Source organism: Leopardus geoffroyi, chromosome B2, assembly GCF_018350155.1.
Source record: "Leopardus geoffroyi isolate Oge1 chromosome B2, O.geoffroyi_Oge1_pat1.0, whole genome shotgun sequence".
In the NCBI taxonomy this organism is placed as follows: domain Eukaryota; kingdom Metazoa; phylum Chordata; class Mammalia; order Carnivora; family Felidae; genus Leopardus; species Leopardus geoffroyi.
This window is the reverse complement of record NC_059332.1, coordinates 136,338,710-136,447,110: the sequence shown is the minus strand read 5'-3', so window position 1 is coordinate 136,447,110 and position 108,401 is coordinate 136,338,710. Positions and strand designations below refer to the sequence as shown.

At 45.1% G+C, this 108,401-nt stretch overlaps 1 protein-coding gene across 3 annotated transcripts; it reads right to left on the bottom strand.

Moving 5' to 3' along the window:
* Positions 1-457: 457 nt before the first annotated feature.
* On the bottom strand, positions 458-105,903 carry AKAP12 (A-kinase anchoring protein 12). 3 transcript variants are annotated; one of them, XM_045500025.1, is made up of 4 exons: positions 105,579-105,903; positions 46,862-46,976; positions 2,168-7,172; positions 458-1,484 (listed from the first exon to the last, which is right to left on the bottom strand). In XM_045500025.1, exons 1-3 carry the CDS (start codon positions 105,738-105,740, stop codon positions 2,176-2,178), a joined length of 5,274 nt encoding a protein of 1,757 aa, XP_045355981.1. In that variant the 5' UTR covers positions 105,741-105,903; the 3' UTR covers positions 458-1,484; positions 2,168-2,175. The 3 variants fall into 3 exon arrangements, with proteins under 3 accessions (XP_045355981.1, XP_045355982.1, XP_045355983.1); XM_045500026.1 differs by lacking the exons at positions 46,862-46,976; positions 105,579-105,903 and adding an exon at positions 26,643-26,978; XM_045500027.1 differs by lacking the exons at positions 46,862-46,976; positions 105,579-105,903 and adding an exon at positions 13,361-13,477.
* Positions 105,904-108,401: the final 2,498 nt, after the last annotated feature.

Here is a 108,401-nt window from a genome sequence, read left to right as displayed (position 1 = left end):
GGCATCCCACTTTGGCCCAGGTCATGATCTCGCGCTCATGGGCTCGAGCCCCACATCGGGCTCTGGAACCTGCTTCAGATTCTGTCTCTGTCTCTCTCTGCCCCTCCCCTCCTTGCGCTCGGTCTCCGAAATATAAACATTGTAAAAAATCTTAGAAGTTTCTTTCTAGACATTTCTCGTTGTTTAAAACCAAAAATAGCAACAGAAAATTGACCTTTTCAGGAAGACACCACCAGATGGTAGCATTGGATCAATACTGTCCATCGGAAGAAACTCTCGGTGTGTTTTAGCAGATGCCTCTTTGCTATGAGTTCCTCTGGACGTTACCTCAAACCAGTATAATGTGGTGACAAACCAGGATGACGTAGTAACCACACTGGAAACTTCTACCTCGTCTGCTTTTAGAACTCCGCAAACATGCCCCAGGCTCCCTGGTAGCTAATAAAACCAGCAAATCTAAGTGAAGCAAATATTTTATTTAAATCAGTTGTCAAATCACAGTTTATCCAAAGGAACTTAATGCAACATTGTCCTTAAAAGAGTGAGCACAGATATGGCACAGACACAATCCAGTACCTAGCAAAATACCATCTGTAAAGAACCTGACTTACTTCATGCTGTGTGTGCATGTGGTCCAGCGTATAAGAGTAGAATAAAAAACTTAAAATAGTCGATTATTTTTTGATAAGATGAAAAACATTTCACTACTTTGCCTCGGGATTCAAGCGCACTCATCTGTCCAAACGGCCACAACAATTCAGAGAAAAGGCTTAAAGTTAACCCGCTACTGAAAAAAACTCCTTTCCAACCCCCACTGGGCTAGAAAGAAAAATTTCACAGTAACAATGGAACCTTCTGTGTTTCCCCCCAAAAAAGCTTTTTATTTTTAGCACACTGTGCAGAACAGGAAAGTGAGCGATTTCAGAGCGGCCTGAAACACGGACCCGACCCTCAGTGGGTTTTGAAGTACGAACCGCAGCTTCTGATCAGGAATGTTGTTTCTAAGGAAGCTGTTGTCACAGGTTACAGCTGAGGCTTAGAGCTTCCACCACATCCTGCGTGATACAAAAGGAATGCACCGTATCGTACATTTCCTTAATCGTTAAGGAAAAAAATATACAATAGATACAGGAGGGTTACTTAAAACATACATATAAATACATAGGGAATGATACTCCAGTTTGAGAAGCAGAACTAGGTGCGGCCACCTCCAGTTCCGGGTGGAGAATCTGGGACCTTAAATCAGAAACATTACATGGTATCGGCGGCGGGGAAGAGGGGTGGCCCTGCAGAGGACACGGTAAATGGCTGTAGCCCCCGATTGCTGCCTCAGGGTTGTCAGGGTGCTCCAGAGAGGAGGTCAGTCGACGGGCCTGTTCTTCGCTTCGGAGTCTGAAATACTGGTCGTGAGTCTTTGTCAGCAGCGTTCACCTCCTCCTACTGCCTGTCTTCACATTCTGGTCTTGCAAACACACGGGGCAGAACTGTGGGAGGAAGGAAGAATCCAAAGTGAGTCAAGTCTCCTCTCCTCCTCCGTTCATTCCCGAGCCGCGGAAGCCCCACTCGCCGAAATCCAGCCCCTGAGAAAGCGAGTGGGTTGGGGGCCCACGGCAGGTCGGGCTGGGTCACCAAAAACTGGCGGCTGTGGCTCCAGCATTCAGGCACATCACACGCAATGGGGATTTTTTAAATGCTCGGCTACTACTACCGGTGGCCAAAAATGTTTTGTTTTTTTCCAGAGAGCTACAAACTACAATTTCAAGCTGTAGGATAAAAACTTACTTTGGACTTCTAGTTTTGAAGAAAAATTCAATGAACTGGTAAGTATGGTGCTGTGAGCGCAACGTATTTCTTATGCCTTTGAGCCAAACACGCAAACGCACACTTGTGTGCACACACGTGCCCCGTTTATTTTCTCGGAAAGCAGTCACACGGGGGTAAAACGAAGTCACTGTTTTCATGACACCAGTAAGACTGAGCGGGTTGTCAGTGACGGGGAAAAGGAAGGGAACCTAGGTCTCCTGATCTACTTGACTGCTTTTTCCCCAACTGAAGGTTCTGCATAAAGTCGTAATTATTTAAACTCCTGCTTCCTTTATAGCAGATTTGCCATCAAGTGGCATGAAAGAGGAAAAAAGTGTCTTGGAAGGAAAGGAAGCTCGCTTACGTGATGTTTTAGGATCCTGTGGGTTCTGATTTTGCTGGCTCTTCCTCTTGTTTCTGCGTCTCTCCCGGTGTCTGGGTTTCGATCTCTTCTTCTGCCTCACCGTGGGCTTTTCCTTCCTGAAATTCTACTTCCTGGCCACCTTCCTCCTCTTTCAGCGCTGGTCCATCTGTGTCCAGGGACTCTTTGGTTAAGCCTCCTGAGGCCTCAGAATCTTCCAGGGCTGAGTGGTGGCTCTCAGGGTCATCAACAGCATCATCCTTTTCATCTTCCTGGGATTCGGACAGTGACTTCTCTATCCTTTCGCCTAACTCGGCGCCATCGCCATCTTCTGGAATAGACTTTGTTCCAGTTGTTTCTTTCTTTTCCTCCGACGGGAGAACTGCCTCTTCGAGCTGCTGGTCGGTTACACCGGAACTTTCTACCTCCACGGCTGGAATCTCTTCGGAAGCTTCGCTCACAGCTTTGGAAACGTCAGAGTGGGTTTGTTCCACGGTGGTTAGCGTGGATTCTTCTTCGGCTGCAACGGTGTGTGTTTCATCCTGTGCAGAGGCCTGAAGTTCCCTTTCTTTCTCCTCAATTTGCGGTCTAGCTTCCTGGGTGTCAGCTTGTATAGGTCGAGCCTGTGTCTGGAAATCAGTGGCTGTTTCTTCAGTACTTACTAACCGGTCAACAACGGTCTGGATCACATTTTGTACAAGTTTACTGCTCTCAGTCTCAAGTGTCAAAATCTCGTTTTCAGCCTTTAAATCTTCCTTGCTAGTTTCACTTACTTGGGCTTCCTGGCAACCAGCCGGCTCGTCCTCGTCATCTGAGGCCCGTTTCTGCGGTGTGGTTTTGTCTGCTTCTAGGTCAGCACTGATGCCTCCTTCAGGCGTGGCCGATACGGCCTCCGGTACAGATTCCGGCTGAGACTCCGTCCCTGTGGGCACCTCGTCTTCCCCTGGCTGAGCAGTGAAGTCCTCATCTTTTGCAGAGGATTTTTCTTCTGGTATTAAATGTGCATCTGCAGATTCCAGGGTTTCAGGTGTTTCTACAATCTTGACGGTTTCTCCCAAGACCTTCTCCTCCACTGCTGCCGCCGTGAGAGGTAATGACGGCTCAGAGCTTTGAGCTGGAGTTTCTGTGTATACCGCGTCCTCTTGAGCCAGCCCAGGAGAACTTTCTTCCAAACTGGTAACCTCCTTTTCCCCGTCGATGACGGCCACACTAATCGTCTGCACCAGCTGCTTACTAAGCTCTTCAGATACGGTCACGGCTGGTTTTTGCTCAAGTTCCTCTTCACTCGCTTCGGTTGGCTTTGCTTCCGTTTCCTCCCTTTCTACTTCAACTACCATCTCTTCCTCCACTTGGGTTGGAGGAGATGGCGTGTGGCTCTGGAGTTCAGTATCATCATTCTTCTGAAACTCAGGTTCTTCGGTGACTTCATCTTCAAGGGCAACTTCCACGGTCTCTTTCTCACCGACTGTTGTTTCAGTGTCTGTAGACACCTCAGGGCCTTCAACAAGCGGTGTGTCTTTGGCTTCCCGGTCAGTAGACTGGCCGTCCTCTCCCATCACTTCAGTCTTTGAAAGAATGGGTATGGTTTCCACTGATACCTCGTCATCTGTATGTTCCCGAACCTCTTCCATTTTGGAGTGTCCTGTATCTTCTTCCTGGGATTGAAAACTAGAAGGTGCTGGAGGCATCTCTTCTGGTGCAGGAACGGCCTCTGCTTCTGTGATCTGTGACTGTGCCCCAGAGGCGACCTCGGGATCTTCGTGGATGTCTGTCATCTTCTCTTGCTGTGTTACATTTAGAGCCTCAACATCTGCTACTGGGGTGCTTCCGTTGGTCTCGCTGTCGCTAAGGGTTTCAGCTGAATCGGGAGCAACAGCCTGTTCTAGAATAAATTCTGATTTTACCCCAACCAAGGTTTCAGCTGGACAAGTGGTTCTAAGCTCACTAGGCTCTACGCTGTCTGCGACTTGAGGAACTTGTTCCAAGCTTTCGGGGGTGGCCTGTACAACCACCTCCTCCTGTGTCAAAGTCTCCGTCTCGGTTTCTTCTACGTGTACTTCCATCACCATGTCTGTCTCTTTCGTCAGATCCGGCTCTTGAGAACCCTCTTCCGCGTCTACCTTCTCTGGAATTTCGGCCCCTACTTCCTGCACTGTCTGCATCGTGTCTTCTGGCCCTCGGGTGTCGGGCAACTGTGATTCCTCCCTAACTTTTTCTGCGACTGCCTGCAGGACCTCTTGAGTTCGCCTGTCTTGGTCTTCTATGTCTGGCACACCGCCTTCCACCTCCTGAACTGGCGTCGCTTCCTCTGTGGTGACTGGAGAGTCAGTTAACTGAGAAACAGCTGAGACCATGTCGGTGGTCTCTTCAGCACCAGATGCTTCTGCTGCTTCTTCGGCACAAAACGCCTCTGTAGTTTCTGCAGCTGTCACAGCTTCAGAAGTCAACTCCACCTCGCTGACGATCGTGTCGTCAATGGCGTCTTGAGCCTCTGGCAGAGTTTTGGCAACAACGGGGGTTTCCTCTGCAAGGACCTCCCCTTCAAATGCCTCCTCAGTTAGGGGTCTGGCTTCCTCTTCTGTTTGTTCAAGAGGTTCTGTCACTGAGGCAGATATCCAAGAGGGTGACCTTTCTTCAACACTGCTAAGAGCCCTTGCCCCGTCAACAACAGTCACAGCCACAGCATGAACCAGAGTCGTACCGAGCTCCTCTGACACAGAAACAGCTACCTTTTGCTCAGGCTTCTCCTCGCCCTTCTGGGCTTGCTGTGCTTCGGTTTTCTCCCTTTCTACCGCATCGTACTCGGACAGAGGCACCACAGCTGGGACATCAGAATCATCTTCGTTGACCTCTGTTGGCCCCGTGTCTTCAACGGTGGCTTGTTCCGGTTTCCCATCTGACCTTTTCTTCCTCCGCCCGGGAATAAATTTCTTAATTGAAACCCAAGACTCTTCTTTCCCGGGTTCGACATCTGAAGCTGAATGTTCTAAGCCAGACCCAGTTACGGAGTCTTCGCTCTTCTCTTCCAGTTTTGACTTGGATTTTTTCCTTGGAGTAACTAATCTCTTAAATGACTCCCAGGTGGAAACTCCCTCCCCCTCAGTGGGGCTCCCAGCTTGCTCGGGTGAGGAGCTTCCTGGCCCTTGATCATGTTCCTGGGAACTAGCGAGGGCAGCATCTGGTCCCGTTTCTTTGTCTTTTCCTGCATCTTCTGGCTTCTGGCCTTCTCCTCCCGCTGGTTTTGGTCCCGCTTCGTCGTCAGAAGATGATGCTTTCCTTGCCCTTTTCTTGGACGATCCCACACAAATTAAAGCTTCCCAGGAGACTGAAGTATCCACTCTGCGCTTTGGTTCTTCGGGCTTTTGCTCCTCTCCGTTGCCTTTTGCTTCCTCTTGCGTCTCCGAGGCTGCGCTCTCCGTGGAAGACAGGGTGGCGCTCTTTACTTTCTCCAATTCGTCCTCCTTATCACTCTCCGAAAGCCTCCGGACACGCTTCTTGGGCGTCACCATCTTTTTGAAAGACGCCCAGGGAGTGACCCCTTCTCGCTTCTTCTCCCCGTCCGAAACAGCGCCTTCCTCGGCGTCCCCCTCTTGCTGTGCGTCCGCGACGCCTCTCTCCAGACACGTGATCTCCTCCGGTTCCTCGGGCGACGAAGCGGAGCTCTCGCCCTTCTGTTCGTCGGTACTGTCCGGAGACTCCGCTGCGGCTTGATGCTCCCCGGCCTCCTCGTCTCCTCCCCCTCGCTTCCCTTTCTGCTTCTTCCCGGAAAGCTTTTTCAAGCCGGTGCTGGTGAAGAGTTTCTTTAGAGGGCTTCCCTGCGCCCTCGTTCTCTCCTGCGAGGACAGCACATCCGCCTCGCTCGCGAGGCCCTCGGGGTGGGCGGGGGGCGCTTTCTCCTCGGGGCTCAGGTCGGCGGGGCGGCTGTGGTCACCGCCGGGGGCGCACGCTTCCGTGGCCTTCGCCGGCTCCGCCGCGGGCCTGGCTTTCTCGAGTTCAGCCGGGGTTTCCACAGCGGTTTCAGGTGGCGGGGGCTCCGCGGCTTCCGCTTCCTCCGCCTCGGCTTCCTGCTCCTCCGTTTTCTTCTCTGCCGTGCTGACGTGGACTTCTGCGACGATCTCCACCTTGTCGTCGAATATTTCCGTCGCTAGAGGGGCGGGTTTCTCTTCAGGAGCCTCCTGCCCTTGGTCGTCGGAGGGCAGCTCCACTTTTTCATAGTCCGCCGACAGTCGGGCCTCGCCGGCGCTCTCGGTGGCCTCCTGTGGCTGTGGCTGTTCAGGAGGAGCCGCTTTCTCAGAGGTCTCTTCCTGTTCTTGTGTGTCTCCTTTTTCTGGCTCTTGGTCCTTTTTCTTCTCTGAAGCTTCCAGCTCATCCTCCTTAGGCTTCCTGAAACTGGTCTTTTTTCTCCAGCCGGCCCAACCTTGAGTGAAGAATTTTTTGAAGGGTGACGCTGTCTCGCTGGCCAGGGGACTCGTCGGGGAGTCTAGAGATTTGGTGGGCTCCTTTTGCTTTTCTTCTCCATCTCTGCCCTCCTCTGCTGCTTGGCCAGACTCAGGTTGAAGCGAAATTTCCGTGGTGCTCTGCTCGTGTTTGAGGGCTTCTTCGGGTTTCTCTGTGGATTGTTTTAGCTCACTTTCTTTGGCCGTTGCTTCCCCGGTCTCCTGGCTGGGCTCCTGGTGGTCGCCAGCCCCGTCCGGCGCCCCTCCTCCTTCACCTTCGTCTTTTTTGACAGTGAGCAGTTGGACCGTGTCAGCCTTCTCGGTCTTATCCTTTTTTACAGTGAATTTAAAGCCGACAAACTTAAACACCTTCTTAAATCCAACATCATTAGACTGGGACTCAGTAGGTTGTATTAGCTCTTCCAAATTGCTTTCTGAAGAAGGAATCTGTTCGATTATTTCAGGCACTTCCTCCTGCCCATCCTTTGTGATGTCGCCCACAACCGCTGAACCAGCAGCCATCTCTTTATCTGAGTCTCTTTCGCTCACATCTTCCGACTCTCTCTGTCCAACTGTTAACAGAAAAAGGAGAGCAGTGGGGGAGAAGGGAGAAAATTATTACAGTTCAACAAAACCCTACACATTTTAAAAAACATAACCCATTTATACGTTCTTTAATGTCAGGCAATTCCAGGACAGAGTTAAAGTCTTATCAGTATTTGCAAATCTCAGTACATTAGGCAAACGCTACTTCTTTCAAAGGACTTTTAAGAATTCAGGTTTAGGGGCGCCTGGGTGGCGCAGTTGGTTAAGCGTCCGACTTCAGCCAGGTCACGATCTCGCGGTCCGTGAGTTTGAGCCCCGCGTCAGGCTCTGGGCTGATGGCTCAGAGCCTGGAGCCTGTTTCCGATTCTGTGTCTCCCTCTCTCTCTGCCCCTCCCCCGTTCATACTCTGTCTCTCTCTGTCCCAAAAATAAATAAACGTTGAAAAAAAAAAATTAAAAAAAAAAAAAAAAAAAAAGAATTCAGGTTTAAAGAGGGGCGCCTGGGTGGCTCAGTCGGTGAAGCGTCCGACTTCCGCTCAGGTCATGATCTCACAGTTCGTGGGTTCGAGCCCCGCATCAGGCTCTGCGCTGACAGCTTAGAGCCCGGAGCCTGCTTCAGATTCTGTGTCTCCCCTTCTCTTGGCCCCTCCCGTGCTCATGCTGTCTCTCAATAAAAAATAGATGTTAAAAAAAATTAAAAAGGGGCGCCTGGGTGGCGCAGTCGGTTAAGCGTCCGACTTCAGCCAGGTCATGATCTCGCGTCCGTGAGTTCGAGCCCCGCGTCGGGCTCTGGGCTGATGGCTCAGAGCCTGGAGCCTGTTTCCGATTCTGTGTCTCCCTCTCTCTCTGTCCCTCCCCCATTCATGCTCTGTCTCTCTCTGTCCCAAAAAAAATAAATAAACGTTGAAAAAAAAAATTAAAAAAAAAAAAAAAAGAATTCAGGTTTAAAGATACTCCTCTGCTCCTTCTGGTCCCCATGAAGGAAAAGTGAACACACTCAAGTACCAGCATAGTAAGTAGAAGTAGCTGCAGCATCACTAAGAGTGGGTCAGGCAGGCAGACGGCATAGGCTCTGTCGCAATGCAAAACAGAATCAATCGTCACGCCCATGATCTAGAATCCACCCCGTTTAGGAGAAAGAAGCTAAAGAATAACAAAAAGTAAGAATCCAGACAAATCTAAGGAGGGACATTCTATGTGATAACTAGCTGGTCTCTGTAACAAGTCCCAAAAAACGGAGCAGGGCTCCACAGGGAAATTCCAGGCCGGGTCAGGCAAAGTGAGGAACAGAAAGGAGATGGCTCCGTAGCACCACCCAGCAGCGTGTAGAATCGTTATGTCTACACTTGAAACTAATGTAACATTGTGTATCAACTATACTCAAATAAAAAAGTTTTTTTAAAAAGGTGGCATCCAAAAGCTGAAGCATGGCAAACAACAATGACAATGATGGGTCACAAAACAAGAGTCCACGAATCAAGAGTGATACTAAAAAAGTAACTAGGGAACAGGCAGTATTTCCTTATGAGAAAGACCAATCAATAAATCTAGATTACCTTCCACTTTGATCTATAGTCATTCTCTTTAGAATTCAAAATTCTACTGCATCGGGATTCACATATTATTTATCAAGGACAAGAGTTAACAAAGATGTTTCTTTTATAGCCAGTTACATAGGCTCTTCCTAGACCAGGACAAACAGCTGTTCAGCCTTCAAGATGTGGAGCGATGTGGTATTTAAAGATGGACTTCTGTCATTCATCAAGTACGATACCCATAAGTGGATTTTCTTTTGTAGTTATTTGGGGAGAAGAAAGCCATATTGTAGTTCAGGTCACCTGTAGGGCCAGTTGCACTGGACGTTTCCAGTTGCTTAGAAACGTAAAAATCATTTCTCGTTATGTGAAATAGAAAGTAAAATGCAGCCCTGTTTCTTTCTTTTTTTTTTTTTTTTTAATTTTTTTTTCAACGTTTATTTATTTTTGGGACAGAGAGAGACAGAGCATGAACAGGGGAGGGGCAGAGAGAGAGGGAGACACAGAATCGGAAACAGGCTCCAGGCTCTCAGCCATCAGCCCAGAGCCCGACGCGGGGCTCGAACTCACGGACCGTGAGATCATGACCTGGCTGAAGTCAGACGCTTAACCGACTGCGCCACCCAGGCGCCCCAAATGCAGCCCTGTTTCATGGCAAGTGTGGTTACGGGAAATTTTCCTCTTTTGAAGGTGGGTGTGACTGATAAATTTGGAGCTTGTCACATCACCATGAAAATCGGCCATTCAAAAAGAAACGAACAAAAAGACAGGGGCAGGGGAAAAGTTTTCATAGAAAAGAACACAAAGCAAGGAAACTGTCAGATTCACTATGGCTGAAGTGGTTATTTTATCTGGAAAAGCCTAGTTGGCTGTTTGTCATTAGATGAAGGAAACCGCTCTTCACCCATACCTTTGTAATAACTCATTCAAAGATCCAGAAATGCTAGAAACCTTTGGGCGAAAGGCTGTCAGGAAACCTACAGTTTTAGAGTATTAACACACAGATCAAAAGGGAAAAACTTCCTTTACAGTGGAGAGATCTGGCAGGTACTGCCTTAAACTTAACATCCCTGATAACAGAACAAAACTGTCAGCATGCTTTCTGATGTGAGGCACTGAGAAGGCCAATAAATCACCTACAGTATTCCTACTAAAAATGCTTAATGGAATCTGTAAGGCAACAATCAGATAAATCAATGACGGATATTCTATAAGACAACTAGCTTGGTCTGACGCATCAATGTCACAAGGGACAAAAATGAAACAAAAACGCACGTAGGCTGTCCGCAAGTAACTTTCAAAGAGTTTGAGAGACGCTGAGGGATGGGGTGGGGGGCAGGGGAGAGAATGTGCTAAAATACCAGTAACTGGTGGATTAGGTCAAGTGTATATGGGTGTGTGTATTTGTCCGCAGTTTTTAAATTTAAAAACTCATGTTTAAAAAACAAGTCAGTGTGATGTAATAAAAGGGAGGGGTACTGAGCTAAATTAATAAATTTAAAAAAGCATAACAGTAAGTCAGGCCGGGCATGGTCCTAGATTGGATATTAGTTAGGGCAAACTAACAAAAGGACATTTTGGCTTTTCTTGGGAAAATGTGAGTATGATTTGGGATTAGAGGAGATGGGATTTTCACCAAAACGAAAGAGTTGAAGGTTACCACATAGTATATACAATATGATCACATTTAACCCCCCCCCCCACCACATACACACCTACCTCACATATGATCTCTGGGGGATGGAAATGTGATATATTTTAGTTTTGCTTGTATCAATTTCCCTCTAGAATATGTACTGCTTTCTCTAACAAAAAAGTCAATTAAAGTGAACACAGAAAAGGTCTTAATTATAATAATACACTTAATGCCCACAGCAGAAGATGAAGCTCAGTAATTATAAACAGTATACATACCAACACATAGAACATATCCATAAATATGTGAAATACAGATATATTCGGAAAGACAAAAACAACATGCTTCCCCAAATCCGTAACTTCACCCAGCTTATAGAATCTTTCTTTCCCACGAGAATAGTTTTATCCTTGATGTGAACTATTACAATCTGTGTCTACAAGTCTCCATCACAGTACTGGGTGGGTTTTATTTTATTCTGCAGACCGTAAGGAAGAGAAACTAAGGAAGCGTTCTCATACTAAGCACATGGCACCGTGTGGACAGGGCCTTTGACCGTGACATCGTCGTCTCTACCTTTTTCTGTAAGAAAAAGCCAATTCGCATTGATTCTACCTGACATCAGCATCTGAGGTAGCATTAAATAAATAACAAATTCAAAAAAAACAACAGAGAACTCAATATTTTAGACAGAGAAGGAGGTCTGAAGAAAACCAAGGGTCTCATTATTTTCATCTGAAGTACACTTCCTGATTTCCCTTAAAAAAAAAAAAAAAAATCACCGCGAAATACACGTTTCTGAGCAACTTGAAGCTTTATAAAGAGTAAAGAAATAATCAGCACCCACACTGTGGCAAACATTCCAACAGAAAGAAAAATTGAGACTGTCTCGATGTATGTCATTGGACTTCCTAGAGTATCCCCGGACACTTCTTTCGAGTCAGGAGACAGACCTCCTCCAGAACTCCTCCGGGAATGCTCTTCCCATTATTTTTTGGCATCACGTATATAATCTTTTCAAATACAAAAATGCTGTAAATTTCCACGTGTTCCTATTATAAACCTGCTTGCGGTAAAGGTTAAAGGTTTCTGTGAATCAAGTCCACTTCCATGACACGAACTACTTCCTACAAATTTCCCCAATGATGCAAGGACACGCACAAGAAAAACCTTCCACAAACCCTTTTAACGCCACACAACAGATGTGACCTTTTAAAAAAAAAAAAAGGGGGCGCCTGGGTGGCTCAGTCGGTTGGGCAACTGACTTCGGCTCGGGTCACGATCTCGCGGTCCGTGAGTTCGAGCCCCGCGTCGGGCTCTGGGCTGACAGCTCGGAGCCTGGAGCCTGTTTTGGATTCTGTGTCTCCCTCTCTCTGACCCTCCCCCGTTCATGCTCTGTCTCTCTCTGTCCCAAAAATAAATAAACGTTAAAAATAAATAAATAAATAAAATTTAAAAAAAAGGTGTCTACTACCGCTGAAAATACGCTAGAGAAAAAAAGTTAAACCCCAACAATAAAGTCCGTTCTCGTACAATTTTACTAATAATGTCCACGAATACACATTAAAAGTTTCCTGCCTGCAACGTAGGAGAGAAAAAGAACACTCCTCACCCAACCTTCCCAAAATTTATTAGAAAACGCGGAGATGTGTTGCGAACGTGGTGGGAGAAAACAGGTGGTGTCTCTACCATCTTACTCCCTAACTCCCCTCGGTGCTCCCAAATCTGTTTCGATTTGAAACACTTTTTCTTAAATTCTGGGATGACTGGAATGTGTGCGGTCAAAGCCAGAGAGACAAAGATTAACAGCTGTCAACTGGCAGAACAAAACAGCTATTGACCGTCCCGGCGCAGCCTGGCAATACGGAGTTGTTCTCTTTAGACAGAGTGATAGACGGGCTGAACACATTTTTTTTAAGGATCACAAGAGATGTTTAAATCCTAACTGGTCTGCCGTGTCTTTTGACCTAAGGAATCCCAGGAGCTAATGCTGTCACAACAGCCTTCCAGACTGGGCCACTGCTGGCCCAGGAGGGGCCTTTGTGCTCTGGGTTAAGAGCCACACAGCAGAACTCAGCCCTCATTCCAGCTTCTACTTCCCTTCCGCGCCCTCCCGAACCGGGACAGACCTTCCAGGGAGGCTCTGCTTCCTGAAATACCTCTTTGATCACAAAGTGATGCTGCAACCTACCCCTAATGGCTGCAGGACTTCCGACACAATCTTCCAAGCCACCCAGCCTGGCAACCAAGGGTCAATTAGTTGCAGCCACCACCACGACCAACAAAAGAGCCAGCTCCGACCACACCTTCCACGTTGCAGGTGCCTGTTCTGCCCCAAACCACGGGCGATGGCTGGGAAACGCACCGGAACCTGGATTCCATCTTTCAGCCTCCTTTCCTGTTACGCAGTCGGCTACACATTCCCCACGGTGTGGCCGAACAAGCAAGGCCCGTCTGTCCTGTGCCACATCCCCCATTCGCTCTCCTCCAAGCTGTTTCTGGCCGTTGGTAAATGCTAGTGATTTTTTGAGACCTGTATCATGTTCTTTTTATCCTCCTGTGCAAAGACCTTCCCAGGTGACCCCGGCCGGCCACCACCTCGGGCCAAGCCCGACGCCCCTCTCACGCCTGAGTCCTCGGGCTGTGTCCTTTCCTGGCAGGAAGCGGCGTGCGTGCGGCCTGGGTCCGGGTGGGGTCACTGCTCTGGGAGCACAGGCTTTGGGCACATGCTCCACCGCCGCTCCGGCCCGCAGCAAACGCGACAACGACCCAGGAGCGGCAGGGCGGGCTTCGTATTGGAGCCGGGCCGCTGGGTCATCCGAACCCCGGGGCGTCGGCTGTACCGGGGCCGCCGGGGCCCTTCCCAACACCTCCCCGTGGACTTCCATGCCGAGGGCTTGGTCAGAGCAAGGGAAAGGAGGCAAGCTGGAAGCCCCCACGCCGAGGGGTGGCCGGCACTCACGAAAGGTCCAGCGGGTGGCTCTCAAAGCCGACCCACCCGCCGCGTCCCCGGGCCGACAGCCACCAGGGGGCGCGCTACTCACAGCAAAGGTTACTCCACCAGGGCATCGTGTGCACCCTCCGGCAGGGGCAGCGCCACAGGGCCCGAGAAGGCCCAGGCTTCTTCCCCCGGCTGCCCCATCGCGGGACGGACACCGGTGCCGATGATGAGGGCGCCCCCTGGGGGCCACCGCGTGCGTCACAGACGGCACAGTCTCCTCGTGGCCCAGTGGCCGAGGGCTTTGGTTTCACGGGCCTTCAAAGAAGGGTCCCTGGGGGCCCTGTGCTTCACCTCGATCGGATCTCTTCAAACTCACGCACATTCGAGTACCAAAACTCTCGTGGCTAAATGACTGACAAACCGCTAAACCTAAATACTGCTGGATACCTGACCCGCCTCCTTATCTGAGCCAGAAGGCAGGTGGCCTCCAAAATTGCAATACAGGGCGATGGCTCAAGGGATAGCGGGATCTTGTGCATGAGTTTGTTCGGTTTCAAAAACTTTCAATGTCTTGAGTATTAGAACAAGAACCGGGGACGTCACGCAGGTTCCCACCGCAAAGCTCTCATTTAGAGTCACAAAGGCTTAGGGTTTGAAGGGAGAGTTCACCTTGTCCCTCCAACTGGGGAGTAAATGGACTTCAAAAATGGTTATGTGGTTTCGAAATGCAAAATGGTACAAACACTTTGGAGGGCAGTTTGGCAGTTTCCCACAAAACTGCACACATTCTTACCATGTCTCGTGCCCCCTGGTACTTCACCCAAATGAGCTGAGAACACGTCCACACAAAAACCTGCATATGGATGTTTATAGTTATGTTTATAGCTTTAGTCGTAATTGCATACACTTGGAAGCAACCAAGATGTTCATTATGTGAATGGATGAATAAACTATGGTGCATCCAGACAATGTAATATTATTCAGTGCTAAAAAGAAATGAGCCAGCAGAGCCACGGAAAAATACGGAGGAACCTTAAATGTGTATCACTGAATGAAAGAAGCCAATCTTTAAAGGGTATGTATGTATTGTATGATTCCAACCATATGACATTCTGGGAAAGGCAAAACTACAGGGACAATAAAGAGGTCAGTGTTGCCAAAGGTTGGAAGCGAAGTAAGGATGAATCGACAGGGCACAGAAGATTTTTACAGCAGTGAAACGAGCTATCCCTCAACAACATGGTTTGAATCGTGCAGTTCCACTTATACGTGGATTTTTTCAATACGTACAGCACAATACTGCAAATGTATTTTCTCTTATCGTTCTTTTTTTTTTTTTTTAATTTTTTTTTCAACGTTTATTTATTTTTGGGACAGAGAGAGACAGAGCATGAACGGGGGAGGGGCAGAGAGAGAGGGAGACACAGAATCGGAAACAGGCTCCAGGCTCTGAGCCATCAGCCCAGAGCCTGACGCGGGGCTCGAACTCACGGACCGCGAGATCATGACCTGGCTGAAGTCGGACGCTTAACCGACTGCGCCACCCAGGCACCCCTCGTTCTTTTTTTTTTAAACATGTTTATTTTGGGGGGGGGAGGGGCACAGAGAGAGGGAGAGAAAGAATCTCAAGCAGGTTCCATGCTGTCAGCGCAGAGCCCGAGGCAGGGCTGGAACCCACAAACCGAGATCATGACCTGAGCCGAAATCAAGAGTCACCCAGGCACCGTCCTTGCTTATGATTTTAATAGCATTTTTTCTAGCTTACTGTATTATAAGAATAGAGTATATCAAACATGTAACATGCAAAATATATGTTAATCAACTGTTTACATTATCAGTAACACTTCCAGTGAACAGCAGGCTGATAGTAGTTAGGTTTTGAGGGGGAGTGAAAACTTGTATATGGGTTTTCAACTGGGGAGCCCTAACCCCCATGTTGTTCACGGGTCAACTATATACCAGGAGGCAATACGGGTGGATACATAGGATTATCACATCATCTGTTCAAAACCCCAGAGTGAGCCCTAATATAAACTAGGGACTTTGGGGGATAATGACATGCCAATGTAGTTTCATCAACTGTAACAAATGTACCACTCTGGTGCGGGATTTGTTAGTGGAAGAGGGATTGGATAGCACATGTGAGGGGGGCAGGGAGCATACTTTCTACTCGTTTTTGCTATGAACCTAAAACTGCTCTAAAAAAATACAGTCTAGGTTTTTTTTTTAATGGTCATAGGACTTGGCCAGTGTCATATAATGGGGGTGTGACATCTCTGGGGGACCAAAGGCTGGAGAGAAACACTTAGAGAGTCAATGCATTAAAAAGGAACAAGGAGCGCCTGGGTGGCTCAGTCGGTTAAACGTTCGACTTCGGCTCAGGTCATGATCTTGTGGTCTGTGAGTTCGAGCCCCACGTCAGGCTCTGTGCTGACAGCTCAGAGCCTGGAGCCTGTTTCAGATTCTGTCTCCCTCTCTCTGACCCTCCCCCGTTCATACTCTGTCTCTCTCTCTGCCTCAAAAATAAATAAACATTAAAAAAAAAAATTTCTTAAAAAGGAACAAAAAAAAGTTTGTCTTTTTAAAGGAAAAATTAATTTCATACACTTTCAAAGTGCTAAAATTCTTACTTTCCGTAAATCATGATAAGATTTTATAATTTGTCAATGTAACTTACGACAAGAAAAAGTATTTAGACATCTCAACTCCCACACTTGGATGGGAAAACTGCTATTATGTCTGATGTAGACAGCAATTTAAATTCTATCTATTGCAGTGTAAAAAGCAGTTTTTCATGGTTATAGTCATGCTATTAAAAAAAAGAAAGAGGGGCGCTTGAGTGGCTCAGTCAGTTAAGCGTGTGACTTGGGCTCAGGTCATGATCTCGCGGTCTGTGAGTTCGAGCCCCACGTCAGGCTCTGTGCTGACAGCTCAGAGCCTGGAGCCTGCTTCAGAGTCTGTGTCTCCCTCTCTCTCTGCTCCTCCCCCACTCACACTCTGTCACTCTCTCTCTCAAAAATAAACATTTTTAAAAAATAAAAAAATTTAAAAAATAAACAGCAGTGCTATCGACAATAGCCAAAGTATGGAAAGAGCCCAAATGTCCATCAACTGATGAATGGATAAAGAAGATGCGATATATATGTACAATGGAACACTACTCAGCAATCAAAGAGGATGAAATCTTGCCATTTGCAACTACGTGGATGGAACTAGAGGGTATGATGCTAAGTGAAAGAAGTCAGAGAAAGACAAATACCCTATGACTTCACTCGTATGTGGAATTTAAGATAAAAAACAGATGAACGTAAGGGAAGGGGAGCAAAAATAGAGAGGGGGACAAACCATAAGAGACTCATAAATACAGAGAACAAACTGAGGGTTGCTGGAGGGGTTTGGGGTCAGCGGATGGACGGACTGGGCAAGGGGCATGAAGGGGGACACTTGTTGGGATGAGCACTGGGTGTTACATGCATGTGATGAATCACTGGATTCTACCACTGAAATCATCATTGCACAAAAAATTAATTAAAAATTAAAATTTAAAAAAAAACCCCACATATATCCTACCCACCCACTCACGGATAGTGATTCTAAAGATCACTTGACCCTTATTTTGCAACCATTATGATAAAAATTGGATAAGGCAAGAATCAATGGGTGTCAGAGTACGCGGGATATTTACATGTTTAATAATTAAAAGGGTGGGGAAGCCCTATACAGTGGAGAAACTGGGCAAGAACTTAACATTAACCGGGGCACCTAGGTGACTTAGTTAAGCATCGGACTCCCCTGATTTCAGCTCAGGTCACGATCTCATGGTTCCTGAGTTCGAGCCCTGCATCCGGCTTTGCACCGACAGTGTGGAGCTGGTTGGGGATTCTCTCCCTCTCTGCTCCTCCCCCACTCTCACGGGTACACACTCTCCCTCTCTCTTTCAAAATAAACACAGAGGGGCGCCTGGGTGGCTCAGTCGGTTGAGTGTCCAACTCTTGGTTTCCGCTCAGGTCACGATCTTACCGTTCGTGGGTTCGAGCCTCACATCAGGCTCTGTGCTGACAGCGTGGAGTCTGCTTGGGATTCTCTATCCGCCCCCTGCTAGCTCCCTCTCTCTCAAATAAATAAGCTTTAAAAAATTAAATAAGTAACCTACAGGTAAAATAGGAGGAAAAAAACACGCTAAGGAGGGTGGTGGAAGTGTGGAGAGGAGAGCTATACATTCAAACACATCAATGTCTTAAAGGAGAAAAGCTGTAGAAATGTTCCAGATTAAAAGAAGCTAAAGAATATGATGCGTAAGACCGAAGATGATCTTACAATGCAAGGTGAGAAACGCTAAAAAGGACACTGTTAAATTAGCTGACAGAATTTGAATAAGTATGGTACATTATATACTACTGTAATAATGTAAATAGAGGATACTAATAACCATTCTCTGGATATAAAAGGGAGTATCTCAGGGCCCCTGGGTGGCTCAGTCAGTTGAGCGTCCAACTTCAGCGCACGTCATGATCTCGTGGTTCATGAGTTCGAGCCCCGCGTCGGGCTCTGTGCTGACGGCTCAAAGCCTGGAGCCTGCTTCGGATTCTGTGTCTCCCTCTCTCTCTGCCCATCCCGTGCTTATGCTCTGTCTCTCTCTGTCTCTCAAAAATAAATAAATAAATGTGAAGACTATTTTTTAAAAAAAGGAAATATCTCTATCCTTAGGAAATAACATAAATATTTAAGAGGAAATGATGTCTACAACTTATCTGCAAGAGGCTCAGAAAATTTTTCATCTCCTGCCTATGTAAGACATAACAGGAACTTGCATGCTGGTTTTTGGTTTTGTTTTCTTAACACAGAGAGCAAAAAACTAAATAAAGAGGCAAATGAGGTAAAATGCTAACAATATATGAATCTAGATTAAGGGTAATTAGGTGTTTCCTGTACTTATTTTTTTATTTTTGCAACTTTCTGTTAAGTTTGAAGTCATTGTTCAAAAAAAAAAAAAAAATCACTCAAGGATAGGCTAAATAGAAAAAGGTGACTAGGGGGCGCCTGGGTGGCGCAGTCGGTTAAGCATCCGACTTCAGCTCAGGTCACGATCTCGCGGTATGTGAGTTCGAGCCCCGCGTCGGGCTCTGTGCTGACAGCTCAGAGCCTGGAGCCTGTTTCAGATTCTGTGTCTCCCTCTCTCTCTGCCCCTCCCCCGTTCATGCTCTGTCTCTCTCTGTCTCAAAAATAAATAAAACGTTAAAAAAAAAAATTAAAAAGAAAAAGGTGACTAAAAGGTACAAAATTTAGTTATAACAGAATCAAGGAGATTATTAATAGGAAAACTACTCTCTCCCAAACCCCCCAAAAAGAGACACAATTCAGGGAGAGGGGAAGATAAAAGAACAGAAGTTCTGGAGACAGACTGTGTTTAAATATCAGGTGTGCCACATCTAGTACTGGGCCCTTGGGCAAATTTCCTGAAGTTTTTGTCCTGAATGTCCTCACCTGAAACATAGGTCACCTTTAGTACTTCCTGCTAAGGCTTCTTAGGAGGAAGTATCAGTCAGCTATCTATAAAATAATAAAACAAAAATTCTAATGGGTTTTTTCCCTCATTGTCATCAAACAGAACTACTTAAGCATAATCTTTTTTTTTTTACCAATTCCAAAAATGATCTATAAATTGGAGATTTTGAAATTTGAAAAATTGGAAAATGACCTTCATAAAGACAATGTCCAGAGATGATCACTATTAAGTAACTGTGATAACTTTTTCTGGGTAAGTTATTTAATAGTCTTCGAAACTATGATATAATGGCTGCATAATTTCTTTTTGCCTCCCCCTATTGTTAGACAATTCGTCGGTCCCAATTTTTCACCACCACACTCTGCAACAAATATTCACCTGTATAAATCACTGTCCAAACCCCTGACCAGATTTGAACAGAAGAGGGCAGTATTGAACAGCTTTCGGCTCTCCCAAACTGGAAACCTTGCAAATTTCCTAGACCGGAAGATTCAAAAATCTACCATACATAAGGCTTAGGTGCCTTTTCAAATTCTGTATAGTTGAATGCCATGTTATACCTAAATTACCTCTTTGACTCCCATCACAGATACCGAGGGGGGAAACGGGGCACAAACACCTTGGGTTGGCTCCCTCCCTCTCCTTTTCTTTATTTGCACCATGTGAGGATCCAGATCCTTTACCCCATTTTGGACCAAGGGCAAGTCGAACGCGGCCACAGCCTTTCTTTCTGTGTTGAACTCCTTCCCCTGCTTTCCCAGCCAGGCTGTACGCAGTACAATGAAATCACCGCGCGTTTCCCAGGTGCTGCCTGAAGGGGGAGCTCTCCAGACACGACCATCCTCATTCCCACCCTTGTTCTAGCATGGGGTTAGCAGAAACCTTTTCACAGGTATTTTTAGGTGCTGTCTGCATGCCGGTTCTGAAAGAGTTAAAGATCACAGCATGGGGAGCAAGGCTGCTGGCCTGGAGGAGAGGACCACAGACCAGCAGGTTTGGCTGCTGGGAGTGAAAGCAGCTGGTGAGAGACAGAAGGCCAGGGATAATAACCTAGGAAACAGGCCAGTGTGTGCGCTGAACCCAGGCTCGGCACAGTAGAATCCATTCAAAACCACACTCAGAAACGTTTCATTAATAAATTTACTTTCAAATGACTTCAAAACCTCCTCTACTATAACTTTCAACACATCAGCTCCGTACAGGATCATCTGCTCTAGATTTGTCGGATTGGATAGGAAGAGGAAAATCAAAAAGCCCCGCTCATCGAAGCATCACTGATTGGGGGGATACGTGTTCCTGGTGCCCAAAAAAGTCCTTCCCCAGAAACGAGTTTTAGAGTAGGCCTTTCTGATGTCACATGTCAGTATCGTATCACTCATGGGGGATTTTGAACCGCCCAAATTACCCACTTTGAACACACTGCTGTTAATCCAGCTAGTTTCTCAAATGCCCCAAAAAAGCCCAAACACCGTGTTCACTTATCCACTGCCGCGGGGACTGGGCTAGAACCCCCCACATTCTTACCTGGCATCAAAGACCGCACACAGGCTTGGAGAGGAAGCCGGTTAATGCGTCCACTGGAAAAGCCTCCAGGAGGGAGAGCTGGCACATGTGGGTTCCCCGCTCACCCCACAGCCACTCACAAGGACGAGGACCGACTACAGTGCTCGCCATGGTCCACACACTCATGAGAACCACGTTTCACACCACTTTGCCGGGTACACGGCTTGTGTTGACGTGTTTTCCCACGTCGACCATCAGCGGGAACAGCGTCACAGAAGTCTTGTTTCTCAAACAGACATTACCGCAGAAACCATGCGTTTCTATTCCCTTTGTCTGGAAGGAGGCCCTAATCATATGCCCGTGTGAGAGGGTGCATCTGTTGAAAACATTACATTGGAAATGCAAAGGATGCTTTTAAAAACTTGTTTTAATGTTTATTTTTGAAGGGGAGAGGCACAGAGTGTGAGCGGGGGAGGGGCAGAGAGGGAGGGAGACAGAATCCAAAGCAGGCTCCAGACTCCGAGCTGTTAGCACAGAGCCTGGTGCGGGGCTCGAACTCACAAGCCCTGAGATCACTCACCTGACTGAGCCGCTCAGGCGCCCCCAGATGACTTGTTTTTTAAATTTATTTTAGTGATCCCTACAACCAACGTGGGGCTCGAACTCAGGAACACAGAATCAAGACTACACGATCCTCTGACAGAGCCAGCCCAGGTACCCCAGAGAAGAGGATCTTGAAAAATGATGGGGGCGCGCCGGGGTGGCTCAATCAGTTAAATAAATGTCTGACTCGATACTAATTTTGGCTCAAATCACGATCTCACGATTTGTGAGATCCAGCCCTGCCCCGGGCTCTGTGTTGACAGCGTGGAAGCTGCTTGGGATTCTCTCTCTCCATCCCTCTCTGCCTCTCTCCTGTGTGCTCTCTCTCTCAAAATAAATAAATTCTAAAAAATTTAAAAAATAAAAATGATGTACATCGGGCGCCTGGGTGGTTCAGGTGGTCACGCGTCTGACTCTTGATTTCGGCTCAGGTCACGAACTCAGTTTCATGGGTTTGAGACACAAGTCAGGCTCTGCACTGATGGTGTGGAGGCTGCTTGGGATTCTCTCTCTCTCTCTCTCTCTCTCTCTCTCTCTGCCCCTCCCCTCTTTCTCAAAAAAAAAAAAAAAAAAAAAATGATGTACAAGGTGTTTTCATGCACTTAATTCTCTGAATATGCCCTGGAAGGAAAACCCTTAGGGTGAACCGACACAGTATGTCAATGCTGGACACAAAAGAAACTGCCAGTACAGCTTCTGGAAGCTGTCCCACCAGCAGAGACTTTGGGCAAGCTTGTCTGGCTTATGTTTCTCTAAGACAATTGAAGTGATATCCTTAAAAAGCGCAGACAGAGGGGCGCCTGGGTGGCGCAGTCGGTTGAGCGTCCGACTTCAGCCAGGTCACGATCTCGCGGTCCGTGAGTTCGAGCCCCGCGTCGGGCTCTGGGCTGATGGCTCAGAGCCTGGAGCCTGTTTCCGATTCTGTGTCTCCCTCTCTCTCTGCCCCTCCCCCGTTCATGCTCTGTCTCTCTCTGTCCCAAAAATAAATAAACGTTGGAAAAAAAAAAAATTAAAAAAAAAAAAAAGCGCAGACAGTGAAATGGAAAAGAAATGGGACACCAGTAGTACTTATTTTCTGGAGCGAACACCCATAACTATAGTTTCATTTTTAAAAGCATAAGCCATTATTCTCTTTACTACAACATAGGAAAACTTGTAACGGAGCTTTAATAATAATCTCCTATGTGTTTCTTAATATTTTGTAAAACTTTGTCATAGTAAGCCCTCTCAAAGTTAAACAAAAACAAAAAGTCTATGGACTGGGGAATATTAACGAAGTCAAACAAGTTGAGAATATATGAAAATATCTTTAATGACGTCTCAAGGAATGAAAACTTGGGGGTGCCTGGGTGGCACAGTCAGTTATGTGGTGGACTCCGGATTTACGCTCAGGTCATGATCTCGCAGTTCGTGAGATTAGGCCCCACACCAGGCTCCACACTGACAGTGCATGGAAGCTGATTCTGATTCTCTCTCTCCCTCACTCTCTCTCTGAACCTCCTCCACTCACACTTGCTCTCTCTCAAAATAAACTTTAAAAAGTTAAGAAAGAAAGAAAGAGAGAGAGAAAGAAAGAGAGAGAGAGAAAGAAAGAAACAGAAAGAAAGAAAGAGAGAGAAAGAGAGAGAGAGAAAGAAACAGAAAGAAAGAAAGAAAGAAAGAAAGAAAGAAAGAAAGAAAGAAAAGAAAGAGAGAAAGAAAGAGAGAAAGAAAGAGAGAGAGAAAGAAAAGAAACAGAAAGAATGAAAGAAAGAAAGAGAAAAGAAAAAAGAAAAGAAAGGAAAAGAAAGAAAGAAAGAGAAAGAAAGAGAGAAAGAGAGAGAAAGAGAAAGAAAAGAAAAAAGAAAAGAAAAGAAAGAAAGAAGAGAAAGAAAGAGAGAGAGAAACAGAGAGAGAGAGAGAGAGAGAGAGAGAGAAAGAAAGAAAGAAAGAAAGAAAGAAAGAAAGAAAGAAAAAGGAAGAAAAACTTGAAAGCATTTCATGTATAGAAACCCACTTTGGTAGACAATGATTATAGCTTTTTAGGTGTCACTTTCTACTAAACAATGTTTAATCCCCAGATAAATGTCCAGTTAGTCGATCCCAATTTTACGAAATCAGTCACAAGAGATCTATATTGTGCATGGGCCAATATACATTTTCCTTGTGAAAGTAACAATCCCCCAACTTCCCAAGTTTCAAAAGGGACATGATCCCCAAAAAGTCGCAGTGCTATTGTGGATGCTGTGTTCCTCACAGACACCCCACTCCAATGTCCACATATGCAATCAACAGTTCCAGGACCCACAACCTGCAGAGTCTCTTTTCACTCTTCCAAATACTTAAGAGATTAAGACATAAAAGTATAACTTGTTCCTTTTAGTTTAGAATTTTAAAGGAAAAAAAAAGTCTCACCTACTGCAAATTTTCAATGCTTTTATCCAAACGTAGCTCTCAAATTTCCATGGCACAACTATTGTGATTTTTTTGGTCAGAGAAAAAGTGTAATATTGCAAAAGCTACAACATTAACTGAACCAGTGCGCTCTGTTCCCCAGGCACATCGGGTCTGCTGGCTGCTGACATCTGGATCTGGTTAACTCTCTCCTACGATCTGCAACATTGTCCTGGAGTTTTTCCAGAAATTCTCTGCATTCTAAATCCTTCCCTTATATCCTACACACCCACTCCCCTTGTTCTAACGCTCATTAACCACAAAACCTCAAAGGGGAGATGTTTAAGTGGGATTAAAACTCAGAGAGGCAAAACCCCATATCGGAGGCGTACAGGTGAGTCACCATTGGCCTTGGCCTCAGTAGCGATGTTCAGTGGTTCCTTACACATCTGGGCAGGTGAAAATAGGGGTAACACTGAACCAGTATTAACATCCCTTACACAGTGAGAAAGAGGCTCTTTACAAGGTACTCTACAGCTGTGCTTTTTCGTAGCTACGGAACACCAAGAAAAGCTTAGTTTTCATCTTAAAAAGAGGGTTAAACAACCACTTTGTGCAGGATTCTCGCGGGGCATAAGGATAACTGCCACACAGATCTGGCAGTTGGCAAGTCGCAGGTGCTTCTGGTGTGTACCAAAAAGCCTCCATGGGAGACCCAAGCAGCCACGTGGAGGCTTCTCTTGTTATCTTGTAGTATGATTTGCATAGAGAAAGGCATTTTAAATCATCTACAACTTGCATGAATGTTGGGATTCTTCCTTTCCCAGTTTACTTTAGAGATAAAGAGCAATGCTGTCTTAATTCCTCATGATAATCTACAGTTAGTCTCAATAATGTGCATGAGTTAGAACAAATAGGGAAGATATTTTCCAAGTACCTTTTGAAATTCAAAAAACGCTTCTTTTCCTGGCATACCATTAATAGGTTGGTGGGGAGAAGACACTGCCATCATCATTGTATCTGATCACATATTTGCTAATTTTTTTTTAAGTTAAAAAAATTATTTAAGTAATCTCTACACACAACATGGGGCTCGAACTCACAACCCTGAGATCAAGAGTTGAGCGCCCTTCTGACTGATCTGGCTAGACACCCCCTATTTTCCAGTTTTTAAGCGAGGGGTTGCTCACGTGGTGATGAGGGTAAGATATCAAGAAAGACAAAGTATGTAATGTGAATATGCAATCATTTTACAATTCAAGTTCTGCTGCCTTCATCTCACTCGTCTGTGTATGGGGAGTGGGGGAGAATAACAGCCCTTAAGGGACAGCTTTTCCCTGCTTCCAGAAAAGGAAACTCATTCCTAAGCACAAAAATATTATCAGTCCAATCCCTTCCTGTTCATTGTGAAATTTAAATGCTCCGTGCATAACACAGTACTGCAGAGGACTAGAACTCTCTTTCACATTATTTAGATGAGTAATCTGATATTTAATTAACACTTAAGGGCAGTTTTAAAAGCCTTCATTGCTTTTCAAGATTCTGACCAACTGAAGACTAGTCACTATAAATCTTCCTTATCAGGTTAACTTTTAAAGGAAAAAAAAAAATGACAGTTCAAACTCCCTGTTATTTCTACTTCATCCACCACAAAATGTTTATTTGCTGTTCAATTTTTGGAGGTAAGAATTTCTGTACACCTCCTGGCACGAAATTTTGCCACATCCACCATACCAACATGATAATAGAATTTAAGCTCAGAAAGTAATCAATCCAATTGCTTGAAGCTGCCTTTAAAAATAGTGCTTCCAACTACTTCTGTTCATTTGTCTATCTATGGGGATTATCTGAACCAGTTTTTAGAAGCCCTACATGTACCCCAAATTTGTCACCTATTAATTACTTCAAAAAAGAAACACCTTCCTTTCCCGTAAGAAACTCGCCATGTGATAAACCAGATATGGAATATACTAAAGATTGTGCTACATGCAAAAAGCACCCAAAAGAAAGTTCTAATCACAGAACCCCACCCCCCAGCTGTGACACCCTACAAACCACCCTCCCAGGCAGCCTCTCTCAGGGTTTGGGATTTCTAGGTTTCATTCACAGTAAAGTCACGAGCTAGAAAAAATTAAAAATTTTGTTTCCAATTTATTTTATTTTGTATAGTCTATTCCATGATAGATCTTAGGTATCTCGTAAGCCCTCATGCTATAGAAATGGTAGAAAGGCTTACAGTATTAACTTGAGGAAGGAATTCTGAGGAAATCTCCAAGTAAACAAGCTAATCTATAGGAAGTGAGAGCTATTTTTAGTTTTGCTACACTTTCACATTCATTTAAAATTCCACAGAAGAACCAGGCTTTGCAGAAGCAATTATATTGAGAAAAATGTAAAGTCTAGAAATTCTATACTGCCCTTTTAAGAAAATACGTAGATTTGGTGAGTGGTCTCGAATAGCAACGAGCTGATCTTAGAAATCTAAATTAGCAAATGGGAGTTTTTTTCTTCCTGATGAGTGGCAAAGGGAGAGAGAAGGAGAAAACAGGCAGGTTCCAAAGGAGTCAGGCTACAGTACAATTGGATTAATGATCAAATAAATACAATTTAGAAAAGTTGTCAGTACCTTCTCCAAGTCTGATATATATATATATATACACACACACATATATATATATATATACACATACACACACACACACACACACACATATATATATACATATATATATAACTCATTTGCTAGGGGTAGGAATTAAATATCAGAATTCATGCTCACAACTAGATTTCTAGAAAGGACGCTTTAAAAACATACATTCTTACTATTAGTGCCTAATAGTGCCTAAATGCTGCTACCTGCTAGCCCATCAACCTTGTACTATGTGTTCATTAAAACCATCATTTAAACCACAGCTAACATCTTAGACCCGCCCCCACCCCATCAATCGCCAAGTGCACCCTCACTGAAAGTTTCTAATAATCAGGTCAAAAGGACAAATATCGTGATTATCTCAAAACCAGGAATTTACTTTTTTATGGCTACAAGAGATTAGGTTAGGCTTTCACACCGATTTTTCCAATTCGCCCCCATCTACCACGTCTCTCTCTTCAGCTGGTGCTGTTCTCCCGCCCCTGAAAAACTACACTGAGAGTCTCCCCTAAGTACCTACAGGAAGACTCCCGCCGAGGCGAAAAGGAAAACGCCGGGTGTGTCGGGTTCTTGCCGAGCCAGAGAGCGAATGCTCTTCTGATTGGCATTCGTGTCCGTCTGCCGACCTTCCCATCGGTGTGTTCAGCCACGGACCTCGAAGCTCTCCACCCAAACGCAGGTGAGTGGCGAAGGGCGCACGTATTCCACCTGCTACGGGGGCAGAACGCAACGGCCCGGCTCCCGCCTTACCTGTGATGGTGATGATGCCCAGCATAGTTACTAGCACACCCGCAGGTGAGAACAGCGGGTCCTGGCCGGCCTTTGGCGGCGGGCTGACGCGCCACGCGGTCTTGCCACCCCCGTGCGGCCTCGCTGCGATCAGAAAGGAGTAACCGCCAAGCCACCCTCAGAGGATCCAGGACAACGAAAGGTGCCTTCGGAGCTGCGGCAGAAAGGGGCCGAGGGTGCATCGCGCCCGCTAATTATAGGAGGCCCCACCCCCCGCCGCCCACCCAGCGGGGGGCTGGGACCCCGCCCCCCGCGCGCGCTGGGACTTGGCACAGCGCGGGCGTCACGTGCTTCATTTCAAAGGCGAGGAGCCCTGCCCCGCGCTGGTCTCCGTTAATGGTCAGCGAGGCTCTGCAAAGCGACCCGGGGAGGGTTTAAAAGTTGCTGGGATGCATAACCCAGAGTCAGCAACATTTTATCAGAACCGTTACTTCATTCCTGGCGCTGATTTACGACTTCTGTGTCTCAGCTTTTAGCCTTACTTAAAGCAAGTAACCGCACAGATACTACGTTCTACGGCCAGTTTTTACAGCACGTCCTGTATCCTCGTTTGTGTGAAGGCTGATGAGGTGCAAAGCACTGTTTGCTTTTTAGCACCTAGAATATTTCATATTTTCACCATGTTTGACACACACAAGGTGCGCTGATCTGGGGATGGCCACTGATCTCGGCTGTTCCATTTCTTGGTCTTTGAGATGGGCGGTTACAAGGCAAACTCTGTGTCCCCAACACTGGATCGAGGAAACTTTTTTTTTTTTTTAAACATTTTTATTTACTTTTGAGAGACAGAGACAGAGTGTGAGCAGGGGAGGGGCAGAGAAAGAGGGAGACACAGAATCGGAAGCAGGCTCCAGGCTCCCAGCTGACAGCACAGAGCCCGACGGGGTGGGGGTGGGGGTGGGGGCGGGGGACTTGAACCCACCAACTGTGAGATCATGACCTGAGCTGAAGTTGGACGCTCAACCGAGCCGCCCAGGCACGCCCCTCGAGGAAACTTTTAAAAAGCCCAAATACTTGAGCAATAGGTCTGTATTTTATTTTTATGATATAAGTTAACTAAATTTTTAGATCAAACTATGCCATCTTCCAAAATACAGACACTGTCCTATCTCTAATATACAAGCAACGCTGCATGGAAATCGGTCAGAACCTACATTAAAAATTCTGAAAATTTCAGGCAGCCCTGAATTCTTAACATTTTTTTCCCCTGAAACTTTAGAACGTTCTACATAAAAACACAAGATAAGTGATAAACAAGTCTTACAATTCTGACCCTCTTTTCTATGCCAATTTTCTGTTTAGGGTAGGTCCGTGTAGGCTCCCTGGCTGTGCCGCCTCCTTTTCCCCCTTGTACTATTTATCACCACATGCCTTGCCTGCCTGGCCCCCTTTGCCACAGGCTCTTCCCCTGGGCAAACATAAGAACGGTTTACTATTGCTCTTCTCTTCAGACGGAGAAGCTCAGATCTTGTTCATTACTGGTTGCGGGGCAGAGAGGCCTGGGGTGGACCGGAGTGGGCAGAGTAAAGAGAAGGGTGGGGGAGAAGGGTCGAGAAAAAGCTTGAGCACAGAGATGCTGGCTGGAACTTAGTTGCTTCTTCTGGCCACCAGGAGGCGCAACACACCAGGGTCAGGCCTAAACTGAGCAGAGTTAAGGCGGCAACGTTCCCAGCAATCAAGCCCTGTTAACCAAAATCAGTTTCAGCCTCTCCACTGACCGGGCTTCTCTCTTCTATCCCAGCAAACACCCAGCCTGGCGGTTAAGGGCCCGTGGGAACAGGGAGTGATGAGGCTCCTTGTCCTAACGGCTGGGATCTGATTCCCAAAGCCAGCCGCTTTCTAACCTTTCATCTTCTCTAGAGGACTCTTAACTCGGGTTCACAAATAGCTTCAATTATACTGAGAGTCTGGTGTGTGTGAAATACTGCCGGTGGAACGGTCCGGTCCCTCTGTAGTGCACAGTTAAGGGGTCGGGTCACAGCAGCTCTGTATTTCTCCCCTCTCCCCACCTACACCTGCAGCCCCAGCCCTGGGGAGTCCTGGCTGTAACAGATCATGGATAAAAGAGACTCTGGAGGCTGCACTGGTGGTCTGTTACGTTAAATGACTGGTCTACAGCCTTCCTAAGCATGTGTATCAGTCCAAACAGTGTGTCCCCCGTCCCTCCCGCCCCCATGGAGCCCACGCCACTTCTTCAACTGTCCCAGGAGCCCCAACTACCTCGGGGGCCTATGATCTCAGTAATACCTCACTACTCAGCACTAGCTGTTGGGGACAGCACATGGCCATCATCTGCCACCTCTGAAATACACGTCCCACTTACGGGTATGTCGTGTTGATTCTGACCTTGCTTAACTGTGCTACCAGCTCCTTTCCTTCCTGGAAGTCCAACTTCTAACAGAAGGACCGGCACCAGAAGCTCTACGAGCTGGACTGGAGGAAACTTCACTAGTTACAAATTTAAGGCCCCAAACAACACTTGCAAAGATAAATGGAGGGGCGACTGGGGGGGGGGGGGGCGGGCAGGGCTCAGTCCGTTGAGTGTCTGACTTCAGTTCAAGAAGTATCTCACAGTTCATGAGTTCCAGCCCCACATCAGGCTTGTTGCTGTCAGTGCAAAGCCCGCTTCAGATCCTCTGTTTACCACCCACCCCCCAGCTCTGCCCTTCCCCCTCTCAAAAATAAATAAAAATTAAAAAAAAAAAAAGATAAATGTACTGCTGTGTAATTTTGTTAAGCTTTTTCTTTTTAAGACACTGGTAAAGATACTAACACATCTAATCTGCTATTCTTATAGAAGTAGTTAAAACCACAAGGCAGGGGCGCCTGGGTGGCTTAGTCGGTTAAGCGTCCGACTTCGACTCAGGTCACGATCTCGCGGTCCGTGATTTCGAGTCCCGCGTCAGGCTCTGGGCTGATGGCTCAGAGCCTGGAGCCTGCTTCGGATTCTGTGTCTCCCTCTCTCTCTGCCCCTCCCCCGTTCATACTCTGTTTCTCTCTGTCTCAAAAATAAATAAACGTTAAAAAAAAAAAAACCCACAAGGCAGAGAGCAGAGCAAGAAAGGTGGCAAGTTGTTGACTCTCAGCAGATAGTTCTCCTTTGATCTCCACCTCTAAGAGTAACCAAGGACAGGGCGTGTGTGGCAGCTGCTGGCTAAGCCTGTGTGTCTGCATTTACAAAGAAAAGTCATCAATCAGGATGAAAGCAGAAGTAAAGATCAGAACTAGGGTCAGTATACAATGCAGCAAACTTTTTCTAGGGGAAGAGACCATCACCTAAAGCACAAATTATGTTTTGGAAGATACTTACCATATCACAAATAGGTAGAGGACAGAAAAGGTGTTTTCCCAAATCTGCATGGTTTGTTCAACAAATCTTTGCCACATTCTGGCTCTGTGTTAATTATGCTGTGCACCCAGGGATACAATTAGAGATTATCCTTGGCCCTGGGGAGGTCATTTGGTGGCAGACACATCCGGAGGCCAAAGTGGGCACACTCTAATGTAGCTCACTTCAGAAACTATCCGAGCTAGCCTCTGACAGCACAGGATGTGTGAAGGGGTCAGCCCTCCCAGTCCTCCCAGGGGGGCGCAAAGGAAGACAGTCCACGCAGAGGGAGTGCCGTGAGCAAAGGCAAGAAGGACATGACAGTTGGTAAATGATGAGTTCCTTATAGCTTCAAGTTCAGAGTACATGGCGAGAACAATGCAAGGGAAGGGACAGAGATGGTAACTGAAATGAGAACGAGAAGTACATATCTGAGGCTTTTGAATTTGAATGACAACTTAATAGCTTTGTAACAACCCAATTAAAAAAAAAAAAACGGGCAAAAGGATCTACGTAGACATTTCTCTAAAGTACATACACAAATGTATACACAGTGAGCGCCTGGAAAGACACTCGACATCATCAGCCATTAGGAAAATGCCAAACAAAACCATGAGGTCCAATTTGCACCCACTAGGCGGGCTATGATCAAAAAGATGGCCAATAACAAGGAGTGGAGAAATCAGAACCTTCCTACATTGCTAGTGGAAATGGAAAATGGTGTAGCTGCTTTGGAAAACAGTCTAGCAGTTGTTCACAATGTTAAACATAGATTTACCATATGACCCAGCAACTCTACTCCTAGATACATACCCAAGAGAAACGAACACCTACATTCACGCAAAAACTTGCACAGGAATACTGATGACCGCATTATTCACAGTAGCCCAAACTAGAAGCAACCTAAATATCCATCAACTGATGCATGGAAAACTAAATTAGGTATATCATACAATAGCATGTTATTCAGCAGTAAAAAAGGAATTAAGTATACATGCTATTACATGGATAAAGAATGAAAAAATTGCTAAGTGAAAGAAACTAGTCACCAAAGAGCACATACTGACATAAATTCACTTTAATTTACTTAATTTATTTTACTTGGGGGGGGGGTTGCATGCAAGCTGGGGAGAGAGGCAGAGGGAGAATCCCAAGCAGGCTCCATGCTCGGTGCAGAGCCCGACGTGGGGCTCGATCCCACAATCCTGAGGCAAGATCAAGAGTCAGACGCTCAACAACCGACCGAGCCAACCTGGTGCCTCTAATTCCATTTATGTGAAATATCCAGAATAGGGAAACTGACAGAAAGTGGACTAATGGGTGCCTAGAACCAGAGGGGTGGGGAGAGAGGGACTGACTGCTAACAGGTTTGGGGGTTCTTTAGGAGAGGATGGAAATGTTCTGAAATTCATGGTGGTGCTGGTGGTACAATCTGCCTCGGTCTGGGGGGCAGTGGGGGAGGGAGGGCAGGCCCAGCAGACAAACAGCCAGTAGGAGGACACCATAAGGACACCTCTCTTTCCTGAGAGGGAGGGGACAGGGGCGCATACACCAGAACAAGCACCGATACCACGTTCCTTCACTGCCTCCAAGAGGGCTTGAGTATTAAACCCAAATATGAAACGCGAGGAAATGGGGAGGTAGACACCAAACCCAGGTCTCCCCACCCCCTTTCACTGCCTTTCCAAGATGGCCGTAACTTGGAGGAGAATCAACCAACAACCCATAAGTCGCTTCTTTTTTCCTATGGCTGGAAGGGAGCAGGTGAAATCAAAGGGAGCGTTGTTCACCACTGTGACTCTAAAAGGCTTCAAGGTAATCTAAGGATGAGCTCAAAATTGCAGAAAGAGAGGAACGCAGACACTGTCTCAATGACATTAGCAAGTCACATGCAGGATGGGTAGGTTCTCCTGGGCTCTGTCCCCATGCTATACACCCACACAAATACCAGCTAATTGAATCTTATGGTCCAGCTGAATTGGACATGTTTATATAGACATGGCTATTCTGACTCAAAGTCCTCAACAAATAATCTGAAGAGTTCCTCAAGGGGAATGTTGTAGACACCAAATGAGAGATACAGATTTATGTTTGAGAATGTTTACTGCTTGGGATGTACAATATTTAAAGAGCCGATGTGTCCTACTAGTAGGAAAATGGTGTATTTCATCCCTTCGGTGGAATATTTGGCAAACACAACATATTTGAAGTAGTTGATGACAAGGAAAATGGCTACATCAATATATAAGTTCACACCTTTATTCAGGATAAAAGCAGGGTATAAACTATATATTGAATATAATCTCAATGTTGCTTTTTATTACGTATGTATTTTTGAGAGAAAGAGCACGGACGTGAGCGGGAGCAAGGCAGAGGGGGAGGGGGAGAGAGACTCCTAAGCCCACTTGGGGCTCAATCTCCTGACTCTGAGATCATGACCTGAGCAGAAATTGAGAGTCAGATGCTTAACAGAGAGAGCCATCCAGATGCCCCTCAATTTTGCTTTTTAAAATTTATATGTACCAAGGGGCGCCTGGGTGGCGCAGTCGGTTAAGCGGCCGACTTCAGCCAGGTCACGATCTCGCGGTCCGTGAGTTCGAGCCCCGCGTCGGGCTCTGGGCTGATGGCTCGGAGCCTGGAGCCTGCTTCTGATTCTGTGTCTCCCTCTCTCTCTGCCCCTCCCCCGTTCATGCTCTGTCTCTCTCTGTCCCCAAAAAAATAAATAAACGTTGAAAAAAAATTAAAAAAAAAAAAATTTATATGTACCAAAAAGAATTAAAAGAAAAGAAAGAGAAGAAATAAGATAAAATAAAATGCATATGTACCTGAGGCTGAGGAAGAAAACCCAGAAAGAAAAACAACAAAAGCCAACCACAGTGGAATTATGGGCAATCTCTATCTCAGTATTTTCCTACATTTTATAAATCTTCCACAGCTTTGTTGCTTTTATGGTCAGAATGCGAGCATATTAGATGCCTGGCTCTGGGTTGGACAGGGTGGTCCAGCACTCCCAGACCTTGAATCTAGGAGTACTTCTGATATTCTATAAAAGAAAGCACAGTGGTCCAAATGATCCTGATCTTCAACTCTCCAACCACTGGAACATATAAATTAGCGAGCTAAAATCACATTAAATTTTCAGTGTGATCTTTTAAAAAGTATGAAGTAAGAAAAACGTGCCTTACTACCAGATCTGGTCGGATACATGAACAGGAATCAATTATTTCCTGAGTGCCTTGTGTTCAAATCTTCGACTCATCTTAAGCCTGAAAATCTCTGTCTTCGGTATTGCCCAAAAGTAGAGTCTGAAAAGCTAGCTTCTAGTTCTGCTTCTGCTAGCTATATGGCTAGGGGCAAAGTATTTAAGTCTCTGGGCTTCAACTGATTGGGGGAATAAATATGTCACCCAAAGTAATGTTATTCTGAGGTTAACACCAGCACTATTGAGTATATTTTAGAAGCAGAATAAATGTTAGCTATTAACATTTATTAATATTTATCACTTTAAACCATGCATCTCAACAGGGGTGATATTGCTTTCAATGGAAGGAAAACTGGTTCATGAGGAGGAGGCTATGTGTATATGAGGCATAGATAGATAGATAGATAGATAGATAGATAGATAGATAACCTAAACCGATACACAATTCATCTATGCTATTCAAATTTTAGTGGGTGCACTAGGAAAATATCTAAAAACATTCCTTTCTGGGGTGATAATGAAAAGAAGGTTGAGAAATAGTCTTTAATACAGATAAGCCGCATTTTAAAGACTTCTTTGAAAAATATTTCTGGAAAGGCAAGAGTGCTACTTTTTCATCAGTTTTTCAGAAATGCATGGTAATAAGAGAAGTATCATCTTGTGCTAGAAGTAATCATTCTGAGCACCTTTTCCTCTCGCTTTTCCAGAGAGGATCTTAATTTGCTTGGAGTCTTAACCAAAAGGAATCGGGGGGGGGGGGGGGCGGGGTGGCCAGGGGGACAAGCTGAAGGTAGACTTGGAACAATAATGGTTATTTACCCCCCCCCACCCCAAGAACCCACTGGCATTCCACATCTGTCCTCCTGAATCACGGTGTGAATCCCCAAGCAAGCAACATATACAACTTCCAATTTTCTAATAGCCGCATCAAAATGAATCTGAAAAAATGAGGTTAGCCTAGTATCAACATAATATTACGGCAACCTGTACTCAATATGAAAAATTACTAATGAGATAGTTTACACTCCTTTTTTTTTTTTTTTTGTACTAAGTCTTTGAAACCCAGTATGTATTTCACTCACAAAGCACAAGTCAAATAGGATTAGCAAAATGTTCAAGTGCTATGTGGCTGCAGCACAGCTCTGAAACTACAAAATACTGAATGTTCCCCTCTTCCCGCGACCTTTCCAATGACAATCCTATCCTGCTTTAATCTCCTAGCCTTCTGGACAGAAATTACAAGACACCCAATCACAGAATTGCCCTCACTACTTCAGGGTCCAGTTTAGAGTTGACCCTTTCCACTCTCCTAGAATTATCTAGCATTAGCCCAGATCCTATAACAAGGCCCTTCCACTTCCCCATTACAAAGACTTCCATGCAGGAATCCTCCCTTGGTTTAGCACTTAAATAAATCTAACTTGGTTGGACTACAGATGAGTTGCTGGTGGCCTCAATGTGGCAAGGAATTAAATTCCCATTGATGGATTTAGTTGGTACACCTGTCTTTTTCGTCATCTCTTAATTTGTTAATATATTTGAGTTAATGTTTCAATCTATTACTTTTCCCACCAACTTTCATTATAATCATACACAATGAAAAAGTGCTTTCAATGATTTGTTTTCATCTAAAAGGTCAACTTACTAGTATATTTAGACCGGCTTCAAAAATAAATGCAAAGCAAAAATTGACATTTGCAGGAGAAATATATTTAATCGTGTAGTCACATGAATTACAATTTAGTTGCAAAGATGACTTTTTTTACACATCTAGAGTGTGATAGTTAAAAGCATGTGCTTTTTTTTTTTAAGTCAAGGTAAAATTTACCGCTCAGATAAAGAGTAAATTCTGGATGACAGCAGGTTTAACTTCTACTCCCTCTAAGAAACATACTCCTGGATCACCAAGATTTAATGCATAAACTTCAAGGTCAGGAAAAGACAGAAAACGTAAGAAATTTGACATGGTAACTGGTTTGACCCCCTCGATATACCTGCGTCCTGAACTATCAGTGGGAAAAGTAATTCAGCTTATGCTATAGAAATCGCCTTTAAAAGCCTCAGACTGGGGCGTCTGGGTGGCTCAGTTGGTTGAGCGTCCGGCTTCGGCTCAGGAGCCAGGGGGTGAGGGAAATGGGAAGTTGTGGGGGGTTAAAAAAAATTTTTTTTAACATTTATTTAGTTTTGAGAGGGTAGGAGGGGCAGAGAGCGAGGGAGACAGAGAATTCAAAGCAGGCTCTGTGCTGAGAGCCCGATCCTGATCTCAGCCGAAGTCTGTGGATCAACCGACTGAGCCACTCAGGCACCCCGGAAGTTGTTTTCAATGTACAGAAGTTCAGTTTTGCAAGATGAAAACGGTTTTGGAGATGGATAGTGGTGATGGCCGTACACAGGAATGTACTGAATGCCACCGATCTGGGTGCTTAAAAGTGGTGAGGTTGGCAAATTTTGTTATGTGTGTCATTTTTTTATTTAAAACAGAAAGACCCTAGGTCTCCCCTCCCACATTCTGCATAGCCAGACGCTCTTCACTTACCTACCCCAGAGGTGACTGGAGTGCACCTGAGTCTGGGAGGTGGGGGAACAGACGCTCAAAGGCACACCAAAGCCCACTGTCCTGAAAAGCAAGTGGAGTTTATGCACACCGCTCCCAGACTCTCCCCTACTAGGCTCCAAAGAGGAGACTGAACACTCCAGAAAACAAGAGTCTTCTTGGGGCAAATTGACCAGCCCAAGAAAAGAGATGTTAAGATCAACCAGATCACCTTTCGGGGATGGCCACATTGTCCCAGTAACACAAGTCCTAAACAATTTTTAAATATGACAAAACAGCCCCTGAATCAGACATGTAACAAAAACACCTATTATAAAAGAGCAAAAAAAAAAAAAAAAAAAAAAAAAAAAAAAAAAAAAAAAAAAAAGCAATTTGGAAGAGACTGAGGCTATGCAGAGAAATAAACTTTCAAAGAAATCCTCAGAGAGATATTGCAGCCAAGAAAAAACAGGATACTTCAAAAATGAATTGTTTAGGAAAAAAATCAGTTCTTAGAAATTAAAAACAAAAATAACAAAGTTAAATCTAGTCTTAAGACATTTTCCCAGAAAACAGAGCCAAATACAAAGAGATAAATAATAGGAAAAAAAGGTTTTGATTAGGACCATTCTCGAAGGTCTAAAATCTGAATAAGAGTAATTCCAAAAAGACAACAAAGAAATAGAGAGGAATGGATGAAATAATTTCCCAGAAGCGAAGGGCATGGGTTTCTCGACTGAAAGAACTCCTAAGAACCCAGCTTGTTGGATAAATGGATTCACATGGAGATCCATTGTTGCAAGATTTCCAGAAGACTTTAAGAAACCATGAGCCATCCGAGGGATTAAGAAGCAGATTCCAACAGTGATACACGTATCAAGACAACACTGACAGGGGCGCCTGGGTGGCGCAGTCGGTTAAGCGTCCGACTTCAGCCAGGTCACGATCTCGCGGTCCGTGAGTTCGAGCCCCGCGTCAGGCTCTGGGCTGACGGCTCAGAGCCTGGAGCCTGTTTCCGATTCTGTGTCTCCCTCTCTCTCTGCCCCTCCCCCGTTCATGCTCTGTCTCTCTCTGTCCCACAAATAAATAAACGTTGAAAAAAAAAAAAAAAAAAGACAACACTGACAGAATCCTAGTATGTTCGAGTGCATGAATGGAAATTAACACGACTGGGTGGATGTTTAAGGCCCACACTAGACACACATGAGAAAAAGGCTTCTCTGCTGTAAAAAGTTCATTCCCTGAGCTTAGACAGTGAGGCCACTAGCTGGTGGCTCTGCAGGAAGCTACCAATGTACAAACTAAAGAATCTTTCATTCATTTGTGACAGGCAATGATTTGGAACTAAGTGGAGGTCATCTTACTGTCATCTTTAGCTACTGCATCAACTCATGCAAGGCTGTGTGCTTATGATCACGATGAGTATTCGAATGCCAAAGAGTGACTTTAATTCCAACATTAGAAATACATCAAAGTATACTGACATTTTCTTCCCTCTATTTGGCTTTAGTTCATTTAGCAACATCCTTGGTAAGGAGCCTCCCTCATTTGCTTCTCCATCAATGTACTTGTCTCCACTCCAAGGAATTCTTTCAGTACATCATACTTGGTATAAAGCAAACCAAGTTCTCACATTTTCAAGAGGCTGAGGGGCGCCTGGGTGGCTCAGTCGGTGGAGCGTCCGACTTCGGCTCACGTCATGATCTCACAGTCTGTGAGTTCGAGCCCCGCGTCGGGCTCTGTGCGGACAGCCCGGAGCCTGGAGCCTGCTTCGGATTCTGTGTCTCCCTCTCTCTCTGCCCCTCCCTTGCTCATGCTCTGTCTGTCTCAAAAATAAATAAAAACATTAAAAAAATAAAGAAAGAAAGAAGCTGAGAAATAAACTCTTCTTCAAAAGCAGGAATATTTATTTTTATTTATTTTTTTAAATTTTTTAACGTTTATTTATTTTTGAGACAGAGAGAGACAGAGCATGAACAGGGGAGGGGCAGAGAGAGAGGGAGACACAGAATCCAAGCCCAGAGCCCGACGCGGGGCTCGAACTCACGGACCGCGAGATCGTGACCTGAGTCGGAGTCGGACGCTTAACCGACTGAGCCACCCAGGCGCCCTAAAAAGCAGGAATATTTAAACTGAAACCCAGTTGTGCTTGGCAAGTTTCCATCAAGCACATGCATACTCGAAATACATAATAAGCACTGGCATTTTTCTTTAAACGTGAGACGGCTTATTTTCTCTGGAAATGTTTTGCCTAGAGAAGAAAAGATTAAAGGAAAGACAGGATAAATGTTTTCGAATACTTAGAGGGCTACCACATGGAAAAAGGAGGCAGTCCTGGGAACAGAGAAGAGCAGGTTTAAGCAGAAGAGCCGCCTGTATGGGGGGGCAGAAGCCTGGTCTAGACCACCTCCAAGTTCCCTTTCACTAAGGCCACTGAACCAGATTTTGCAGATCATGCAGGCAGGTGTTCGGGGCTGAACTGTGCCCTCTGCACAGTTAAAGCCTGAAACCCCCAGCACAGCAGAATGCACCTGTATTTAGGGACGTGATTAATTTAGAGAGAGATCCCTGTCATGGGCCAAATCCAACCTGACGGCATCCTTATAAAAAGCATGAGACACACAGAAGCCAGGGCTGTGCATACATAGGGGAAAGACTGAACACAGCCACAAGGAGAGCCAAGGAGAGGGCTCGGGGAAACTGAACCTGCTGACACCTTGAACTTGGGACTTCACAGCCTCGAGAGTTGTGAGAAAATAAATTTCTGTTTAAGCCACCTGTTCTGTACTATTTTGTTGGGGCGGCCCTCGGAAACTGATACAGCAGGATAACTGCCTTGTGTGCTTGTCTGTCTCTAAACTCTGGTGTCCATGTTAAGACAGGTGAAAGCAACCAGTTCATTCGATTAACTAAACCTCCTATATGTTGCTCTTCACCAAAAAGCACTGCATACGTTGTTACTATCACACTATGCTGACACTTCAAGGGCAGAAGCAGTTGGTAAACATACAAAGTATGGTATTCAGGAATAAGACTCACTGGACAGAATTTAAGCCCAGAGACTGTATCTTCTGGAAGTTACCAAAGCATCCTTTCTTTATATAACATAGGGACCTTGTGCTCGAGAATATACCATTGCTGGAACCATCCATCTGGGGGTTGCTATGTTAGGTGAAAATGGGATTGTTTTAGTTTTTTGAAGTTTATTTATCATCTCTCTATCCAACATGCAGCTTGAACTCACGGCCCCCAAATCAAGAGTCCTTCTTCCTCCATGCTCCCCCCTAAATTGGAACCGTTTTAAAATGAGTCAGTCTTTGAGAAAGCATCTAAAAGATTGTCGTTCAATAAATGAAATGGCTAAAATAATGTATTAGGCCACTTCAGTCCCTCCAAGGGAAAGGATCTGAATCTTGGCAACTAACGCAGACAAGCCTGTAGACCGTCTCCCCTATGTGTTTCCTCAAGTGGACCACAACGTTGACCCTGCTTAGTGGACTCGACCAGCCTCAAACCTACAGCTATTTATAGGTAAGTCTTAAGGTTACTGCAACTTAAGGTTGAATGCCCGTCTTCAGGACAAGTAGATATGGAATTTATCACTGTCACCCACTGGGGACATAACCAATCCTATTATATAATTTCAATCTTCCATACAGGGGGAAAGACATCACCGTGTGGCCACATTTGTGAAGCTACATATCTTTGTTTTGTACCTAAATGATTATCTGTTGAGACATCTTGATCTTCCCCTCCTGAACTTGTTCATTAAATTAAAATTTCAAATATAGAAGTAGACTTTTTTTTTTAAGATTTTTTTTTCTTTTTTTACTTTTAAGTAATCCCTACAGGCAATGTGGGGCTCAAACCTAAAATCCCGAGATGAAGAGTGATCTACTCCACCAACTGACCCAGCCATGTGCCCCCAAATCTAGAAGATGCCTTTTTAAGTTTGGACAAAAAGGGGGCACCAGGGTGGCTGAGTCAGTTAGGCGCCTGACTTCGGCTCAGGTCATGAGCTCTGGGTCCTTGGGTTCGAGCCCCGCATCAGGCTCTGTGCTGACAGCTCAGAGCCTGATGCCTGCTTTGGATTCTGTGTCTCCCTTTCCCTCTGCCCCTCCCCTGCTTATGTGCACACATGCGCCCACTCTCTCTCACTCTCTCTCTCTCAAAAATAAACATTATAAAAAATTTTAAAAGAAGATTAGAGGAAAAAGAACGTGTTTTCACAAAAGGGCATAATGGAATTACCAGGTAGATTCCCACCCGCCCAAGGTCACTTGGGTGTCTTCAGCGACTAACCCATCATTTGGTTTTCAGTGTTTATATTACTGGTTAATTCTGATGTTACTTGGTCCTAGAATTTCAGAGTTGGCTGAGGATGCTGATTTTACATAGGAAAACTGATGATCAGTGAGATAAGGGGATACATTCAACTCAAGGTGACACACACACAAAAACAGTGACTAAAACAGTGTCCCCATGTTTCTGTTGCCTAGAATAAACCGAGCATAAAAAGGACCAGAAGTCCTTCCTACTCCTTTCCTCATACTCCATACCCTGACCACCATTTTTCACGTTAGAAGGAATAATAAAGGTTCATTGCACTGTCAGACTTGAATATAGTTCGAGGAAGAAATTCTTCCCTATAAGGGTTAGCTGTTAATTACTAGGAAAAAAACAAACAAACCTGGGGCGCCTGGGGGCTCAGTCAGTTCAGCTTCGGACTCTTGATTTAGCCTCAGGTCATGATCTCATGGTTTGTGAGATCAAGCCCCACGTTGGGCTCTCCGCCAGCACCCTGGAGACTGCTTGGGATTCTCTGTCTTGCCCCCTCTCTCTTCCCCTCCCTCGCTCACGTGTGCACACGTGCATGTGTGCACTCTCTCTCTCAAAATAAATAAACAAACATAAAGCAAAAAAACCCTGTGTTTCTTTAAAGATGAAAGCAGTAGTTATCTGTCAATGGCATAATTTCAGAGAGGCACTCTAAAAACATCCCTGTAAAAAACATGAATAAAAACCGGTTCCCAGAAACTGCAAACTACAGTGCTCTCTTGCTGACGTTCAAGTCTTATTTTATGAGTGTTCCCTCTAGTTTTCAAAACATTACAAAACAGGATACAGCTTGAGAAAATGTCAGGCAATAACACTGTATTCGAACCAAAGCAGGGGTGGGAGGGATGCTCCTCTTTGTCTACTGAGCACTCACGAGGGATAGCATTCCTGAGTCCTCATTTCATCACGATCAACCCCTGGATAATCTAGAGTAAGCACCTGTAAGAACACGGCATGGTGTGCTGGGAAGGATCCAGCTTTGTTAGTGCTGATGCACCAAAGGAAAAGAGGTCTGGGGTAAATCCATGAAGTTGTACAAAGGTGAAAAACTAATAGATCCTCCTCTCTCATGAGTAAATGTTAACTCATTAGTTAATGTCAACTTAAACATGCCTTCATGTGTTCAAGTATTTGTTGGGCACTTACTATGTATCAGACACTGTTTAAATATTTATTTATTTTTGGAAGAGCGCAAGCTGGGGAAGGGCGGGGGGGGGGGGCGGGGGCGGACAGAGGATCTGAAGCGGGCTCTGCACTGACAGGCTGGCAGCAGATGTGGGACCGTGAGATCATGACCTGAGCCGAAGTCGGATGCTCAACCGTCTGAGCCACCCAGGTGCTCCCAGACAGTTCAGACTTGGGGGATTCAGCACTGAACCATATGGACTAGACCTCCCCCCCCCCAAGAAATCTCTGCCCGTGGTTCCTGTATTTTAGCAGAAGTGGAGGCAAGAGACAGGCATAGTCAACGTGACATGTTGACAACCCAATGTGGGAAAAAATAAAGGAGGAATGGAGGGTAGTAATTTGGGCAACAGGCATGACTTCGTGAGAATACTAACAAGGTACCAATTATGTCATAAATTGAAATAGAAAAGGGATGGAATCCTGTTTCTTCACAGTTAAGAATGGTGGGGGTAGGAGGGCGGCGGCGGGGGGGGGGGGGGGTCATCCTCTAACAGAGACTTGGAAAAGATCTTAGGTACTCACTGTCCAGATAAAGTTCTTAAGTGATCAAAAAGGAAAGAACTACCAGTAATCCCAGAATGGACTTTCTGTAAGGTAACAAGGTCCTCGGGGAAGGTTGTGATCACTTGGCAGTCAGTAACATTTTGGCTTTTCCGAATCCCAAAGGCACTAAACACCAGAATCTGGCAGGTTTCAAACAGCAAACTTAATAAAAGCTAAGACAGTGACATTAAGCACCATTAGGAAAACGAAATTGTCCGTAAGGTTGCAAATTAAGCTTCTAGATAACTTGAGCGATGGATACCCGTTTTTGTTACGGTATCGGGGAGACGATATCCAGATACTGTAGCAAAGTGGAATCCTGCAGAATGTAAGAAACACATTCTCTAAAAGACTTCTGTTTTAAGTGACATTTGGGGTTTTCCTGTTTTCACATTTTTCTTGGCGTTTCCCAGGATTGCCTCTGGATCCCAGCAATGACCCTCCTTACCGTTCTGATCAGCTTAACAAAGCTGGCTGCTACTCGGAATGCTGCTGGCTCCAGAGTGGCAAATGTCAGGAGCAGAGCCCCGACTACCGCTCCACTGCCACTGGTGTAAACATCCTCATTCGGGGCACGTGACCAGTATAAACGCACACGTGAACAAAAATTTAAAAGCAAAAAAAGATTTGTTTATTCACAAAAACAAATGTGACCTGTGGAGACGGAAAAATCATGGCATTCACGTGCTTTATGTTCGCTGTGTCTGCTTTGCAGGAAGGCAAATCTCAAAGAGGAAACAGAAATGACTGCCTTATAAATGATAAGTCCAAATGCATGAAGATCTGAGACAATCAATCGATAATATGCACATGGCAATGAGTGGAGTAGGTACTTTATTTCATAAAAATATATCATCTAAATAAGGAAGGTCTTAAGTTTTTTGATTTTGTAATATTGAATTTTCCCATCTGGAAAAAAAAAATAATTTGTGCAACAGATACTAAGGCTACAATTTTTTTTTTTTTTTTTTGAGTCGGAAAGTTTTAATTTGCAAAAGTTTTAAATCTAAAATTAGACCTGGACCAATCTGTAATGTTTTAAAAATCATTCTTGCTGAGGCATTTAATTCATAGAAAATCCATAAGCCACAGACTATAAAAAAATGACAGTTTGGGACAGAGAGGGCTCTTTATTTTAATTTTTTTTTAACGTTTATTTATTTTTGAGACAGAGAGAGACAGAGCATGAACGGGGGAGGGTCAGAGAGAGGGAGACACAGAATCTGAAACAGGCTCCAGGCTCTGAGCTGTCAGCCCAGAGCCCGACACGGGGCTTGAACTCACTGACTGAGAGATCATGACCTGAGCCGAAGTCGGCTGCTTAACCAACTGAGCCACCCAGGAGCCCTGAGAGGGCTCTTTAAAAATCTTTTCAACAGAAGCAGATTTTCCACAGAACTAATGGCACTCGTGCAACCACTGTGAATGCTGGGATAACATGGCATGATAAAAATTTTTTTTTTTCTTAACTTTACTTTGAGAGAGAGAGAGCGAGAGAGAGAGAGAGAGAGAGAGAGCGAGCATGTGACCCAGGGAGGGGCAAACAGAGAGGAAGAGAGAATCCCAAACATACTCCGTGCTGTCAGCACACAGCCTGACGCAGGGCTCGATCTCATGACCACAAGAACACGACCTGAGCCGCAATCAAGTCAGATGCTTAACCGACTGGGCCACCCAGGCACCCCAACAGAATTTTCTAATTGGGAAAAGGCTGTGGTTCTACAGAAGCAGTTTTGATAAATGGTAAACCACCCAAAAAGACTTCAGAAGGGGTAAATCTCCAAGGCTAAAGTAATTTGTTATGAATTGTTTTTTTTTTTAATTTTAATAATTATTTGTTTTCAACTCTGATTGTCTTCTTTCTAAAAGATGGCCCGTGAAATTACATAATCTTCAAGTCCTCTACAAAATACCTATATACATATTTAACCCTGCTGCACAGATTAGCTGCACATTTAGGAAGAAGTTCCTTTTTTGTGTCATTTATGGAAAGTTTACAAGGAAACAGGATTCCATTTTCATTCTAGGAAGAAGATTGGTTCTGAATTACCACTATTCCTGGTTTTAGCAAGAAAACAAGCAAGTTAAGGTCAGAAAATATTTTCACTTCTGGCTCTGTCTAAATATAGTCGGTCACTTTAATTTTTTTTTTTTAATGTTTATTTCTGAGAGAGAAAGAAAGAGAGAGAGAGCAAGCAGGGAAGGGGCAGAGAAAGAGAGAGGGGAGATGCAGAATCTAAAGCAGGCTCCAGGCTCGGAGCTCAGCACAGAACCCAATGCAGGGCGCAAACCCACAACCTCGACATCACGATGTAAGCTGAAATCAGATGCCCAACAGGCTGAACCATCCAGATGCCCCTTGGCCACTTTAAGTTAAAAACCCTCTAGCAGGGGGCACCTGGGTGGCTCAGTCTGTTAAGCATCCAACTTCGGCTCAGGTCCTGATCTCCCAGTTTGTGAGTTCGAGCCCCACGGTGAGCTCTGTGCGGACAGGTCAGAGCCTGGAGCCTGCTTCTGATTCTGTGTCTCTCTCTGTCCCTCCCCCACTCACACTCTGTCTCTCTGTCTCCCTGTCTCAAAAATAAACAAACATTAAGAAACCTCTAGCAGGAATGGCCCTTGTTCACAGTTTTCTCCCGTTAATTGATCCATTTATGGCAGAACCAACACTGTTGGTCAATTCTCCAAGGGAACAAGACGGGTCAGATCTATTCTTACTGTTGTGGACAGGAGTGGAAACTCAGGTTCCTCAAATCCTACAATTAAGTGTTACGCACCAAATCATGCCTTTGTTTACATTATCGTAAGCATCGCTGGGGAAGAGATTTTCTGGAAATAACCATAAAATATAGCCTTGGGCTATCACTGCCCAAAAGAAAAGCATGAAAAAATATTTTTTAATAATTTGCCCTAAAGACTGTCCGTATTTACAGTGCCAGGCAAGTAAAAGGGAGAAGAAAAAAAACCAGTGTACCAAGCTCCCTTGGAGACCCTAATAAGTCAATGAATGACAGTTCATCGTAAAAGCAGGGCTTCAGGTGGTGGCCTTTGCAGCCCTAGGCCCCCTGCCTGTCTTTTCATAGGTGACAAGGCCTTTTCAGGCCTTTTGAAGGGCAAGGTATATTAATTGCCACTTTTCTTGCAGGGAGGTATTGGATATTTGCTCGAGCCCCAAGGCCATGATCAGAAGCCTAGGTCAGCTCAGGGAGACAATGGAATGATCTTCTGCTAAGGCATGTCCTTGATCCTTCTCTGCCTTCTGCTGATCACATCCATCAGCCAGCGTCAGATAGGAAGCCTGCCTGACCCAGGCTCTCCCTCGGTGGTGTATTTCAGTGATCCCACATTGCTACTAAATATTCCTCAAGTGCACTCTGCTTCCACACACCGGTTATCTAGTACACTTTCCTTGCTGGGTTTTCATTCTATTCTTTGCTCAGAAGACACTGTCCTAACAGACAAGGCTTTGGACGTGCTCAGCACAGTGAAGGCACAGCAGTTAAGAGTTCACACTTGAGAATCTACTGATCTGGGTTTGAACCTTGAGAACAATAGTACCCGCCTCATTAAAGACCACACTGCACAAAAGGCACAGATCCAGGACCCAGAGGAAAAGCTTGCGAAGTGTTGGCTGTTATTATTCTACTCACTTTGGCTCTCATCCCTTGTCAACAAACCTAACCCCTACCCTGCCTCCGTCCCCAGATCTTATCCACCCTTGGATCTCAAATGATTGCACCACCAGAACCGAGGGCAGCTCTCACTCCTTGCAAAACTCACATGATAACCACCACGCTGCTTTGTCTTAACCTTCCTTTGATCCTTCTATAGAACCCGCTTCTTGTCGTCCCCCCAACCCCGCCACCAGTGGTGGGTCGTTTCTCAGTTTGTTCATCTTCCCTGAAGCACCGAGCACAGTTGGCTTGGCCATACAAGGCTCCCAACCTGCTGTGGCTTGACTCGATTCAAAAGTTGCCATGGGAAGGACAAAGCCCGGGCCTTTGGAATTTGAGTTGGGGCCATTCCAATTATTTTGGTAGAGATGATTTGAAACTTTCACACCGGGTCATGCAAATCCTCCCTTCTGTGAGACTGTATATATTTCTAACGTTATATTGTGCCTGTGGTGTTATATAAAGATCAGTATTCCCACCAACTTCAAAAGCAGCTCGCTGCTTGAAGTAGCTCCATGGGGGTATTGAGCAAGAAGAAAAACAGGTTCCACATGTTAGGAGAGTCTCATTTAACCAAGGCCATGGCCAGTCTCCTCTCATGGGGCTTTCCCCTACATTTGTCTTATTTATGTTGCATAGAAGACACAATTCGCTGCATGCCAAATCATCATTTCACGTATCTTCTAGAGTGGTTGTGAAATTATCCCTTTGTTTACGATTGAATGGAAGGAGGAGACACAGGAAGTTTCTTCTTCAACCTGTGGCCCTTCCACAGGGAAGGGTGCTCGGTCAAGGTACTTGATTCTGACCCTAATGACCCTAATCCATGGTCCTTGCTACCTCGCGGGGGCTGACTCGAACTAGGTGACAATGTGGTGAAAGATTCGCTTTCTAGTAACCACCCCCGTGGGACCTGGTAGTCTCAAGAGCTAGAAAACACGCAACGTATCGTAGCCTGGGCAAAGAGAAGCGTGCATCCTGAAACATACACAACTAGAAAAATCTGTGCGAGAGGAGGCTACTCTCCAGAGTGAGAGAGACTGACTCTTAAAGCAACCACGACTCTGGGGTTTCCAACAAGAATTCACAGGAATGCCAGTGAACACCAGACGAGTAGTTGAGAGAAGGCAAAAAAAAAGTTCCAGATAAAAATATCTAAGAAACATGAAACGTGACTTCACTCCGACACCTAAGTATAGAGAAATATTTCCCTTTGGAACCAACTGATCGCTTTTGTTGTCGAAATCAGGCAACCCCAGGCGGGATGTTCTATATTCTTCCCAGGCCTGTTTTCCTTGTTTTCCGAGGGTTTGTTGCAGGTGTCGTCCACCCTCCAGTCCCTGCTTCCGCCCAGAGCCCGAAGAGGCAGCTTACCGTCTGTGACAGGGACTTCTTCTTCCTGGCCATTCAGGGCTCCCTCCTGGGGGCTGAAATCTTCTTCCTCAGCTAAGCCATTGGCAGGAGACAGCTGACCATTCTTCTGGAGGAGCTACACGGAAAACAAAACCATGTAAACTTCAATGACGATGAAGATTTAAGTCTTTTATTACGCTGCATGATCCCGCTACCTTACAAAAGGTCCCGGGCGCAGATACGGCTTTGTATCAGGGCAAATGTGTGCACCACTCCTTCATCCATTCACTCACCTGAATGCCATCCCTGACATACAGCCCAGTCCTATCGAATATACAACGAGTAAGTCAGGTGTGGTCCCAGCCCCCTTGAGCTTACAAACTTCCATCAAAAGCAGACTTCAAGGGGCGCCTGGGTGGCGCAGTCGGTTAAGCGTCCGACTTCGGCTCAGGTCATGATCTCGCGGTCCGTGAGTTCGAGCCCCGCGTCGGGCTCTGTGCTGACCGCTCAGAGCCTGGAGCCTGCTTCCGATTCTGTGTCTCCCTCTCTCTCTGACCCTCCCCCGTTCATGCTCTGTCTCTCTCTGTCTCAAAAATAAATAAAACGTTAAAAAAAAAATTAAAAAAAAAAAAAGCAGACTTCAAGAAAAAAATGTTGTTTTCTTTAAAGCAACATTTTTCCTTGTGTTTAGATGCAGGTTATACATTTGACCAGAATACACCTAAGTGACCATATGACCTTCCCAGGCGAAAGGGCAGACATGTAAATAAACAATTATGGAAACTGTCATGGTGGAGAAACACAAGTCACAATAAACAGAGGAGCCCCAACCTATGGGGTGTTGGGAGAAAAGGGAGTACGGATAAAGCGGAGACTGAAGTTCCCACGTGATGGGCGTATGAGAAAAGAAAGGTGCAGGGGAGGCAGAGAGGGGAGGCAAATTAGGAACCCCATGGTTTGAAGACCAGTGTACTCAGAGACAAGAGAACAAAGAAGAGATGCATCACACATGCTTTTCCGAGTCAGTTTTTTCTTTAAAATGTTACTAAAATGGACACTGGTCCTCTAACCCGGAGAATACCCTATGCAATTGATGTTTTCAGTTGCAAAAATAGTAGACATATGATATACCGTTATTTTGTTTTAATGTTTATTTATTTCTGAGACAGAGACAGACAGAGCATGAACAGAGCATGAGCAGAGAGAGAGGGAGAGAGGGAGACGAAGAATCTGAAGCAGGCTCCAGGCTCCAAGCTGTCAGCACAGAGCCTGACACGGGGCTCGAATTCACGGACCGGGAGATCATGACCTGAGCTGAAGTCGGATGCTTAATCGACTGAGCTACCCAGGCGCCCCTATGTTATTATTATTATTATTATTTTTTTTTTTTTTTTTTTTTTTAACCTGAGAATATAGGTAAAAAGTGTTAAGGCTATTACAAAAATAGCTCAATAACCATTTAGGAACCTCAGGATGTCAACAATGCTTTACAATCCGCACACATTTCCCAGTATATGAAAACCAATGTAGGCAGGTGCTGTTATTTCCATCTTAGAGCAGAGGACACTGGAACCCAGTGGGATCACAGAGGGTGGGGGTTGGCGGGCCACAGATCCCACAGCTCAGACGGAAGCACCACAGCCCGAAGGCCAGCACTCCCCACCAAGAACTTCCAGGGTTTTTTCCACAGCACTACAGACTGCTGAAGGACCTGTTGCGGTGCGTAACGATAAAATGGCACCAAGAGGGGCGCCTGGGTGGCGCAGTCGGGTAAGCGTCCGACTTCAGCCAGGTCACGATCTCGCGGTCCGTGAGTTCGAGCCCCGCGTCGGGCTCTGGGCTGACGGCTCAGAGCCTGGAGCCTGCTTCGGATTCTGTGTCTCCCTCTCTCTCTGCCCCTCCCCTGCTCATGCTCTGTCTCGCCCTGTCTCAAAAATAAATAAAAACATTAAGAAAAAAAAAAATGGCACGAAGAGTATTCCGCAGTCTCCAGACCCGCCCACCCCAAAGAAATCTCCGGGCCCAGCACTCTCCTTGGCATCAGTCCGTGCTGCTTACAGGCTAGCAGAGCCCATTGGCCAAACCACGGACTTTGCTCGCAGCCTTGAAGGGACAGCATCAAGACGCGTCAATCGGGAAGTCTTGAACTGAGCTAAATTGATTTCACCTGGCTGTTGCCGGCTCCCAGCAAAGCTGCCCTTCGGCGGCACGGGCTGCCTCCTGAAATAATACCACTGCACTTTAATACCTACTCCACAGACGGAAGAGTCGGCTTCAACATGCCCACGCTGAGTCTACTTATGAGAATGCTCAGATTACATTTCCACTTAAAGTCTGCTCTTACCAAACTGTGAAAGATAGGAGTCTGAAATGAAACCTAAAGACAAAAGTGGGGGTGGGGGGTGGGGAGGGAGGTCTCCACAATGCCCATTAGCAAAAAGGTCAGCGTTTAAGAGTATTTGGACTCAATATCACTGGTTATGTGAACACGTCCAAGTCAGATTTGATGAGCAACGTGAAGAAGAGGCAGGAGGAAAGCAGGGAACGTATATTATTGCGAGCTCTGCAGAAACCCAGTGGATCTTCGATCTCAAAAATGCTTGATGTGCACCATGATGTGCAAACTACATGGGGAACATGAGAAAGCAGTGTGTTGTCTTCAGTTTATTTCTTTTGAGAGACAGAGACAGCGTGAGTAGGGGAGGGGCAGAGAGAGAGAGGGAGGAATAGAGAGAGAGAATCCCAAGCAGGCTCAGTGCTGCCAGCGCAGGGCCCCAGGCAGGGTTTGAGCTCACGAAACCACAAGACTGTGCGTGACCTGAGCCAAAACCAAGAGTCGGCCGCTCAACGGACTGAGCCACCCAGGCGCCCCAAGAAAGCAGTTTTAATGCCTCAATTTTTCAATGCAATAAACGTTGGGCAACTGTGCCCCTTGTTTAGGAACCACCAGTTTGAAGTTTTACCGTTTAGAATCCTACAGAATTTCTATAATTCCTGGAAGAGTTCTCATAATTCTTTACGAGTTGTCAAACTCAAGCTATCTTTACCCAGAGCCAAACTGAGTGGTTTTTTTTTTGTTTTTTTTTTTTTAATTTTTTAACATTTATTTATTTTTGAGACAGAGAGAGACAGAGCATGAACAGGGGAGGGGCAGAGAGCGAGGGAGACACAGAATTTGAAACAGGCTCCAGGCTCTGAGCTGTCAGCACAGAGCCCGACGCGGGGCTTGAACTCACGGACCGTGAGATCATGACCTGAGCTGAAGTCGGACGCTTAACCGACCAAGCCACCCAGGCGCCCCAAACTGAGTGTTTTTAAATGCAAAACATCTATAGGACACAGGCACAAACTTTCCTCTCCTCGTAAATGTTACATACATATAACGAAGTACATTAAATAACATCAGATGAGTCTTAAAATCTGACATTACTTGCTAGCCCTCCTTATACCCAAAGTGTGATGATTATGGATTAGTTATTTCCAGTGACCACAGGACCCTGTCCCGATTTCCAAAAAGCTATGACAGGGATATTACTGAAACGGAGTTTTGAGCCAATTTTGTTACATGCATAGCTTGAGTCTCAAAGCGAGTGGACCACCCACGCTTTGACCCCCACGGGTGATACCCCCCCCAAGTGAACATTCACAGCCCAGGAGACACCAACACTCCACACAAAAATGGGACTTCATTCCTAGCCATATTCGGATATTTCCACCATTCTGTGTTTTGCTTACAGATGCTGTTTACATAATCTTGTAGAAGGAAAAACTCACTTTTGTCTGTGACACCAATAGTGTTTTTGTTTTCCTTTTTTTCCCCAACCCCAACCATTTACACAGTTGATACTATTGTTTTTTTTTTTTTGTTTTTTTGTGTTTTTTTTTTAAATTTTTTTTTTTTTTCAACGTTTATTTATTTTTGGGACAGAGAGAGACAGAGCATGAACGGGGGAGGGGCAGAGAGAGAGGGAGACACAGAATGGGAAACAGGCTCCAGGCTCTGAGCCATCAGCCCAGAGCCCGACGCGGGGCTCGAACTCACGGACCGCGAGATCGTGACCTGGCTGAAGTCGGACGCTTAACCGACTGCGCCACCCAGGCGCCCCCAGTTGATACTATTGTTAAAGGTTCAGGTGCTTCTGAGAGTTACCAATAAATTAAGGTCACCGCAAACTGTAAGAAACCTAACCCACTGTTCCTTAACGTTTAAGTCCTTTCTGTCTTTTTTTATGTGTATATGTATTCATAAGCATTTATTTTTTATTTATTTTTAATTTTTTAATTTTTTTTTTTAATTTTTTTTTTCAACGTTTATTTATTTTTTTTGGGACAGAGAGAGACAGAGCATGAACGGGGGAGGGGCAGAGAGAGAGGGAGACACAGAATCGGAAACAGGCTCCAGGCTCTGAGCCATCAGCCCAGAGCCTGACGCGGGGCTCGAACTCACGGACCGCGAGATCGTGACCTGGCTGAAGTCGGACGCTTAACCGACTGCGCCACCCAGGTGCCCCATAAGCATTTTTTAAAGAGAGAGAATACATGCTTTTTTTATGCCTGATTATTTCATACATGGTGGATGCATTGCGTCGTCAATTAGCACCTATCTGAGTTGTCCTCAGCCATTCTCTTTTGTCTGTAATTCAAATGCCCACAGAAGACAAGGACTGATTTATCAGTTACGCTGAAGGAGGCAGTCGCACAACTTAGTGACACGGGAGGTGAATGTCGGAGCCAGATGTAGTGTTACGGGTCATCTACTTCAGGGAGGAAAGCAGCGTCGGGACTCGTTTCCAGAAAAGAAAAAGTGGACATTTCTACTCCATTCTTTCATTCTGAAGCTTCCTCACTCAGCTTTCTCCAACCCTTCCGTACTTACTTGTACACTTGTACAAACGCAGAGACAGACACTAGACTTAAAAGACATGCTCTCTGCATTTGAACGTAGTGAGCACCAGAAAACCTCTATTCCCACTGGATCTGTGCTTCAAAAAGCGTAAACGCCTCTTTCGAGCAAATCAAAACCCTAAATGTTTTCAAGCTTATATCCTTTGAGTGGGTCAGCCAGAGTTTATTCCCGTGAAGCATTCCCACATTACGACTAAACAAGCTTTAAAAAACATCTCAGTGCCTCCAGCAACAGTATTTTCCTCTCGTTCCTAGAAGATTTGGGAGTCTCCAAAATGGCAGCCGGGATGCTGCAGAAACTACCAGACTTCGTTCCTCTTCCTCCTCCACAGGACTGCCCACGACTTGCTCTGAGCCCCTTTGCAGAGTAAGCAGTGGGAGTCTCAAGCTCTTTTCTCTCTTTTTTAAGGTTTTATTTTATTTTTTTTATTTTTTTTTTCAACGTTTATTTATTTTTTGGGACAGAGAGAGACAGAGCATGAACGGGGGAGGGGCAGAGAAAGAGGGAGACACAGAATCGGAAACAGGCTCCAGGCTCTGAGCCATCAGCCCAGAGCCCGACGCGGGGCTCGAACTCCCGGACCGCGAGATCGTGACCTGGCTGAAGTCGGACGCTTAACCGACTGCGCCACCCAGGCGCCCCTAAGGTTTTATTTTTAAGCAGTCTCTACGCCCGACATGGGGCTCAAACCCACAACCCTGAGGTCAAGGATCACACACTCCACTGATGGAGCCAGCCAGGGGCCCCAGGAGAATTAAGCTCTTTAATGAATGAGTTAAACAATGAACAAAACAGATGGGCTCTCGACAGCTCTCGGGATGTTGGGGGTAGAGGCGATGAGTCTGCTGAAGCAACTTCTGTCACCACAGAAGTGACCCCTGTTGTCTATGTTCTCATTGGATGATCAGCTGACCATCACAGGTGACACTGACCCCCACAGTCCTGCCCTGCTTGCAGTAAATGAGGTTCCTAACCAGTGCAATTCTGGCAAAGCCCCAGAAACGGAATGTTAGGTGGATGTGAGCAGGAGCAACCAGAAGCGAGTCAGTATGACAGGGACACACGCACAAACGATCTGGGGGAAAAAAAGATGATCTGGGGGGATTTTAAATCCCTGACAAAACTTGTAAGGAAAACTCTTCAATCTCTTTTTCTCCATTCTAATATAGAGCATTTTGAAGGAAACCTTTAAAACTGTCAAAGATGGGGCGCCTGGGTGGCTCAGTCAGTTGAGCGTCTGACTTCGGCTCAGGTCATGATCTCACGGTTCGTGGGTTCGAGCCCCGCGTCGGGCTCAGTGCTGACAGCTCGGAGCCTGGAGCCTGCTTCGGATTCTGTGTCTCCCTCTCTCCCTGCCCCTCCCCCGCTCGTGCTCTGTGTCTCCCTCAAAAATAAATAAACATTTAAAAAATTAACAAATAAATAAAAATAAAATTGTCAAATAGAAGAAAATAGAGATGAGACTATCATTCCGTAAACAATGTCTTTGGGAAGCCATTTGGAAATAGCCAGAAACAATTGGAATGTGCATACCCACCCACCACACTATCCTAGCAGACATGGCTTTCCCTCCTTACGCAGGTATAGGGACAATGACACACAACACACAACCCACATAACAGCATCGAAGGGAACGTGGTCAACCTAGACACCCCGACATAGGTAGATGTCTCCAGTTTAAGTGGGAAAAGCAAGTTATAGAGAATGTTTGATTCCTTTATGTGTTTAAAATAAGACAAAAATAGGGGCGCCTGGGTGGCTCAGTTGGTTAAGCGTCCGACTTCGCTCAGGTCATGATCTCACAGTTCGTGAGTTCGAGCCCCGCGTCGGGCTCTGTGCTGACAGCTCAGAGCCTGGAAGCTGTTTCGGATTCTGTGTCTCCCTCTCTCTGACCCTCCCCGGCTCATGCTCTGTCTCTCTCTGTCTCTCCAACACAAATAAACATTAAAAAAATAATTTTTTTTTAATAGAAAAAAAATAAGACAAAAATAACCCACTTATAGGGAGGGAGAAAGAGAAGGATGGGGACAGGAGGGCTCCCTCGGATGTTTGTATAAGCATTAAAAAAAAACTATAACAACATTACACAAAATCTTTAACAAATGCTGCCTCTGGAATTTTAGTTATTCTGCCCTTTGCAAGGGTGTTGGGGAAGAGACACAGTTTTGTTTTGCTTTGTTTGAGGCATAACTAATATATATTATATGAAGGCATGGCTTCCTTTTTATTTACTTTATCATTGCAAAGGTGAAAATGCTTTGAAACTTAAAATCCAGATTCTGAGGCTATCACATGCTAATAACCTGGCTTTCCAGGGTTCACAACAAACCTTTTCAGATCCTTTGAGCAATGGACCAAACTGATCCCATGGACCTTTCACCTGTCTGTTCACATGATCTCCAAATGTGATTACCATTTAAATAACCCCCTCGGCCACACCATTAACCAAAAATATTGACGAAGACACAGCCAAGACTATCACAGCTCTACACCAGGCTACCCGAGGCTCCCAATATATTAGTACATGTATTATGGACCCATATCACCAGTGTCGTTTATATACATTTGCTAATTTAACCGTCCACCTTAAGGAAACTCTTACCATCACCCCCACTTCATGGCCAGCAGAAGGGGAGAGGTACTGCACCCAAGGGGCTGAGCCAAGATGTGGGGAAGCCGGGACTCACCCCAGGTGACCTGAGCTGCACACACGGCCTAACGTGAGCATGTTCTGCCTCGGCACTGAGTTTCTTAAGAGCAGAATTTCTGATTGAGGGAAAAAACCCCAGTCACTCCATTTCACAAAAGTGACACAGGCTGTAAGAATACAAATCATTGTCGGGGCACCTGGGTGGCTCTGTCGGCTGAGCGACCAACTTCGGCTCAGGTCACGATCTCACAGTTCGTGGGGTCCAGGCCTGCATCAGGCTGACTGCTGTCAGTGCAGAACCTGCTTCAGATCTTCTGTGCCCCCCTCTCTCTCTGCCCCTCCCCTGCTCACACACTCTCTCTCAAAACTGAATAAACATTTATTAAAAAAAAAAAAAAAAAGTCATCGTGACAATACCAGCCAGCCTGGGTTATGTTTAAGCTAAAAGTTTCCTTCTAATTTAGAGGTCAATTACAGAACACCAACAGAATTATGGGTTTTGAAAGGTTTGCTTTTCTTTTAAAAAGTAGCCATTTTTATTTCAAACTAATCTAAGTAGAAAGCTATGTAAATCCAACTCTAAACATGATATAAACCGTTAGGCCACAGAGTAAGGCACAGAAGAGGAGACACTTTACTTAATTAAATTAAATGGATCTAATTCCTACAGTTAAGGTCACGGCAAAAAACACTAAGAGGACAGAAGGCAAAAGATTACAAAAATTAACTTAAGAAATAATTCTAAATATCCAAAATTCAGGGCATGGTTATAGTGCATCTTGCAGGCATTAAAAATACTACCTACAAAGTGTATGTAATAGTATGGGGATGTACTTTACGTTGTAATATTCAATTTAAAGAGCAAACATAACAGTTATACATATAAAATGATTACAAATAGGGGCGCCTGGGTGGCGCAGTCGGTTAAGCATCCGACTTCAGCCAGGTCACGATCTCGCGGTCCGTGAGTTCGAGCCCCGCGTCAGGCTCTGGGCTGATGGCTCAGAGCCTGGAGCCTGTTTCCGATTCTGTGTATCCCTCTCTCTCTCTGCCCCTCCCCCGTTCATGCTCTCTCTCTGTCCCAAAAATAAATAAACGTTGAAAAAAAAAATTAAAAAAAATAAAAAATAAAAATAAATAAATAAAAAAAATGATCAAATACATACAAGACCATACTGTGAAACAGCAACATTACCATACTGTTCATACTGCAATATATCAAAATATCACTGAGGAAGGAACCATGAATATTTGATACCCTCTATTTTTCTACTTTTCTTTTCTTTTTTTAAATATTTATTTATTTTTGAGACAGAGAGACAGAGCCTGAGTGGGGGAGGGGCAGAGAGAGAGGGAGACACAGAAGCCAAAGCAGGCTCCAGGCTCTGAGCCATCAGCACAGAGCCCGATGCGGGGCTCGAACCCACGAGCCGTGCGATGACCTGAGCCGAAGCTGGACGCTCAACCAACTGAGCCACCCAGGCACCCCTATTTTTCTACTTTTCTATGTTCTGATGTTTCTGTGTTCTATGTTTCTATGTTATGTTCTTTATCTAAGTAACATGATGATTTTTACAACTGGGGGGTGGGAGAGCTTTTCCTTCGCTGGATATTCTGTTTCGGTTTGTTTATTTTTAGAATGGGCAAGAGGCCGCTAAGAAAATTTTGCTTTACAGGGAAGCATTGTAATTCTAATTTCTACCAGTCACATGAATTTCATGAGAAAACAGAACTGCTTTAAGACAGAAATGCAACAGTGAAATCCTATTTCAGGCATTTGGTCATGCAAACTAATCCATATTGCCTCAAGTGTAGAGAACACAGCGGGCTCAGAAGCAGGCTCAGAAGCAGACTGGAGAACTGGGTACTGGTACTCTCTGGGGCAAGATTAAGTACCTCATTTGGGCTTTTTAGAACTGTCCCCTCATTGTCTCAGGCTGAAACATGGTGGGGTTCCTTCCAGGCCAGCAAATGGGAGGTGGCTAGGAGAGCGGGGTCTGATCTGTGGCTTTGGGCCACATGTTTTAGCCTCTCCTACCCCCCTTTCTCTGTAAAAATGGGATAAGAATTCATTTTTATCTACCTCACAGAGTATCTGGGGCATCCCCGACACGTTCTTAATAAGTCCACTACTAACCTAAGCTGCAGCTGCTTTTATTATGCCATTTGCTGTCGTAAGCGTGATCTAATGGGGCTCCTGGGTCTCTCAGTCGGGCAAGCGTCCGACTCTTGATGTTGGCTCAGGTCATGATCTCGTGGTTCGTGAGTTCGAGCCCCACATCCGGCTCTGCGCTCTCTTCTTGCCCTCTCTCTGCTCCTCCCCCACTTGTGCCCTCTGTCTCTCTCCAAATAAATAATTTACCTTAAAATATATATATATAATAAAGGGAACGACTTGTCCCAGGCCCACTTCCCCCCTACAAAATGAACGCTTCAAGTGGCACCCGGGTGACTCAGTCAGTTAAGCGTTGGACTTCAGCTTAGGTCATGATCTCACCATCTCATGGCCTGTGGGTTCGATCCCTGCTTTGGGCTCTGTGCTGACAGTTCAGAGCCTGGAGCCTGCTTCGAATTCTGTGTCTCCCTCTATCTCTGCCAACCCCCCACCCCTTGTGCTGTCTGTCTGTCTCTCTCTCTCAGAAATGAATAAACATTAAAACATTTTTTCAAAAAAGAAAGTTTCAAGAGTTCTTTCTGGATTGTCCACACTCTGCACTCAACACAACATTTAGCAGAAAGGCTTGTAAGCCTTCTAGTTGTCTAATGGTCTGGGTAGGAAGAGAGGGGCAAGGCAGCTGACACAAAGGTCTAAGCAGAGGAGAGACACCCGAGTTGTTTTTTGTTTTGTTTTGTTTTGTTTTTTTAACCACAGGAAGTATGGAGGAAACAGCAAACGGCACAGTATGGCTCCTGTTAGCTATGGAACTTGACCTCTGAGCTCATTCTCCAAATTATATACATGGGGACTAAGACCATCTTGGTTTTCAGATCGTCTTGAGTTTCAAGTGAAGTAATATTTGGGAAAGCTCTCCTCGATTGAAAAGCTGTCGGAAGCCGCTGTGTCTCAGTCCACTTGCCCAAATCCACCCGTGATCTACTCCAGTATTTTTCTATCCCGCTAGAGCCAACTTTTAAGAAATTTTCCTCATGTTTGCAGTGAGGAGGGTGTCGAAGGAAGCAGCATTCGATTTGAAACAAGGGGATCCAACAAAATTAGACACAGCCATGTGTCTACAGAAAATGCATCTCACGATACCCGATCTTGCACACAAAACAGGGTTACAGCTCAAGACACAGGGCACCCCTCTAGTAAGCAGGCCAGAGCTTTGGAATAAACTTGGTCAAGAGGAAACGCTGACTCAAGACACGTAAGCTCTTTTGCCCGGCCGGGGTTGTTCCTGGTGGGTCTGACCCTCAGGTAGCAAAACACAATTATCCTGCTGGGAGCAGGAGACCGTACAGGACCCTCCCCACCACCACATGTATACATGGCTGCATGGGGATTAATGAGCCCATCTGTCAACGCCGCTTAAAAAGTTGACCATCTTGGGGCGCTTGGCTGGCTCAGTTGTTAGAGCATGCAACCCTTGATCTCAAGGTCATGAGTTCAAGCCTCAATTTGGAGGCAGAGCTTACATAAAGGTAAAAAAAAAAAAAAAAAAAAAAAATTGACCATCTTTATGGCTGAAGACTTACTTCACACAAGTCAACAGCCATAGCTCCAAACATTATATTCACTCTAGAACCAAACTGTCCAAACAGCACACACCTGAATATGGTGAAACCATTTCATCCCTCCCTTTTAGTAAACACAAGCACAAAGAGAATTTCAGAAATTATGTTAAAATTTCTAGAAATTGGAGGGCCTGGGTGGCTCAGTTAAGCATCTGAATTTGGCTCAGGTCATGATCTCACAGTTCATGGGTTCAAGCCCTGCGTCAGGCTCTGTGCTGGCAGCTCAGAGCCTGGAGCCTGCTTCGAATTCTATGTCTCCTTCTCTCTCCGCCCCTCCCCTGCTCACCGTGTGTGTGTGTGTGTGTGTGTGTGTGTGTGTGTGTGTGTGTGTCTCAAAAATAAACCTTAGGGGTGGCATGGGTGGTTCAGTCAGTTAAGTGTCTGACTTCGGCTCAGGTCGTGATCTCGTGGTTCGTGAGTTCGAGCCCCGTGTCGGGCTCTGTGCCAACAGTTCAGTTTTAAATAAACTAGAAAAAAATTTTAAACAAAAATTTAAATTTCTAGAAATAAGCTGAAGGCTAAATATAGAAACTGATGACTCCATCCGTAATCCATGTTTATAAAAAATTTTCACGAGCTACAGCCCTAGTTTTTGAAAGCTAATTGGATTGAATTCTTTAATCCCTCTAGGCCTTCCCCTACAGCCATGCTCCCAACAAGTTAGCCTTAAGAGGCTGTCTCCACCCCAAGGACACTCCACCTCCGAGTTGCAGAAATAAAACGTACGAGAACGAGAGTGGTAAACAGGTTTTTCTTTTTAAGATTCCCAAAAAGTTCAATTCTGTAAAGTCTGACAAAGTCTCCAGCTACTAGGTTTATAATGACAGGTCTGCAGACACCAGATCTTGTATTTGTTTTAAGAGAAGCAAATATAACATAAAAATTACAATCTGACAAAACTAAGATTGGTAACATGTTGGTCACAGCTGACGCTGGTGGATGGGTACGGGTGTTTGTTGTATTATTCTGTATTCCATGAATCTAGAAAAGATGCATGGCGATTCACAAAACGATACAAAAAAACAAAAACAAAAAAAAAGGAGATCCTTAAACTAGCAAGCCTTTAAAGAGAGAAAAGAACCGCTTCTAATGTTTCAGAGTATTGTATAAATGCTGCACCAAAAGCTCTTCATACCACATGACATCGAGAACAGTATATACTCGGGGGCAAGAGTGATTCTAGTGACCGCTAAAAACAAGATGTCCTTATCTGAGAAATGACCTTAGGAGATCTCTGCCTGATCTTGATTTTCCTCCTGAAAAATGCCCTGCTGTACGTGAGGTGAGGCGGCAATTCCACGTCTTAAAATACTAATGCCCTGGGGGGCACCTGGGAGGCTCAGTCAGGTGAGCCACCGACTTCGCTCAAATGATCTCAGGTTCATGAGTTCGAGCCCCGTGTCAGGCTCTGTGCTGACCGCTCAGAGCCTGGAGCCTGCTTCACAGTCTGTGTCTCCCTCTCTCTCTGCCCCTCCAGCGTCGGGCTCTGTCTCTCTCTCTCTCAAAAATAAATAAACATTAAAAAACATTTTTTAATACCTTAAAGTTGTAAGATGCCCTGAAACACCCGATCTCGAAATAAAACCTCTGCTTGCTTTTAATTCCGCGCTATTTCTTCCCACTCCTGTATTCAGCAAAACAAAACCAACAAACAAAAGTATCTCCTTACTGGTTGGTGACACTGAACATGACTGAGTTAATCTGAAGGACCCAGAAAAGGGGGTGGGCATGTCGGCACCATCCGCTAGAGTCAACAGGGCTCCCTACCCGCCAGCCTCACGGAAAGAAAACACACCGTCCAACTGATCAGGCTTTTGAAATATCAATACTCAGTACACCAGGCGTTATCAAATGCCATTGTACCAGGCATTATCTCAGAAGTATGCTGGGCTCAAATGATCTCGGGAAAACTCTCTGTAGTGTGCATTCTGAACCACTAGGGAGGAAATCATTGCAAGTTTTTCTAAGATTTTATTTTTAAGTAATCTCTGCACCCAACATGGGGCTCGAACTTACAACCCCAAGATCAAGAGTCGCTCGCCCTACCAACCGAGCCAGCCAGGCGCCCCACTGTAACGTTTTCTAAAATGACCTGCCCACCTCGTAGACCCGCGATTATTAACAGCCCGCGTTAAGTAAAGACACCAGAGTAAATGCCATATGCTTTAACACACAACATTTCAGTCAGATATTCCCCTCCTTTCAAAAGGAGTTACAGTTGTTTTAAAATGTACTAAAGATCTTCGGTTCTCTGGGAAAGTATGTGAAAGAAAACAGAGCTCTAAATCTGGTAGAGGTAGGAGATCAACAGTGCTGATTTCAGACAAAGGGAATTTATACGATCTCTGCTGGACATGAGGGAATGAAAAGTACCACCTACCAGTTAATTACAGCAATTCGCTGTGTGAAGATGGTCCACCAGGATTCCAGTGCGTGAAGGGCTTACTTGGCAGCTCCCACAGCATTTAGGTCTGTGTCGTAATTAGAACAGAGATGCTCAATAAAACCACAGAAACATGTGAATCCTAGGTCAAGGATTCTGGCACGCTGATAGCCCCAGCATCCTCCTGTGTGCTGGAATCACAGGACAGGAGGTATTGCTGGTGGCCTCTACCGAACACGTGTCCCCTCTGGATAGTGATCCTAACACTCCTGGCTAAGAACCACTACTCAGCCTCATTGAATCAGAAAAGGGGGGAGCTTAAACTGTTTCCCCCCCTCCCCCAACTTCCCTAAACCAGGAAACACAGTCCTACTTATATACCTTTGGGTCACTGATAAAACCCATCTAATACAGAAATTCAAAGTGGCGGGACCGGTGTGTCCACTTGGGGGGAACAGACCAGACTAAACAACCCAACATTTGAAAACTTTGTTGTGTGAAGGACAGGAAACAAGCCGCACTTTCAGGTTAATGACTTTCATCTTAAGCTTCTAAGCAATGCTGAAGGTCCATGTTTAAACCCTAGTAGGCAGCTAACATCTGTTGGTTGGTTGAGTGTGGACCTCAGAGTGGGGTGAGGCTCTCCAGATCTTGTCAAATTGTACATGTCAGGATACGGATCCTTAAAGCACAATTTCTAGTGTTATGACATATGATGAATGTCTAAGACAGGTTATTTTTCCCCCTCGGAGTTGTTGCACCTGCAAGATATATGGGGGGAATCAACTGCCTGCCATATTGACTTCACTGTTGTCTGCAGATCCCAAATGCAAATTAAGCAAAATATTAATGTGAAGAGAACAGTGAAGATGAGTACCTTAAAAGCAAAAGACTGGTGCTCTGAAGCATCTGACTATTCTAATGCCTTTTCCTTTTGATCTATGTACCATCAATTTCAATGTAGTTGCAGAAATCATGAGCCCAATTCCCACCTAATCCTTACACACCATACTCGAGGAACTACTCTCTTGTTAAGACCCTCTCAAAGGTGGGGAAGGGCGCCTGGGTGACTCAGTTAAACGTCTGACTTTGGTTCAGGTCAGGATCTCACAGTTCATGGGTTCGAGCCCTGCGCTGGGCTCTGCACTGACAGCTCGGAGCTTGGAGCCTGCTTCAAATTCTGTGTCTCCTCTCTCTCTGCTCCTCCCCTCTCAAAAATAAACATATATAAAAAAAAAAAAAAAAAAAAAAGACTCTCTCAAAGGGATCTGCATTAGGTAGCAAAATACCATTATCACATCCTTGCTTAGGAATTCAATAATACAAAAAGTTCTAAAATCCACTGTATATCTTAGAAAGGCTAGATAGTTTCTGGGGCGCCTGGGTGGCGCAGTCGGTTAAGCGTCCGACTTCAGCCAGGTCACGATCTCGCGGTCCGTGAGTTCGAGCCCCGTGTCAGGCTCTGGGCTGATGGCTCAGAGCCTGGAGCCTGTTTCCGATTCTGTGTCTCCCTCTCTCTCTGCCCCTCCCCTGTTCATGCTCTGTCTCTCTCTGTCCCAAAAATAAATAAACGTTGAAAAAAAAAAAAAAAAAAAAAAAAAAGAAAGGCTAGATAGTTTCTTAACCTGAGAGATAAACAGTTTTGACAAAGGAGGAAACCAACATCACCTGAAGTAAAGTTTATAGATTTTAAGGTTCAAAAACCTTTACGCGCTAGGATTATTTCTTCTAACCAAAAATGTATCCCTAAGCCATGAGCATCAGAAACTTCAGAGAGAGAGTAAGTTATGAAAAATGTGCAGCGCCCGAACTTGGCACAATCAACTCCACTATGCAAACCAAAATAGACATCTGGGATTGAGCGAGAGTCCAGTGGTAGAGGGCTATCACCTGTATATATGAAGAAAGAAAGGCAGAAATGGAAAAGTTGGAGAGGGTGTCTTATAAGCTCTTCTCCCATCCTGATGAATTGGCTTAATTGCTTGTTCTAAGCAGCCCACAAATTACCACCTCTTATAGGTCCTACACCATGTGGATGACTACAGTAAGGGGAAATGAGACCGTAAGTTTACTACAAGCTTTGCCCAACCAAAGTATTTAATCAGGAGGATAATTGAGATCAAAGTTAAATAACATACATTATCAGTATGCATATTTAGTGGTTGTACTGCCTTTGAACCACATTGCTTAAAATAACTGCTGATTAAAAAAAAAAAAAAATCCAGAGAGAGTGAATTTATTGATCACCGAGTGAATGTACTGATCGCTGTGTTGCTACTTCAGTTCGAAGTCTGTGGGCTCTGTGATGTGAAAAAAGGAAATGAACAAGCAGGACTGTTGGTCTTGTTTTCAGGAGAACGAACTTAACTTGTAAAGATGGCCCATCTAAGGTAATGTGATTTAGCAAAGAACCAACAACTGCTATTCCACAATGTTCTACTCCAAATATTTCTAGCCTCATCGCCGAGAAAAAACGTGCTACAGACGAGAAAAGCAACACAGAGTTTTCCAGAGTGCCGTGCTGTGTTTGCTGAAAAGCGAATCTATAGCCTCCCAGGCTGAATTCTAAACCGATTTTCGATTGATTAAATGTCTGCCTCACATCTGCTTCTTTCTGAAACCTGCCACGCAGGGGCACTGCCAGAACCTCTCTAGTCTGCAGCTTTTAGGAAAGGCACTCCGCAAGGAAGGAGGAGTGGGGGACGGGAGAGCTATGCTAAGCCCTCCAGACTTCCAGAAATGCCCCCTTCCATGTTAAAAACAAAACAAAACAAAACAAAACAAACAAAAAACTAAAGAGAGTTTCCTATACACCATGGCATGGATTATTTAATAAAGTTATTAAACATTTAGCTCTGATAATGGACTTGAAGACGCCATTTTGGAGAATCCATTTAGGGTTTTGTAGCTGGTTAAGAGCAGAATCAAAATGATAAACTGACATGGATTTCTCGGACGTGTGTGCTCAGCTCTGTGCTCCCCGGAATTCAGATGGCCTGCTGCAGACCAAAATAAAAGTGACGTGAGCGGTCCTGCGGCCAGAGCACAGCCAGTGTTTATGTTAAGGCAGGTCGGAGTCAAACAAAGACTGCCGAGGCCCACACATTCATAAAAGGCAGGTGATGGCAGGACCATGCCCTTAACTGGTAAAAATACTACAAAGCTTCTGCAGACCCAGTGGCAGAGGAGAGCACGGGAGACAAAAGGGTGTGCTTTCCAGTGAGACAGTTGGGGAGGGAATCCCAGCTGGGCCTCCTTTTTAGCCGTGAGACCTCTGAGCACACTTCTCATCCAGAGCCTAGAAAATGGGACTAACGCTTTGCAAAGTTGCCGTGGCCCCACCCCGACCCAATGAAATCAGAACCCCAGGGAATGGTACCCAGCTGTTAGAGGAGTTTCTACAGGTCCTCAGGGGGTTCGCACGGGCAGCCGCTGTCCCCTGAGGCAGATGCTGACCACAGGAGACTGACCACTGGTGAACGGGGACCCCGGGTTGGGTCATTTGCCACAACGGGGAAATAGCTCTCAAAAGGAAAACAAATCAGAATGCAGGTGAGTTTGTAGCAGGTTAGTTTACAAGCACAGGGAGGGAGTTTCTGTGCAGGTAAGTTGCGGGGGGGGGGGGGGGGGGGGGGAGGGGGAGGTGGCAGGAGAGGTTGGGAGTCACTCCAGAGGCAAGAGGAACGGAAGGCAGCATTTGATACAAAGGCAGTGAGGCATCCTGACTAAATGCCGGAGGCCCTCGTGCCAGGGATCAGTCGGCTTGGCTGGAGGTTTTCCAGCGGGCACACCCCCAGGATGGAGAAGAGTGGGGGCAGGGGAGAGGTGAGGTTAGGGGAGGGCCGGAAGAAAAGAGATGGCAGCACGCCTTGCTTCATGTCCAGCCGGCCGGCCTAAACTCGGCTCATCATGGCGTCCAGCTGGTGAAGCAGGGTCATGCTGGAAGGATCTCTTACCCAGCACCGTCGTGGGGCGCTCAGCCAAGATGGCACCTTGGCCTCCTCCGTGTCCTGTCGCCCGAATGGCCCTGATCAAGCAACCTGAACTCGCTGAGAAGGAACAGAAGGAACACCGTAATACTAGGTCCTCTAAGCATGCAGAGGCACTAAAATATTTTTTTTTTCTATATAGAAATAGTGACTATTCTAAGAACAGTTATAATAAGGAAAGGAAAGCAAAAATAATATAAAAAGGCGGGGGGTGGGGGGCGCCTGTGTGACTCAGTTGGTTAAGCGTCTCACTTCGGCTCAGGTCACAATCTCAGGGTTTGTGAGTTCGAGCCCCATGTCGGGCTCTGTGCAGACAGGTCGGAGCCTGGAGCCTGCTTCAGATTCTGTGTCTCCCTCTTGCTCTGCCCCTCCCCCACGTGTGCTCTGTCTCTCAAAAATAAATAAATGTAAAAAAAAATTATAAAAACAGGGAGGGGGACAAAAACATAAGAGACTCTTAAATATGGAGAAAAAACAGAGGGTTGCTGGAGGGGTTGAGCGAGAGGGGATGGGCTAAATGGGAGAGGGGCATTAAGGAATCTATTCCTGAAATCCCTGTTGCACTATATGCTAACTAACTTGGATATATGTTAAAAAATAAATACAAATTAAAAAAATAAAACAAATAATAATAAATGGAAAAAAAAACCAGAGCAGAGTTATATTGGTCAATACGTTTCTTCTGTCAACAGTAAGCTTCCAGACAATATTGCTCAGATGCCTCTTCCCCGGCCCTGCCTTCTGGACGAGGAAAAGGATATTAAAACAAAACAAAATAAAAACAAAATTGACACAAACCCCAAACATACTAGTCATCCTCTTACTCAAAGAATAAAGAATCATAGTCCTAGGTTACACAACACACGTCTCAGAAAGTTAAGCATACTTTGGCTTTTGTTCCAAATAATCGGGACACCAGCCTAGTAATAAACCCTGGAGAAGGGAAGTGGCATCTGGGACGCCCCTCCCCCCACAGTGTCTGTATTCAAAGGCCATCATGCTTCCTTTCTCTAGATAAATCTAGACTGGTTTGGACTGCATGAAGAAACTTATTCTAAGAAAGACAACACCTTGATGTAAAAAATGGCAGCTCTGGATTCTTATTTTCCTGGTTTTTGAAAAGTTCTCTCGACCCCTCCCCTGCTCGCTCACGCTCTCGTGATCTCTCTCTCTCTCTCTCTCTCTCTCTCTGACTGAATAAACTTTAGAGAAAATTCTCAAAGTTATTATTTTTTTTAATTTTTTAATGTTTACTTATACTTTGAGAGAGAGAGAGAGGGAGACACAGAATCCAGAGCAGGCTCCAGGCTTTGAGCTCTCAGCACAGAGCCTGCCAGGGGGTTCGAACTCACAAGCTGTGAGGTCAAGACCTGAGCCCAAGTCGGATGTTTAAGCCACTGAACCACCCAGGCGTCCCTTCACAAAGTTCTTTAATAAGTTCCACCACACATAGACCAACTTTCTTCTCGGGATCTGACTCCACCCAAAGGGGTTTCTAAAAAGGAGACACTGTGAAAAACTTTTGTCATTGACAAAGCCTTGTAAAAACTACATCAACTACAAGCTGTTTGGGGGCTTTTTTTTTTTTTTTTTTTTTTGTCTGTTTGCTTGGCTTTGCTACCAAATTTATTCCCTCAGACTTCTGTTTCTGATACATAGAGCTCAGAAAATTCACCTAGTGTGTAAGCAAGCACTCTAAAAAGCCTTAATTAGAAGTGCTATTTCGAAGGGGCACAGGCACCCCAATGTTTATAGTAGCACTATCGACAATAGCCAAAGTATGGAAAGAGCCAAATGTCCATTGACTGATGAATGGATAAAGATGTGGTAAACACACACACACACACACACACACACAATGGAGGTGATCAAGAAGAAGGAAATCTGGCCATTTGCAACTGCATGGATGGAACTATGAAGCGAAATTAGAGAAAGACAAAAATATCATGCGACTTCACTCATATGTGGAATTTAAGATACAAATCAGATGGACATAAGGGAAGGGAAGCAAAAATAATATAAAGACAGGGAGGGGGGCAAAATAGAAGAGACTCTTAAATGAGGGTTGCTGGAGGGGTTGTGGGTGGGGGGATGGGTTGATTGGGCAAGGGGCATTAAGGAGGACACTTGTCGGGATGAGCACTGGGTGTTATATGTAAGTAACGAATCGCTAAATATCACTCAATTCTACTCCTGGAATCATTATTACACTATATGTTAGCTAACTTGGATATAAATCTTTTAATAAATAATTAAAAATAAAATAAAATGAAAGTATTGGACATAAAAAACACAAAGGAAGTGTTCAGTCTGGCTAAGCATCATGGTGCATTTACAGAGGAACGTAAATGTGCATAACCATCTCTAAGCATTCAGGGTGGAAGATATTAGCTTGAATCTCTTAATGTGCATTTGCACTTGCCACTGGCACTTAATTATTACTTAAATATAAGTGATCTCACACAAGTGCATTTTCCAGTAAAAAAGGAGTCCATTAACCTAATTTATAAATCATAAGTTATACCTGTCAAAATAGCTTTTAGAGCTGCTAGCTAATAGAGAACATCTAGTAATGGTATTAATACCTTAATTTTTAGCTTTATCAGCATGACAGTGGGACAGAGAATAGGCCCCCACATAAATACTCAAGGAGTCTTGTCCCGATTTACAAGACAGAAGCATTAATTTGGGAGGAACTCTGTCTTCAAATATAGAAGTTTTTACTTCGTTATTTATTTCGAGAGAGAGAAAGCAAGCAGGGTCAGGGGAGGGGCAGAGAGAAAGGGAAGAAGAAAGAATCCCAGACTCCCCACTCTCAGCACAGAGCTTGACGAAGGGCTCGAACTCACGAACCCCGAGATCATGACCTGAGCCGAAACCAAGAGTCCAACGTTTCACTGACTGAGCCACCCAGGGGCCCCCAGAAGTTTTTAATTCCGGGGTAGGGAGGGTAGGGTGGGGTGGGGACAATGAGACACAAGACAGATGTATCCCAAATCCAACAAAAACATGAATTAAAATTTTCAATCCTCAGTTGTAACTACCAACTTTACAACAGCCCGTAATTAATGTTAGCAGCTACTGTTTGAAAAGTCAGTTTCAACAGTGTGCTCATGGTTCTTTAATGAATTTGCACCCGCCTCAGCTGGCTCCGCCAGACCAACGACTGTGGCATCTTGGTCAGGTCAACACTGGCAGCTCTGGTTCTTATTTGTTTTGTTCTAGAAAATGTAAGCTCAGAACTTTGAGCTCTGAGCCCTACCATTCTCAACAGACCACATTCAGGAATCTCAGTCAGCAAATGATCTGACTCTAGGATAGACAGAGCAGACTGGCTTGCCTTGTCCACGAGTGCTTTCATAAACAGCTGGCATCTAATAGAGACAGCTGATGGGGGCGCCTGGGTGGTTCCGTCGGTTAAGCATCAGACTTCGGCTCAGGGCATGGTCTCACAGCTTGTGAGTTCGAGCCCCACGCTGGACTCTGTGCTGACAGTTCAGAGCCTGGAGCCAGCTTCGGATTCTGCTCCTTCTCTCTCCGCCCCTCCCCTGCTCACACTCTTTCTGTCTTTCAAAAATGAATAAACGTTAAAAAATTTTTTTAAAACTTTTTTTTTCTTCCTAAACAAGAGATTACTGGAGACGTTACTACAAAAAAAAAAAAAAAAAAAAAAAGGAACTTTGTTTTATCATTCTTCTCAAATGTGCATTTTATTCTGCTAAAAAGCATCCTCTCCCTCCTTTCCATAAACTCCCCCTTGAAGATTGCAGTTTGAAAAAGACACACGGAAAATGAAATGCAGTTTTCTCTAATTTGTATGATCCCCTTCCAGGCAAAGAAAAAATAGTTCAATGGCAAACTCAATAAAGTGAATCACTGCCCAGACAGAAAAATATTATTTGCTATCCATTCACATAATGGTGGGGGAAAAAGCTTTGAGACTGAAATATAAATTAGCAAATGTCTTATAAACCTGTCCAGTCACTGCCTATGGGGAGTAGGGGATAAACATTCTGCTTTAATAGTTAAGTTTGGGGGCGCCTGGGTGGCGCAGTCGGTTAAGCGTCCGACTTCAGCCAGGTCACGATCTCACGGTCCGTGAGTTCGAGCCCCGCGTCGGGCTCTGGGCTGATGGCTCGGAGCCTGGAGCCTGTTTCCGATTCTGTGTCTCCCTCTCTCTCTGCCCCTCCCCCGTTCATGCTCTGTCTCTCTCTGTCCCAAAAATAAATAAACGTTGAAAAAAAAAAATTTATAAAAAAAAAAAAAATAGTTAAGTTTGTATGATGGAATTAGTCTTACTTGACCCCAAATACACTCCCCACTCTGCTGCCTCATATTACATTCTTCACACTATTCTTTTTTTTTTTTTTTTTAACGTTTATTTATTTTTGAGACAGAGAGAGACAGAGCATGAACAGGGGAGGGGCAGAGAGAGAGGGAGACACAGAATCTGAAGCAGGCCCCAGGCTCTGAGCTGTCCGCACAGAGCCCGATGCGGGGCTCGAACTCACGGACCACCGTGAGATCATGACCTGAGCCGAAGTCGGAGGCTTAACCGACCAAGCCACCCAGGCGCCCCTTCACACTATTCTTAAAACAAGTCCATGGAATGAATCTGCATCCTAGACCACTACCTACTCATACTTCCTGCATTTTGTTTTCTTTACTGACCTTCTAAGCTCACTTTCCAAAGCCTCTGTATCAGTCAGCTTAAGAGGCTATAAGAAAATACCACAGACTGGGTGGTTTAAACAACAAATTTATTTCTCACAGTTCTGGAGACTGGGAAGTCCAAGATCAAGGTGCCAGGCAATTTGATGTCTGATGAGAGCCTGCCTCTGAGCTTGTAGATGGCCACCCTCTCACCGTGCGCTCACAGGGCAAGGGAAGGAGATAAAGGCACACAGAGATAATGAGTGGGGACACTCTCTGGTGTCTCTTCTTCTAAGGACATAAATCCTTTCAATCAGGACCCACTCTATGACCTCATTTGGCCTTGATTACCTCCTTATCTTATCCTCAAATAGCTTCATTGGGGGTTATGGCTTCAACATATGAATTTTGAAGGGGGACACAATTCGCACTGCAAGGGGCCACAAGGGAGGATTCTGGGCGCTGGCAATGTTCTACAAACTGACACAGAAGCTCTTTACAAAGGTGTTCATTTTGTAAGAATCCACCAAAGCCACACACCTTACGCACGCTTTATGGGATGTCAGTTGACCATAAACACACTAAAAACCACCCAAACCATCAACCTGGCTGCAAAGTAGACAACAGAATGAAAGTGGCCCAGAATGGAGGCAGGGAGACTGCAACTATATCAGAACTGGAACCAGAGAGGAGAGTTTGGGGACAGGAACGCTCAACCTGTAATGTATTTTGGAGATGAAACCAACAGGACCTGACACTGAAAAAAGGACTCCCAGATTCTCTAGGTACCTGTTTCTGCCCTCGGTAGAAAGAGGATTTACAAGTTTGTGTGTATTAAGTGCTTAAGAAAGCACCCGACGGGTAGTAAGCAATCAATGTCAGCTATTAGCATTACAAAGAACAAATCCCTGCTTTTGTTTCCCTCTCCTAGCATTTGGCCCCAATGGTTCCGCCATCTTTTTAAATTTATTTAAGTATTTATTTATTTATTTATTTATTTATTTATTTATTTATTTATATTTTTGAGAGAGTGCGAGAGACCAGGGGAGGGGCAGAGAAAGGCGGGGACAGAGGATCAGAAGCGGGCTCCACACGGACAGCAGAGAGACTTGAACTCATGAACCTTGAGATCATGAGAGATTATGACCTGAGCTGAAGTCCGACGCTTAACTGACTGGGCCACTCAGGCACCCCCCAGGCCATCTTTTCTCGATACTACTCCTTTCCAGGAAAGGAATAACATCTTAGATATAAGAACCTAGACACTTGGGGATCGTTTTGGGCTCTTCTGCTTCTCATTCAACCCCACACTGATACTGTTGCAAGATTTTTTACCGCAATACCAGGGATTCGTTGTGTCTCCAATTCGAAGAATGAAGAGTGGACACAGGATGAGCGGCAGGCATGAGTTTATTAGAGTTTAAGATTAGAAAGTAAGAAAAGTACAAAAGCTCTGTTTACAGAGGGGACATTCAAAGGTAAATGCCCGCGGACTATAGGCGGATCCTTGTTTTACATAAGGTTCTGGTCGTCCCCTCCCCCTCCCATCCCGCTGGTTCCTTCTCAGGTCCAACCCTCATTGGCTTGATAGCTCTAGGTGCTGGGTTGTCCATTCCTGATTGGCTCGTTTCCAACGTAGGGGGGGTCGTCTGTGGCCATACTGTCCCTTGTGGGTCACAGGTTTTATGGTCTACTGTTTATTCTTAGTCAGGTCTTAGGCGGTACCTGTTACATTCTTAACAGGAACCTTCCACCTGAGGGGGTTTGCTGTGGTCAGACACTCCCAGCACTGTTCCAAAATAAGTGTCGTTCCCCACGCAGGGACCTCAGGTCCTACCCTGAACCTCTCTGCCTATCCTTTCCCTATCATATTACACCATCAAGTCCCATCATTTTTTGAGTTTTCAGTGCTGTCTGCATCATCCACTTTTTGATTTCTGCCCTAGCTCAGGCATCAACACTGCACATCTGATTTCCTGCTGCCTGCAGGGTCCCGACAGCTGGCCTCCCTGTTAATTTCCTCAGTTCTGCATCTGCCATGTGAGTCTCGCCTGCTTCCTAAACCCTAACTCCTCACCATCCTACAGCACAAGCAGAGCCTCCTTGGAGAACAGCCTCCTCGTTCCACTGCTCCCCCTACCCTCCTTCCTGAAGGATCAGTCTTGGGCCAATCAGGAAGAAATCAATATCCTTCGCCATCACCTCTGTACTTTGACACAACGTGAATGCGGGCTGTGCTGTGGGAAGCTGGCGAGGGCTAACCTGAGATAGAGACTCATGAGGGTGGGGACAGCATCTCTCTTACACACCCAGCACCTTACACACGATACGCTCTAAGTAAATAATTCACGTTTGTCTGACCTGAACGTCAAGAGTAATAACAAGAAGTGGAGGAAGACAGCAAGGATGAGATCAAGTCCACACACGAGAGGCGTCAGGAGAGAAGCACTGGCTTCAAAGCATCCAGATGAGCAATAACACTGTTAGATTCAGGCCAAAGAGCACCTTGCTTTAGAGACTCCCATTCTGGCCCTTCTCTGGCTCTCCCCTCCCTACAGGCACCAAGAGTAGAAACCTACCTGAAATCAATGTCCCGCCTGCCCCGGGGACCCAAGATCATGGTGCTCACAGGGCCGAGAAGCCAGCCAAAGGGCATTTGTTAAGGTGAAGGTTGGGGCGTAGGGACATAGCTCAGACCATGAGCTAGACAATCACATGCGTGAGCTGAAGGCCCCTCAAGGTGTGGGGTGAGCCAGGAGTGAGAAGAGGGCGGGCCAGATGCTGCTGCTCCCCGCATCACCACATTCTGACATGGAAGGTCTAAGAATTCTAAGCGCAGGGGCGCCTGGGTGGCTCAGTGGGTTGAGCGTCCGACTTGGGCTCAGGTCACGAGCTTATGGCTTGTGAGTCCAAGTGCTGCCTGGGGCTCACTGCTGTCAGCGCTGAGCCCGCTTCGGATCCTGTCCCCCCACCTCTCTCAGTCCTTCCCCCACTCATTCTGTCTCTCCCTCTCTCCCGCTCTCAGTAAATAAATACACTAGAGGAAAAAAAAAAAAAAAAAAGGCGGGGAGCCTGGGTGGCTCAGTCAGTTAAGCGTCCAACTTTGGCTCAGGTCACGATCTCACAGCTCATGGGACAGACTTTGTGCTGACAGCCCGGAGCCTGGAGGCTGCTTCGGATTCTGTGTCTCCCTCTCACTCTGCCCCTACCCCACTTGCACTCTGTCTCTCTCAAAAATAAATAAACATTAAAAATAATAATAAAATTTTCAAAAAATGGAAAGAATTCTATGCTCAGATTTGGCCTTCTTGGTCATTATGAAGGTTTAATGGTCAGGAATGAGGATACGACATTTAACAGTTTATTAGCTTGATTAAGAGACTTAAAATATTTCGACATGTGGTATGTGGATCCTCATTTATATTCTTGCCTTGGGCCCTGCAAATGTGAGGGGTGAGCTTATGTGAGAGCCAAAACCAAGTTATGTGACCAGTCCACGCACTAAAGGGAAAAATTTGGTATGCTCCATTAGAATAACTCCATTAGCATAATAAGAGGTAAAGAGAGCCATCTCCGGAGCCTGATCTCCAGGATTTCAACCCAGGCTCTGCTTACTGGTGCTGTGTTACCTTAGGCAAGCTACTTCACCACTCAGAGCGTGCCTCAGTTTTCTAATCTGTAAAATGGGGCTAATAACTCATAACATCGATAGGATTGCTCAAGTTAGTACAGAGTAAACACTATTTAAGTGTTTGTTAAATAAACAAAAACGTATGTGGAGAAAAGAAGCCCCAAGAAACTGGGTCCCAACCTCACGTAGAATGCTTTACACACCAAAACCCAAGACTGAAAATTCTGTGGGATCATCAGGACACAATGGGTTAACTCAGGACTGGGAGCTTTGCCTGGTACCCAAAAGACACTGTAAACAACTCTCTCTCTCTCTCTCTCTCTCTCTCTCTCTCACACACACACACACACACACACACTCAAAATTTGGAAAAATTATATAGCTGACGGACTGCCTGCAAATGTGAAACTATAAACCATGAGTTTTGAAGCATATAATAAGACCCCAATAGGTTAAGTGGGCAATAAATACCATTGATAGCATGAAATTAAATCCATGAATCAACGCATGGAAATGTATCATCTGCTCTAATAAACTAAAGAAATGCAAACACCAGGGGCGCCTGGGTGGCTCAGTCGGTTGAGCGTCCAACTTTGGCTCAGATCACGATCTCATGGTTCAGATCTCATGGTTCACAAGTTCGAGCCCCGCACCGGGCTCTGCGCTGACAGCTCAGGGCCTGGAGCCTGTTTCGGATTCTGTGTCTCCCTCTCTCTCTGTCCCTCCCCTGCTCCTGCTCTGTCTCTCTCTGTCTCTCAAAAATAAATGTTAAAAAAATTTTCTCTTAAAAAAGAAACGCAGGGGCGCCTGGGTGGCGCAGTCGGTTAAGCGTCCGACTTCAGCCAGGTCACGATCTCGCGGTCTGTGAGTTCGAGCCCCACGTCGGGCTCTGGGCTGATGGCTCAGAGCCTGGAGCCTGTTTCCGATTCTGTGTCTCCCTCTCTCTCTGCCCCTCCCCCGTTCATGCTCTGTCTCTCTCTGTTCCAAAAATAAATAAACGTTGAAAAAAAAAAATTAAAAAAAAAAAAAAAACGCAAACACCAAGGCAAACTTAAGATACCATCCTTGGCCTGTCAAGGGAAAACTACCAATATCAGGGATTCGGCAGCAAAGTCAGAGCACTTACTTGTCCCCAGTGGCATCGAAATTAGCATAACTTGTAAACACAAGTCCTTTGCAGCCTTCTACCCAATTTGTAGAGGAAAATTTCACGTTAAGCTACTTATCTTGTGTAAGTGGCAGACAGGGATTCAAACACATGTCTTGACTACAAAGCGCGTGTTCTTTCTACTCTGTCACGAAGCCTTGGACGCTTACCTCGCGGAAATAACAGGGGGAGGGCCCAGAAACAAAGTCACTCCCTGCAGAATGGAAATTAGCTGTCATTGTGTTCACTGGCAAATAAAAACAATGGTTCAGTCAGCTGTAATGTATTTGTTAAGTGACATGGAAACATAGGGAATTCTGTAAATGAAAGATAGTCTTCATATGCCAAAATTGGGAGGGGCAGTGTTCTGAGTATTTTGTAAAGTATCTAATAATATCGCATTTTTTAAAAAGGAGACATAGGGGCGCCTGGGTTGCTCAGTTAATCGTCCAACACTTGATGACGGCTCAGGTCCGGGTCTCAGTTTGTGAGTTCCAGCCCCACATCCGGCTCCATGTTGACTGTGCGGGAGCCTGCTTGGGATCCTCTTTCTTTCTCTCTCTCTCTCTCTCTCTCTCTCTCTGCCCCTCCCCACTCTCAAAAATAAATAAATAAAAACTACATACAGCAAAATCATGAAACAGTCGTGCTTGAAGGATTCCTCTTCAAGATCATTTAGAATAGTTCCTCTAACTACACCATTGAGAACCAAACTCTGAGAGAACTTGCCCCAAAGTCACAGACCTTGTTTGGAGTAGAAACCACCCTACAAAAATCCCAGCTTCCTGGCCACTGTTCCTGTCTCCTGTATCTTTACTTTTTTTTTTTTTTTTTTTTTAAGATAATATTTAAGAAGATAATACTAGGTAATACAACCTTTTTTTAAAAGTTTTTTTTTAACGTCTATTTTTGAGAGAGACAGAGAGAGACCCCGAGCGTGAGGAGGGGAGGGGCAGAGTGAGAGAGACAGAGAGAGAGACACAGAATCCGAAGAAGCAGGCTCCAGGCCCTGAGCTATCAGCACAGAGCCTGGTGCGGGGAGTGAACTCACAAGCTGTGGGATCCTGACCTGAGCCTAAGTCGGGCGCTCAACCGACGGAGCCACCCAGGCGCCCCGGCAATACAATCTTTTGAAACACTAGAATAACAAGTGTCTTCCCAAGAGTTCTGGAATAAGGTTCTGGGTGTGGGCATTCTAGGCCACTAAAAGAGTACAGTATGAATTTAAAGATTTATTGAAGGATTTTAGAAAATAAGCAGGAGGTTTTGCTGGAAGAACACTTTTAAACTCATTGTCCGAAGCTCAGTCATGAACGAGGCCTTCTCTTCGCATAACTGAAGCACCACTGTCTACTGCAGAGAGAAAGCGATCTCCAGCATATCTGTGTTTAAAGAATGGACCTTGGGGCACCTGGGTGGCGCAGTCGGTTAAGCGTCCGACTTCAGCCAGGTCACGATCTCGCGGTCCGTGAGTTCGAGCCCCGCGTCAGGCTGATGGCTCAGAGCCTGGAGCCTGTTTCCGATTCTGTGTCTCCCTCTCTCTCTGCCCCTCCCCCGTTCATGCTCTGTCTCTGTCCCAAAAATAAATAAACGTTGAAAAAAAAAAAATTTAAAGAATGGACCTTTCCCAAATCAAAATCCAACCGGACTTATGGTGCATCTTTGATAACGATAAACAGCACACGAATTCTCCCTCACTGTGAGTCTATCCACATTCATACATTATAGACCCCAACATTCACACAGAAATTAATATGCAGTTAATTCATGAAATTTTCAGTTATCAGACACGATACATTTTCATTATCGTAGATTTTAAATAAAATACACATGAGAAGATGAACACATTCTATCTACTATTCCTCTTCCCACAGTAGTACAAGAAACACACGCATCTAGGAGCTACTCCCTAAGGGTCTGAAAAGGGAAGGCTTACCATGTCTCATATAGTTCAGTGATGAATGCTTTTTTTACTAGAAGATACACCAGTATCTGGCAAACCAACACACTTGGAGAATAAATGCTTACAAAATCCACACATTAGTCCTAAAATCTGTTCCTATGTATACACTTATTAGCATTTAAAATGTCTTATATTTGTTCAAAAAGAACAGAAGGGAAAAGCTAAAAAAGAAGTAGGATTTATAGCCCTGTTAAAATATACTATACCAAAGAAAATGGGAAAATAGGAGGCAATAGTCTATTTGCGGTTTTATGCCTTCTCATTTTAAGATCTAAGTGTGAGACTCATTCAATAAATATCTATTGAGATTCTATTAAGCAGCAAATTTTGAGTTAAAGGAATTTAACAGTTCTGTATTATTTCAGTTCTATAAAGCTCTCCCCCTCATAAATGTCTAGACCTTTAGGAACAATATGCCTGGATTTCTTATTCCATCCATTTTGCATTTTAAAAACTCTCTTAAAGAGGAGCAGATCCAGAAAACGAGTTACTTATCTGTATGGGTGTGGTTATCATAGGCACTTTCCACCCCTAAAAAAAGATAAAATCCAGGTCCTTTTTTTTAAGTAAAAGCATGTGTGTGTGTGTGTGTGTGTGTGTGTGTGTGTGTGAGTGTGTGTGTGTGTGTATAGCTTAGGAAAGCATTCCAGTCTACATAACATTTATAACTGACAAACATTTATTGCAGCCCCATCGATTAATAACCGTGCTCAGACATTTGCTCGACATCTCCATCTGTCTGATGGAGATCTGGAGCCCCAGAGTACAGAACCCACCTTGAAACAGCTGCAGAAGTAATTACCCCTAGGAAAGGACGGATTCATTTTCTTCCGAATCTTCAAGATTGTATAACTTGCTGTATTTGTTTTTAGGTTTGTTATCTTGTTAAATAACTAAATGACCGTGAGCAAGATTTGTCTTACATCGCTTAAACTGAGCTCGGGCTCACAAAGAACTCCACCTCGAAGTCAATCCTTCCACATCAATCCCAAAAGGATAAGTCTTTTAAAGGATAGGTGCCCTTGTATTCTTCTTTTAAAGAGATACAACAATAAAAAGGAACAGGGAAATCAACGGGCTATCTAAATCTTTCATAAAGGCACAAGACTGTGATAAAACACAATCAACGACTTCCTGGGGGTGGGGGTGGGGAAGGTAAAATAAATGGCAAATAAATAATAAGTTCCTCCAAATCTTGGATCTCCAGGTGTCTTGTGCTCCTCTAGCCACTCCCAGTCCTTCTTGGCTTGCCTTTGTGTGAGGCTCTGTCCCCAGGGAGACAAGCTGCAGTGACTGCAGAGCTGGGGCGTGAGCCTGATCGTATCCCTTCAACAACTGCGGGGGGGGGGGGGGGGGAGGGGGGGGACTGCTGACAAAGCTAAAGCTAACTCCGTTTCATTAGCCTTTCTCTCTCAGTTCCACTAAAGCCCTAAGCAAAAACGGAAACATGCAATGGAGCGCATTAGCACCTATACAAATGTCTTCATCATTTTCAAACACAGGAAGCAGACACTTGCAGGTAGAAATCTACATTTTCAACCCCTTGCTGGCTTCTCCTAAGGAGCCTTTGCAACCGAGATTCCAACCACCAGAACACCTTGCTAGGAAAATTAGTTTGCAGTTTTAGCTTTGCTACATGTAAATTTGTTTCAAGATTCAAAAGGTCTCCTGGAACACAGAAGGAAAAAAAAAACACAAAATTTATTGTTTAACTCTCTGCAAATTGTATTTCACAGTCCGTGGAGGCTCAACACTACCAGAGTTCTGTTTGTACACAAAATTTCAGTCTGATCCATGGGTCAATGAGCAATTGTAGGACCAAGACAAATGGCTAGTGAGGTCATCCATTAATAATTATGTTCAATCTAATTTTTATTATTTACTAGCTATTTTCTTCTTGCAAAGATGAATGTTAACCAATTAAACCAAACCAGTCTAGATGTCTAGATAATTAGAACATTTTTCCAAGTCAGTGAGGTATTCTAATGGCTTAATCTGCGTAAAGTCATTCAACAGAAATAATAAAAACAGCCTTTCTGCAATCCCACACTATAGTGGAAAATATAAATGTACAACTTGTTGGATTAAAAAATGATATGTAGGTGGTCCTGTTGAGACAGATGGCAGGAAAATAATCCTATAAAATCTTACTTCTTCCAGTGATAGTATGAGATTTTTTTAAACATTCAAATTACTAAATCAATATAAAATGTGTAAAGTATTCTGACAAAAAAAAAAAAAACCTGTTAATGATTCATTCAAAGGTCTTTTACAGCAACATGTGAACTTTAGCAACGTGATATCTCCTACGATAGTGTTTCTAAGGGAAGATCGTAGTCAAGCTGTTTGTTACACCACTTTCTTGGAGGGTGGGTTCATTTTTCAAAAATGTATTCAATGGTTTTGTTCCCTTTTCTCAACGTAAAATGGACGTGCACTCTTAAAGGGACGCTCGGAGGGCTCAACACCCTGAATGCAACTAACAATGGAAACCTCAAATTAACATGAGGGACACTGTCCAGCTCTAGATTCTCATTTGCCAGACCTCTGGCTTTCCAAATGTCTTCCAGAAACAGCAGGTTAAGAGCCATTAAAAGGACAGCTTGTTGCAACAAAAATGGCAGTCAGGGTAACACAATCAGCACCATCGCTTGACTTCAAGGGGTTCAAACAGGTCTGGGAGAACTGACTTAGAAATATGACCTCCATGGGCGCGGGTGGCTCAGTCGGTAAAAAAGGGCCAACTCTTGACTTCCGCTCTGGTCATGATCTCACGGTTTTTGAGATAGAGCCCCATGTGGGGCTCTTTGTTGACAGCATGGAGCCTGCTTGGGATTTTCTTTCTCTCTCTCCCTCAAAATAAATAAAATACACAGTTAAAAAAGGAAAACGGGGGCGCCTGGGTGGCTCAGTTGGTTAAGTGTCTGACTCCGGCTCAGGTCATGATCTCACGATTCGCAGGTTCGAGCCCCGCTCCGGGCTCTGTGCTGACAGCTCAGAGCCTGGAGCCTGCTTTGGATTCTGTGTCTCCCTCTCTCTCTGCTCCTCCCCCACTCATGCTGTCTCTCTCTCCTTCAAAAATAAACATTAAAATGTTTTGAAAGGAAGAAAAGAACTATTACCTCCATTTTCATACCATCGTTGCTATGAACCTGAGTCTGTTTTTCAATGCTTTGAAGTTAAAAATGATTAAAACTGTGAGTCTTTCTCTAAGAACATACAAAAGAGATAAAGGCTATGTTAAGTTGGAACTTTTTTCTTCCTGCTATTTTTTAATCTTTCTACAATTTCTAGTTTCCATATTTACAATGCTTAAAGACCCTGACCTGTTCAGATACAGAACTCCTTATGTCTCATCAGGTAATTCACAACTTCCTTCAGGAAAAAAATAAGCATTTCTGCCAAAATTTTCTGACATGTTTTAATTAAAGTCAGATGTGCTACTCTAGTGACCCCCTTCCCTGCCCCCCTACCCCCCCTCCACCATCACCACTCCCAGCCAGGTGATCCTCAAGAACTAAGGGTAATAACCACCTTGGTCCCATTCTTTTAACCAATCCAACAACAATTATCTCACCATTTCTCTTGTTCTATGACATGTCCCCACCAAGAGGAGTCTTTGAAGTGCCCTGCTAGGGATTTCCTTCCTTGAGGCAAGTTTGAAATAAAAATTGGAAACATGCTCGTAACGTTGTTGAAAACTATCTTTAATGTAAAGGGGAAAAACAAAGGGAGAAAAGACGGGGGAAAAAAAGGGGGAAAAAAAGTCTTTTATACTGAAGAATGCCAAGTGAAGAAATGTAGAAAAAAACAGTGGATAAGAGTGTCCCCATTTTGCAAACCTCCAACGGGAGTCAGGCAAGAATCATCAGCGGATGCTAAGACATCGTTTGGCCACAGTACGGTCTATATCAACGTGCCATGTTACCCCACAGTGAAAAGCTTCTTTTCTTTTCTTTTCTTTTTTTTTAAGTTTATTTATTTTGAGAGAAAGAGCACGGGAGGGCCAGAGAGAGAGAGGGAGCTGGAGAGAATCCCAAGCAGGCTCTGCACCGCAGGCTTGACACAGGGCTTGAACTCACGAACCGTGAGATCATGACCTGAGCTGAAATTGAAAGTTGGACGCCAACTCGAACGAGCCACCCAGGAGCCCCAGGAAAAGCATCTCTCTAATGAGGAGATCTGGTACGAGCCCTTAACCAAATCATCAAACTTAGCATCACCTAGAGTGGGGCCACCCAATGTTCTAGACTCCTGGTGTGATGTAACAGTAAGCACTAAATATCAGGGAGATGTATTCTGGCTAAGAATGTTCCCCAATCGTAGAAAAACAAACTGGATAAACCCACTATGCGTGAAACTGGCCGGCTCTCCATAAAAATAAATCCCATGAAAAACAAGAAGATGGGAGACATATTCTAGTTTAAGAGACTAAAAAGAAACATAGCTGAATGAAATTTGGGAACCTTGAGGAGATCCTGGATCTTTTTTTTTTTTTTTTTTCAACGCAGGTATGAAACCCATTTAAGGAACAGGGTAAGTTTGAATATGGACTCTATTATTAGATGCTAAAATTAATGTTAAGCCTCTCACGTGTGATAATGGTACTGTGGTGAAGAAGAATGAGGAATTTATTCTTACGAGTCAGTGCTAACCCCTTGCCAAGTATTCTGATGTCTCAGGTTCAAACAAAAGGACACATGTAAGAGACCAAAAACAAGTCTGGCAAAATGTTCATGACCGGTCAGTCTTGAACTGCTTCTGTACAATTATGTTTAACCAACAGAAATTCTCACCATTACGCCTTCCTACTACAAAACACTTTTTTTTTTAATTTTTTAATGTTTATTTATTTTTGAGAGAGAGAGAGAAAAAGTGTGAGCAGGGGAGGGGCAGGGAGAGAGGGAGACACAGAATCGGAAGCAGGCTCCTGGCTCCGAGCTGTCAGCACAGAGCCCGACGTGGGGCTCAAACCCACGAGCTGGGAGATCACGACCTGAGCCGAAGTCCGACGTTTCACCGACTGAGTCACCCAGGCGCCCCAGAACATTTTATTATTTGAGCAACTCCCCCATCCACAAGCAGAATTTATCTTAACAGATAAGAGCTTAATAGTCATGGCTGTTAAGAACCGTTTTTCAGAAGCCAGAAGAGCACTGCTTTAATTACCAGGGGCGCACAGCCCACAACGTTCACACGGATGCATCAGGGTGCTTGCTGCACAGTCTTCCGGAAGGCGTCTTTAATTTTTAGCTTTACATGGATGAAGACACACACTGGAAATTTCGTTCACTAAAAACAAACTGGATCGACATCATCAAGAAAACGCAAAGCAAAACCACAGTAAGATACAAGCACTTCCCACCCACTAAGAGGACTATAATATTCAAAAGGGCAGATGAACCAAGTACCAGGGAGCATGTGGAGAAAATGGAACCCTTTTCCACTTCTGGTGGGAAAGTAAAATGGCACAGCTGCTTTGGAAAAGTCTGGTAGTCCCTCAAAAACTTACACATAGAGGGGTGCCTGGGTGGCTCAGCTGGTTAAGCGTCCAACTTCAGATCAGGTCATGATATCTCACAGTTCGTGGGTTCGAGCCCATGTCAGGCTCTGTGCTGACAGCTTAGAGCCTGGAGCTCCTTCAGATTCTGTGTCTCCCTCTCTCTCTGCCCCTCCCCCACTCGTGCTCTCTCGCGCGCTCTCTTTGTCTCTCTCTCAAAAATAAACATTAAAAATTTAAAATCAAATGTTTTTAAAATGTAGCTCTGATTACTAAGGACACTACTCCACATAGACCAGTGCAAACCACAGTATAGTATTTTTATTAAAAAAGCATTAAGAGTATACTTGAAATGCTGTGTATTAGCCACCCTCCCTCATTTTATACTATTGTCAACATAAAATCAATTAAAACCCCCAGCTAACGGCGCTTCTGGGTGGTTCAGTCGGTTAAGTGACTCGGCTCAGGCCATGATCTCACGGTTCCTGGGTTCAAGCCCCACTGTCAGCACAGAGCCCGCGTAGGATCTTCTGTTCCCCGCTCTCTGCCCCTTCCCCACTGGTCCTCTCTCTCAAGATAAACTTAAAAGAATAAAGATAATAAACAATAGTGATTCACCTCCCTCCCGCTTATAAGTTAGATCCTCTTCCATCCGAAATTCCCTCCCACGCTGATGTGGTTTTTCAACGATCTTAAAAAAAGAAAAATACTGGGGCGCCTGGGTGGCGCAGTCGGTTGAGCGTCCGACTTCGGCCAGGTCACGATCTCGCGGTCCGTGAGTTCGAGCCCCACGTCGGGCTCTGGGCTGATGGCTCAGAGCCTGGAGCCTGTTTCCGATTCTGTATCTCCCTCTCTCTCTGCCCCTCCCCCGTTCATGCTCTGTCTCTCTCTGTCCCAAAAATAAATAAACGTTGAAAAAAAAAAATAAAAATAAAAAAAAAAAAAAAGAAAAATACTAAAGAAATCATCTAAAACACTCGTCATTCTAACGCTTCATTTTCAGGCACACCTTTTCACACTTAGCCGCGTACATAGACTATAGAGAAAGAATTGCTATTGTGAAGTCAGTTCTGCATACTCCCCCGCATTCTGAAACCACACATGTGGCCAGGATGCCACAAATTCCTCTCACGACCCTTTAATAACAAGGATCTAGTGTATGCACCACACGTAATTCACTTTGCCGATCTTTCCGTACCTTAAACAAGGCAGCGATAAACAGTGGTAATAATCATCGCATGGCATATAGTTTTCCTGCTCTTGTATTTTTTTTTTTTTCAACGTTTATTTTATTTTTGGGACAGAGAGAGACAGAGCATGAACGGGGGAGGGGCAGAGAGAGGGAGACACAGAATCGGAAACAGGCTCCAGGCTCTGAGCCATCAGCCCAGAGCCTGACGCGGGGCTCGCACTCCCGGACCGCGAGATCGTGACCTGGCTGAAGTCGGACGCTTAACCGACTGCGCCACCCAGGCGCCCTCTTGTATTCCTTTTTTGCTGAACTTCCAAAATTAGGCGTGCTGACACAAAAAAATGTGAACACTCGACATGGTCCAGTGCGTCGCCCAATTGCTTTAGAATTTGGTTTTTCAAAAAGCACAGGAACTCGTGCATTTCAGGGCGTTTTTCTTCCGTTCGATTCGATGCACTTCTCTCTCCCTGTCCTTACACAGCCCCAGTATCTTTCTCTGTCCTGTACTGTGTGGTTCACGTCCGTCTGCTTTGGTGCAGGGAGAGCTACACAGTCCTTCCTCTTTATCCCAACACTGTCGCCATGCCAAAGTTTGAAAAAAAAGACACAATCTAGCCTCACTTTCTAATTTTTCAGTCATTTGCCAATTTGAGACATCTGCCCTCACTTCTGAGGCAAGCTGGTAAAACATTAACTGTGGCCAGGCCGAGGGAGTTCTGTAGCTGGCGACGTTTACCAGGATGACGTGTCAACTATGTTTATCCAACCATACGCTTGACCACATTTAAGGAGAGTTGCTGAACTATTCAATTTTGTCACATCTCTGCTAGAATCCAGAAACGCTATCAGTCTTATCTCAAAAATGCTATAGTACAGAAACCTGAAAACAACAAAAAAGACAAAGAAGCAGAGGTTTGATTACTGGGTTAATTTTTAGTGAACCCAACCTGACTTCTGGTGATCACCAATTTTTTTTTTCACATATCCACTGAGTAATCCATTCTAGCCCAAGAAGAATATTATAATCACGGTTAACTGCAGTTCTTTATGATGAGGGAAGATTGATAGGGGATGGATGGGGTAAGGAAAAAGAATTGCCTTTTATATACCTATGTATGTACTGTTCAGTTTTTTTTAATGTTTATTTATTTTGAAAAAGAGAGAGAATGAGCAAGCCTCAGAAGGACAGAGAGAGGGGCGCCTGGGTGGCGCAGTTGGTTAAGCATCCGACTTCAGCCAGGTCACGATCTCGCGGTCTGTGAGTTCGAGCCCCGCGTCGGGCTCTGGGCTGATGGCTCGGAGCCTGGAGCCTGTTTCCGATTCTGTGTCTCCCTCTCTCTCTGCCCCTCGCCTGTTCATGCTCTGTCTCTCTCTGTCCCAAAAATAAATAAACGTTGAAAAAAAAAAAAATTAAAAAAAAAAAAAAAAGAAGGACAGAGAGGGAGAGAGAGAATCCCAAGCAGACTCCGAGCTGTCAGCACAGAATCTGTGGCAGGGCTTGATCCCATGAACTTCCAGATCAGGACCTGAGCCAAAGTCAGATGCTCAAACGACTGAGCCACTCCTGCGCCCAAAACATAGAACATTTTTGACTTAAAAGGCTTTGCCTCTGGCCCTCAAGGCAGGTCAGTAGTTCATTTACACCTTTCAGGACCTCTCCTTGCTCCTGGCTTTTTCACTGTGGCAAACTTAGGAGTGTCAGGCTACCCTCCAAGAGGATGTTCTCTTGTTGACTTTCCTTTTTTTCATTCCATCCCTTCCGTATCCCACTAGCTTTTCTCACAGAAGTCTCCTCTCCACCTGCCCCAAGCTGGAAAACGCAATCGACAGGGAAGAGGACAGTAGATATAGATTCGAGGTGGGTGGGCTCAGCTTGAAGGGACAAAAGACAACGGGACAGAGGTGTCCCAGGCGGAGACGGACGGTTTCAGAATCCAACAGCGCACAGACGTAACGGAAGCCAGGCCAGTGGATGATACAGCTCACGAGAGCCTGTGGTGTAACAATATCTGAAGAAATAACAGAAGGAATTTAGTAGTTTTGGAACGGGGGCCTCCCAGACCGGTTTACTTTGAGTTGTGAGTTAGAGAAAGCCCAAAGCTTCTAGTTCAGCAAGTGGTACTTCTGCCTTTACATCACCAGACTCTAAGAGGATCATCAGCATGTGAGTCACAGAACATTGAACTTTAAAAGAAGACAGGATTCTGGAGGTCACATCAACACCTCTTTACACATACAAGAAATCAATCTAAAGGCAGAGAACTTCGGGCAGCAAACGGTCTGGTTTGCAGGCAAAGAAAATGTGCTTGAACTCTGAAGTATAAGGAAAGTAATGCCCAGAAACGTTGTCAACACCTTAGACTTGGTGGGCACTGTGGAATGTCTCTCCAGCTGTCGGGGGCTGAGGCAGTCTTCACGTGTGAAACAGTCCTGGTACACGCTGGCTTCACCAAGATTCCCTCCCATACTAAGCCTAGCTGTTCGCAATAAAAGTTAGAGAGGCTTCAGGGATTTTCTTTTCGGAGGTGGGGAGGAGAAGGAAAACACAGACTTTCTAAACGTCAGTTAATTCGTACCGGACATTATTTGTTGAAAAGGAAAATAACAATAAATCAAATGTTTGAACCTTTAAGTCAACTGCCTAGGTTTCTGCTTCAAACAGAATTCCCAAAATAAAAGCCGACCCAATCACGAAATACATGCATAGCCCAAACTGCAATGATGTTTCCGTACAAATATGACGAAGATACCACAGTCTGCATCGATGATGGCCAAGGCGGCGGACAACTGACTTCAGTCGTGTCGCCATTTCTCTGAGGCCATGTGACTACTGCACCACAATGGAAAAGTACTTACAATTAGACATGCGATGTTTACATTCATGATTACCTTGATTGAAAGGGAAAAAAAAAATGTACAGAAGATCAAAATAAAACATTTAATAAACCATTGGCTTCTGGGCGCCTGGGTGGTTCAGTCAGTTGAGCAACCAACTTTGACCCAGAGCAGGATCTCAAGGTTTATGAGTTTGAGCCCTGTATCACGCCCGATGCTGTGAGTGTGGAGCTCACTTCAGATCCTCTGTCCCCTTCTCTATCCCTCCTCCATTCATGCTCTCTCTCTCTTTCTCTGTCTCTCAAAAATAAACATTAAAAAGAAAAAAAGATGCAACTTGAGGAATAAAGAATATGGGAATGATAGGTGCGTAACTGGAAGCAAAGAAAGTCTGGAGGGCTACATACACCTGCAAGCAGAGGGCCTCTCCAATTACAGGGGTCCAGGGCACTTCTAACTTTATAACCATCTACATCTATAAAGCAATTATATGTATAGAAAAATGGGTGGAACCAGGAAGACTGTTTCCCCACCCCCCACCCCCACCTTTTAGTAACTACTTCCCAAAACCTCATTTCCTCATGTTTGCCTTTCTGGAAAAGCAGCCTACGGACACTCAGCGTTGCTCCTACCCATTCAGTGGTCTGGGCAGTGGGGGCTTCCAGTCGCAAGACTAGTTTTTAGATGCATGTTGCATATATGACATAGAATATTTAAAATTTGGGAACAAGGAAAAGATCTAAGGGACCAGAACTGGAACCAACAAACACTTCACGGCGGCCTGGACGTTGATAAATGACAGGAAGAGAAGACAAAGACAGGGATACCATTCTCCAAGAGTTCCCCTTTATGGGAACCCAGCGGGGCCAAAGGGACAGAAGGCAGGCTCCCCCTGAGGTAAACCTGTCTAATGCACAGACCTACACGTGGGACTGAAACTTGGTGGACATAATTTAGTGTTAAAACCCTGGCAGAGGACAGAATCTCCTAAGGACCATGCCTTGATCATGGAAGGCAAATCGGCTGGGAGATGGTGCTAAGGGAGGAAATGTGTTTGAAATGGAATGGAATTCATCAGGGCCCAGTAGGAAGGATGAGAAACTGGGATGTCAGGCAAGCAGAGCAAAACAGGAAGGGAAAAGGGGGGGACTGCAGGGGCCTGGCTGTCAGTCACAGCCAAATTAAAGAGAAAACTAAGTAGTGTTGCTTCTAATTTAGGCTGTGCGACTTACCTCCGAACCCAAATTGCTCGTACAGCCCGGCATCAGCTACTTCCAGGCCATGACGGAGTGGGCAGAGTCGGGACAGTGGAGATAAGAGGTTGGCTAATGAAGATGAATCATCTGCCCCTTAAAGATATAGTAACGTATCCTAAAATACTTAGAAAAATCGTGCATTTGGTACCTTAGGAGCTGTCTAGTATCCCCTCAGTTAATAAAAGACATCGAAGGAGAAGGAAGAGGAGGGAGAGGGGGAGAAGAGGAGAAGAGAGAAGAGAGAAGAGAGAAGAAGAAAAGACACGTTCTCTTGGCCTCACAGCCAGGATCCCTTCACACTGCAGTGGTCCTGAACCCACCAGCCCCAAAACCGGGAGCTGAGCCAACCAGGGAGACCCTAGTATTAAACTCAAGAGCTAGTGAAACAAAAGCTCCACTTCCTAGTTCAATTTTCACTTTGATGGCTCATTGTTTTTAAAAAGTTTATTTATTTGAGAGAAAGAGAGAGAGAGGGGCGCCTGGGTGGCTCAGTTGGTTGAGCGCCGGACCTCAGCTCAGGTCACGATCTCACAGTTCCTGGGTTCAAACCCCACGTCGGGCTCTGTGCTCTGTGCTGACAGTTCGGAGCCTGGAGCCTGCTTCGGATTGTGTGTCCCCCTCTCTCTCTCTGCCCCTCCCTCACTCATGCCCTATCCAGCTCTGTTTCTCAAAAATAAACATTAAAAAAAAAAAAAGTTACACTCAAGAAAAGGGTCAATAAGTGGGCATATTCGATTAATATAGATTTTGTATACACTGATTTAAAAAATAAACCCAATAATAGCCAATATTTACTCAGAAGCAAGAATCAGTACCTTATGCCTAGATTGACCTGCTCCAGCTTATTGTGGCCTGAAACAATCTCCCAAGAATAGCCCTATGGTGACTTTTTGATTTTTTTTTTTTTTTTTAATGCTTATGTTCGAGAGAGACAATGGGAGGAGCGGGGGGGGGTGGGGGGGGGGTGGGAAGATCTGAAGTGGGCTCTACAGCAGAGCGCCTGACACGGGCTCAAACCCACAAAACGCAACATCATTACCCAAGCCAGAAGTCAGACGCTTAAGCGACTGAGCCACCCAGGCGCCCCTAAATTTTTGTTAATATTTATTTCTGAGAGAGAGGCACACACGGAGCACAGGAGAATCCCAAGCAGGCTCTGTGCTGTCAGCACAGAGCCCCACGCAGGGCTCGATCTCGTGAACCAGGGGATCATGACCTGAGTCTGATCCATCAGAGCTGAGTCTGAGTCCATCAAGAGTCTGATGCCCAACCAACTGAACCACCCAGGCATCCTGACTCTTAGATTTTAAAAGCAGCAGCTATCTTAAAAATGTTGCCCAGTTACAATCCCAAATACAGTTAATTTGCTTTATTTGCTTTCATCAGACTCAAGAAAAAATAAATCAGTGTCTTTCTCAACTTTTTATCCGAAGCCCATATAAGCCAGTTGATTGGCTCATAGTAAAGGAATCATAAACTTTGAGGATTTTTCCTTCTTCATGACCATAAAAAGCAACAAGCAGATGACATTTCTCTTTACTCTTATTCGCCAGAAGAAGAATTTGCAATTCCATTCAAAAAGGCTCTATTTTGACCTTCCCCTGATCTCCGTTCAGGTTCACATACAGCTACAATACAACCAGTACTCCCTGCAGGAGCTCGAAGGGTTTGAGGAACACAATTTACAGCATTTAACTTCACACTAGTCCAACTGTCTTTGGCTCCAGAAAATATGGTTAAGGCAAAGTTTGAAGGCATAACGTGGCTTGCGTTAGGATATTTAGCTCTACGTGCAATTAAGTGCCACAGAAATGGAGTCTATAAACAGTTATTATTAGACTCACTGCAGACTGAAAATAATCTCAATCTGATGCAATTATCTGGATTACCTCAACAATGAAATTCATCCAAACTGTCCTCAGCCCTAATTTTTAAAAAATTTTTTGAAAATTTGTTTATTTTTTAATTTACATCCAAGTTAGTTAGCATACAGTGCAACAATGATTTTAGGAGTAGATTCCTTACTGCTCCTTACCCATTTAGCCCATGCCCCCTCCCACAACCCCTCCGGCAACCCTCTGTTTGCTCTCTATATTTAAGAGTCTTTTATGTTTTGTCCCCCTCCCTGTTCTTATATTATTTTTGCTTCCCTTCATGTTCATCTGTTTTGTTTCCCAAATTCCTCACGAGTGAAGTCATATGATGTTTGTCTTTCTCTAATTTCGCTTAGCAGAATACCCTCTAGTTCCATCCATGTAGTTGCAAATGGCAAGATTTCATTTTTTGATTGCCGAGTAATACTCCACTATATACATACATATATATATATACACACACATACATATATATATGTATACGTATATACATACATATACATACATATACATACATACGTATATATATATATGTGTACATACATATATATATATGTATGTACACATACCACATCTTGTTTATCCATTCATCCGTCGATGGACATTTGTCAGTCCCCAAATTTTTTTTTTTTTTTTAATTTTTTTTTCAACGTTTATTTATTTTTGGGACAGAGAGAGAGAGAGCATGAACGGGGGAGGGGCAGAGAGAGAGAGGGAGACACAGAATCGGAAACAGGCTCCAGGCCCCGAGCCATCAGCCCAGAGCCCGACGCGGGGCTCGAACTCACGGACCGCGAGATCGTGACCTGGCCGAAGTCGGACGCCTAACCGACTGCGCCACCCAGGCGCCCCGTGTCAGCCCCCAAATTTTAATGATCCTTACTGTTACCTCAATTTTCTACTTCTTTCTTGGCCCTCCCCCCCGACCATTAGCAAGTCTAGACATCACTTACTAAGGATAGGAAAATATGAAATATTTCATCTCAGGATGATCTGAGCCATTTCCCAAATAACATACATTTAAAAGCTGGGACATAGCCCCTATTTTCCCAGTTTAACCAGAGAGGAGGAATTTCTCTACATGTGGCTCATTTAAAAATCAGATATATAAGGGGCATCTGGGTGGCTCAGGGGGGCATCTGGGTGGCTCAGTCAGTTAGTTGAGCGTCCGACTTTGGCTCAAGTCATGATCTCACGGTTGAGGGGTTCAAGCCCTGCCTCGGGCTCTGCGCTGACCGCTCAGAGCCGCTGGAGCCTCTTTCAGATTTTGTGTCGCCTCCTCTCTCTGCCCCTCCCCCACTCGTGCTCTGTGTCTCAAAAATAAACGTTTAAAAAGAATTTTTTTAAATATATAAAAAAATACCATCATTTTTACATGAATGAAACTAAAACCCATCCTTCCTGTGCCCCCCACCAAAAAAGAACACATTTCCCTAATACGTTAGAATTATTGTCTCAGTCTCAGATTAGGAATAACTATTAAATTTGCAGTCCCCGTCTACATGCTAACAGATGCAGACGTAGATCCCAACTAATTATTGGCTCCACACTACCCATCACAATAAATGCAGACGCCGCACCCAGAATTCAATGTTCTCCGCAGCAGGGCCTCAAGTGCCTCCCTGGGCTCTCCTCAACCCTTCTTCCAGCTACGCTGTCTTCTCTTGCCCAGCTTTTTTCAACTGCGTTTGCATAAAGAGGCCTACTATGTGTCGAGGCGTAATTAATAATTACCAACATACTAAAGATGAGGCCAAGTCCTGCAGTTAAGGAAGAGTAGGCGGCCCCATTTCATCACTTTTCAATTTTTATTATTATTGTACTATTTTTCAACGTTCTTGCCCCCTCTGAAGAGTCTCCGTTCTTCCAACAATTCACCATAGATTCTATTTCCTCGATCTTGGCTCGGGCTGCTATGACAAACGACCGGGGCTTAGACAACAAACGTGTATTTCTCACACAGTCCTGGAGGCAGGGAGTCCAAGGTGAAGGTGGGGGGCCAATCTGGGTCCCGCTGAGAGGGCTGTCTCCTCATCCTATTCTCACATGGCAGGGAGCGAGAAAGCCACCCACCTGCCTCTTCTTGTGAGGTAACTAACCCCATCACGATGGCTCCACCTTCATGACCCATCACCTCCCCAAAGCCCCGTCTCTTAATATCATCACACTGAGCGTTACGGTTTCCGCACATGAATTTTGTGGGGACACTCCGTGCATTGCATCCTCCGTGTCCCCCTTCCTGGTACCTCAGTCCGTGCTCCCTCTTGCCTCCGGACCTGTCACGGCCGTGCCCCTTGTCCAACACTCAGCTACAGTACGGTTTCCATGAGCTTAAGTCCACAATAAACTGTGGGCACTGTGGCCATATGTAGTTGCAGGAAACAGGGCTGGTCCCCTGAGGTGCTTTAACACGCACTGCAAAGAAAGACCCTCCCCCCCCCCAACCCCTGTTCACTTAAAAGGAATTTCCCTTTCTTTGTAAATATACCTATGCATAGCCTATTATCGCTTGCATACATACTCTTTAAATAAAAATTTTGAGTCTGAGATCATGCAATTAAGGAAAAAAATAAATAAAACCCACTTGATCACATCTATGGCTTCCCAGTCACTAACCTAGAGCCTTACCTTTGTTTTGGTGTTGCAAGGTGGTCTGCTACTTCTAGACCAGCCCTCCTAGAGGCTGAGAAGTGAATCCAGCCACTTAATTGGCCGGAAGACTAAAGCACACTGGGTAAGGACGAAGCAAGGAGCCAAGGCTCATAGGGACGGCTTGAGAAACTTTCTCTGACAAATGTAATACTTTAAACCATGACCTAGTTCCCTGAATACTTAAGCATTCTTTGCATTCCTTCCTCTCCTGGAGGACTGTTTATCAGGCACAGTTCCAAAAGGGACTTGAAATCTCGCTCTCTAGATAACACTGTACGTCCTCTTTGGTCACCACAGACTCTGCATATAGGACAAAAACCTTCTGAGCATTCCAAAGATCTAGTATGTCTTTAATTAGTGTGAAAAGAATAACCGACCTTCGTTTTAATCAAAGCAAACCAGCTTTCTATATCGTAACTGAGAGACATAAAACTGCCATCGAACTGCATTTAAAGTTAACTTAAACTCTTGAATGTTTTACAAAGAAAAAACATCAGCTATAAAACCAGATCAACTGGGAATCTGCCCCCAGTCCTGTCAACCACTTTCTCTTTAAATTTTACACACTGACTTTTGTCAGGATTGGAGAAAAGATGGTAATAATCAAGACTGATTTAGTAAACATTAGTGGTGACATTTTCTACTGGTTTTCACTAACTTTCTTCATGGAAAACAGAGCTCAAGAACAAAAATTTCCCTTTAAATATTTAGATGAACACTACAGGAGTCCGAAATTCATGTCTAAGTGCCGAGTCACTGAATTATACACCTGAAACTAACGACACTACGTTAACTGGAATTCAAAAAGAACTAGAGAGAGAAAGACAGAGAGGGAAGCTCATGTCTGAACATTAAACACGTCATTTCTAAAATAATGAAGAAAAATTCATCATAGAGAGCCTGGCTACTTCTCAGCAATTTCCTATAGTTGACAAACAAGCCTATCTCCACCCCGGCCCTCCAATGTACTACAGTGTACATCGACTTTAAATGCAAAGCAGATAGACCACATCTAAGGCTGAACTTTGCACAGCCTGCAATTTGTTATGGGTATGGAGTAAAACTGTTATCCAAATGAAGGATAACTTTAAACTGAAGTTTGTTTGTTTCTCTCTCTCTCTCTTTCTTTTTGAGAGACAGAGAGAGAGCACAAGCAGGGGAGGGGCAGAGAGAGAGAGAGAGAGAGAGAGAGACAGAGACAGAGACACACAGAATCCAAGCAGGCTCCAGGCTGAGACGTCAGCACAGAGCCCGACGCGGGGCGCGAACTCCCAAACCGCGAGATCATGATCTGAGCTAAAGTCGGACACTCAACTGACTGAGCCACCCAGGCACCCCTCAAACCAAAGTTTCTTAAGACGCATTCTACAGTTTGCTAACTTAGTGAAAAATTATCACCCAGCACTGAAAATGTAAAAAAAAAAAAAAGATTAGAAGCCATTAGAGACATCAATAATCCTATTTTATGCATCATAACAATATGTATTTTATGGAGTCAGAAAATCTATCAGGGGTGCAATGTCTTAAAAAATGTCTTTAAAAAACATGTTTTAAATTAAAATGGTCAATATCAGGGAGTGATGATAGAAAATTGATCCTTGCTGCAGACCAAGCCCACGATGTGTAATGTGTGCAGTGTGTATAAAATCATGTGCTCAGACACGAAAAATGGTGAATGATAAATCGTCCCCTGAACAAAACAGAGGGCAGGCAGTGGAGACGGAAAAAATCACAAAGGGTCTTCTTTGAAAGTAAACATTCCACGTTACCTAGATTCCTTGCCTACAAGTGGAAGGAACGTGAGTCAACCATCAGAGGCTTTCATTTTAGGCGGACCCGATGCGCTGGGGTAAAAGTCCCTGCTGTATACAGCAGTGGGTCCGATAGCTGTTCAATCCACTGGCATCTGTTCTACCTAGATTTCTATTAATATTCACTCTTGTTTCCACTTTGTCCACAGCCACGACCCTAAGTTGCTTATACTTGGCCTTCCCCTAGGCCTCCCACCTGCACCACCCAGTGATCCTGGATTGCACCCAATGCCATGGTCTCTGCTCTGACAGGGATGGCTGTTACAGAAATGCTATTGGTCTCATGGGAGTCCTCTGTCATTACCTATAAAGTCTGCTGCAAACTTCTTTTTCACAAGTCCCGAGTTGTTACTACCAAGTGATGTTCTCCCTTCCGAAGATCCTCTCTGCAGCATAAACCATGGCTTGGGACGGTACATTTACAGCGACAGACAACGAACTGCAACCTACACCATGAGGGGAACGTTCTTGCCTGTCCCAGGTACTCTGCAGGCTACGTTTTGACCGCTCAGGTACTGTGGGCCGCCCGCATGCAAACCTACGCCCTGCACCCAATCCCCACTGGGGCCTGAGTATCTGCTACATCACCAGATCGTGCAAATGTTATCTGGCACCACCTCCCCGCAACACCCTTTCTGGCCTCATTCCCCACCCGCCCCCCACCCTCCCATCCACCCATTCACGTGGCACCTGCATCTTCGGTTCGTTCTTCACGAGCGGCCCTCCCTGGCTCTCCGCTGCCTGTGCAGCATTCCCAACAAGCTCTATGCAGCCTGCTCCTTCCATCTGTCCCTTACAAGCATGCAGCTCCTTTATCTGCTGGCCCCTCTGGCCTCCCAACTCATGGCCTCATGCACCTGCAACACTTTCCAAAATGTTTTCTCCCTACGGCAGCTATCTGGACAATTCACTGAGAAGACATGTACCAAGTAATGGCAATTCTTCTATTTTCTATCCAATTTAGTTGAACCGTTTTTATGGAGTGTTTCCTACAGGGACCCTCTGCCCTCACTCAGACTATGAGGTACTCAGATAAAGCTGAGTGTTCTCATCTCTCCGTTTCTCAAAGCATCTACACCAATTCCTTTCACCTGCTAAGTGGTTATGGAACACCCACTTTTTTTAATGTTTATTTTTGTGAAAGAGAGACAGAGTGCGAGTGAGGGGGGGCAGAGAGGGAGACACAGAACCCAAAGCAGGCTCCAGGCTCTGAGCTGTCAGCACAGAGCCTGACATGGGGCTCAAACTCACAGACTGGGAGATCGTGACCTGAGCCAAAGTTGGACGCTCAACCGACTGAGCCACCCCTACACTTGACTATTTTTTAACGTTTATTTATTTTTGGGACAGAGAGAGACAGAGCATGAACGGGGGAGGGTCAGAGAGAGAGGGAGACACAGAATCGGAAACAGGCTCCAGGCTCTGAGCCATCAGCCCAGAGCCTGACGCGGGGCTCGAACTCACGGACCGCGAGATCGTGACCTGGCTGAAGTCGGACGCTTAACCGACTGCGCCACCCAGGCGCCCCATACACTTGACTATTTTTAATGCAAGTTATTACACACCAAGAAAAATTAAGCTTAGACGGTAACGTCTGCTTCCCGCTGACTTTTTTATATTTACGTACGTATAAACTCACCATTGCCATGGCAGACCAGGGTAATGTGGTGTCCCTGGTGTGTCGATGGGGACCCCCAAATGTGCGGCAACCAATGGGTGGAAGCCGGTGGCACGGGAAGGTGAAAGGATTCACTAAGGCAGAACAAAGGAGATAGGAATTTGTTTTTTAAAACAAATTTTTTTTTAATGTTTATTTCTTTTTGAGAGAGAGTGAGAAAGAGGGAGTGTGAGTGGGGAGAGGCAGAGAGAGAGGGAAACACAGAAGCTGAAGCAGGCTCCAGGCTCTGAGCTGTCAGCACAGAGCCCGACGTGGGGCTGGAACTCACAAACCTCGAGATCGTGGCCTGAGCCGAAGTCGGAAGTTTATTAAATACACTGCAGGAGAGCGGCGGGCAGGAGAGCAAAGGGGAGATGGTCTGCAACAAGGCAGTAGGGGATGGCTGTATTTAAAGGAGGAAGGTGAGGAGGTTTGGGGATGTGTGGAATTTTCCCTTTTTTGGTAACTGTGCCCGCTTGTAAGTAGCCCCACTGGTCAGTTAGAGCCCATGGATATTTTGAGGTGGGTCGCCTGGTGGGCCTGTCTGTATTCAGCCTGGTGGTCCCTGTGGGCCCTTGTGCCTCGATCAAGTTTCCACTGCTCAAGTTTGTTGTCTAAAAGCGGCCTCTACAGGTAACACTTGAGATGTAAAATGTAAACCACAGGCTAGCTATTGTAACTGATTACATTTTTAGCCACTCCCTTAATGCTTTTAAGTTACTATAATACGAATAAACACAGCAGGAAATTCCTTTTAAGAAAAAAGAAATCAGTAAGCAACAGATTTGTGCATATGTGGAGAAACTCGAGTTTTAAACAGAAGTGACTATTTAATCAGTAGTCCTGGAAACAAGAGGTAACCAGTATGGCAAACAAATTTGGATCTCTCCCTCCAGACATAAAACAATTCATTTCTAGCAAGTGTGTGGAAAGGAAAGCTTGTGACTTTCTTAGTCCTGAGCTCTTGGGGTTCTTTCTTTCCATCCCCAGTCCTGGCACCGTGCCTGGAGTAGAACAGAGAGTAAAGGCATGTTTATGGAATCAAGACTGAGTAGTCACATGATGAGCAAGGCCAGAACCCTAGTCTGATCATCAACGACTTGGTTAGGTTTTAGGATTTCTTCAAGGATTTCTGCACCAGCTGAATACCATAAACTCAGCCCTCAGCTCCTTTCCACTTACCCGGCACGGCAGAGGTTTTAAAATTGACAAATGAGGGAAGAGGTTTAAGAGGCTCCGGGTGAAAATGAAAATGAACATTGACAAGAGGCTCCTCCTTGCTCAGAAAGGATAATGGCATGGAATTCAACATGTATTTATCCTGCATAGCACATTCCATTTAGAAAAGCCTCTGCTGGCAGCACACTTCTCAACGCAGTAGAATCAAGGACGCAATTATGTAGGAGGAATATTTCCCTTTATTTTCTCCTGAAAATGTGAGGGGCGGAATCCCGGCTCTTCCAACATCATCTGAAACGCTCCCTCCCACCCACACGGGCTCTAACCTCGGTCAGTCTCTGCTGTCATCTTGGCCTGGACCACTTCTCCCTGGCCCTCTGTGGGCCCCTATCGCCTGTACCTCCTTCCTTAAGGCAATGCCAGCCACAGCAGGCAAATCAGAATACCTGGTGAGCATTAAGGTGCTGATTACCTGACCTTTCAGTTGCCCGGGATTCTGATTCAATGTGTCTAGGATGGAAAGCTACCAGGTTACTCAATTGTGCAACCCGGTTCACAATGTCTGCACATAACAAACAGAAGATCAGCCAATAAGTGGCAATAATCCTCCCCTTCTTAAATTCTAGCTTGTCTCATTTACAAATCAAACACTTTGACATTTAGTAAGTTGGCATTTACTAAAACCGGAATTAAAGTTAGGCAGAATGAAACCACAAGGCTGTCCATACTCCACCCTACTTTAAAAAAAAAAATTTTTTTTTTTTTAATGTTTATTTATTTTTGAGAGAGACACAGAGCATGAGCAGGGGAGAGGAGGAGAGAAAGCGAAACAGAATATTAACCAGGCTCCAGGCTCAGACCCTGACGCGGGGCTCGAGATCACGACCTGAGCTGAAGTCGGACGCTTAACCGACTGAGCCACCCAGGCGCCCCACCCACCCTGCTTTTTAAAAAACATCACAGACAAGCTGCCTGGAAGACAAAAACCTTTCAACTCTCATGAATCTGTGTATTAAGAAAAATCTAACATGGTCTGGGAAAGACCTTGTAGTTTCTGTGCTTTGAGCACCTATCTTTTTTCTGGGAAATCACATTTATTCCAGTTAACAGAGGAAGGCTATAGCTTGTGATGGGAATGAGAACAGAACCCGAGGCGGGGGTCTTCAGTCTATTGTTTTCCCAGGAGTGGAATTCTGCCGCCCCCCAGTCCCAGGTTCCAACATTTCATGGATCACAAGTATGAAGAAATTTCTGGCAACTAGATGACTTTAGATTGTTCCCAGGGGAGAAATTTTACGATTGCTAAAGAAGTAGATCACTGTCCAAGTAAATAAAATTAAGACTGTTTACGAATTTGGGAAAAAATGAGTAAACACAAGCAGTACTTCGGCCACTTTTTTACTTTTTTTTTTTTTAACGTTTATTCGTTTTTTCGAGGGGGGAGGGGCAGAGAGAGAGAGGGGGACACAGAATCCAAAGCAGTCTCCAGGCTCTGAGCTGTCAGCACAGAGCCCGACGCAGGGCTCGAACTCACGGACCGCGAGATCATGACCTGAGCTGAAGTCGGACGCTCATCTGACCGAGCCACCCAGGCGCCCCACTTTTTACTCTTAAACTTGCTTTTCCTTATTTTGAATAACTTTGAGGTGGGGTGGGGGAGTCTTTAAAAATTAACAGTAAAATAAACCATAGCCTTTAATGTTCTGGAAACCAGTCTGGTTCGTGATCGGGTGGCATGGAGAGGAAAAGCATATGGCTAATACACGTAATTAAAAACACATCGAGGAAACTCAAGTGCCAACTTGGGTGCAGAGTAGCAAATATTAGCAAATCTGCCCTGCACTGAGGCAAATCATCCAAAAACTCGTGATCTTCAGAGTGGGGATACAGAGTGTCTCCCTGGAAGGTAAATTTAGCAAGGGCTATCTAAATTTTAAATGCATATAAATGCTCTGAGCAAGCAATTCCACCTCCAGAAATCTATCCTAGAGACACATTTGCACACATACAAAGATATCAGAGCTAGGATATTCCCTGTGTCAATTTAACACAGCAAAAGACTAGGAAAATGTCAATGTAAACACAGGGGACTGGTTAAACTTTTACTGCATTTCAACCCATAAAGGGAAAATTTATGTAGCCATAAATAAGAATGGGGGTGGGGGGTTAAGGGGCACCTGGGTGGCTCAGTCCAATGAGTTCAGCATCCGACTCTTGATTTTGGTTCAGGTCATGATCTCATGGTTTGTGGGTTCAGGCCCTGTGTCGGGGTCTGTGCCAACAGCTCAGAGCCTGGAGCGTGCTTCGGAATCTGTGTGTCTCCCCCCCACCCCCCCCACCCCCCGCCTCGTGCTCAGTCTGTCTCTCTCAAAAATAAGCACGAGGGGTGCCTGGATGGCTCAGTCAGTTAAGTGTCCAACTTCGGCTCAGGTTATGATCTCACTCCATGATTTCGAGCCCCACATCAGGCTCTGTGCTGACAGCTCAGAGCCTGGAGACTGCTTTGGATTCTGTGTCCCCCTCTCTCTCTGCCCCTCCCTGCTCACACTGTCTCTCTCAAAAATAAACATCTAAAAATTTTTTAATGAAAAATAAGACATTAAAAAGTTAAAAAAAAAAAAGAACGGACGACTTGATCTCAGGGTCTTGCACTCAAGCCCCACGTTGTGTAGAGATTACTTAAAAAATAATGGACCTGGGGGCGCCTGAGTGGCTCAGTCGGTTAAGCGTCCGACTTCAGCTCAGGTCACGATCTCGCGGTCCGTGGGTTCGAGCCCCGCGTCAGGCTCTGGGCTGATGGCTCAGAGCCTGGAGCCTGCTTCCGATTCTGTGTCTCCCTCTCTCTCTGCCCCTCCCCTGTTCATGCTCTGTCTCTCTCTGTCCCAAAAATTAAAAAAAAAAAAAAAAAAAAATGGACCTGTTCTTATTTATATACTCTACATGCGTAAAGTTTCTGAAAGAACATGCAAGAAACCATCAACTTTGGTTTCAAACTATCCACAGTGAATGCTTGGTGGCTGGGAGGTGACAAGAGACTTACTTTTCACCAAACTCTACAAATCCAAGTTCTCAACCATTAACATTTCTAGAAAAATAAACATTAGGGGCTCCCAGATAGCTCAGGGAGAACGTGGGACTCTTGATCTCGGGATTGTGAGTGCGGGCCCCACGTTGGGTGTAGACATGACTTAAAAAAAAAAAAATCTTAAAAAAAGTTAAACATAAATCCTATTATGCAATGATTTTAAATAAAAATCATTTCAATAAGAATAAACAAGGGGCGCCTGGGTGGCGCAGTCGGTTAAGCGTCCGACTTCAGCCAGGTCACGATCTCGCGGTCCGGGAGTTCGAGCCCCGCGTCGGGCTCTGGGCTGATGGCTCAGAGCCTGGAGCCTGTTTCCGATTCTGTGTCTCCCTCTCTCTGCCCCTCCCCCGTTCATGCTCTGTCTCTCTCTGTCCCAAAAATAAATAAACGTTGAAAAAAAAAAAAATTAAAAAAAAAGAATAAACAAGGACTTTTGATCTTATGAAGATGTTATGATTTAAGAATGTCAGATTATAGTCAGTTTTAAATAACTCAATTATTCATAAGTAATATGAATGTATGGATAATTGAAATTATTATAGATTATTAACATCTTCCCCTAATCCTTTTTAGAGTTGGAAACAAAACACTGACCATACAAAACCCTACCCTTAGGGTCTCTAAAAAAGTGCTAATTAGCAAGAAAATAACCCAAAATCTAAATAGACAAGTCAAATAAATATTATAGATTTTTAAGATTTCTCTTAAATAAGCTTGCACATTTATAATATATAGTGCTTCTCCCTTCCAAACTCAGCTTTTTTCATATTTCCTATTATTTTAAAATAAAACATTCTAATTATAATTTTTTCAAGTGTAAGACAATGAAGTGTTGGGTTCAAGGATATTTTAGCTTTGTTTTTTTTTTTTTTTTTTAATTTTTTTTCAACGTTTATTTATTTTTTGGGACAGAGAGAGACAGAGCATGAACGGGGGAGGGGCAGAGAGAGAGGGAGACACAGAATCGGAAACAGGCTCCAGGCTCCGAGCCATCAGCCCAGAGCCCAACGCGGGGCTCGAACTCACGGACTGCGAGATCGTGACCTGGCCGAAGCCGGACGCTTAACCGACTGCGCCACCCAGGCGCCCCTAGCTTTGTTTTTTTTCATGAGATAAAAGCACTGATAAATTTTTCTCAGTGCTATAAATCTGAATTTCTTACTTCCCGAATAGACTGTCGCATACAGAATCACAGAGGCCAAGGATGTGCACCACTGAGCTTGGTTTTCCTTTCAGTGGTATTCTACAACAGTGAGTTAAAGCTGATGGAGAAAAAGAAACAATTTCATAATACCTTTTTAGTATATGTGCTACCAAAGCGAGCACTTCATAATACCTTTTTAAAGCAAAACATTTTACGGGTGCCTGGGTGGCTCAGTTGGTGGAGTATCCGACTTCGGCTCAGGTCATGATCTCGTGGTTCACAGGTTCGAGCCCCATGTCGGGCTCTGTGCTGACAGCTCAGAGCCTGGAGTCTGCTTTGTGGATTCTGTCTCCCTCTGTCTCTGCCCCTGCCCAGCTCATACTCTCTCTCTCTCAAAAATAAATAAAGCATTAAAAAAAAATTAAAAATAAATAAAGCATAACATTTTATTTGTTTTATCAATTCTCCTATAAAATACCAAATGAGAATAATCCTTATTCGCTTTAAAGGAATCTGAGGCAGAGGCTAGCTGACCCAAAGTGGACTCAAAAACATGCACTGTCTGAGGCCTGTTCATCATAGAAGGAACTATTTCAAGAGGAAATCTCCACTGATCTCACACATCCACTAGCCTACAAGGCTAGTAGGGATTGAAGGGCTGGCATGGCGGTCCCCACAGGCTACCTATCCTAAGCGATTGTCCTCACACCCACATCTCCTGTGCTCTACTCAAAAGTAGTACCTCTTGGAATCTGGGAGAAATCCATAGGCACACAGGTAGCCTCTATTCACAAACCACCACTCTGTTAACACATAATTCTCTCCTAGTCATTCTAAATTCTGGCCCTTTTATTTTAAAACTGGTGACATCACCACAGTAAGGTCATTTTCTTCCTCAGTTCCCATTTTGTAAACAGAAGACGAGTGGGAGAAAGCATCCTACCTCAGGCTGGGAAGAATTAAGAAATGCAGCTGGCGGGGCGCCTGGGTGGCGTAGTCGGTTGGGCGTCCGACTTCAGCCAGGTCACGATCTCGTGGTCCGTGAGTTCGAGCCCCGCGTCGGGCTCTGGGCTGATGGCTCAGAGCCTGGAGCCTGTTTCCGATTCTGTGTCTCCCTCTCTCTCTGCCCCTCCCCCACTCATGCTCTGTCTCTCTCTGTCCCAAAAATAAATAAACGTTGAAAAAAAAAAAAATTAAAAAAAAAAAAAGAAATGCAGCTGGCCAACTCAATTGTGTGCTCTCATGCTGGGAGGGCAAAGACATCCTTAAATCTACCAATCAGACAATGGATTCTTCTACTTGAGTACATCTTTATGTTCTGGTGATTCACAGCTCTTGTAACCAAATGGAAACATAATCAGAAGGAGTGAAGAGTCTCATCTCCCCACCTGCCAGGGACACTGGCCTCACCGTTGCAACTGACCACTGCTCCGTTTCCAGCTCTGAAGTCATTGCTTGAGCAGGAAATACAAGAAGGATAATTCGGAGAATTATGATTGTCCAAACTTCGCTTGGCTCAAGAAATCAAGATTTAGAGGCATTCACTTTCGAACGTCCCCTCTCTGCAAAGAGAGCTTTCCTACTGTTTTTCCTTTCTGATCTTATACTCTAATAAATTTTTGCCTGCTGCTCAAAAAAAAAATTTTTTTTTCAAGATTTCCCAGAAACTTTAAGTAAATGTCATGTCTACATTAACACCTGAATAAAAAAATACTCTTTCAAAGACAAACTTTTAAAAAGCAGATGATTGGGGCGCCTGGGTGGCTCAGTCAGTTAAGCGCCCGACTTCAGCATAGGTCATGATCTCACCTTTTTTGAGTCCGAACCCCACCTGGGCTTTGCATGGAGAGTGCAGAGCCCTCCTGGGATTCTCTCTCTCCCTCTCTCTGCCCCTCCCACATTCACACACAAGCACAAGCGTTCTCTCTCAAAAATAAACTTAAAAAAAAAAAAATTGTGAACAGATCCTTACACTTAAAGCTCTCCCCTATTAAAAAAATAATAAAAATAAAAACAGATGATTGGGGCTGCTGGGTGGCTCCGTCGGTTAAGCGACTCTTGATCTCTCCGGCTCAGGTCATGATCTCACAGTTCATGAGTTCAAGCCCTGCATCAGGCTCTGCACTGACAGTGTGGAGCCTGCTTAGAATTCTCTCTCTCCCTCTCTCTACTCCTCCCCTGCTTGCTCTCTGTCTCTCAAAATTAACAAACTTTTAAAAAAATCTTTAGGGGCGCCTGGGTGGCTCAGTCGGTTAAGCGTCCGACTTCAGCTCAGGTCATGATCTCGCAATCCGTGGGTTCGAGTCCCACGTTGGGCTCTGTGCTGACAGCTCAGGGCCTGGAGCCTGCTTGGGATTCTGTGTCTCCCTCTCTCTCTGCCCCTCCCCTGTTCATGCTCTGTCTCTCTCTGTCTCAAAAACAAATAAACGTTAAAAAAAAAATTTTTTTTTAATCTTTAAAAAAATAAATAAAAAATAGATGATTGAGGAATATGAGGCTTCATTTACTAACTGCATTGGGGTAGTCTGAAATTCCTGCCCCTGCACTGGCCAAAATGGGCAAGTCTCAAAATTAAAACTGATAAATAATTGATCAAGCCAATTCCCCCCAGAATTTACATATATAAGATTGTAAAAGATTGAAAAGATTCCATTTTATTGAAATATACCAGATAAACCCAGGACTTGTGCTTCAGTGCACCTAAATGTTAGGGTTGAGTAATCAAGTTTTAACACTCCATTTGATCTGATAGCAGTGATATTCAATTAGTGTAATGTCTTCTAAGAAGTACTTACTCAGTAAATGGCTGATGACTAAAATTAACCACAAAAAAAGAGAAAGTAAACTGGACTGCTAAATAGGCAGCATGCATGTCATATAAACATCACTGAGATGGAAAAAAAAATCTGTAAATAGCCTTTAATTTGTGATCAGCATCCTAACAGGGAAGGGGGGGTTGTATTAGTCTAAACCCCCAAATGTCCACACACGCAATCAAGAAAGCTCAAGATGTATTCATAACTAATTCAACCTAGGAAGTGGTCTCACTCGAGCCCCTTGCGTTCACAATATTTTGTGCATTTGCAATTAAAGACAATTTGAAATTGCAATGCGAACAAGTCACTTTATTTCTAGAGAAATAGAAACCAAAGAACCCAAAGAGTTTTTGCCAAAACAGTCACTTGGTCTATGAACAACCTGTGGTTTAGTCACTGATACAAGAGGCAGATCACGACAATGAGATGGTCCAAGGTTAAATTGTAGAAAAAGTAGCATCCAATCAAAACCAGGGAGTCAGTACATCCTACACGCCAGGCAGCATGTCACACATGGGGGGTGGGGGAGGAACACTTGAGCAAAAACACACATACGGTCCCTGTCCCGTGGAGCATTTACAACAACTAGGAGAACACTTAGTCAAGTCACTAAACCTACAAATGTGGGAACTGCTGGAAGAAGGGTGTTACAGGAGCCTGGCATGGCACATAGGATTACTCGAAGGTCAGCAACTAGGGTTTAACAGGGCAAAGAGGGGAGGCAAGAGCTCCGTGCTGAGTCATTCTTAATTAGGGAGTCCTTTTGAAAAGACAGGTTTTCAAAACCTGAGTAATAAATTTTGCTAGCTGAAATGAAAAACGACACCATTTTCCAAGGAGACATGTAAGTGTATTGATTTGTCTCCAAATTGATAACTGGGCAGGATGCCAAAGAGTTCAATGATATTCTAGATGTTATTTAAGTAATTTTTTTTAAAGGAGGTGGCTTGGCTGCTTCAAGATGGTGGTGACTAGGAAAGAGGGTGGATAGGATTACGGAAGGACAAAAAGAGAACCAAAGGAATAGTTCTTAAATGAACGAATTCAAGTTTACCAGATTTATTTAACAGATTAGGTATCCTATTTCAGCATGAACTGTTAAGATAACCTGAAGCAGTAAAAACCGAGGGGGAAAAACGTCCCCAATTGCAAGCTTTTAGTAATGACACCTTAAAACTACTTTCATTACAGGACTCTAAATACTGCTCATGAGGCCATTTTGGCAGTAGTCGGCATCAAAAGGTGATGTACGGTGAGTATTAAAATGTGAGTCAGATCTCAATAGGATAGTACCTTACTTAAGCCTAAAGCTTAGGCACCTCTTAGAAAATTCGATATTCCAGGCAATTGGTACTTGGTACCACCTACAGCTCTAGGGACCACGGGTTTTACAAGTAGTTACAAGTTAAACGCTAGGGGTAATCTAATTAAGAGCACTCTCTCAGCCCAAACTAGACTAGGACAGCTAAAGAGGTCACAACGATGACATCACAGTTGAGAGAAATTTACCTAGATTTCAGGGCGGGAGGTTGTTTTTCACACTGTAAACATCTACACTTCCTGATAACTCTTAAAGGTCCTCATATCCTATATCCTCAGATACAACACATGGTATATCCTTTTTTTTTTTTTTTTTTTTTAATTAAATACGATTATCCACCATCTTTCCATAAGATATCACAGGACAGGTTAGGTGCCGCCTTGCTAATGAACGCATTTGCTGGAAAATAGATTATGTAATATAAACAAAATACAACTACCCAAACAAGCCAACGTACTGGCGGCTGTAGCCGCCAAGAGTAAATATTTCAGCCTTCGTGACTTAAGGCTATAAAATACAAAATTTCCAGGAGGTTCAGCACTGCCTTCACAGACATGAGTGCAAGGAATGAATGCTCGCTTACGCCTCTGACCGCATCCTTTGAGAAGTTCTCACTTCTCCCCCAGTATTTGTTTATTCAAATACTGAATTGAGTCCACGGGCAATGAACTAGGCGAAAAGGACGACGCTGCCTTGTCTGCGAAACCTGTCATTCGTTTTGGAAGTGCAGCGTCTACCCAGGTTTTCTTTGGCTCGGAGCGAGCTACACCCCAGGCTTTCTCTGCATCAGGAAGGCGGTGTCTGCGCGAGCGCTGCGGCAGCAAGACTGGGTACCAAACCCGGGCCGCTCCAGGCACAGCTGGTGCCAAGGACCATACGCGGCGGGGAACCCACGGGTGGCTGGTCCGCCCGGCTGCGACACGGCTCCCGGCCCGACAACAGTTGACTTTCCGCATCCGAGAGAAAGAGGGGCGGGGGGCCCAGGACCCTCGGTCGATAGGTCACTTCCCCCTCCCCCCCGGACTCCCCCACGCAGCTCGTGCGTCTCGGGCTGGGTCTCTCCCACCGGAAGAGTGCGGAGAAAGGTTCGGTTAGCGAGGGGCGGGGGGCGGATTTTATTACTGCGGAAGGCGCAGTCGCCTCCTCCGGGGACCCACGACAAAGATGCAAGCCCGCCGCCGCGCTCGCTGCTGCTCTGGTCCCACCCCCGGCGCAAGAGACCCCGGAAAGCTAGAAAGAGGGGTGCGTGCTCCCGAGTTTGCAAATGGGCTGGACGGGCCGGGAAGTTCTCGCAGGCGGAAACCAGAGGGACCACCCTCCACCCCCCACCCCCGGGCAGGTGGCCCGGCGCGCCCGTACCTTGGTGGCGGGGTCGGCGGCGGCGATGGCCGGATCCCCCTGCGCGCCGGGAGCCTCCTCCGCCGCAAGGCCGCCGGCGCTGGGCTCGGGCTCGGCCGGCGTCGCGCTCCCCGCCTCCGGCTGCTCCGGGCTCCGCTGCTCCGTGGAGCTCCCGGCGCCCATGGCTCTCTTGCGGTTCTCCCGCGCCTGGCTGCCCGGTTACACCTTCCCCAGATCGCAGCGACGCGGAGAAGAGCGAGAAGCCGTGAGCCCGCGAGGTCCCAAGAACGCCTTCCTCTCCCGCCGTCCTCCTCCGAACGCGCCCAGACTGCGAATGAACGAGACGCGCTCGCAGCAAACTCCTTAAAAGAAAAAAAAAAAAAAAAAAAAAAGCCACCTCTTTGCCTCCTCCTCCTCCTCCCCCTTGTTTTTCCCTCGCTTCATCACATGAGCACAGCCCCAGACACGCCTTGCAGCAGCATCTCCCCCCAGGCTGTAGGACCCGAGGCGCAGCCCGAGCCTCGAGCCCAGGTCCAGGCGGGCAGCCCACCCCGACCCCTGGGCGCTTCCCATTGCTCAGTGGGGACGGGAGGAAGACCCACGGTTGCAGGAGGGGAGGGGAGGGCAGAAAGCCCCCGGGACGATTGGGTTTGCTGAGGTTTATTAAGTGATTGAGAACCAGAGCTGCCGCTGCTGCTGCAGCCCACTTTCCATTCGCCCAGAAGCGAACCCCGGTCCCCAGTAGCTTTCCTGCAGACAGCGTTATCCTCCCAGCGTTAGTTCTGCCTCCTCCCCGGTAGCAGGAGAAAGGCAAGCGCTCCTCGCCTTCTCCGGAGTCTGACCATATTAGGACACCTCACGTGGCCCGAGCTGGGAACCGAGAGGTTAATGCAGTCAGGCCACGGATGAGGTGGGCCAGGCGGCCCCACGCTCGCCTATCATCCGGAACCAGTGATGTCAGGCGATGCCATCAGCGACGCGGGCTGCCCTCCTTCCCTGGGGAATTCGGGAAAGGGAGACGGTGACGGGAAATGAGCCTGTCCTCTCTTTGAGGGCGTGATGCTGGAGGTACAGGCCACTTGTCCCTCGCGCCATGCGGAGACATGACGACGTAGATCTGTTCCTTTGCCGTTGGTAGCTCTCCATAGGTAGAGGCTTTACATAAGATCAGCCTAAGTGGCTTGCATTCTTATCCGTCATACTCTTGGATCTAATGCTTGTTATATGAAGGTAGCAGGCAGCCAAGCCATATTTGAACGAAATCGAATCTTTAGCTGGATTATTTGGCATATAAGCATGAAGGTGATGGGGCCAGTTTTACCTGGCAACTAAGTGCCTTAGTTTTCACAAATAGTTGGAGGAATGAAGACACTCGGGTTGTCAACACGAGATACCAGATGAATATCCTATACCCAGATTTTGCACAAGTTAGTGGAGAATTGATGCAAGCAGTTAGTTCAGCAGAATATTTTGGGCCTAGTTAACTGTGGAGTGCAGTATGATGGCATACGATTATCCGGCATAAAATTTTTCCCAATTTTTCATCTTTAGTTGAAGAAGTACCTAAAGGCCACTTTCTCTGGAATATATCCCACAAGAAGCAATATATTTGCAAAATGGTGGGGTTTTCAGAATTTTTAAGCATTTCAACCATTTCAACTTAAATGTTTACCACTTAGAAAACATTGCAGTACTCACTGTGTTCCAGGCGCCATTCAAAGCACTTTGCATATCTAATCATATTTAATGCTTACAACAACTCTAGGAGGTAGGTGCTATTTTTCTCGTCTTACCAACGGAGTGGGGGAAAAGTGGGCCCAGAGAAATTAAATCAGGTGCTCGGCATTTCAGGCAGACACAAGAGCAAGGCCTCTTCCCACACCGAACCTATGTACCACACTTCACTCTCCTTCTGTAGAAAGTGTTCTCTCCTCTCAGGGTAGCTTGTGAAAAGTGGCATTTAGGCCTCACCTAAGATGTTAAGGGCTAAAAATGCTGTTTAAAGCCTATCTGAGAAGGACTAACGTCAGCGCGTAAAAAAATGTATCACTAAGTAGTACAAACACTATCAAAATGTCCCATTCTGTGAGATTATACTTACTCCGTTCTTGGGAACTTCTTAACAAAGCTTTTCACATCTCCTAGCTTTTAAATTTTCAGATAAAGATTGCAAGGCCAAAGATTTCAAGCCAACAGTATACAGACCCACATACTGAGAAAGACATGGCCAGTGTCTGCTCAGTTGCGCAACTGCTTGCTTTATGATTATTCTCCAGCCCATGAACACGCTCATAGTCTGATTTTTTTTTTTAAGTAAAATCTTATTTTAAGAAATACGCACATTCTAGTATTCCCTAATCTGCCTGAAACAGCTCCCTGATAAGGAGGTATTAAGAATAACAGGCTCTTTTGTAAATTCACACAAGCACCTTTGGTTTCTCAACTTTTCCATCCCTGCTTGTGAACTGGGGAGTTCCTCTCCATGGACTTATTTTTGTTAAGAAGAGTAGTTATGCTATTTATTATTCCTAGCAATGACATGTCCCAACTTTCTGAATATGTTATTTAGAATGTTGAGTAGAATAGGGGTACCTGGGTGGCTCAGTTGGTTGAGCATCCAACTTCAGCTCAGGTCATGATCTCACAGTTTGTGAGCTCAAGCCCCGCATGGGCTCGCTGATGTCAGCCTGTCAGCTCAGAACCCTCTTCAGATCCTCTGTCCTCCTCTCTCTATTCCTGCCCCACTTGCGCTCTCCCAAAAATAAATAAACAACAAAAAAAAACAACATTCAGGGGCACCTAGGTGGCTCAGCCAGTTAAGCATCTGACTTCGGCTCCGATCAT

Coding starts and splice junctions, on each gene's coding strand:
- AKAP12 (XM_045500025.1), bottom strand. CDS start 105,740: ATGGGCGCCGGGAGCTCCACGGAGCAGCGGAGCCCGGAGCAGCCGGAG. Junction 46,977..105,578: donor CCGCCGACCCCGCCACCAAG/GTACGGGCGCGC, acceptor TTTTCCGTGTAG/CTCCTCCAGAAGAATGGTCA. Junction 7,173..46,861: donor AGAAGTCCCTGTCACAGACG/GTAAGCTGCCTC, acceptor TTCTGTTAACAG/TTGGACAGAGAGAGTCGGAA.